At 47.8% G+C, this 127,875-nt stretch overlaps 1 protein-coding gene across 1 annotated transcript; it reads left to right on the forward strand.

Moving 5' to 3' along the window:
• The first annotated feature begins 18,368 nt into the window (after positions 1-18,368).
• Positions 18,369-114,408, forward strand: HCN2 (hyperpolarization activated cyclic nucleotide gated potassium and sodium channel 2). Its single transcript, XM_060233488.1, is given in 9 exon segments — positions 18,369-18,706; positions 58,305-58,728; positions 79,653-79,814; positions 96,846-97,064; positions 106,027-106,173; positions 108,439-108,679; positions 111,608-111,718; positions 111,721-111,771; positions 113,360-114,408. Coding segments are annotated over 9 exon segments (2,550 nt in total). The 5' UTR covers positions 18,369-18,560.
• Positions 114,409-127,875: the final 13,467 nt, after the last annotated feature.

Here is a 127,875-nt window from a genome sequence, read left to right on the forward strand (position 1 = left end):
TCCAGGTAATTTCTTAGCTGTCAGCTTGACGTCTATACCTGGAAAAATTTTAAAACAAATAAACAGTCAGTCATGGGACATTTAGAAAGGATGGCTGTGATTACTAAGAGCCAGCATGGGTTTCTCAAGAACTAGTCATGTCAGACTAACATGATCTGTTTTTTTGAGAAAGTGACTATCTTGCTGGATCAGGGGAATGCTGTACACATCGTTTATCTTGATTTTAGCAAGGCTTTTGATAAGGTTCCACATACTATCCTTGTTGACAAGTTGGTAAAATGTGGTTTGGATCCTAACTGGTTGACAGATTGCACCCACAGAGTGCTTGTGAATGGTTCCTCATCCTCTTAGAGAGGAGTGACAAGTGGAGTGCCTCAAGGATCTGTCCTGGGACCTGTTTTGTTCTACATCTTTATCAATTATTTGGATGAAGGAATAGAGGGAATGCTTATAAAATTTGCAGATGATACTAAATTGGGAGGGGTGGCAAATACAGTAGAAGACAGAAACAGGATACAGGATGATCTCAGGGCTGAAACCAATAAAATGAATTTTAACAGGGATAAATGTAAAGTTCTGCATTTAGGTAGGATGCAAATCAAACGCATAGTTATAGGATGGGGCAGACTTGTATTGGCAATAGTTTGTGCGAAAAGGATCCAGGGGTCTTAGTGAACTATATGCTGAACATAAGTCAACAATGTGATGCGGCAAATGCAATTTTGGGCTGTATCAACAGAAGTATAGTGTCCAGATCACATGAAGTTGTGCTATTGCTTTACTCTTCTAAGGCCTCACCTGGAGTATTGCGTTCACTTTGGGGTACCACATTTTAAGAAGGATATAGACAAGCTGGAATGGGTCCAGATGAGGACAACAAAGATAGTGAGGGGTCTGGAGACCAAGTCCTATGAAGAAAGACTGAAAGAGCTGGGCATGTTTAGCCTGGAGAGGAGGTGGCTGAGAGGTGATACGTTCACCATCTTCAAGTACTTGAAAGGCTGTCATAGTGAGGATGACGTGGAATTGTTTTCTGTGGCCCCAGAAGGTAGGACCAGAACCAATGGTTTCTTCTGGTTTGTGGCTCTGAAGGAATCATCAGTCGACACGTGTCGGTTCAGGAAGAAGAGAGGTCTTACTTCCTCAGCCAACCCTTACTTTATTTATACATTCTGTCTTGAAGCTACATATTTGCTTAGTACATCGTGCTTAAACAAACAACAGGAAGCATCTTTTCGCTGGAAGCAGACCATTTCTATACTGTTTACAGGATTCAATACAGGCATCAATTTGACAATACTGCAAGGGTGAGAATGTGGGTGAACAGTGAGAATGTGGGTGAACAGGATGTGAGATGCCTGTGCCCTTTTGACTCTTCAACCGTAATAGGAAACGCAGGACCAGGCTGGCATGCCAGACACACGGTCTCACCCACGTTCCTGTTTGTGGTCTTTGCAAGACCTGAGAACCAAGCAGTTTCTCAGGGCAGGATTCCCACAGGCTCAACATTAGGAAGAACTTCCTGAGAGTTAAGAGTGGTTTCTCAGTGGAACAGGCTTCCTCCTTGGGAGGTGGTGGGCTCTCCTTCCTTGGAGGTCTTTAAACAAAGGCTAGGTGGCCATCTGACAGCAATGCATCCCTAGGGAGAGGCATTTGTGAATTTCCTGCATTGTGCAGGGGGTTGGACTAGATGACCCTGGAGGGCCCTTCCAACTCTATGCTTCTATGTATTGTTGCTAGTGTGTAAATCTTGCCTTCTGGGGGCCTGATTTTCAAAATCCTATATTTTCCTTCAGAGTCTCTTAATCCTTCTGTAAAATTTATTCGTAAATTATTTATATAAACTGCGACTCCTTTTTTATTATAAATTCTTAATAAACACCAAAATACATACTGGCAAATGGGAACAAAGTCCCAAAGAATCACGGGGATTCTAATAAGATGCAAGAGGAAGGGTGGGCAGCCCTGTGCTTCAGCTGCCATTCACAGCCTCTGAGTCCCTCATGTGAGTTTGCCAATACTGCCTGGCGGTGGTTGCCTGGGGGAGGCTCAGCCCCCCCCCAGTAGTCTCAAGTTGCCTGGGGGAGGCTCAGCCCCACCCCCCCTGTATAAATCGATGGTGCGGTCTCATTTGGAGTACTGTGTGCAGTTCTGGTCGCCGCACCTCAAAAAGGATATTATAGCATTGGAGAAAGTCCAGAAAAGGGCAACTAGAATGATTAAAGGGCTGGAACCCTTTCCCTATGAAGAAAGGTTGAAACGCTTGGGACTCTTTAGCTTGGAGAAACGTCGACTGCGGGGTGACATGATAGAGGTTTAAAAGATAATGCATGGGATGGAGAAAGTAGAGAAAGAGGTACTTTTCTTCCTTTCTCACAATACAAGAACTCGTGGGCATTCGATGAAATTGCTGAGCAGACAGGTTAGAATGGATAAAAGGAAGTACTTCTTCACCCAAAGGCTGATTAACATGTGGAATTCACTGCCACAGGAGGTGGTGGCAGCCACAAGCATAGCCAGCTTCAAGAGGGGTTTAGATAAAAATATGGAGCAGAGGTCCATCAGTGGCTATTAGCCACAGTGTGTGTGTATATATAAAAATTTTTTGCCACTGTGTGATACAGAGTGTTGGACTGGATGGGCCATTGGCCTGATCTAACATGGCTTCTCTTATGTTCTTAGTTGCCTCCTGGAACTCTTTTGACTGTCAGCTGGCAAGCTTGATACCTAGAGTCAGCCCTTGCCTCCCTAGTTTCATAAAATCCATCTCTAAGGCTGTGGCCCTCTCCCTGTCTTGTGGCAGTGTGTTCCACAGGCACAAACAAATCTTTTACAGGTCTCCAATTGCGTAACTGCTGAGTAGTTTGAGAGGGTGACCCCCTCCCAGTATTATGGAAAGTGGGGAAGTTTCTCTCTCTGCTTTCTCTGTCCTGCAGTCTTGGAGAGCACAGCTGATTGAGGGTAATGGGTGGCTGGCTTGGGAAAGCAGGCCTTGGCTATGGCTGGGCCTTCTGCATGGGGCAGGACAGATGGGATTCCTCGGTGCTTCCTACCTTGACCCCCTGGTGAGAAGCAAGAAGCACAGCCAGTGCCATGGAGAGGAGATATGAGAAAGGTCCTGGAGTGCCCAGTGCTCTGCAGCCATTGCACTTTGCATGGGTATCTGTGCATTCTCTTTACCTGGTTCCACCTGCAGACCCTGAACCAAAATCAGGTAGAAAATGTTAAGGTCATTTAGGTATGTGTGTGTTTTGCATTGCAGCTTCTCTGAACAGGTCATGGTGAAATAGGGTTGCCAAGTCCAATTGAAGAAATATCTGGGGACTTTGGGGGTGGAGCCAGGAGACATTAGGGGTGGAGCCAAGATCAAGGCTGTGACAAGCATAATTGAACTCCAAAGGGAGTTCTGGCCCTCACATTTAAAGGGACGGCACACCTTTTCAATGCCTTCCTTCCATAGGAAATCATGAAGGATAGGGGCACCTTCTTTTGGGGCTCATAGAATTGGACCCCCTGGTCCAATCTTTTTGAAACTTTGGGGGTATTTTGGGGAGAGGCACTAGATACTATACTGAAAGGTTGGTGCCTCTACCCCCCAAAACAGCCCCCCCCCCGAGCCCCAGATACCCGTGGATCAATTCTCCATTATTTTCTAAGGGAATAAATCTCCCTAGGGAATAATAGAGTTCCCAGCAGACATTTCCCTCCCCTCCCCCCGCTTTCTGACGACCCTGAAGCGGGGGGAGGGGGATCCCCTGCCCCCACCAGGGGATTGGCAACCCTATGGTGAAAAGGGCCCACAAATCACAGCCACCTCATGGCAACCCTGCGGGGGTTTCCAAGCAAGAGACGTTCAACGGTGGTTTGCCCTTGCCTGCCTCTAGGCTTCCTTGGTGGTCTCTCACCCACATACTGACCAGGACTGGCCCTGCAGAGCTTTTGAGAACTGGCCAGAGGGGTGGCAGCAGGGGACTTTGGGAGTGGTCCGGGAGGGGGTGGGGCAGCCCAACATGATGATGTCAAACAGAAGAAGAAGAAAAAGAATTGCAGATTTATACCCCACCCTTCTCTCTGAATCAGAGACTCAGAGTGGCTTACAATCTCCTATATCTTCTCCCCCCCACAACAGACACCCTGTGAGGTGGGTGGGGCTGAGAGGGCTCTCACAGCAGCTCCCCTTTCAAGGAGAACTCTTGCAAGAAGCTATGGCTAACCTGAGGCCATTCCAGCAGGTGCAAGTGGAGGAGTGGGGAATCAAACCCAGTTATCCCAGATAAGAGTCCGCACACTTAACCATTACACCAAACTGGCTCTCTTTGCACTGGGGATGGGGGTTGCATGTGTTTGCATTCTCCAAGCCATGCACTCCACACCAAGAAGTGCGGTGTGTGTGCATGCATGCAATCCAAAATGTAAAATCACAGTTTGACATGCAAACGTGCATGCATGCCCCCTTTCTCCCCCAAAGCATTTAAAAGATACCTTTAAATTAGGGTTGCCAATCCCCAGGTGGGGGCAAGGGATCCCCGGGTTTGGAGGCCCTCCCCCCGCTTCAGGGTCATCAGAAAGCGGGGGGAGGGGAGATAAATGTCTGCTGGGAACTCTGTTATTCCCTATGGAGATTTATTCCCATAGAAAATCATGGAGAATAGATCCACGGGTATCTGGGGCTCTGGGGGGGCGCTGTTTTTTGGGGTAGAGGCACCAAATTTTCGGTATAGCATCTAGTGCCTCTCCCCAAAATACCCACCAAGTTTCAAAAAGATTGGATCAGGGGGTCCAATTCTATGAGCCCCAAAAGAAAGTGTCCCTATCCTTCATTATTTCCTATGGAAGGAAGGAATTGAAAAGGTGTGCCATCCCTTTAAATGTGATGGCCAGAACTCCCTTGGAGTTCAATTATGCTTGTCACAGCCTTGATCTTGGCTCCACCCCTAATGTCTCCTGGCTCCACTCCCAAAGTCTCCTGGCTCCACTCCCAAAGTCTCCTGGCTCCACCCCCAAAGTCCCCAGATATTTCTTGAATTGGACTTGGCAACCCTACTTTAAATACTTTGGGGAAGAGTGGGAGGGATTGTGTACATTTATACTCCAAGCCACGATTTCATGGCTTGCGAACACGCAGACCCCCACCCCCTCTTTGAGGAAGAAGCGGGGGGGGGGGCACAGGTGGTGGGAGCTGGGAGTGGGGCTTTCCTCCGCAGGCCATCTGGGCACTGGGGGGTTGGAGCCTCCCAAACCAGGGGAACCCCACTCGGACCTGGGGGATGGCAACCCTAAGATTGGGCTAGTCTGGGCCACCTGAACAGCCCTCCCTGCAATGACATTGGTGCTCTGAGTCAGGCTGCATGATCTGATGCTTGGAGTAAAACAGGACTTTGGGAACAAGCTGCATGGAGATCGTTGCTTGTTCCTTCCCCATGACTGAGAGCCCTTTAGTGGCCTGCCGCCCTCTGAGGGCCCCACAAGGGTCTCTGATGGAACGAAAGAACGACCTTCATACCAGGGGGACAGGGGGCAAAGAGAGGCCCCAGCTTCTGCTCTCCAAACCCCTTCCTCCTTGACTCTCCACTCTTGGGGGGGGGGGTTATTGCTGTAAAGAATGGGGGCAGGTTTGCTGGACAGGAGGGGAAGGACACAGGGCTTTCCTGGCTGCCACCAACCAAGGAGGACCACCTTTCCCTGGCTTTCTTCCTCTGGCCAGCTCTTCCCTCCTCTGGCCCTGCCTCTGTGACCGTGAGCTCCTTCTGCAGGGTCGCTCCTGTTGTTAGAGAACCCAACGTGTAACGAAAGAAAGCGGCTCTCCATTTCCAGCGAGGCTGTCAAACTGCAAAGTGCCAAGTTGCGGGAAGGCCTGCCAGAACGCTGGCATCTCTTTTCCACCTGCCTGCAGGCTCTTCACCAGAAACGCCCGCTCTGGGAGAAGGCAGACAAGGCAGACGTGGTGTGCAAGCACAATGCCATGCCAGCAGGGCCGGAGTGATGTGGCGGGACATTCAGCTCCAGAGAGAGAGAACTGGGGAGGGCTGCTCAGAGGGTAGGGTTGCCAAGTCCAATTTAAGAAGAAGATGATATTGGATTTATATCCCGCCCTCCACTCCGAAGAGTCTCAGAGCGGCTCACAATCTCCTTTACCTTCCTCCCCCACAACAGACACTCTGTGAGGTAGATGAAGATATTGGATTTATATCCCGCCCTCCACTCCGAAGAGTCTCAGAGCGGCTCACAATCTCCTTTACCTTCCTCCCCCACAACAGACACCCTGTGAGGTGGGTGGGGCTGGAGAGGGCTCTCACAGCAGCTGCCCTTTCAAGGACAACCTCTGCCAGAGCTATGGCTGACCCAAGGCCATGCTAGCAGGTGCAAGCAGAGGAGTGGGGAATCAAACCCAGTTCTCCCAGATAAGAGTCCGCACACTTAACCACTACACCAAACTGGCTCTTAAGAAATATCTGGGGACTTTGGGGGTAGAGCCAGGGGACTTTGGGGGTGGAGCCAGGAGACATTAGGGGTGGAGCCAAGATCAAGGCTGTGACAAGCATAATTGAACTCCAAAGGGAGTTCTGGCCATCACGTTTAAAGGGACAGCACACCTTTTCAATGCCTTCCTTCCATAGGAAATAATGAAGGATAGGGGCACCTTCTTTTGTGGCTCATAGAATTGGACCCCCTGGTCTAATCTTTTTGAAACTTGGGGGGTATTTTGGGGAGAGGCACTAGATGCTATACTGGGAATTTGGTGCCTCTATCTCAAAAAAACAGCCCCCCCAGAGCCCCAGATACCCGCGGATCAATTCTCCATTATTTTCTATGGGAATAAATCTCCATAGGGAATCATGGAGTTCCCAGCAGACATTTCCCTCCCTCCCCCCGCTTTCTGACGACCCTGAAACGGCCTCCAAACTGGGGGATCCCCTGCTCCCACCTGGGGATTGGCAACCCTATCAAAGGGCGATATGAGTCAGAACAAAGGAGAACATGCAACACGGTGAACTTGTAGACTTCACTCTTGGCAGGATGGGGTGGAAGCTGTTTGCATTCAGAATGCATACAGAATATTTTGCACATTAGAGAAGAATCCGTTGAGACACCCTCCAACATCATCTGATAACATACTGAAGATGCCTTCCCACCCCCACCCACCCCAGCTACTTTCCAGATAACTCTGGCATCCTTTCAAAGTGCATTGAAGGTTCCTTGACATTATTTATTGTTACATTTTAATTTCCCACTCTGAAAACTGGCTTCCCAATAATTAATTTCACAGTTGACCAAGTGAAATGCAGAGTGCTGATTGGTGTAAGGCTGGGCTTTTTTTGCAGCAGAAAGTCCTTTGTATATTAGGCCACACACCCCTGAGGAATCCAATCCCCCAAGAGCTTACAGGGCTCTTAGTATAGGGACTACTGTAAGCTCCAGAACTGGCTACATTAGGGGGTGTAGCCTAATATGCAAAGGAGTTCTTGCTACAAAAAAATCCCTGGTGTCTTAAAGCCTGCTGAGAATTTCCCCCTCTCCCTCTGATGGTCCCAACTGCACAGCTGGAAGTGGGGGGAGGGGGCGAGAGCACTGGACACAGGGAGTCAAATTGCCAGCTCCAGGTTGAGAATTCCCTAAAGATTTGGGGGACAGAGCAGGGGAGGATAGTGTGTGGGGCCTCAACGTGGGACAATGCCATACAGCCCATCCTCCAAAGCAGCCATTTTCCTCAGGGGAACTGGTCTCTATCACCTGGAGATTGGTTGTAATCCCAGAAAATCTCCAGGCTCTATCTGGGGATTGGCAACCCTAAATGGAAAGCAGGGAGGTGTGTGGTTGCCTCCTCTGCTGGTCCCATCAAAGGCAGCTGCAATAACCAGATCAGGTGATAAACATTCCCAAAAGAGTGTTTGTCCCTTGCTGCCCTTCTCCCCCTGTGGGGCCTGGTATCACCTTGCCCGTTTTCTAGGGCACCCTTTCATTTTAGGACAAATGGCAATGAGGCCAACTGGAGGTGGCCACAATGGAGTGTGTGACCTTGAACACTGTCCCAGAAATCTCTGTGATGCTCTGGGGCTCCCTTACCATCTAGTTAAGGTAGAATGTTTGGAAGGCTGTGGCTTGCTTTAGACATTACACAAAAACGCCGGCTCATTTTAACTATGGCTGGTTTACAAAACTGGGATTCAGGTCACAGCAGGTGGCCATTCCTGTTGCTACTTGCCTCAACACGTGCTGGTTGCAGCACTTGGCTCTTTTCCTCCAGGGAGACGCAGATGGAATTGTGGCCACCCTGATATTAGAATTGGAACAAGCCAGGATGTGCCCTTAGCAGGACGTGCAAAGCCATGACCAGATGAACTCTGGCCAATTCACCCACTTACTAGGGTTGCCAAGTCCAATTTAAGAAATATCTGGGGACTTTGGGGGTGGAGCCAGGAGACATTAGGGGTGGAGCCAAGATCAAGGCTGTAACAAGCATAATTGAACTCCAAAGGGAGTTCTGGCTATCACATTTAAAGGGACGGCACACCTTTTCAATTCCTTCCTTCCATAGGAAATAATGAAGGATACGGGCACCTTCTTTTGGGGCTCATAGAATTGGACCCCCTGGTCCAATCTTTTTGAAACTTGGGGGGTATGTTGGGGAGAGGCACTAGATGCTATACTGGGAATTTGGTGCCTCTACCTCAAAAAATAGCACCCCCCCAGAGCCCCAGATACCCGCGGATCAATTCGCCATTATTTTCTATGGGAATAAATCTCCCTAGGGAATAATAGAGTTCCCAGCTAGGGTTGCCAAGTCCAATTCAAGAAATATCTGGGGACTTTGGGGGAGGAGCCAGGAGACTTTGGGGGTGGAGCCAGGAGACATTGGGGCGGAGCCAAGAACAAGGGTGTGACAAGCATAATTGAACTCCAAGAGAGTTCTGGCCATCACATTTAAAGGGACAGCACACTTTTTAAAATGTCTTCCTTCTATAGGAAATAACAAAGAATAGGGGCACCTTCTTTTGGGGCTCATAGAATTGGACCCCCTGGTCCAATCGTTTTGAAACTTGGAGGGTACTTTGGGGAGAGGCACTAGATACTATATTGAAAATTTGGTGCCTCTACCTCAAAAAACAGCTCCCCCAGAGCCCCCAAAACCTCCAGATTAATTCCCCATTATACCCTATGAGAATTGATCTCCACATAGGGAATAATGAAGACGTTTCCCTCTCCTCCTCCCTCCCCCCCCCCCCCTTTCTGGCAACTGAAGCGAGGGACTGGCCTTTCTACTCACGAGTTGCTGCCAGCTTCTTTACAGCAGCAGTCACACCATCCCAAAGTGGAGCCTTGCAATCAAGCCTCTGGAGGTGCAAAGGCACATGGTCCTTTGCAGGCGGGGCTTCTCTCCTCCCCCCCCCCAGCCAGCTGACTGGGCGCGGGAAGCAGCTTGCGAAAAGGAAGAACGGCTGCTGCAACGGGGCTGGGTGGGAAGGGAAGGGAGGAGGAGAAGCATCGGGCATTGGAGTCCGTCAAGACCCGCCTGCGTTCGGCAGCCACCTCCACCCGCTCGCTGGCGAGCCAGCCTCCCTTCTCAAGATTTCCCTTGCCAGGCTCAGCACCTCCTCCCCGGACGACGCAAATGCTCCTTGGCGCCATTCCCCCCTCCTCCCCCCGCTTCCAGAGTTATGGAAAGCGGGAAAAGAGGCTGAAAATCCAGTATTCTCCCGCCAGGGCGGGAGGCTTGGGAAGGCTATTCCCAGCAGACATTTCCCTCTCCTTCCCCCGCTTTCTGACGACCCTGAAGTGGGGGGAGGGCCTCCAAACCGGGGGATCCCCTGCCCCCACCTGGGGATTGGCAACCCTACCACCTACAGACTCTGGCTTCTGGGGCCTGGAACCCTTCCCCCCCACTCCGGCCTCACAGACATCCCTCAAGACCTCTGTCAGGGATGGGAAAGGGTTCCCTCTGCTCCAGAGCCAGCCTAATTGTCTTCTTCAGCTCCTGGCTATCAGGGATTATATCCCCTTCTGCAGGCGCCATTCCTCCCCCCCCCCCCCCCGCAACCCGTGAGACCACCAAGCCTTGCTGAGTTCTTGTCCCCATGACAACCAGAGCTAGGGTTGCCAGTTCTGGGGTTGGAGCCTGAGGAAAAGAGGGACCTCAGTGGGTTACAAGACCATAGAGCCCACCCTCCAAAGCAGCTATTCTCTCCAGGGCAGCTGCCCTCTGTCATCTGGAGTCAGTCATAATTATGGGAGAGCTCCAGGCCCCAAAGGGAGGCTGGGAACCCAACAACCAGCTCAGCCTTGATGGCAACTCTGCAACCCTCAGGTAAGGCTGTTTCTCCTGCCTCTGGGCCTGTGCTTTGGCATTGCTGGACCCTGCTGTTTAGATGTTTAATGGCAGACTGGGGCATGGAAGAAGAAGAAGAAGAAGAAGAAGAAGAAGAAGAAGAAGAAGAAGAAGAAGAAGAAGAAGAAGAAGAAGAAGAAGAAGAAGAAGAAGAAGAGAAGAAGAAGAAGAAGAAGAAGAAGAAGAAGAAGAAGAAGAAGAAGAAGAAGAAGAAGAAGAAGAAGAAGAAGAAGAAGAAGAAGAAGAAGAAGAAGAAGAAGAAGAAGAAGAAGAAGAAGAAGAAGAAGAAGGTGATGATGGTAATGGTGGTGATGGTGGTGGTGATGGTGGTGGTGATGGATTTATATTCGCCCTCCACTCCAAAGAGTCTCAGAGCGGCTCACAATCTCCTTTCCCTTCCTCCCCCACAACAGACGCCCTGTGAGGTAGATGAAGATATGGGATTTATATCCCGCCCTCCACTCCGAAGAGTCTCAGAGCGGCTCACAATCTCCTTTACCTTCCTCCCCCACAACAGACACCCTGTGAGGTGGGTGGGGCTGGAGAGGGCTCTCCCAGCAGCTGCCCTTTCAAGGACAACCTCTGCCAGAGCTATGGCTGACCCAAGGCATTCTAGCAGGTGCAAGTGGAGGAGTGGGGAATCAACCCGGTTCTCCCACATAAGAGTCCACACACTTAACCACTACACCAAACTGGCTCTCCGCACTCGGACAGTCACACTAGCCCTAGTTTTTTAGACTGTGGTTTTGCTTGAAGCACCTCTATTAGTTGTCCAACTTCCCCCCCCCCCACTTTATTCCTTAAATCCAGCTTGAGGAAGAACATAAGAGAAGCCATGTTGGGTCAGGCCAAATCCCTGGTGCTATCAGGAGGTCCAACAGCAAGGTCAAAAGCCGCCCCCCGGCCCCCCAAAAGTTCCATGTAATTTGCATGTTCCCTTGTCACAATTTTGAGTGTCTAATTTATATCTCTGTTATTTTTGGCATTTCTAGAAGTATTTAATGTGTGTACACACACCATTTTCCTCCCCAGTGGGAATCCAAAGTGGTTTTCAGCATAGCTTTCCGTTCCTCATCCATGAATCTGCCTTATACCAAATCAAACTTTCAGTCCATCAAAGTCAGTGTTGCCTGCTAAGACTGGCAGCTGCTCTTCCAGGGTGGGTCTCAGGAAGAGAAAGGCCTTTCTTATCCCATCACCTCCTGCCAGATCCTTCAACTGGAGATGCTGTTGGGGATTGAATCTGGAACCTTCTGCATGCTGAGCTGAGGCTCTCCCACTGAACCACATCCCTTCTTCCTCATTTTATCCGCATTATCTTTAAGGTAGGAAAGGCTGAGGATCCTGACTGACCCAAAGTCGCACAGTGAACTTTCATGACACAAGTGAGGATTTGAACCCAGCTCTCCCAGATCTTAGTCTGACACTCTGAACACAAACATGGAATTGCAAGAGGTCAGATGCTCAGCGCCACTGCCTGAAAGCTACCAAAGGTGAGATTGGAGCAGCATTTCTGGCAGAAAATTCATTTTGGCTCTCAGCAGAGTCATGGCCAACCTAAGAGATATGGTCTCTCCTCTGCTACTGTTCCTCCAAGCAGCCTTTGGCAAGGCACTCTGTCTCAGCACTTCCATAAAATGGGATATAAACCACTAAGGCCGCCTGCTTCACAGACCTGATGCACAGATAACATTTTCATTCTATTTCTCTGTGAGAAAGGTGTTTATGTACCTAAGATAAAGGAATAGATATTAAGGAATTAATAACAAAATGGGTTATTTTTGGCCCAGAAGGAAATCTCACCTTCTCTGCCTTTCTGGTTTCTCTGCCTCCCCCGTTTCTTCCAGTTTTTGAAAATGACTTCAAAGCTGCATTTTAAATGAGGCTTATCTGCATCTTGGGACCTGAGTATTATGGGCTGTGACACTAATGGTATTCTGCCATCTTTGCGAAGGCCTAAAGGCAAATTTGGAAGGGGGATATCATTTACTACAGTGATGAACCCAAACCCTGAAAAACTCAGGGGTCAACTGCGGTTTTCTTTCTCCAATAACCATTTGCTGCTGTGCGGAGGGACCTGTGGCTGTAATTTAGGCAGAGGGGGTCTGTGGTTAGGAAGTACTAGTGCATTTTCTTTGCGGGTGCATGAATGCGTTGGTGCTTTGTGCTACGTACAGAACATTTAGAAGCCGATGTAGAGCAGGAAAAAACTCTCTGAACTGGGGAATATGGTGGCACTCAAGTGGAAGTCTTGCCTTTGTGAATAGCACACAAATGTTCTGTTGGAAATATGCTTCCTCTACCTGCCCGCCCCCCTGCCTGTGATTACACATGTCCTGGCTGGTTCCACATTTTAAAAAAGGCCAGTCCTGGTATCATCCTGGTTGCAGTCCTGCACCAGATGACTGCCTGCCTGCCTGAGAACTTCTGCTGCAGGGGCTGGTGAGGAATTTGAGGTGGAGCAGCTCGGAGGATTGTGTTGGGGGGAGGTGTCCAGGTTGTATTTATTTGAGCAGTTCTTGACAAGAGTGCCTCTTGCCATGTTTTAGCTTACAGTGGTACAAATGACTCTTTGTAACCTCTCAGGGTCCTCTTATCAGGCCGAGGACCTGCCTACCTTAGGAGCCAGTTTGGTGTAGTGGTTAAGTGTGTGGACTCTTATCTGGGCGAACCGGGTTTGATTCCCCACTCCTCCACTTGCAGCTGCTGGAATGGCCTTGGGTCAGCCATAGCTCTGGCAGAGGTTGTCCTTGAAAGAGCAGCTGCTGGGAGAGCCCTCTCCAGCCCCACCCACCTCACAGAGTGTTTGTTGTGGGAGAGGAAGGTAAAGGAGATTGTGAGCCGCTCTGAGACGCTTCGGAGTGGAGGGCGGGATATAAATCCAATATCTTCTTCTTCTTCTTCTTCTTCTTCTTCTTCTTCTTCTTCTTCTTCTTCTTCTTCTTCTTCTTCTTCTTCGTACATCCCCCAGAGAGCACTGAGATCTAGTTCTCAAAATCTTCTAAAAATCCCTGGACCAAGGGAGGCCAAACTGAAAACAACGCGGGAGCAGGCCTTCTCAATAATGGCTCCCCATTGGTGGAATCAACTACCAGAGGAGGTGCGAGCCCTGAGGGACTATAATCAGTTCCGCAGGGCTTGTAAAACTGTCCTTTTTCAACTGGCCTATAAGATGGAATCCTGAAGCGACACCTAGCCATCTTGACATATACATATATATACTGCGTTGTACTGTAGCACCTTCAATTTCTCGTGGTTTTAATTCATTTATCTTAAATGTATTTTAATTTTACTGTATAATTGTATTTATTATAATCATGGTACACTCCATGTCTTGTGAGCCGCCCTGAGCCTGCCTCGGCGGGGAGGGCGGGATATAAATAAAAGTTTATTATTATTATCAGCCTCCTCTGCCTGTTGTCTATACCTTACTAAGTAACCGTTTCTGGCCTGAGAAGAGTAGAGAATGCAATGGCCCCAAGGCCAGCTCATGTTTTCTGACTCCCAGAGGATGTATGCTTTCGTTTCTCTCATGCAAAGGGGGCTTGGAATGCTAGTGGGGAGTGGAAGGGAAAGGAATTGGCAGATTTTGGCACTTTGCATTTTGAATGTATAACGGACGGACTCAAACCTATAACAGAGGTAACTGAGGCCTGAAGCCTTAAGACCCGAAGCCTCAGCTTCAGCGAGAAGTATCATGTGTGCTGTAACTGTCTAATCACTTAATAAACTACCTTTATTCATCAATGAAGGAGTGATTATTGGTGAGGGCTGTGCAGAACTTGATAGTTCTATAGGGTTGCCAAGTCCAATTCAATAAATATCTGGGGACTTTGGGGGTGGAGCCAGGAGACATTAGGGGTGGAGCCAAGATCAAGGCTGTGACAAGCATAATTGAACTCCAAAGGGAGTTCTGGCCATCACATTTAAAGGGACGGCACACCTTTTCAATTCCTTCCTTCCATAGGAAATAATGAAGGATAGGGGCACCTTCTTTTGGGGCTCATAGAATTGGACCCCCTGGTTCAATCTTTTTGAAACTTGGGGGGTATTTTGGGGAGAGGCACTAGATGTTATACTAAAAATTTGGTGCCTCTACCCCAAAAAACAGCCCCCGCAGAGCCCCAGATACCCGCAGATCAATTCTCCATAATTTTCTATGGGAATAAATCTCCATAGGGAATAACAGAGTTCCCAGCAGACTTTTCCCTCCCCTCCCCCCGCTTTCTGACGACCCTGAAGCGGGGGGAGGGCCTCCAAACCGGGGGATCCCCTGCCCCCACCTGGGGATTGGCAACCCTACAGTTCTATGTTATGCCTGCTGCTATTTCGGGGTCTCCTTTACTCTGTAGTTGGGAGTGGGGGGAGCTGCCTTTCCTTCCTGTGCTCGGGGTATCTCTGTTTGCATGCATGCCTACATCTGCTGAGGTCAGCCCCAGCCCTTGAAGGCAGACCACAGTGCTCTGTCTCGTGTCCTATGATGCTTCACTGCTGCTTCCCAGGATCTTGACTTGCATCCTATTAATGTCAGTGAGGATTTCTTCTGTATGAACAGAGCACAGTTTGAGTCCTGTGGCACCTTTAAGACCATCAAGTTTAATTCTGGGTATACTGTAAGGTTGGTCTTAAAGGTGGCACTGGACTCAAAACTTTGTTCTGTTGCTTCAGACCAACAGGGGGACACACCTGATCCTGTAGGGACAGTGAGAGAATTCAGGCTGCCTCTTATCTTCCCTAGGTATTGAGTGCCTTCAAACCACGCCCCCCCCCACACTCACCCCTTTCCTGGTTGAATTGCTCAGACCCGGACAAAAGCCAACCGAGGGCCTAAGCACAGCCCAACAATGGAAAATGTAATTTTCCAATGGGGAAAATGGGGAGGTACGGTGGCTCAGTGGTAGAGCATCTGCTTGGGAAGCAGAAGGTCCCAGGTTCAATCCCTGGCATCTCCAAAAAAGGGTCCAGGCAAATAGGTGTGAAAAACCTCAGCTTGAGACCCTGGAGAGCCGCTGCCAGTCTGAGAAGACAATACTGACTTTGATGGACCAAGGGTCCGATTCAGTAGAAGGCAGCTTCATATGTTCATATGTAATTGCAGCAGGTGATGAAGAGAGGGCAGAACCGCTCCGTTCCTACTTTTCCTCAGTCTTCTCTTGCGAGGGAAATGGCTAGGATTGGCATAGGGGTAGTAAATAAACACCTAGTTTCTTTAAATGAAATGAAGCCTTTGTGGCCGGATGAAGCGCGTCCAAGGGTACTAAAAGAATTTGCAGACATAATTTCCAAGCCTTTGGCCATTGTTTTTGAGACTTATTGGAGAAAAGGTGAGGTGCTGGAAGACTGGAGGCAGGCAAATGTTGTCCCCTTCTTCGAGAAGGGGGGGAAGGAGGATCCGGATAACTAATGACCCATCAGCTTGACATCTATACCTGGAAAAGTTTCAGAACAAATAGTCAGTCTTCAAACATTTAGAAACAGTAGCTGTGATTACTAAAAGCCAGCATGGGTTTCTCAAGAACAAGTCATGTCAGACTTACCTTTATATCATTTTGTTTTAAAAGTTACTATCTTGCTAGATGTGGAATGCCGTGGATATAAAGTTTATCTTAATTGCGGTAAGGCTTTTGATAAGGTTCTACGTAATAGTCTTGTTGACAAATGGGTAAAATATGGTTTGGGTCCTATTGCTGTTAGGTGGATCTGTAACTGGCTGACAGATCGCACCCAAAGAGTGCTTGTGAACGGTTCCTCATCCTTTTGGAGAGGAGTGACCAGTGGAGTGCCTCAAGGATCTGCCCTGGGGCCTATTTACAAATAATCTTTATACATACATCTTTATAAATCATCATATGAAGTGATGGTATAACTTTACTCTGCTCTAGTTAGACCTCACCTAGAGTACTGTGTTCAGTTTGGGGCAGCACATTTTAAGAAGGATATAGACAAGCTGGAACGTGTCCAGAGGAGGGCGACAAAGATGGTGAGGGGTCTGGGGACCAGTCCTATGAAGAAAGGAGCTGGGTATGTTTAACCTGGAGAAGAGATCACCATCTTCAAGGACCTGAAAGGTTATCAGGATGACGCAGAGTTCTTTTCTGTTGCCCCAGAAGATTGGACCAGAACCAATAGGCTGAAATTAAACCAGAAGAGTTTTCAGCTAAACAATAGGAAGAACTTCCTGACCGTTGGAGCGATTTCTTAGTGGAATTTCTTAAGACGGATAAAAGGAAGTACTTCTTCACCCAAAGGGTGATTAACATGTGGAATTCACTGCCACAGGAGGTGGTGGCGGCCACAAGTATAGCCACCTTCAAGAGGGGTTTAGATAAAAATATGGAGCACAGGTCCATCAGTGGCTATTAGCCACAGTGTATGGAGCACAGGTCCATCAGTGGCTATTAGCCACAGTGTATGGAGCACAGGTCCATCAGTGGCTATTAGCCACAGTGTATGTGTGTATATAACATTTTTTGCCACTGTGTGACACAGAGTGTTGGACTTGATGGGCCGTTGGCCTGATCCAACATGGCTTCTCTTATGTTCTTATGTTCTTATGAACAGGCTTCCTTGGGAGGTGGTGTTCTCTCCTTCCTTGGGGTTTTTTAAACAGATGCTGGATGGCCACTTGACAGCAATGCTGATTCTGTGAACTGAGGTAGGTCATGAGAGGGAGGGTAGGTAGGGTTGCGGCAGTGATTAGTCCTTGTGGCCCCTTTTTACATGCCCAGGGAATTGCTGTTTGCTACTTCAGCGTCAGGCAGCAATTTTTCTCCTGACCAGTTTGGTCAGGGATCTTGGAGGGTTTTTGCTTTCTGCTGGGCATGGAGCAGGGGTCACAATTAAAGGGGTGTTTGTGGACGAAGTATTTGTGAATTTCTTGCACTGTGCAGAGGGTTGGACCAGATGAGCCTGGAGGTCCCTTCCAACTCTGTGATTCTAAAGGGGTCCCTTACCACTTCCATGGTTTAACTGACAAGGCATTAAAACCGAATAAATCCTGAAGGTGAAACGCGAGGTTAAAAATTCAGTTTTCTTTCAGGCCAGACCTCTCAATTATATTACAAAGAAGATTTTGATTTTCTTTATTTAACGCAACAGTTGAGTGGGGCAGCAGTGAAAGAATTAAGGGCAGGATAGCTGGGGGAAAAGACTCTGTGCTCCCCCTCCCTCCCTCCTTGGTGCTCCCAGCAAGTGTTCCTTTTGCTGAATGGCGACTCCAGGGCTGCCTAGCCAGCTCCTTTCCATTCCCGGCTTCTTCTCCGGTATTTCTGATCTCCTCCTCACAGAGCAGCAAGGCCTGCTCCCCCTAAGGAAGGCGGAATGCGCGGGGCCGAAGAGGCCTTCAGCCTGCCCCTTTTGAAATGTTTTGACTGCCTCAGGAAATCCCCGCAGCTAGAAAGCCAGGCGCACAGGAAGCAGAGAGAGACTGCTTGAATTTTGCAGCGTCGCTTTAGGCCAGATCGCAACGTCACGGGGCGTGTGTGTCCGGGGAGGGTGTGTGTGTGCGCGCTAAGAGAGAGGGTCGCAATTTGGGAAAGGGAGCAGGGAATCATCCAGGCCAGCCGTTAGAGAGTTTCTGCTACTCTGAACTTTTGCAGGGCTTGGATAGGAGGGGCCCAGCGCGTCCCCCGCCCACTTGACTAGGTCTGCTCGCACCGGGGTGTGTGTGTGGGGCTGGGGGGAGGAAGAGGGCGGGGGCTCCACGTCCGCCTCCCTTTCGGGGCCAGCATTCCCCCCCCTCCGCGGCTCCTCCCCCGGCGGAGCCCCTCCCCGGGGCCTCGGGGCTCCGCCTCCGCCGGGCTCAGTCGCTGCTGCTGCCGCAGCCGGGCGCTGGTGGCTGGCGGTCGCTCGCTGGCTGGGTCCGGGCTGCAGCAGCGGCGGCGGCGGTTAGTGCAGCATGCGGCCGGAGGGCGACGGCGGAGCTGCGGCGACGGGGCCGGAGGAGGCCTCCAAAGGGGGGACGCGGCTGGGGCTGGGGGGGCGCGGGTGCAGCGGCAGCATGGGCGGCCGGGCCGGCAAGGGGGGCTCCCCCAACGGGGAGTGCCGCCGGGGAGACGCCGGAGCCCAGCCGCCGCCGCCGCCCGCCTCGCAGCCCAAGGTCTCCTTCTCCTGCAGCAGCCCCGACGGCGGCGGCGGCTCCCCGAAGGCGGCGGAGGAGGGCGGCGGGGCGGCGGCGGCGGCGGGCGAGGCCGGGCCGGGCTTGGGGGGGGAGGCGCACGGGAGCCAGGCGAGCTTCATGCAGCGGCAGTTCGGGGCCATGCTCCAGCCGGGCGTCAACAAGTTCTCGCTGCGGATGTTCGGCTCGCAGAAGGCGGTGGAGCGCGAGCAGGAGCGCGTCAAGTCGGCCGGCGCCTGGATCATCCACCCCTACAGCGACTTCAGGCAAGCCACGCAGACCCCAAGCCCCGGGCCCCAGGGGAAGGGAGGCCGGGCCGGGCCGGTTGCTTCCCCCCCTGCGAGGTAGCCGAGGGAGCAGCTGGCCCAAGGTCACCGAGGAGGAGGAGGAGGGAGCGCGCGCCGCCCCATTTCGGCCCGGTGGGGTCAAGCGGGGAGCGCCAGAGCCCGCCTTGGCTTCTGCGGGGCCTCCTCCTGCAAGGCCCTGCCGGGGGTGGGGGGCGGGGCAGGTAGGAGCAGAGTCACTTCAGGCTGGCGCTGGTGGGCAGGAGGGAGCCCAGCTGCACCTTGTGGCCGGGGAGGACCATTGGGGAGTCGCTCGCTGAAGAAGTTGGTCCCAGAAAAGAGCCAGCACTTTCCAGCACCTTGCAGCATTTGTGGCCACTTCCTGGAAGGCCCTGCAGTCACTTCCTCAGAGGGATCGGGAGGGATGGCCTGGCCCTCGGGCTGGTGCGGCAGGAAAGAGCCGGAGTCCAGCAGCAGCTTCCAGACAGACGCAATTCGTGGCTGGGTGGGGAGTCACCTCTTCAGATTGGTCAAGGTGGGTGGCCGTGTTAAGTCTGTCTGGCGCAGGAGAAAAGAGCCGGAGTCCGGCAGTACCTGCCAGACAAACAACATTTGTGGCTGCGAGGGAGCTTGTGTGAGCCACTGCAGTCGCTTCTTCAGGTCAAAAGGAGTTGATCCTAGAAAAGTTGATCTAGCAGCACCTGCCAGACTAACACCATTTGTGGCCAGGTGGGAACTCCCGGGAGTCACTGCTCACTTCCTCAGATAGCTCGAGGTGGGTGGCTGTGTCAGTTTGTCTGGAGTGGGAGAAAAGAGCAGAAGTCCCAACAGCACCTTAAAGACTAATGTGAAGGAGTGTGCATGCACACAAAAGCTCATAATTTCAATAAAAATTTGTTGGTCTTAACGGTGCTGCTGGACCCAAACTTTGCCCTGTTGTTGTTTTTATGACTCACTTCTCCAGACTCACAAAAGCTCTTCCCCGGCTGCAAATGTTGTTAGCCTTCGAGGTGCTCTTGGGCTCTCACTCTTCCTTCCTTGCTCCAAAGGTGGATGGGTGGGACTCTCACTAAGAATCCCATCGATCCCCCTTTGGAGCAAGGAGGGGGGTTGGCTGTCAGGTATCCCTTAAACTGATTGTCCATCCTAGAATCTTATTGTGGGGCTGTATGTTTCCTGCTTGCTCCCTGCCCCACGCAAACTTGAGAGCTGGGAAGGAGACCAGGACAAAGGCTAATGTGGAATCAGTCCTATAGGAAGCTGAGCAGAGAGAAACAGGGCAGTGGGAAGTGAGAGCAGGAAGATTTTTTGGCCCTTGAGGCATCTCTCGTCCCCAGCGCCTTTTGAAGCCCCAGAATCTCCCTGGGGGTAATCTTGGGGCTGCTCAGCTGCTCTCCCCAGGTGGGGAATCTGTTTTCTCTACTTCCCTGGAGGCTTGATGAAAGCTCATTTCAGACAGGCAGGTGTGGAGTAGCAGTGGGTGGGCAGGCAGATCCTTGAGCTGGAGGGTCAGCCATCTTGGTAGCCACTCCAGGTGACCCCCTACAGCTGTGAAGGATGTGGGCTAAGCATCTGGCTGCAGAGCCAGGCGCCTCTAGAGGTTTTAGGGGACTCTTGGAGAGTTGAACCATTGCCATGCTAAACTTTGGTCACTAACCCCCCATATCTGGCTGTGGCAAACGTTGTGTTTGTATGCTGATGCGATTCCTTGTAGCATCTTCCAGCAACTCCCAGCGGTTCCCCTTTTAGCATTTCCAGGTGTTTAAAGTTGGTCCAGGTAATGTCATCTACCCAGAGGTCGTTTTGTAGAAAAATAGGTGGTGGAGCTCATCCAGGGATTGTTATGCAGCTGCACCTACTATTCAATAGACAAGGTGGGGAGGAGGAGGTGGAACTCTCAGAAAGATTCAGAAGCTGCACTCCTGTGAGCTCCCGCTGAATCTGAGGCCTGCTTCTACCCATCTAGAAAGTTTTTATTGCGCTCTTCCTCTGCAGAGCTCAGGGCAGCATACAGAATTCATTCTTCCCTATTTTGTCCTCACAAGAACCTTCTGAGGTGGGACGAGCCCGAGGTTACCCAGCAAGCTTTTGTAGCAATTGTGGGGATTTGAACTTGGGTCTCCTATTTCCTTATTCAGCAATAACCAACCCACAACAGGTTTTCCGTGAAAACAAGAGCTGGTGTGCTGTAGGCGTTAAGAATCTTGGATTAGTATCTGGGAGATCCAGGTTCAAATCCTCACCCATTCCGTGGATGTTTGCTGAATGTTACACTCTCAGCCTAACCTATGAGGATAAAACAGAGAGGAAAACAACACTTTGGTTCCCTGCTAGAGTCAAAAGGTGGAGGTACAAATTAAACAACTTATGGTATTATCTAATCTTTACAGCCAACTTTGCTCCCCTTGGTATCTGAAGAAGTGTGCGTGCACACAAAAGCTGATGCCCAGAATTAAACTTTGTTTAATTTAGGGGTTTAGATAAAAATATGGAACACAGGTCCATCAGTGGCTATTAGCCACAGTGTGTGTGTTTATATAAATTTTTTTGCCACTGTGTGACACAGAGTGTTGGACTGGATGGGCCGTTGGCCTGATCCAACATGGCTTCTCTTATGTTCTTATGTTGTTGGTCTTCAAAGTGCCCCACCCTGGACTCGGGCCCACTTGAATCTTGCTCCTCTTCTGTTAGAGGACCCAAAGCAGCTTAACATCACTCCTCCATATTATCTTCGCAACAACCCTGTGAGGTAGGCTAGGCTAAGGGTGCGTGACTGGCCCAAGGTCACCCAGCTGACTTCCATGGCATGAGTGGGGATTTAGAATCATAGAACAGAATCATAGAGTTGGAAGGGGCCATACAGACCATGTAGTCTAGCCCCTTGCTCCATGCTGGATCAATCTAAAGCATCTCCGACAAATAATCATCCAGCCATGTTCTGAAGACTGGGTCCCCCAGATCTTAGTCTGGTACACTAATCACTGCTCCACAGTGATGAAGGGGTAAGTTGGGTCTTCATCCTTCAACCTGGTGCAGCTGAAGTTTGGCATTCCAGATAGTCTTGATTGGAAGGGAGTGTATGTAGGCATGTCCCTACATACAGGGTGGGATGTTGCATTTGGTAGCTTGCAGCCTCCTGAGGTGCGGGAAAATAATTTGCTATTGAGTGGCTGTGGAAGGTGGGAATCTTGCCCTCTCCAGGTAGAGGAAGGTTAGGACAGAGGATGTGTGGGGCAGAAGCTGGCCTGCACCTCAGTTACTCCAGGTTTTTGGAAAACCTCAGAGACCGCAGTGGCTGTGTGGGTTCAGAATTTGGGGAAAGGTGTAAAAAACTTGGAGAGGCAGAGCTGATTTGCAACTGGATTGTCACTGGAGCAGAGGGACCCTGTAGTTTCTTTGAGGGGGGAGGGAGTTAAATGGTTGTTGCAGTGTTTTTTACAGCCTGCAAGATGTACCCTGTTGCATCTCTCAAATGAGGAGGGGGACAGATTGGTCTCTGTTTTTAGGGTCCCATGTTATTGAGAAATTGTGGGGTTGATGGAAGACCCTGAGCTGTAGAAGTTCTCGTTTGAATTGGGGGGGGGGTGATGGTTGAGCTCATGCTGATCTATCCCAACACCTTTTGAGGTGGGGTGGGGGTGGATGTTGTCAGCTTAAGGACTGAAAGTTACATCTCCCCTTTCTTACAGTGTTTAATGGTGGCATAAAAGGGCCTCTCCCCTCCACAGCTTTGCCCTCCGTCCCTTCCTGACTGGTTCCCTCGGCCTGCACAGGTCTCAAGAAGGCCGGATTCTTGTTGCTAGGCCTGCTCAGAGGGCACCTTGAACTGTGTTTCTGGAAGATGCGGGTGACCCTCTGCCATTCAGATCTAATCAGACAGCTCCTCTTTTCAGGCTTTCCCTAGGTTCTTTTAGGCCGGTGGTTTGATTGCTCCCCCTGTGTAGCGTATTTGGGAAGCACAGGACCCTCCCCGCTTGTGGGAAGAGGAGAAGGGGAGGGGAAGGATCTGTTTTGCGTTGGCCTTGAAGCAAGGACGTCCCTGCTGCTTCCCATCCTTGCAAGGTGGAGGAAAAGGAAGGGAAATCTAATAATGTGCAGTCCTTCCTGGTGCTGCGAAGCAAAGCATAGCAGGCAGAGTGTGTGTGTGGGGCGGGGGGGGGGCCTTCACCATTTTGGGGGTGGGTGTCATCAGAGGAGTCATTGTTGAATCCACAACTGAAAAACAGAAATCCATGTTTCTAGCCTGCGACCTTGAATTCCCGTAACTGGTGTTTGATTGTGTTTGCATGAGTGTTCGTGCTGCAGGAGCATCAGTCAACATGCGCTGCCTTAAAATCTCATCCCCCTGCACACTTTTTTTTTTGAGAGCTGTGTCCAGAGCAGAAACACGCAAAGGCTTCTCTGGCCTGGCATCGCAACCTTCTGTCCAGCCCCTGGCAGTATTGGGGGGCATTTTTAATCACCCTCTCCCTGTTCTGCCCCTTCCTCAGGTGTTCCTGCCATCCATGCCATAAATGCCATCCAGCATGCTGTGAATTTTCCTGGGCTGTTGAGCACCCCGCTGCAGCTAGTGTCTCTCCCCCCTCCCCCACTCCTCCTGGATGCAAAGAGACCCCCCACTGGCAGCCTGCATTCTGCTGCCTTTCTTGCCCATCTGCTGCTGCTATCGCCCCTTCCTTAGAAGTGCCAAGGAAGATTTGGGGTGGCCAAAATGTTTCTCTAATTAAAAAAGAGATGGTGGCGGAGGAGGCAAAACTGTCTTGGGTGCTGGGGTTGCCTGGCTGCTTGGAAATATCCCTGGCTTCAAAGGAAAAGGTGGGTCAGTTTGGTAAGCATGGAAATGGTGGTGGAGTTTCAGGCCGACCTGTAAGTTGTGATATGTGCTTGTTAAGTGCCTGCCCTCAAGTCACTTCTGATTTACGTTGACCCCATAAATGAATGTTCTCCAGTTGCCAATTGGGAAGAGCCTTGCTCAAGCTGTTACTCCCTTCCCTTCCCTTCCCTTCCCTTCCCTTCCCTTCCCTTCCCTTCCCTTCCCTTCCCTTCCCTTCCCTTCCCTTCCCTTCCCTTCCCCTCCCCTCCCTTCCCCTCCCCTCCTCTCCCCTCCCCTCCCCTCCCCGCTCATTCATGAATCTTGAGCAGCAGAACTTCCTTCCTTTCTGCCTGCCTGCCAAGGCTAAGCTGTTACTTGCCTAAATGTTTCTGCTGCCTTGGCAGCTGACGCCGTGAGACTGTGCAATATTTTGGGGGGTTCTTCTGGGTCCTCTGATAGGGTGATGCTTTGGGGTGGTGCACCCCACCCAAACTCCTGTTGTCCTTTGTCCTCTCTCTGGGACTGGGTGACAAAGCATCTGTTTTCCAAGTTCAATCCCCGGCCTCTCCGGTTGAAAAAAGAACCAGGCAGGCAGTAGGGCAGGTAAAAGACCTTCCTCTGCTGGAGACCCTGGCGATCTGCTGCCAGTTTGAGTAGACCAGGCTGACCTTGATGGCCTGAGGGATCTGTATCAGTGGAAGGCAGCTGCATGCACCCATGTGTGTACTGGCAAGCTGGAGAGAGTCAGGATTCCTACGGTCCAGCCGGGTTTTGTGTGCCTGGGGAAGGAGTTCCATGAGCAGAGAGGGAAGGGGTGCCAGGGAGGAGTCAGCTAGAGGCTGGCAGGATATGGTGGGGCTTGGTCTGCTTCTTTTCCCCACTGGGATTAGGGGGACTCTCTTTGAGAGGTAACCCCATCATAATTCACGTGAAGAGGGAAGGGGGGCTCTTGCAAAACTCTTGAGTTATTTGGGAGATTCAGATCCTCCGTCTGCCGTGGAAGCTTGCTGGGTGACCCTTGGCTGGTCATGTTTTCTCAGCCTAATCTTCCTCACACGGTTGTTGTACAGATGAAATGAGGAAGGAAAAAGGATAATAAAGCTCTTTGGAGAAAGGGTAGGATAAAAACAAGTTTGATAAAGTTTTCGAAAAGCTGACAGATAACCAATGCCTTGGGTCTTCCCTTCCCATTTGGGTACTGTTCTGTGGCCTCACCCCTTGTTGCTCTTTGCCCCCCTTCTCCCTTCTTCAAAGGCCCACTGAATGTCTGAATGAATCTCATCCCATCTAATGCAGTTGTTTGCTCCTTCTAATAGTGAAGCTGGTGAGGGGAGCATTTCATAAGGGAAGGAAGGAAGGGGCCCAGCCCACACAAAAGGTCAGGGTTTCTGCAGGAAAATATTGTATTGTAAATCAAGAAGAAATTATTCCCTTCCCTTAATACTAGTCTGATGAAGTAAGGAGCTCCTTTGCATATTAGGCCACACACCCCTGATGTAGGCAATCTTCCAAGAGCTTACAAGGCTCTTTTTTGTAAGCTTTTGGAGGAATGGCTACATCAGGGGTGTGTGGCCTAATATGCAAAGGAGCGCCTGCTAGAATTCCACCCCTGCTTGTTGCCCTTACAATGTTGGGGATCGGTTAAAGTGCGGGGGGGTGGGGGAGTTCAAGGGGAATGGGGAAACCAGCCTGCTTCATCTCTGGAAGCTTATAGGCTACTGGAAGGGGAGGGATGGGGTTTGTGAGTGGGAATTTCCTACCTGCTGGTCCTTCCTCAATTAATCACCCCAGCTTGTTCTTTCTAAAAGGATGACATATCACATATGAATGTGTCTTATACTGAAACAGACTCTTGGTCCATCACAGTCCGTGTTGTCTACTCAGATAGGCAGCGACTCTCCAGGGTCTCGGACTGAGGTGTTCACAACTCCTGCTGCCTGGTCTTTTTAGCTGAAGGTGCTGTCGATTGGATCCGGGACCTTCTGGGTGCCAAGCGATGTCCTGCCACTGAGTCACAGCTCCTCCCCTTCCCCCCCAAGTAGTGATTGAATACTGGCCCCCGGGACACTGAAGTGAAGGCAGTGAAGGCAGGTTTACAAGATTATGCATGGGATGGAGAATACAAGAACTCACAATACAAGAACTCGTGGGCATTCGATGAAATTGCTGAGCAGTCAGGTTAAAACGGATAAAAGGAAGTACCTTCTTCACCCAAAGGGTGATTAACATGTGGAATTCACTGCCGCGGGAGGTGGGCAAAGATCACAGTTTCTGCCTCTTTGAGGGATTTCCCTGTAATGCAGAAAAATATAACACTGTCATTTGTTAAAAAGTTTTTTCCCTCCTATTCTGATGAAGATTGAAGGTGCCTGTTGCACTGGGGTGGGGGTCTGCTCAAGAGTTTGGTGGTGTGGGGGGAGGGGAATTTGGGTTGGGAGAATTTCAAAGTGCCACAAGTATGTAAGCACTGTGGGGCTGGAGAGATCTCAGGGAGCATGTGTCAAGCATGCGGGTCAAATGACGAGTCGAAGTTGATACAAAGACTACGTTTATTGATAGACCGATACTTTCTGTGTAACAGGTTCTTGAGAGTAATGCTGAATACATTGATACAATACTTTTTAAGGCTTACTTCAAAAGGATTCCAAAGGATGGGGGTGCGGGGTAGCTCTCACACATAAACTATCATAAATGTCTACATTCTCATAGCGTTATCAGGACTCTGTCCTTGCTTTCCCCAGCTGTGTCGCACTCCCTACAAGGAATGTATGGGAAGGTGCTGATTACTTCTTCTCAAGTTAGTTTCATTTCTCACTACTTCTACTTTTCAGGCAATAAAGCAAGAAGGGGGGAGGGAAAGAATAACAGAGCTAACGAAGCTGGGTCCTCCATGATATTTCACAGGCCAGTGTTAGACAGGACCCTATAACAATCATCAATGGAATTTCACCGTGCTTGACAGCATGTGCCGCTGCTGGCTTCCCTAGCATGTTTTTAAATATTCCGTGGTTCGTTGCCTTTGCATATGGAGGCTCTGTTTAGCTGCTGTGACTGTTAATGGGCTATGAATAGGTCTCATCCTCTTGAAAGCCAGAGATGCCATTGGCTGTGTCTGATTTTGTGATGGCAGGTTCCATAATTTAATTGTTGGTTTGTGGGAAGAAAGGTTCCCTTTTTTTGAACTGTGAGCCGGCTGCCTGTCAGCTTCGTTGGGTGGCTTCCAAGTTGCAAGTATTATGAAAGAAGGTGACAAATTTCTCCTTGAATAACCAGATGACACTCATATGCAGTTTTTCACAAAACAAAACCACCCCAGTTTAACTGTTCGGCGTCCAAATGGCAAGCTTTCTACAGTCCTAGTAGATAACTTAAACGAGACTTTTTCTTCCCTTAAACTTGGTGGGGGGGATAGGTTCATAAGTTGGTTTTTGTGTGCTGGAGTTCACATTTCAGCATGGCCCCGGAATGCTTTTCTGCAGCATGGTGATAGATCAAGATAGGTGGCCGTGTTAGTCTGTCTGTAGCAGGAGAAAAGAGGAAGAGCCCAGTAGCACCTTCAAGACAAATGTTAGTCTTTAAGTTGTTGCTAGACTCTTGCTTTTTTTATTTCCACAGCATAGTCCATGTGTTTGCCAGCTATCCTCCCCTCTTTAAGGTCTAGTAGCCTTCAGGTCACCTTTGACAACAGATATAGAAGCTACATTGCTCCAGATCTGGCTGTCTGCAGAACATATAAGACTGCTTTTTGACAATATGCATGGTTATTCCTATGGAATTTCTCTCATTCCAAAATTGATGCTGCAACATGTGATGCTGCCTTATACCGAATCAGACCTTTGGTCCATCCAAGTCAGTACTTTTGTGGTACTCAGACTAGCAGCAGCTCTCCAGAATCTCAGATGGAGGTCCTTCACATCACCTACAAGGTGATCCTTACTGGAGATGTTGGGGACTGAACCTGGGTCGCTGGGACCTTCTGCACACCAAGCAGATGCTCTGCCACTGAGCCATGGCCCTTCCCCAGTAGTCTGAAAAAGGAAATCAGAGAACTTACAGACAAAGGCAGGTGAAACAATTAAGGAGGGACTAAACTGTCAGCCTTTTTTGTTTAGGTACAGTTTTAGACAATTACGAACGATGTAGATGTGGATGAAACAGCCTGGGATTTTTCCTGGGCCTTCATGTCTCTAGAAAGCAGATGGAGACTCTTCTCCCAGTACTACTGCGAGTTCTGCTCTGAAGACAGACTAGCAAGTGGGTGAGGGCTGGCAAAAGGATCCCTATTTTTCAGCCCAGAGCATAATTCATTTAATGGCTGCTTTTGCCCAAAGTGCAGAGACTGTCACCCTGTTGGATAATATACAAAAGGATTCACCGTAGTAGCTCAGTGGGACCTCCAAGGGCTGCAGCGGGGGGTCAGCAACACAGGCAGGGTTCTTGCTTTGCTTGGGAGCTTCTTGAAGCATCCCAAGAACTTTTGGTCTGGTCCAGCAGGCTGTATGACGATGCAAGATGGATTCTGATTGACATAAAGTTAGATAAGAAGTTTCTGTATGTGGAAGTGCCTGGGGGATGGGGAGTCACCCTATCCTATCTGTGGTGCATTCTGCATTGATTTTTTCCCCCTCTGGGCCTGGAAATGATCTATTTCTCTGGTTCTAGAATCATAGGATCCCAGAGTTGGAAGGGTCCACAGAGGCCATCTAGTCCAACCCTCTCCTCAATGCAGGATCAGCCTAGGGCATCGCTGACAAGGCTTTGTCCAATCACTGCTTTGAAGATGCCAGTGAGGAGGAGCTCCCACCTCCCTCAGGAGCTGATTCCACTGCTGAGCAGCTCTTCCCGTAAAAGATGTTTTCCAAGTATCCAGCTGGCACCTTCCCGCCCTTAATTTAGACCCATTATTGTGAGACTCTCCTTGGCTGCCAACAGGAACAGCTCCCTGCCCTCCCAGCCCTTCCAATACTTATAGAGAGCGACCCTGTCCCTCCTCAAATCTCCTCGTCTCCAGACTGAACATCTCCAAGTCCCTCAGCCTTTCCTCCTAGGGCTTGGTCTTCCAGGCCCCTGATAATCCCTTTTGCTCTTCTCTGCACCCGCTCCATTCCATCCACATCCTTCTTGAAGTGAGGCCTCCAGAGTTGCACACAAGACTCCACATGTGGCCAGACCAATGCAGTGTACAGTGGAACTATGACATCTTGCTTTTTGGAGGTTATGCCTCTTTTGATACACCCTTGAAGTTGGCATTTGCCATTTTGTCACTGTATCACACAGTCTGCTCTTATTTAATTTACACTCCACCTCTACCCCAAGATCTTGTTCACACACACTGCTACCCAGAAGTGTATCCCCCATCCATTTCGCATGTGGCTCATTTTTGTTATCCATATGTCGAACTTGGCAGTTATCCTTGTTAAATTGCATTTTGTTCACATCTGCCCACTTTCCCAGCATGTTCGGATCTCATTGAATTCTACCTGTGTCTTTTGGCTGACAGATTATCATGAGCTCCGTTGTCAGTGAAGATGGTGGTGACCTATAACTCCCCGTATTAACACAACAAGATAAGGCCATGAAGAGGGGTCTGTGGCTGGGCAGAGCTGAGCTGGGAGAAGTCTGAGGGATTTAAATGGAGACAGAGGTTTATAAAATTATGCATGGTGTGGAGAGAATTGACAAAGAGAACTTTTTCTCCCTCTCCCAAAATGCTTGAATGAGGGCATACAGTGAAGCTGTGATGGGCTGTGGGTGCAGGAAGGACAATACTCCTTTGCATAGATCCAGGTGGGTAGTTGTGAAACAACATATAGATACTTCTACAGCAGATTGCAAAGTTCTGCAAGAGAAGTGATACAGTGATCATGGGAGATTTCAATTAATCGGACATCTGTTGGAAGTCCAACTCTGCTAAAAATGAAAAGTCAAATAGATTCCTGACTTGTCTTGCTGACAACTTCCTTTTCCAGAAAGTGAAGAAGGAAACAAGGGGATTTGCTATTTTGGTTTTGATTCTCACCAACAAGGAAGAATTGGTTGAAGAAGTGGAAATAGTGGGCACCCTGGGCAGTAGTGACCATGTGATTTTGGAGTTTACAGTCTTAGGGAAGGGAAAAGCTATACGTAGTCAGACTTATAGGTTGGACTTCAGAAAGGCAAACTTGGATAAACTTAGAACTATGCTGGGTAAAATCCCATGGTCAGAAATACTTAGGAGGAAGGGGGTTCAAGAGGGGTGGGAGTTTCTTAAAAGCGAAATACTGAAAGCGGACTCACAGACGATTCCTATGAGAAGAAAAAATGGAAAAAGCCTAAAGAAGCTGAAGTGGCTCCATAAACAGCTCTCTAAAGACTTGAGAAATAAAAAAGACTCCTTTAGGAATTGGAAGGAGGGCCTTATAACCAAGGATGAATATAAACAAATCACCAATGCTTGTAGAGAAAAAGTTAGGAAAGCTAAAGCTCAGTGTGGCCAAAGATGCTAAAAACAACAAAAAAGGGTTCTTATGTTCAGAGTAAGAAAAAGAGCAAGGACATGATAGGCCCATTGCGAGGGCAAGAAAGTGAAATTGTAACAGGTAATGAAGAGAGGGCAGAACTGCTCAATTCCTACTTTTCCTCAGTCTTCTCTTCTGAGGGAAACGATGCTCAACATGGCAAAAACAGAACATATAAGGAGGGTATGAAGTTCCAACCTAGGATCAGCATAGGGGTAGTGCATAAACACCTAGTATCTTTAAATGAAACTAAGTCCTCAGGGCCAGATGAATTGCATCCAAGGGTTCTAAAAGAGCTTGTGGATGTAATTTTTGAGCCTCTGACTATTATCTTTGAGAATTCTTGGAGAACAGGAGAGGTGCCAGAAGATTGGAGGCGGGCGAATGTTGTCCCCATCTTCAAGAAGGGGGAAAAGGAGGATCCAGGTAATTACTGAGCTGTCAGCTTGACGTCTATACCTGGAAAAGTTTTAAAACAAACAGTCAATCCTGGGACATTTAGAAAGGATGGCTGTGATTACTAAGAGCCAGCATGGGTTTCTCAAGAACTAGTCATGTCAGACTAACCTGATCTCTTTTTTTGAGAAAGTGACTACCTTGCTGGATCAGGGGAATGCTTTAGACATAGTTTATCTTGATTTCAGTAAGGCTTTTGATAAGTTTTCACATACTATCCTTGTTGACAAGTTGGTAAAATGTGGTTTGGATCCTGTTACCGTTAGGTGGATCTGTAACTGGTTGACAGATCGCACCCAAAGAGTGCTTGTGAATGGTTCCTCATTCTCTTGGAGAGGAGTGACAAGTAGAGTGCCTCAAGGATCTGTCCTGGGACCTGTTTTGTTCAACATCTTTATCAATGATGTGGATGAAGGAATAGAGGGAATGCTTATTTATTTTGCCGATGATACGAAATTGGGAAGGGTTGCAAACACAGAAGAAGACAGAAACAGGATACAGGATGACCTTGACAGGCTGGAAAACTGGACTAAAACCAATAAAATGAATTTTAACAGGGATAAATGTAAAGTTCTGCATTTATGTAGGAAAAATCCAATGCATGGTTATAGGATGGGGGAGACTTGTCTTAGCAGTAGTATGTGCGAAAAGGATCTAGGGATCTTAGTGGACCATACAACTGAACATGAGTCAACAGTGTGATGCAGTGGCTAAAAAGGCAAATGCAATTTTGGACTGTATCAACAGAAGTATAGTGTCCATATCACGAGAAGTGATGATATGGCTTTACTCTGCTCTGGTAAGACCTCACCTGGAGTATTGTGTTCAGTTTTGGGCACCACGTTTTAAGAAGGATATAGACAAGCTGGTTCAGGTCCAGAGTAGGGTGACAAAGATGGTGAGGGGTCTGGAGACCAAGTCCTATGAGGAAAGGTTGAAGGAGCTGGGCATGTTTAGCCTGTAGAGGAAACGGCTGAGAGGTGATATGATCACCATCTTCAAGTACTTGAAGGACTGTCATATAGAGGATGGTGTGGAGTTGTTTTCTGTGGCCCCAGAAGGTAGGACCAATGGGTTGAAGTTAAATCAAAAGAGTTTCCGGCTCAATATTAGGAAGAACTTCCTAACCGTAGAGCGATTCCTCAGTGGAACAGGCTTCCTTGGGAGGTGGTGGGCTCTCCTTCCTTGGAGGTTTTTAAACGGAGGCTAGACGGCCATCTGACAGCAATGAAGATTCTGCAAATTTTGGGGAGGTGTTTGTAAGTTTCCTGCATTGTGCAGGGGGTTGGACTAGATGACCCTAGAGGTTCCTTCCAACTCGTATGATTCTATGAACATAACAAAGTTTGAGAGAGCAAGTCTGTCAATGGTTCCTGGCCCTGGTAACTGAGGGGAACTTCCACATTCAAAGGCACTAATCCTCTGGAGCCAGGAGGCAACACCAAGAGAAAGCCTCTGTGCCCTGTTGTTGGCCCTCCAGTGGGACTGATTGGCCACTGGGAGAGACAGGATGCTGGACTAGATGGGCCCTCTCTGGTCTGATCCAGCAGGGCTGTCCTGATATCCTTATTCTTGCATCCTTTCCCTTGTCTGGTCCAGTCCGTTCTTCTGCTTTGGCTTTCTGCCATAGTTCTCCAAGACTGGATCATAATGAGGTTGCTGAGTGGACTGTACCCATTTCAGGAGGTGAGGTGGAGAATTTATTTTTGAACACTTCCCAGAAGCAGAAAAGTAGCATATCGGGCTTTACCACAGCCATCTTTCCACCATTCTTGTTCGTATTTGTAAGGAATGTTTTAAAATGTGTCCTGACCTGGATGGCCCAGGTTGGCTGGATCAGATAAAATTTAAAAGGTAAAAACCACAATAAATCAAAGTAATCAGAAGGTGCTGAATATTTCATCTCCTTATCTAGAGGGGAGGAGACGGGGAGGGCAGGCAAAAGGAAGTCTGTTGCTGTCCTCCTCAACCAGAGGCCTGGCATACCGTCTCTGTCTTAATGCCCTGTGGAACCGCAGCAGGTCCCTCAGAGCCCTGATGTCATTAGGCAGAGAGACCCACCAGGTTGGTGCCAGGCCCAAAAAGGCCCTGGCTGTGGTTGAGGTCAGCCAGCTGTCCTGTGGGCTGGGGATCACCAGGAGGTTCTTTTCTCCAGAGCATAAAGCCCCTTGGGAGGTATGTAGGGGGAGGTGATCTTGAAGATATGCTGGTCCCAGACCATTTAGGGCTTTATGTATTTATGACCCTACCTCACAGGGAAGTTGTAATGGTTTCAGAGAGAACTTTACTGAGTGTGATTCACACTTGAAATGTGCTCTGTAATGGTCATCATCTAGCCATCAGTAAGCATAAAGGTCTGCTTCTTTCCTCTTCCTCCCATGTTTTTGCAAAATCTGATCAAAATAATGGAAATCTGTCTCTGCTCATTCCAAAATAAAAATCATTTGGCATCTGTGCCCATGCAATCAATTACGTTTTAGGCTGTGTCCAATGAGCTTTTCTTGGCTTGAGAGAAAATGCCACAATAATCCATGCATAATGACAGAGCGTTGGGGGGGTGGGAGAGTTGTGCTCTAGAAATTAAACTTCCTCTTTAATATAAAATACTAAATTATTAGGAAGCTCCTGGGAATAAGCAATTGCATCCTATTAGGGATCTGCAAATCCAATTTAAAAAAATGAAAAGAAGTTTCATATACTGATCTGGGGAACACAATATGGGGCTTATGGCCACCACAGGGGGATGCGCAGGTGCATTTGTGTGTGCATACAGACAGTGTGAGATCTGGGTGCATCTCTCAATCCTTCATGGTAAAAAGGAGCCCTGAAGGAAGAGGCGAGAGAATTGGACCAAGGCTGGGAGAACCCTTTCCCTCAGCATCATTTCCACGATTTAAATCACACCCTAGGCCCTGTTAAATGTGGCTCCTTGTTAACATCACACATCTCCCATACAGCTTGTGTGTTTGGACTCTCCAGAAACCCTCAACCGATTTTACGAGCCAGCGTGGAGAGACGTGTGATACTTGTAGCCTTGTGCGGTCTGTCTGGAAGTGCCGAGGCAGGACTTGCGCTCGTGTTTCTCTAGTCCTAGCCCAACCATCTAAGCTGGTGTTTCCAAACCCTTCTCCTGCAATAAACTGGTGTCTCACCGGCTATCTTGTGGGCTGTCATGAAATTCTCAAAACAAAATTTTAGTTCACTCTTAAGAAAATTCATGCCATATGGTGCTTTTTACTTTGGGCAGTTTCCAAAAATGTAAACCTTCTGGCTTTGATGCCTTTTGCACAAGTGGACTCCAGCCTTCCAGGATGTGAATTTCAGGGAACTCAGAAGACTGTGATGGGAAGGTGGAGTAGAGTCCTATTCCGCAAATGGAGCTTAATTTAGCTGGCCCTTGTAATTCCAAGTGCAATACTGCATGTTGCTGCCTATTTAATTAAGTTGATAACGCTCCCTGAACCACGCCTCTAATTCAACAAAGCTGCAGTCATGGGAGATTTGGGGGTGTGGTGCGCAAGTCTGCACTCTGGGAGGCTTGCCTGTTCAGTTGGTCTGTTCATTGAAGGCACTTCCTGCTGAGGTTGCTTGGAAAGTTTGGAAGGACACAGGCCTTAAATTGCTGTAACAGGAGAGAGAAAAGACACTCTGCTTGGATTTGGTTGGCAGCCAGCTTGCTTCCCATAATTCTCTCCCCCCCCCTCCCTCCCCAGCTATTCCATTTTTCTATATGGGGAAGAGGCTAGATTCTGAGTTGCTCCTCCAGTCATCTGCAGAGGGTTTCTTTGCGTTCTCAGGAGTCTCTCGCTTACTTGTTTCCTATGGCACTTGTGTTGTTCTCTGGGGGCACACACACACACAGAGGTTGCATGGCCTTGCACAAAGGTTGACAGTTCTGAGTGTCGTGGAGCAGTAGGTTGGTTTGAGGTCTAGAAGGCATTTCTCCTCCAGTTCAAAGAAGAGCCTGTCCTCTTCTTCTCTGACATCTCATGGTTACATTCTGGCCTGCTGGATAACAGTAAAGGAACTCTTATCAGTTGTGTGTGTGTGTGCTAAGGTGACCTGATAGTTTCCCCTTCCAAGCTTAGCGATAGCTTCTCTGATAGAAGCCGTTGCTATTATCATTGACAGAATTGAGACAGGATTAGCGTTGAAGCCGTCAGGTTTGATGGATGGGGAAAATTCATCTTTTCATTCAGTGGGAAAAGCAGATTGCGGTGTTGGAGTACAGGCTACTTAAAAAAAAAGAAATCCAGCCCTAGCTTATTGCTAAAAATAATCGCTCAGCAAACATCTTTGTAGATTCAGGTGAAGCAATAGAACAAAGTTTGAGTCCACTGGCGCCTTTATACCCAGAATTAGACTTTGTTGGTCTTAAAAGTGCCTCTGGACTTAAATTTTGTTCTGTTTCTGGGTATAATTTGTCAATACAGTTGTGAACAATACAGGTAACAAGGTGAAGTGCAGCCAGTTTTTTTTTTTGGGGGGGGGGAATCAAGAGCCAGCATGGTGTAGTGCTTAGAGTGTCAGACTACAATCTGGGAAATGTAGGTTCAAATCCCCAGTCTGCCATAGAAGCTCACTGGGTGACCCTGGGCCAGTCACACACTCTCTCAGCCTAACCTACCTCACAGGGTTGTTGTGAGGACAGACCAAAAGAGAGAAGAGCAATATAAGCCACTTGTCCCCATTGGGGAGAAGGTGGAGTATAAATGAAGTAAATAATAATCAGTTACCTCCTAGCGGTGTCTGCTTTGACAGAGGAATGGTGGCATCTGTAAATCATGCAGAGACGCACCAGGTAGTCTCTGTCTCATCTCCATGTTGACTGGCCTTAGAGGACGGGCCGTGGCTTAGTGACACAGTCTCTGCAGGCACAAGGTCCTGAGTTCAGTCCCCTTGCATCCTGAGGTGTGTATAAATATTTTAAATAAATCTCTGGCTAAAAGCATCAATTAGTTGTTGACGCAAAACTCCTCTGACCTGGGAGAGCCGCTGCTAGTCAGAGTAGACAATACTGACCTTCAAAGACTGAGAGTGGGGCTCAGTGGAAGGCTCTTTTATGGGTCCATGGCTGGGTGGCACAGAGCCTGGGTAGAGAACAGAAATGTAAGATGGAGGAAGGAGTTTCCAGGCACTTCTGCAGGACACTTCCTTTTGTAAAATTTAAAACTCTTCTGTGCTCCCTTTCCACCCAGTGCAGGGCCTCCAAGGTGCTGACATTAGAACATTCAGACATTAAAACCATGTTTAAAATGTACACATATATGAAACAATTGCATATAAAGGCACAAACAAGGAGGAGCGTAAGAAGAAGCGCATGCAGTGCGCAGGATAGCTTATCCCCAGGGTGAGGCTTTGTTCCTCTTCAAGGTGCCCCTGCTGGATTCTAACTTTGTTCTTTTGCTTCAGGCCAACACGCCTACACCGAGGGAACACCTGGCTCTCTTCCTAGTTGCTACCTACCCTGAATGGATCAGGGCCTCTGGTGTTTGGCAAACTTCCTGAAGCTCAGCAAGAGAGAGCTCACATTTGTGAACTTTTGATTGGTATCATATTGACAGTTTCCCCCTTTTTCTGCTTTAGGATGAGCTGTACCTTTGAACTGAACTTTGCTTCTAAAACCTCAGCATTAAATGCAAATGTTGCAGTCAAACATAGCAATGCGGAGGCTTTTGGGAAGAAAACTCAGGGGAGTGTAGTGTACTTTTCTCCCTGAAGCCTTATTTTTTTAAAGCATAAATTAGGCAACTTTGCATTTAGCATAGATTCTGGGTCAAATGATTCCTCTGAGCCATTGGGAGGGATATTGAGAGAGCTTGCAATAAGATAACATTGGCCAGGGAGAGGGGCGTGCCTTATGCAGAGATGTTGAACTCAGGGCCAGATCTGATGTAAACGTCGCTTTATTGGGCTGGGCCATGTGTGCCATAAAACGGGGAGGGACTGTGGCTCAGTGGTAGAGCATCTGCTTGGGAAGCAGAAGGTCCCAGGTTCAATCCCTGGCATTTCCAAAAAAGGGTCCAGGCAAATAGGTGTGAAAAACCTCAGCTTGAGACCCTGGAGAGCCGCTGCCAGTCTGAGAAGACAATACTGACTTTGATGGACCAAGGGTCTGATTCAGTATAAGGCAGCTTCATATGTTCATAACACAAAGTGCCAGAGATATAAGCTTCATAAAGGTGATTTCAGATGCCAAATGGCAACAGCAGGCAAATTACAATAGCACAATTGATTAGATTAGGTGTGATACTGAAGAGGGGGAGTAGGCACGGCGATACCAGCATTGGTAACGAGACAGGAAACCTAGGCCTCAGTCCCATCAAGAAGGATTCAGTCCAGGAGGGCACAAAAAACAAATGGGCATCAGACTGGCATTAAAAACCACAACATTCAGTTGCCTGGCCTAAGAGTAGCAGTGCTCTTACAAAGGGATTTCAGAGGGCGATTAGAAAGAGAGACAGATGAATTGCAATGGATAATGAAGCTCAACAAGAGAATGCATCCTCCTGGACTGAACTGAGAGCTACGTAGTTTCCCTGTCTCATTACAATGTGTGCCATTATCATTTGGCATCTGAAATCACTCCACTCTCCAAGATATGACCAATCCAAGTGTTCTGATTTTAATCGGGGTCTTTTTGAAAGAAAATAAATCCAGATGGGAACAGAGAAATCCATTTTAAAAAACAGCAGTTTTTCAGAATATGACAATAATTTTTTGGTGTACATTGTACTTGTCAGAAGAATCCATCCTCCCACCCACCCACCCTGCTTCCCTCTTTCCCAAGAAGGTGCGTGCACACAAAAACTTATATCTGGAATAAAATGTTGTTGGTCTTAAATCTACCATGGGAGTCCAACATTCAGCTCTCTTTCCTCCCCTTTTGTCCCCAAAAGAGGAGAAGCAGCCCTGGAGAAGAGAGAGAGAGAGAGAGAGAGAGAGAGAGAGATAGAGAGAGAAGCCTGAATGAGCCATGGAGCTTTCCATGTGCCTGTGTGTGTGTGTGTGTGAGAGAGAGAGAGAGAGGGAGGGAGGGAGGGAGGCAAGAGACAGGAAGCAAAGGGCCACTGAGGGAGCTGGGAAAATAGCAAGATATGGGGTGACTTCAGTAGCAGCTTGGAAAGGAAGCGGGAGAAAGGAGGATGCTTTGGGTGCTGGATTTGAGTCTTGTGGGGACCAGATGTGGCCCATGGGTCACACATTTCAGGGGTGGCCAACGGTAGCTCTCCAAATGCTTTTTTTGCCTACAACTCCCATCAGCCCCAGCCATTGGCCATGCTGGCTGGGGCTGATGGGAGTTGTAGGCAAAAAAAACATCTGGAGAACTACAGTTGGTCACCCTTGATATATTTGACACCCCTACCTTACAGAGTGTACAGACCATGATACTGGCTGCACATAGCTGAACTGCACAACTCAAAACCTTGTGAGTCCAGTCTCTCTATTCAAAGGGATATGCTAGCTTTTTAGAGCTTCACTTCTGAATTCAAGGCATCTTGGATTTCTTTGACTCTGAATCTGTTAAAAGATGCATGCTTAATAAATCCCTAATGTGTCACTGGTGACCAAGATGGAAATGATTTATGCCATAGTATTCCCCATTACTACAGATGGGTGTGAAAGCTGGCCAATGAAGAGAGTTGCAGAACAAAGTTCGAGTCCAGTGGCATCTTTCAGACCAACAAAGTTTTAGTCAAGGTATAAGCTTTCGTGTGCATGCACACTTCTTCAGATACATCGCAATGGAAGTTACTAGTCCATACATATAGGTAGAGGGTGAGCAGCAAATTAGCATACAGCATAATAAAGGTATTTTGACATGCACTGACCAAACTGGAATAACAGGCTTAGTTTATATAGTCAATCATTTTTTGGGTTTAATTATTTTTTTGGGGGGGGGGAACTAAATGAGGTACATAAATATATCAGAATTGGAGATTGATGCGCAGATGTTCCTTTCTTAACTGTGGAATGCTGAGAGTAATTAAAGGAAGAAAGTTGATTCATTTGAAATGCGGTGTTGGACGAGACCATGGGTTGCCAATAAAACAAGTGGGTTCTACATCAAATCGAGCCTGATCACTCCCTAGAAGCTAAAATGACTAAACTGAGGCTATCATACCTTGCTCACATTATGAGAAGAGCAGAGACATGGAAAAGACAGATTGAGGTGAGCAGCCATGTTGGTCTGAAGCAGCAGAACAAGGTTTGAGTCCAGTGGCATCCTTAAGACCAACAAAATTTTATTGGGTATAAGTTTTCATGTGCATGTACACTTCTTCATACATTGAAACAGAAGCCACCAACCATTACATATAGGTAGAGTGTGAGGAGCGTGGTGCCAGGAAGGGCCAATTAGAGTCAAGATGCATAAGTAGCTGAGCAGTAAATATAGCTAAAACTGGATGAAGGTGATTTAATGAGACCTGTGAATAGCAGCAAATTAGTAAAAAAATAATAAAAGTTTACAATAGCTTGTGAGAACTGGATACGTTAGCATGTGTAGTGAGATAAGAAACCAATATCTCTCTTAAGCCCTGGGGGTTCCATTGTCCTGCGTGTAACTCAGCAATCTCCCTAGTCTGTTTCTGCTTTGAGGTCCCCCACTGAATGTCCTGGAAGGTTGAAGTCTAATTTGAACACGGTTCTGGTCCCACTGATGGACTTCCTGATGGCACCTGGGTTTTTTGGCCACTGTGTGACACAGTGTTGAACTGGATGGGCCATTGGCCTGATCCAACATGGCTTCTCTTATGTTCTTATGTGACACAGAGTGTTGGACTGGATGGACCATTGGCCTGATCCAACAGGGTTTCTCTTCTGTTCTTATGTGACACAGAGTGTTGGACTGGATGGACCATTGGCCTGATCCAACAGGGTTTCTCTTCTGTTTTTATGTGACACAGAGTGTTGGACTGGAGGGGCCATTGGCCTGATCCAACATGGCTTCTCTTATGTTCTTATGTGACACAGAGTGTTGGAGTGGAGGGGCCATTGGCCTGATCCAACATGGCTTCTCTTATGTTCTTATGTGACACAGAGTGTTGGAGTGGAGGGGCCATTGGCCTGATCCAACATGGCTTCTCTTATGTTCTTTTTTTTTTTTTTTTTTTTTTTAACATTTTTTTTTATTATAACATTGCACAACAACAAAAAGAAGACAACAACAATAAACAACCAAAGAAGTAACAACTAAACAACAATTCAGCATTTACAACAATAACAACAACAAAAAATATGTTATTCATAATCCTATATACATTTTATCTTCTGGAGCGAATATACAAGAAACTAAATATTTATAATATTAATATCTCTATTCAAGACCATTCAAATCCCAATTTTTTTGCCCATTCATACATTGGATACCACGTTTTCTCACACTCTTCCATGTTCCCGTCATTCAATCTGCATGTTAACATATCCATTTCTGCAGCATTTAAAAGATTTAACATAAACTCTCTTTTGGATGGTATCTGAGACGTTTTCCAATATTTAGCAAATAAGGTCCTCGCTATTGTAATAATATAAAACAATAACTTTTTCGCTGTTTTAGATATAGGGATTTTACATATGTTCAAAAGGTACAATTCTGGCACATGCGGGATATTAATCTTTAACATCTTTTTACACCAAAGCGAAACTTGCACCCAGTATTTTTTTGCAAGGTCACATTTCCACCATATGTGGAACAAAGAACCTTTTACTTTACCACACTTCCAGCATTTATCCGATACATTTGGGAAGGCTTTGGAAAGCCTTTCTGGGGTAAAATACCATCGATGAGCCATCTTATATAGATTTTCTTTTAGCTGGGCAGATTTTGTCAATCTTAAATTCTCTTTCCATATTTTCTCCCATTCGCTTAGTTCGATGGTATAACCAAAATCCTGTAACCATTTAATCCAATTTTCCTTCACATTTTCGTCTTGCATTTTCAAATCGAGTAACCAGTTATATATTTTTGAAGTAAGCTTCCGGTCAGTTCCTAGTATAATGCAATCAAATTCATTTAACTTTTTGGAGAATCCTACTTCATTGTCCTTTTTATATCTTGATTTAACTTGCATTTTAAGCCACCAGTCCATATCCACATTTTCCTCGATTTTCAATTCGTGTTTGGGATCCAGTAGCGATTCATAAGTAAGGTGGTTTCCCCAACAAAAAAGATTGGGGTGCACTGAAGCTTCCACTGGGGAGAGCCATCTGGGAGTATATCTATATACTTGTTTTTTAATTTCAGCCCAAATCTTGAACAAAGACTTTCTTATCTCGTGTCTAAAAAAGATGCTCCCTTTTTTGGGGTCTTCGTACCATATATACGAGTGCCAACCTTTAACAAGGTCCGCACCTTCCAGAGTTAAAAGTCTTTTATTTTCTAATAACAGCCAGTCTTTGATCCAAGTCAAGATGCACGCTTTGTGGTAGATCTGCCACTCTGGTAGGGCAAACCCACCTCTTTCCTTCTTATCTTGTAGGACTTTCAGTTTGATCCTAGGTTTTTTGTTTTGCCAAACAAATTTTGCCACTATTTTGTTAAGTTGTTTGAAAAAGGATTTTGGGAGGATGATAGGGATCATCTGAAATAAAAACAGCACTCTCGGCAGTATATTCATTTTGACTGTTGCAATCCTTCCCAGTAAAGAGATTTGCAGTTCATTCCATTTTTCTAAGTCAGTTTTAATTTCTTTTAATATTTTTTCATAATTATCTCTTACCAGGGTTTTCAGTTCTGCTGTTAAATTTATACCTAAATATTTAATTTTTTTTTCATAGGCAAATCCTGATTCAACTTCTAATTCAGATATTTGTTCTTTCATCATATTTTTAGCTAAGAACTTAGTTTTTTGATAGTTGACTTTGAAACCTGCTACTTCCCCATATTGTTTTAAGGCAGACATCAACTTTCCAATTGAGGAGTTTGGATTTTCCAACGTAATTAATATGTCATCAGCAAAAGCCTGCGTTTTATAGATTTCCTTTTTAATTCTCACTCCTTTGATTTCCGAATCTTCTCTGATCATTTGCAGTAACGGTTCCAATGCTAGAACAAAGAGAATAGGGGACAGCGGGCAGCCTTGCCTTGTGCCTTGCTCAATCTTTATTGGGTCCGTCAGGGAGCCATTAACATTTATTCTCGCTTTTTGGCTTGCATAAATAGACCTGATCAAGTTTACAAAGTTTTCTCCACAGCCAATTGATGTTAAGGTTTTGAAAATAAAGCTCCAATTTACATTATCGAAAGCTTTCTCTGCATCCAATGAAATTACCGCAAGTTGTTTATCTGGATGTTCTTTATAGTATTCCAGGACACTCATTAATATTCTAACGTTTTGTCTCATTACTCTTCCGGGAATAAAACCAGATTGATCTTCGTGTATAATATTCGGGATAATCTTTTTAAGCCTGTTTGTTAGTATGGTCGCATAAATTTTGTAATCCACGTTCAGCAATGAGATCGGTCTGTAATTTTTAATGTCTGTAGGTTCAGTCCCACCTTTATATATTAATGTAATTAACGCCTCCAGCCATGATTCAGGTATTTTAGTTGTCTCTCTTATTCCTTCCAAAACACGTTTATATGGTATTAAAAGCACCTCTTCAAAACACTTATAAAACTCAATCGGCAAACCATCTAAACCAGGAGTCTTATTATTTTTCTGGCCTTGAATCGCTTCCACAATTTCTTGCATTGTTATCGGATTTTCCAGAGATTCCCGTTGCTGGTTTGTAATTTGTTTCATCTTGGCTTGTTTTAAATATTCATCTTGCTGGGGCTCAGATACTTGCTGGTTCTTATATAGCTTCAGATAAAATTTCCTCACAATTTCTTTCAATTGTTCCTCTTTGACCATTTCTATTTGGTTCTCATCCTTCAATGATCTGATAACTTTTTTTTCTCTTTCTTTTCTCAGCTTGAAGGCTAACCATCTACTAGTTTTATTCGCGTTCTCAAAGTAATTTTGTCTAGTCCATTTTAGTTTCCTCTCAAGCTCCTCTGATAGCAGTAGATTTATTTGGTGTTGCAAAGCGTGGATCCTTATTTTAATCTCTTCTGTATTATTTACTTTTTGGATGTTTTCTTGTCTACGTAGTTTGTCCAATAGATCATTATACTTTTGGGTTCTTTGTTTCTTTTTTTTAGCTGAGTAGGAAATTGCTAAACCTCTAAAAAAAGCTTTAAAGGCGTCCCATATTATTTGGATTGGAGTATCATGTTCCCGATTTTGTTCAAAAAACGCTTTTATCTTTTTTTTTGAGTCCAATACAAATTCTTTATCTTTTAAGATTTGCGTATTTAATGTCCAACGAGTCCTGAGGGTTGCCTTTCCCAGAGTTATCTGTATTGGGTTGTGGTCAGCAAAAACTTTTGGAAGTATATCGGCCTGTTCCACTGCTATTGCCACTGATATTGACATCCAACACATGTCCAATCTGGACCATGTATCATGCACTTGAGAATGGAAGGTAAAGTCTGACGTCTGGGGATTCTTCATTCTCCAAGTATCCACCAGGTTGAGTTCATCTGCCATCTTAAAGAAGGTTTGGGGGAGTAGGCCACGCAGCCTTTTCCCCCCCCCTTTCTTCCCAGTTTTTTTATCTTTAAGAACGTCATGTACAGCATTGAAATCTCCCAGGATACAATAACTTGTATTTTCAAATTCAATTAACTTCTTATACAATTCAGCAAAGAATTTATCTTGGTTGTTATGGGGAGCATAGATGTTTCCTATAATCATCTTTTTACCTTCCACTTCGACTTCCACCAACACAATTCTGCCAGAACCATCACAATAGAGTAGCTTAGAGTTAATCCATTCTTTCACATATATAGCTACTCCTCTTTTTCTCCTGAGATCGGAAGAATGGTAGAGGGTACCCAATTTCTTATTTTGTAGATATCTTTGATCTTCCTTTTTGATGTGTGTTTCTTGAATACATATTATGTCAGACTGGGTCTTCTTGAGCTGAAGAAATATCTTACTCCTTTTATGCGGTTCATTTAAGCCATTGATGTTCACTGATATTATCTTTAGTCCCTTCTTATCCATTGTTCTGTCCTAGATTACTATCTAATATCTCTCTTTTCTCTTTCGATGCTTGCGATCTTGTCATTATTTTTCCATTTTTCTTCTTCTTTGTACTTTGCCTATAGGTGCTGCTTGAAGCTTCTTCTCTTTCTTGCTCTTCTTCCGTTTCAGTCTCTTGATTATCAATATATTCCATCCAGAACTCTTGCACTTTCTCCGAGGATGTTATGTTGAATCTTTTACCTTGGTACACGAAAAAAATTCCTTCTGGTATCAGCCATTTGAAGGAGATGGGTTGGTCAACCAACCACGCCACTAGCTTCCTGTAGCCTTCTCTTCTTTGTCTTACCCTCCAGGGAATATCTTTCATGATTTTAATCTTGTTTCCTTTCCACATTATCTCATTTCCTCTTGAAGTTCTCAGGATCTTCTCACATGTGGAAACTCTCATAAATCTTACGTGAATTTCCCTTGGGAGGTTGTTCTTTTTTGTATATGCCGTTGCTATTCTTTTTATCCAATCAATTTCTAGGCCTATATCCTTCATCTCCTGTTTCCCATCTGGGTTCAAGATCTCTTCAATTATTTTATGTAAATCTTCGCCTTTTTCTTCTTGCACATTTTGAAATCTCAGTTTATACATCGCTTGGTCCATTTCCATTTTATCCAGTCTATCCTCTAAGTCTGATGTGGTGTTTTTAACTTCTCTCATCGAAGCAGCCATAGTTTTCCCCTGCTCCTCCAGCACATCAACCTTAGCCGTCAACTTATGTGCTTGTTGTACATTTGCTAGGACTTGCCTTTGAAATTCATCCATCCTTTCATTTGTTTTTCTAATATCTTCCTTTAATCCTGCCTGAATCTCTTCCAAAGCCTCCTGGTTCTGCTTAAAACCCGCCAACATTGTGGCATGTAATTTTTCAACAGCATCCTGATTCAATGCTGAAGTAGCAGATTTCCCTAGGCCAGGAGGGGTAGCTTGGGCTGGTGGTGCTTTCTTAATTTTAGGATCCATTTTAAATGCTGATTTTATCTCTCTTTATGTTCTCCAGTATTATCACAAATACCCCTTTTATGCTTTTCCTTAAATTTGCTAAAGCTTTATGAACCCAAGCAATATTAATATGAGTTCTATAGTTCTATAGTCAAGCTAGGATTTCAATACTTAATTATATCAATAACACAGACAGTATACTGTGGTGGTCAATTTAACCAGAGAGCTCAAAACCCAGAAAAATACAGCAAGGTTATAATCAATTAGATCAAAGTTGTTAGACCAATCAGTTCAATACATTATAATAAACAGTAAAGAAAACAAGAAAAACAAAGTGGAGCCAAATCCGTCTAACTGAGAGTTTCACCTTTGCTCAAAGTTCCAGACTACAAGTCCCAATGAGTTCAGCATTCAACAATTTATAACAACATTCATGGTATCAGTATTCAAATCACCAGGGTAGGAGAAATTAATTCAATTAGTTCAGCGTTGTGTCAAACAACAAGAAAAACAAATAAAACAAAGTAACGTCAGTTCAGTCTAAGCAGATACTTCACCCTTGCTTAGAGTCCCGGACTACAAGTCCCAGAAGTCTTCTCTCCCTTCTTCCTTCTTCCTTCTTCTTCCCAGAAGCCTCTACACCTTTAATGAGTTCTAATCAAGCTTTCAGTGACGCCATATAAAGCCCAAGTAGTTCCAAAACGTGGGCGCAAAGCAAGAAGGCGGCAGTCAAGAGTCTCAAAATGAAACAGGATAATCACCCACTCTTCAAGGAGGAGGCAGCCGCGGCAGGAGCCACTAAGAACCACCTCCCCCTCCTTTCTTCCACTCCGTCCTCCGTTGTCCCTCTTCACACGCTACCAGCCCCCGCCATCTTTCAAGCCTCTGCACTCTCTAGCTCTCCAGCTCTTCCCTTTCTCTCTCTCCGTTCTCCACTCTCCACACTTCCAAAGTTCTCATTCAGTCATTTCTTTTCATCTTTTTATTTATGTCCATCTTTACCACTTCCCCCTCCTTCCTTTCAACCTCCTCCTTCCTTCTTCACGTTCCTCAGTCTTAATTAATTTCCATGCCTTCTGGCCGTCCTCCCCTCTATTACCACTTCACCAAGATAAGAGGGTAAAGATAAAAGGAAGTCAAACAAAGCTATCGCGTATCCGTCTCTTCAGAGAAAAGTAAGAAGGGGGGGGGGGGATCCGCTCCTCGCTCACCTCGTCGGTTTGCTGCTATCCGTTCCGCTTGGATTGTTTTCGGCTTCTTCGCTTTTCAGCCCTGAGGGGAACTCGTCTTCTCAGCACAGGTATTTTGCCCCTTATCCCCGGTCCAGGCTGTTTCATACAAAATCTCTCCAAACCTCTTTTACTTAGTCTTTCAGGGCTAACGTTTAGAGTCGCTGTAGTTTCAGGCGCTCCTTTCTCCGGCGGCCCAGTTTGAGCTATAGAGCAGTTGTAAGCCTCGGCCCAGGGAAGACAGAAGTTGAAAAGAGAAGCCTCCGCTGCTCCCTTCAATCCTCTGTAAGCTCCCTTTGGCTGCGGGGGTGTCCCCAGACACCTCCTTAGAAGGGACCCAGCAGGGGGTCGCTCCCTAAGGCTTGCAACCCAAGTGTCATCCAAGAGCACCTGGACAGGCACTTGCGTTACTCGGCCATCTTGCCGGAAGTCCCCCCTTCTCTTATGTTCTTATGTGACACAGAGTGTTGGAGTGGAGGGGCCATTGGCCTGATCCAACAGGGCTTCTCTTATGTTCTTATGTGACACAGAGTGTTGGAGTGGAGGGGCCATTGGCCTGATCCAACATGGCTTCTCTTATGTTCTTAAGCGTTGTACCTATTTCTCAGTCTTGTAATTCTTGATGTCAGATTTGTGTCCATTTACCCTTTGGCGTAATGTTTGACTCGTTTGTCCTATGTAGAGAACTGAAGGTCATTGTTGGCATTTAATGGTATGCTGTGATGTTAGAAGATGAGCAAGTGAATGATCCTGAGATGGTGTAGTTGATACTGTTAGGTCTAGTGATTATGTTGTCTGTCAGCAGCAAAAGTTGGCATCTGGCTTTACTGCAAGCTCTGGTACCAGTGTCCATGTTCAAATTAGACAGTAATGGTAAGAACAGGTGAAGACAGCAGAAGAGGAAGACCCAGCATACGAGGCGCGTTGAGTCCCTCAAGGAGAGCCTGAGCGAGGCTGTTTATTTATTTTTCACATTTATATCCTGCCCTCCCCGCCGCTCAGGGCGGCTAACAACTTCATAATATCAACAGTAAAACAATAAAACAATCACTAATCCATTAAGAAGTTAAAACAGGTTACAATTTAAAATTCTTGATACAGTTTTAAAACAACAGTTTGGTGCTAACTCCATGCCATGTTCAGGAGAGGATGTCTCAGAGCGTCACCAAAAGTCAGAAGCGACTTGACAGCGCTTAACACAGACACACAGTTTTTGTTCCCTGCAGGCAGCCAGCCTCTTGCAGACCTCATCTAAACTTAACGCAGTCCAGTCGCTTTTTCTGTTCAGCCTCCCCCCCTCTCCAAGTCACCAGTGTGGCATTGAACCACCAAGTATGCTTCCCTCTTCAATTCTAATGTTGTTATTTTGACCATCCTTTGTCCATCTTCTCTTCTCTAAAGGTTTTCTAGAACTGGGCTCTGCAGCATAAAGAGAAAGGTGGGGAATGCGGGGAGCTAGTTTTGTGCTGGGCTTGAAGGACCCATCTGCTGGGGGGGGGACTTTCAGTTTCTGTGCCAGGGGCGGGGGGGACAAGGGAACTCATTGCAGCCTTAAACTGAGAGGTAGTTTTTGCCCTTAGCACCCCACCCATGACAGCTTGAATAAAGACTGAACTGTGGAGGACAGGTTATTCCTCAAAGGGCAAAACCCCTCTCATGGTTGGGGATGATATTCTTTTTCTGGTGAGAAAACCTCCCCTGCCATTTGTGGGAAGATTTGTGGCCTTTCAAGTGAGGTGCTGGAGTGAATTGTTGTTGTGGTGGGGGTTGTTGTACCAAAATTATGGGGGGGGGGGGAATGGATCATTTCAGGTCAGCCTCAGTGGTGAATGTTTGATAGAAAGCGTGGGCTGCTGAGGGAGCTGTCCGCTGTTGTTTCAGAGGTTTTACTCTTGGGAGAGGAAGGACAGATATAACAGGGAGGTGAGGGGGGTTGTATCTTTGAGAGTGGTTTTTTTTGGTGTGGGATATTCATAGCAGGAAAAGAATCATCTTCTCCTGAGGACCCCTCCCCCCGCTGCCTTCCTTCCCTCCCCATCTTTCGACCACTTTTCTCCAGCCTCCTGCCTGCTCTTCTGTGTGCCGTCCTCTTGAGCACTCTGTTCTGGGGAAGTGTTTCAAGTAATGGGAAGAGGAGCCCATCAGACGTGGCTTTTGCCATGAATCATTCATAGGGCTTTGAGCCACTCAGAGCATTCTGAGGCCTCCCTACCGGTTGCCCCACAGTAACTCTGCCCTGCAACTTCCTACCAGTTTGCCTGCAAAGAACAGTGCCTGAGGCTTGAAGCTACAGGATAAGACTTTTAATGGGGGTGAGGGAAGTGGGGTGGTTTTCAAAGCCCTTTCAGCTGTCTAAGTGCCCCTGGAGAACTACTAAGGGAGGGGGTAGAGAACTCACTGCTAAGCCATTGAAAACTCTTATTTGTGTGTGTGTGTGAAGTGGGGAAATAAAATAATGGAGGCTCTGGTGACTTCAGACACAAGGAATTAGTGCTGCTGCCACTTCCCTTTGGATCTGAAGGCTCCTCAGGAACCAGGGGAGAGGGGAGGGTTGCCCCCTTCTTATTCTAATACAAATACCCATCCAATATCTGAGCTGAGGCACCTTTAAGACCAACGAAGTTTAATTCTGGATATATGCTTTTTAGAAACAGTGTGGGCATATGAAAAGCATCCCCAGAATGAAACTCGGTTGGTCTTCAAGGTGCCTGACTGGACTCAAACTCGGTTCTCTTGCTTCAGACCAACGTGGCTGCCCGATGAATCTAATATCTGAACTGGGGAGTTATGGGTCCAAAACTGGAAATTGCTAGTAGCCATCAAATGGCTGACATTAGACACCAGCCAGAGACTGCTGGGAGCCACCTGGCAGGAACTCATGGACAGGGTGTCGCGGAACTTGACCTGGCAGTCACAGCATCTGAAATAGGGATTTTGTCAGTTGAGTCATTGTGGACTGTGTTTCTCCCCAGTCCTCAGATCCATTTTGTCTTTAACCCACCCTTCCCCTGCGGAGCTCAAAGTGACACACATGGTTCTCCCTTCCTCTGATTTATCCTCACAACAATTCTGTGGGGTGGATTTGGCCAACAGGGGACCCTGAGTTAAAGAGCATCCACTTTAGGCCTAGATTTGGTACAGTGGCCTCCAGCCCCCCCCCCCCCCCCCTAAATTGCTGGACACTTACTCTAGGTACCTTAATTTTCATTCACTCTGTATCACGTGACCTTTGAATATAATTACTTTCCTAAGCCTAGAAATTTTCTTTTGCTCCAAAAAGTCTTCTTTTGCTCCAAAATATAGATCATATGGAGAAATTACATCTTTTATTAGAAGATAATAGCAGACTTATCTCTCTTTTAGGTGTGAAATTTTATGCATCTGTAATAGATTTTCAAAGCCATTCAAATGGGGTCTAGCTTTTACTATATTTTAGTAATCTGCTTAGAACTAATAAGTTAAGAAGCAGTATGATGTGGATAGATTAATTTGCATTTGTGATGGTGATGTAGGAAGAAGCCACCCAGTTTTGACCTAGGTACCCTGACGTGTTTTGGGGGGTTACCCACGGCTGTCTTTTAAGCCAGTGCTCCCCCATGCACACACATACACCAACAAGAGCTGTTCTCCCTGTTTACCCTCTTCTCTGTGGCCCAGTCAGTTGACCAGTCTTCTACACCTCTATAGCTTCCCTTCTGTCACAAAGTGAAGATCCGTGTGTTGTATTGGTGACTGCCACCAAAGCAAAATTTAAAAAAATCTGCAGTGCCAACCTGGCCCTGTCTGCTTTCCAAAAGATGCTTGATGGGCATCAGGAAAGGCAACCTGTTGGGCCCCCCTGGACTTGCCCAAGGAATTTTTGAACCCTTGAACTGTGTTGACACTCTGTGATATGTCATGACTTGGTAGTTGGGGAAAAGCTGCTTTCTGTGAGCTGAGTTCTGGCCCCTGGATTCAGATCTTGGCTACTGATCTTTGAACTCTTCTTCCAGCGGGCTTTGGTATCTTTCCTGTAAACCTCATTCTTGCTTAGCGTTCTAGGCCCCTCCCTCCTTAGCTTATTTTTCTTGCATAGTTCCTTTATGTATCACCAGGGGGCAAAATGCAAGTTTTTTTTTTTTCCTCCGGGCCAATTTTTGGAAGGCAGGCAAGATGGAAACCTGAGTTTGGTGCTCTGCTTACCAGGCGGTTTTCTTGTATACCTCCACCACCTTGTCAAGGGGAGCAAGGCCTTGTCAAGAGGAGCCAGCCTGCCCCAAAGTCAAAGGCTGTTGCTGGCTTCCTCAGACCAGTGAGGGACTGCAGTTAAGGTCCAAGGGAGGAGGCAGAGGGGGCAGCCAGGAACCACCCACATAATTGCTCATGGTAGGTAGAGAGACAGGTTTCCTGCCCTCTTGTGCAGCCCAGGTGCCAGGATTGATTTTTTTGAAGGTGCCAGTGGAAACAGTGTGCCTGGAGTTTTACTGCCCCATGAACGATCAATCCTTCCACGTAACCCATGCATGTATCTTCCTGCCACACGGCTTGTGTACATTTTCCCCTTTTATCTGCCTGCCTTTCGTCCACTGCTCCTCTCATCCTTTCATCCTGTCTCCAAATTTGTAGCTGTTGTCCTCTACTACTCTGCTGCTAAATTGCCACAAGGAGCTGCTGCAGACAAATCAGGGTCAGTTTACAAGGGGGCGGGGGGGGGGGGAGATGGTGATTGGAGGCTGCATTCCAAGGGCAAAGTCTACCCGTTAAGGGTGACCCTTACAAAGTTGCTGCCTGCTATTTTTTGCTCTGTCCAGATGCAGTGGGACATTATATTAAATAACAAGTATTTCTCTAGATTGCTCAGGGTTTTGTTTTGTTTTTTTTAGATAGAGAAATGCAGCAATATTGGCTGTTGTAGCAGTGCAGTGTCTGTGCATGTGTACCTGTATGCAGGAAGAGCGCTACAGATTTTTGGTTTCAGTCTCTCCTGTCTGTTAAATGGGATTCGTGCCTGTATCCAGAACAGTGGTGGTGAAGGTCTTAAAGCAGGCCTGTGCAATTGATGGCCCCACGAGGTGACCACAGCTGTAATGCATCTGGCTTCTGAACCTTGAAAATGCCAGATGGGATTTCAACGAGGGAGTGCGCATGAACGGAGGAACACACATGAAGCTGCCTTATAATGTATCACAGTTTGAGTCCATTGGCCCTTTTAAGACCAACAAAGTTTTATTCTTGGTATAAGTTCTCATGTTCACATACACTTTTGGTGCCCGACCGGACTCAAAACTTTGTTTTGCTGCTTCAGACCAACACGGCCAGGCTGCCCACTGGATCAGGCCATCTTGTCCATGCAGACTGGCAGTCATTGGCTCTCCAGGGTTCTAGGCAGAGGTTTTTCACATCACCTCCTGCTTGGTCTGTTTTAACTGGAGATGCTGCTGGAGGTTGAACCTTCTGCATGCCCAGCAGAGGCTCTTCCCCATTTTCAGGGGCCAGGCCTTGGTGCTGTGCAAGGACTTGGCATGCAGCCTGATGAACTGGGAATGATTTTGGTTCAAGGCATGTTTGTGCCTCGCCTGTCTCCCTGGAGCAAGCAAGAGCTTCTCTGAAAGGAATCCTTTGCCATGTGTTGCACCCAGACTGAAACAGAAGGAGCTCTTCTGAGAGCAGAATTCTTGAAGGCCACCAGTTAGGCCCAAGTCCAGCAGAATGCCCTCTCTTCCCCTCTCTTCCCTCTGGGCTCTGGAATGGCCCCTTTGCAGTCGTGGGGGTGCGGCAGAGGAATTGTTGATCACCCAGAAATCAGTCTGAGCCTCCCTGGTCCGTCTCCTGTGCCCTGCAGTCGTCATTGTGTGGCTGTGACATCATTCACAGTCGCCGTAGCAACCCCTGGGGGGGCCCCTGCCATCATTGGAGGAAGATCAGAAGGTAAACTCCCTGTTCTTTAACTGCTTGCTTTGTTTCGGCTTCAGGACCCAGAGGGAGGGCATCTGCTTCTCTTCCCTGTTTTAAAAACCCGCCTCCATTTAACTGCCTGTCTTCCCAAGCTGCTGATGGCATGTTCTGCAGTGATAAATTTGGTTCTCTACTTGTAACCTATTGCTGGAGCTGGCAACCAATGTCAAATGTGCTACCCGCTATGGAGATCTGCATAATTATTCTGCAGTTTGTACTATTTTTAAAAAGGAGTTTATTCTGACTTTGCTAGCCATGACAAGGGGGTGCGGAGCTCTTCAGGGGGCAGCTGCCTTCCTCTGTGACTGCTGGAAGAATTCTTGCTAGGGATGGGCACAAGCTGGGAAAGCGCAGTTCAGTTCAAGTTCTCGATTTGCAAACCACGAACCGTCACGAACTTTTCACTGCCAAATGAACTGGTGAGGTTCACGGGGTTCATGATGTGGTAGAATGGTCCCCCCCCCCCAGCATGCTAGAGACACCAACCTCTCAGGAGATCTCTGACTGACTCTTCTCTATCTGCCCTCCGAGTTTAGTGAGGATTGGATTTACAGGGTCCACGTTACAGCCTCCCAAAGAAGGCTTCCCCAGGGAAATGCTTTCTGGGGAAATGACAGGTCCTGGTTTAGGAGTATCTAGAACAGACCCTGTGCAAGCTAGAGACCAAGCCGCAACTATGGTGGGGCCCCCCGGGTCCCAGCCCCACCACTTACCACCCCCAAGTTCCAATTTTATTTCTCGCACTTCTTGTTGCCACCGCCCTCTCTTGCCAGATGCTGTTCTGAAGCTCCTGGCCCCGAGAGATGGAGAGAGGGATTTAGCAAGGGTCCCCCCCCCCACTCAAAGTTCCTTTGCAGAAGCAGCACCCCAATCCCCCCAGGGCTTCTAGTCCTCATATGTCAATGTGGAAGTGCGGGGTGCTGTACTTGCTCTTGTGGTCCCAATAGGACCAGTGCATCTGCCTCGGGCAGCTGGCGGGTGCAAGCAAGTAGTTCAGGCCAGCTGCCCTGTTGGGCGTCACCTGGGGCATGGTGGAGCTGGTGGCTGAGATGGTGGCACCAGGCTGCTGGGTGGTGGTGGGTGTCCGTGCCATTGTACAAGTTCACTGTGGCCAGGAGGCATGAGTAAGCCCTGTGGGTGGTGGCAGAGACTCTAGTGATGCCCTTCCAATTGCAGGGCTTTTACTTGTGGAGAGCCTCTGCGCTTGACTTTGGAAAGCACACGGAAAAGTGGTGAAAGGAGCGTGCATGCACCACCACCACCTTCCCCATTTGGCTTCATCAGGCCCTTCAAAGAGCAAGTTGCCTTTTTTAGTGACAAATGACTTTTTCCATAATTTATTTTAAAGTAAGTGTAAACATAATTGGTGCCCCATGAAAATGTGCCCCACTTAATGAAAAATCCTGGCTACAGCCCTGCTAGAGACCCCTAGCGGGGCCTCCCCCAGTGCTCCTCTACATGTTCTCCAAGTGATGTGCAGATTGAATTTAGGGGATCTGAGTTATGGCTTCCCAACAAAGATACCAAGGAATCAGCTATTTAGGGAGGTAGTGAGCTCCCTCTCCTTGGCAGTCTTTAAGCAACAGCTGGACAAATGCTTGCCTGAAATGCTCTAGGCAGATCCTGCATTCAGCAGGGGGTTGGGCTAAATGGCCTCTATGGCCCCTTCCAGCTCTGTGACTCTGTACCCCAGGAAAGTGCTTTTGGGGAAAATGTCCAGCACAAGTTTAAAAGCGCAAGCTACACATGTCAAATGCACAGAGAACCTATTGATGTTTCTAAGGCTGGAGAATTCCACCCCCCCCCCCCACACCAGTTGCTTTGAAGTTGGCTAAACATTTTGTTTGAGCAGAGACAGCGTGTGTCTGGAAATGTATCTATTCACCACCAGCCATGAACTGCTTGTAAGTTTGTGCTTGTTGACCTGCTATGAACTTCAGTTCACAAACTGGCCAAAATTCATCACAAACTTTTTTTTTGCGAGCTGGTTTGCGCTCATCCCTTGCCTAACCTCTTGGTCTCTAAGGTGTGAATGAGCTTGGCTCTTACGTGCCCAGCAGGGTTATGCCAATCGTCACTTCAGGGTCAGGAAGGGATTTTTCTTCAGGGATCCTGGAGGGTTTTTTTTTGCCTTCCTCTGGGCATTGAGCGGGGTCACGGGGGTGTGGTGGGTAGTTATGAATTTCTAGTGTCGTGCATGAGATCGGACCAGATGACTCTTGAAGTCCTTTCCAGCTCTACGTTTCTGTGTTTCTAATAGAATTATTTATTTGTTTGGCCTTGTCCCTGGCTTTGGAGGTTTCAGCAAGCATTGCTTGTATGCTTTCAAATGCTTCTTAAGATCTAGAAACTTGCTTTTAAAAAAACGAAATCTAACATTCTCAAGAAGCTGAACCCAGAAAGAATTCCGTGTCCTGCCTGCCCCCTTTCCCTGTGCTCAGGGGTCATTTTGTAGAAAAATAGGTGGTGGAACTCAGCCAGGGATTGTTATGCAGCTGCACATACTATTCAGTGGACAATGAGGTGGAACTCTCAGGAGGAGGAGGAACTCTCAGAAAGGTTCAGGAGCTGTGCTCCTGTGAGCTCCCACTGAATCCGAGGGCTGGCTCCCATCAAATCACAGCTTGTGCAAAGTGAGGCTTTTTTTGAGCAGAATTGCACAAGAACGCAGTTCTGGCAGGCTTGGTGTCAGGCCTAATATGCAAATAAGTTCCTGCTGGGCTTTTTCTACAAAAAAAGGCCCTGGTGCAAAGACTTTGGGGTGTCCACAATAAATAGGGACATTGGAGACTGTCCGGCTTGTTGAAGGGCTGGAATGTTGGCCAGCCACTATTGCCAGTTCCCTGTACCACATTTAAAAAATGTGTGTGGAGGGTGGGGGTTGATGTTCCTCGCTGCTCGGAGAGACAAAACTAGTTTTCTGTCCATAGTGTCATTGCCCTGTTTGAATGCCCTGGTGGAAAACTGCAGCTTCTACACTGATCTGTCTCAGCGCAGGGAGATGCCAAAACAAGCCCAGTTGTGCCGCTTGCTTGTTACGACCTTGTGGGCTGATGGGGAAGGTCGTTGCTATCTCCAGCAGCTTGGGGAAGGAGGAACAGAGTGTGGTGGATGGGGAGGGCAGGGGAAAGGCACACAAACCAGCTCACAAAAAAAAGTTCATGATGAATTTTGGTCAGTTTGTGGTTTGTGAACTGAAGTTCACAGCAGCCTCTCCTGATCTGGAATATTGTTCTCCCCAAGAGCTGGAATTTGAATTCCATGGTAGCTGTGGAGGCTGTCTGGAAGGCTCCAGGTTTAGATGTGGCCTTGGCCATAAGTCAGTCAGTCAGCCTCTCCTTCCCTGAGTCCCCCCCCCCCCCCCAATTTGTAACATGGAACAATACTTACTCACCCTTCTTACATAGATTCAGGTGGGTCACTCTTGTTAGTCTGAACAGAACAAAGTTTGAGTCCAGACAGACAGCTTGAAGACCAACAAAGTCTCATTCTGGGTATAAACTTTTGTGCCTGCACATGAAAGCTTATTAAACTTTGCTGGTCTCAAAGGTGCCATTGGACTCAAATTTTGTTCCATCCCTCGTAGAGTTATTGTAGGGATTGCAATGTGAAGTGAATACTGGAAAGTGATTTACCGTATTTTTCGGTCCATAGGACGCACCGGACCATAAGACGCAGGTGCCTGGCTTGGAGACAAGCGGCGACTCCCTCCGCCCCCACCGCAAACCCAGCACTTCGCAGGGAGCGATCTCGCCGCTTGTCTCCCAGCCAGGCACGCAGGCTCGGGGGAAGCACGCCTGGCTGGGAGACAAGCGGCGAGATCGCTCCCTGCGAAGTGCTGGGTTTGCGATGAGGGCGGAGGGAGCGATCTCGCCGCTTGTCTCCCAGCCAGGCACGCAGGCGCGGGGGAAGCAGGCCTGGCTGGGAGACAAGCGGCGAGACCGCTCCCTGCGAAGTGCTGGGTTGGCGATGGGGGCGGAGGGAGCGATCTCGCCGCTTGTCTCCCAGCCAGGCACGCAGGCGCGGGGGAAGCAGGCCTGGCTGGGAGACAAGCGGCGAGACCGCTCCCTGCGAAGTGCTGGGTTGGCGATGGGGGCGGAGGGAGCGATCTCGCCGCTTGTCTCCCGGGGGCTGCAGGCCCCTCCCCCCTCATCTTTTAGTATTCGGACCATAAGACGCACGCACCTCCCCCCCACTTTTTTTTGGGGGGGGGGAGTGCGTCTTATGGTCCGAAAAATACGGTAATTATTATGGTTTTGAGAGTGCGATGCACATGGAGTGCCTTGAAGCATTGAAAGTGACCTTGGCACCTCAGAGTCTGGGTTCAGGGCCATACCAGCACCCCAGAGCATCCGTCTTATGCCCTTGGAAGTCACCTGCCTTCATCTTTTTACAGATTCCTATTTGGGTGGGGTTTTGGGAGGGGGGGTATATATTTTCATGCCTTTAATTACTTTGCGGTTCTTTTTAAAATTTCTGATCATTTTGGTGGTATTTGTCATCCTTGTCTGTCTTTTCAATATGTAGGTGTGCTGGTTTTTTTAACTGGACAAATTGCCATCAAGGTTCTGTATGCAAAAGTGGCTTATAAACTTTAATGGATTTTTTCCTTATCAAAGATTTCAGGTTTTCACGGCTGGTAACATCATTAGGTTTTGTAGAGTCTTTCGGGATCAAGTGCCATGTTCTACTGGAGAAAGTTTTCCTTCCAGACGTTTCGTTCTCAGCTGCGGAGAACATCCTCAGTGGCGTCGCAGCCGGAGCAGGCGCTCAGACCTTCTTGGCTGCTGTACATTGAGTGAGGCCAGGGCTGCTGGAGAGCTGCTATTTCTAGGCTGGAGGGGGTGTGGTGGAAGGGCAATAGGTTGGGCACGTCCATAAACCTATTGCCCTTTCACCCCCCCCCCTTTCACCACACCCCCTCCAGCCTAGAAATAGCAGCTCTCCAGCAGCCCTGGCCTCACTCAATGCACAGCAGCCAAGAAGGTCAGAGTGCCTGCTCTGGCTGCAAAGCCACTGAGGATGTTCTCCGCAGCTGAGAACGAAACGTCTGGAAGAAAAACTTTCTCCAGTAGAACACGGCACTTGAGCCCGAAAGATTCTACAAACCCTAATGGTTTTTTCCTTGTTCTTTTTTTAGTAGCATCAGTCCAATGACAAGTTCCCAGACCTCATAGCTGCAGAGGAGAGTGGCATTTGTAGACTTCTTGCTAGCTTGGGGGAAGGAGGGATTATCTCCCAGGCTCTAAAAGAAATTCAGATCCTGAGCTTGAACTGGCCTTCAGGCCAGTCTGCACATAGATATTTGCTTCGCACAACTTTATCAGGCTTTGGGGTTTGATTTCTTGATGGCTTGCAGTTAAATTTGAGCATGGGCTCCTCTATGAAGAGCACTGCCATATCCCTCAGTCGCCAATATAGATGTCTGCTGATGATAAATTTGGACCAGTTGTGTTCTCTTTCATTGTTTCAGAGGCAGTCAGCCATGTTGGTCTGTAGCTAAATTCAAGTCCAGGACGTAATTATGATGGATAAAATAGCCTCAAACTTAATGTCACTCACACTTAATACAGTCAGATTCTTCAGTACAAACAGTTTTTTTAGAAAAATTGTACTCCTTTTTGTAATATGTACAAACCCATGAAATGGTTTTATGTAAACTGCCTCAGAAATATATGGATTTTGTCCTTTACCAATTATTAAAATGTATTTTGGGTATATTATAGGCATAAATCACTGTGCAAGTTGGTTTTTAATGTTTTTAACAGTTATTTATATGATAGTTTATTTTGTAAGTCTATTCATCGTATTAATCTACGTATGATATTCATTATATGGTTGCAGTGGTGGTGTTTTTTCCTGTTAAAATAGATAAAAAAAATTAAATTAAAAAAAAAATTCAGCCAGGAGCATCTGAGAAGACCCACAAGAGTTTTGTAGAGTCAAAGCTCCCTTAGTCAGATACAAGTTAGAGAAACAGTTGACTTTTATGGTCTCTCCTCTTATGAGATGCAAGAGGATGACTGGTGCTGAGGTTGCTTTTTCATCACCTGCTGAGTGCAAGTCTCATATTAGAGACCTTTCATTAGAGAGCCAAGATTGCCTGGTTGTCACGGCCATTAGAAATACAAGCTAAGATTTCTGGCAGAAAACCCCCTCTATATTTGGAGAGATCTAAACCAACATTTTTTGAGAAGAAGATATTGGATTTATTGGATTTATATCCCGCCCTCCACTCCAAAGAGTTTCAGAGCGGCTCACGATCTCCTTTACCTTCCTCCCCCACAACAGACACCCTGTGAGGTGGGTGGGGCTGGAGAGGGCTCTCACAGCAGCTGCTCTTTCAAGGACAACCTCTGCCAGAGCTACGGCTGACCCAAGGCCATGCTAGCAGGTGCAAGTGGAGGAGTGGGGAATCAAACCCGGTTCTCCCAGATAAGAGTTGAGGAGGGGGGTGTTTAGTAGAGAGCGTTTACCTAACTCTTTTTTTAAACTCAGGGCAGCTATTTTTTTTCTCTGTGCCTTCACGTTTCTGTAAGTAAATAATGTAAACCTTGGTACCTCAGTTGGTGCTGGATTCTCCACTCCGCTGGAGTTCTGAACCTTCTGTGTTCCCTCTGCAGGTTCTATTGGGACTTCACCATGCTCCTCTTCATGGTGGGGAACTTGATCATCATCCCTGTTGGGATCACCTTCTTCAAAGACGAGACCACAGCCCCCTGGATTGTTTTCAATGTGGTGTCTGACACCTTCTTCCTCATGGACCTGGTGATGAACTTCCGGACAGGCATTGTCATTGAGGACAACACCGATATCATCCTGGACCCTGAGAGGATCAAGAAGAAGTACCTGAAGACATGGTTTGTGGTGGACTTTGTCTCTTCTATCCCAGTGGATTATATTTTCCTCATAGTGGAGAAAGGCATTGATTCGGAGGTCTACAAGACGGCCCGGGCTTTGCGCATTGTCCGATTCACCAAGATCTTGAGTCTCCTGCGATTGCTGCGCCTCTCACGGCTCATTCGCTACATCCATCAATGGGAGGAGGTAAGAGGAAATTGAGGAAAATGCAAATGTATCTTCCATATTTTTAAAGTGCAGTTTGTGCTTAAAGGCTTTAAAGTGTTGTTTATCTAGTATGATTTTGTCCTGCTCTTCTTCCAAGGAGCTGAGAGCAAAACACATGTAGTTTTTTGGTAGCCCTGTGAGGTAGACAAGGCTGAGAGAGACTGCCAGACCTGAGGCTACCTGGGAAGTTTCACAGCAGAAGGGGGATTTAACTTGACTCTTCAGTTCCTCACCCAACACTTTGAACCACCGCACCCCACTGGCTGTGTGCATGCACCTAAAACTCTGCACTAATGCAATCTGAAAGTCATTTGGGATTCTTTGGTTCGAATAAATTGTGAATACTTATTTACTTCATTTCTACCCCACCTTTCTTCCCAGCGGGGACCCCAAGTGGCTGACATCACTCTCCTCTCCTCCATTTTACCCTCACAACAGCCCTGTGAGGTGAGCTGAGTCTGTGTGTGGCTGGCTGAACCCAAGGTCACCCAGTGAGCTTCCATGGAAGAAGTGGGGATTCTAACATGGGTCTTCCAGATCCTAATCCAGCACTCAAACCACTACACCACCCTGGCTATCTGCTGAATATTGAGCAAGATATTTTCTTTTTCCATCCTCAGAAAGGAAGGGGAGGGAATAACAGTGCCAGACAGGAACATAATTCCTTTTGCAATGTTCATTTTCATAGTTCTGTTACTGCTGGGGAGAGGGAAAAGATCTGCTTTCAGCATATTTTTGCAACTAGGGGCTGGAAACCTGTTGAAGTTCCTGGGAAGCTGAATTCTGTTCAGCAACATGGATCTTTTCTTGCACCTCTTTGTGTAACTAGCCCTGCAGACTCCGTTCAAGATGTGATAGGCTACAGTCTATCATAAGGTGTGATAGTAAATATTGCTTTTGCTTAGCATGGGTAGATACTGCCTGCGACTGGGGATCTCTCCTCCTTCAGTATGAGGATTGTTAAAGCTGGGAAAGAAGAAATCCCAGCTGCACACAGTTTCCTTGTTTTTATGCTAAAGCTTTTAAGCAGTCACTGCAAGATCTCTTTAATCTCTTCCCGCCCCCCCCCCCCCCATTTTGAATTTGATTCAAATGTTCTGGGGCTTGGAGGAGGAAGCATGATTCCACAGAGCATCAGTCCCAGGGCCACATGGGCACTCCCCTCCCCACCCAAGTCTGGGCCAGCATAGTGGCAGAAGGCTGTGAGCTGGCCCTGCACTGGCCTATAGCCCTGAGCTGGATAGCCCTGGCTAGCCTTATATCGTCAAATCTCCGAAGCTAAGCAGGTCAGCCCTGGTTGGTGCATGGATAGGAGACCTCCAAGGAATACCAGGAGGAATGGCAAACAACTACTGAAACATCTTTTGCCTTAAAAACAAGTCTAGCTTGCCACCTAGTGGTGCGTAACGCTGTAAGAGCTAGAACTTCTGGCTGCCAGACAATCATAGGATCTCCTGGCTATCTACACATTAATTAATTGTTAATTAACTGGCCCATCTGCCCAGCAAGACAAATCCTAGTAGTCGTAATACTGGCTAGTTTGCCCCTGTTGTGCTGCTTGTTTTAAACAAGGGGGACAGCATCAAGTTCAACAGGGCACTGAAGTACCATCCTTCAAGCACTGGAGGCCTCGTTCAGCAGTTTCCCTGTTGAAACAAAACACTGAGATCTGGCAAGTTGCTTCTTTAACAAATGAAATCAATGAGACTCCTAAATTCTGTGCCCAGTTCCACATCTTGTGCTCTTTTTCCCTTGTGGCTCCATGGAATGGCACGTTTGGAGAATGTCAAGGGAGAAGAAGAGGAGAAGGAGAAGAAGAAGGAGAAGAGGAAATTGGATACCCTGCCCTTCGGTACCCGAAGGAGTCTCAGAATGGCTTCCAATCTCCTTTTCCTTCCCCTCCCCTGTGGGGTGGGTGGGGCTGAGAGAGCTCTGACAGAAATTGCTCTTGGGGGTGCCTCCATAAGCCTTTCCATCTGCTAAGATCTTTAGAAGAGAATCTGACTTCTCACCATAAAAGGTTGGTTTGTGAAGAAAAGGCTTGGCTTTATAATCCCCAGAAACGTCTCTACAGGAGGATCAGGCAAATGAACATTGCAGCTTTTCCTGACCTCTGCTTATCTGTGGAAGATAAGGGGAAAGTGAATATTTCAAGGCAAGCAAACACTTGGCAGAGGTTGGCTCCAGAATTCCCTTGTTCACTCTGTAAAGTAACAGGAGGAAGGATTTTCTTTGTGTCTGTGGAGAGAGACACAAAATGAAGAGGGGGTGTTATTATTTGGGGTTCCTTAAGGGGGGGCACTCCTCTCTCTGATGTTGTTTAACATCTATATGCACCCCCTCACCCAGCTGGTAAAGAATTTCGGGCTTGGGTGTCATCAGTTTGCAGTTGACACCCAGCTGTAGCTGTTGTTGGTCAGCCACTGTCCCACAACATCTGGCTGAGGGATTAGAAGCCGTAGTGGGCTGGCTGAGGAAGAGCAGGCTGAAGCTGAATCCATCAAAGACCTGCGCCCGTGGGGAGCAGGGTTGGGATCAGAGTGCAGGCTCCTGGCTCTTGAAGGGGCACCATTAACACTGGGCACCACCTGTCAAGAGCCTGGGCATGACACCAGATACCTCTCTTTCAATGTAAAGGTTATGCATATTGCCAAGGTGGCATTTTCCATCTTTGCCAAGTTCGGCAACTGGCTTGGACCTAGTCACAGTGATCCATGCAGTGGTCGCCTCCAGACTATACTACTGTAACTTATTGCTGTCAAACGTCGGAACTTCAAATGAAAACGAACCATTCTGTTTCAAAATAAATTCATTTATTTGAGAACTAGTGGTCTAGGATAGGAGCAGATTGAGTTTGATACATTTCAAGGTTACGCTTGGGGTTTTGTAGGATACATGAAAGAAAACCATAAAACCATTCTCACACTCGTGAGAGACAGTTGTCTGTTCTCACACTCCCTTATCTCTTTCCCAGGGAAGGAACCCTGCTGGTTACCTTGAGGCATACCATCTTCAAAGGCCCCAGTCACTGGCTAGTGCCCAGTGCGAAATTCCTCCCTTGTGGTTAGCAACTGTCCCTTTCTGTTTGAAATGCAGATCTCCCCTCTCATGATTAGTATTAGGAAACAAAATGGCGTTAGTTTGGTCAAGCAAGCATATCTAGCTATAACACAGTTAATGCAAGTTACTTGTGAATAAACAATTTTATTAGTAACATATGGTAGTAGAACTATAACTACAACTTATAAAAAGCTTAATATATATTAAGAAAAAGACCATCATTCTACCCCACATCTTACTTTCTCCCACCCCTCCCCCAATTACTTGACCCCCGCCAGTGTTATTTTCTTTAAAAAAACAGATATTAAAGGTACCCTTAACTATCAAGAAAAAAAAACGAAACAAAAAAGAAACATAGGGAAGAAGAACCCCCTTCAAGAATTGTATTGTTATCTTAAAAATCTTAATCCTCAAAAATTGTCCAATGTCCTTTTATTTTCCACTCTTTCTCTACATATCTTCTGAATTTCTTCCACTCTTGGTTAAAAAGTTCTAAATCACAGTCTCTTAATTTTCTTGTTAATTTGTCCATTTCACTCCATGACATAACTTTCATAATCCAGTCCCATTTTTCTGGTATTTTTTCTTGCTTCCACAACTGCGCATACAATGTCCTAGCAGCTGAGAGCAAGTACCATATTAATGTTCTATCTTCTTTTGGAAATTTTTCCATTTGTAATCCCAGCAGAAAAGTCTCTGCCTCTTTATTGAATTCATATCCCAGGATCTTAGATATCTCTTGTTGAATCATTTGCCAAAACATTTTAGCTCTTTCACAAGTCCACCACATATGGTAGAAAGAACCTTCATGCTTTTTACATTTCCAGCACCTATCTGGCATCTTATTGTTCATCTTTGCTAATTTTTTTGGAGTCATATACCATCTATACATCATCTTAAAACAGTTCTCTTTAATACTATGACATGTTGCGAGTTTCATGGAATTTTTCCACAGATATTCCCAAGATTCCATCTTTATTTCTTTATTTACATTAATTGCCCATTTTATCATTTGAGATTTCACTACTTCATCTTCTGTAGCCCATTGTAATAGTAATTTGTACACTTTTGAAATTAATTTCTCATTATCTCCAAGCAGAACTCTTTCCATTTCTGTTTGTTCTTTCCTTATTCCTTCAGCTTTGATATCATTCTCCATCAAACTTTTTATTTGTTGCATTTGAAACCAATCATATTTATAGTTTAGTTCTTCTGCAGTTTTCAATTCTATTTTCCCGCTTTGTATTTTTAGTAACTGGTTGTATGATAGTTGTTTTTCCTTGACTGTTTTGGCCGTTAACTTTATCACTTCAGCCGGCACTATCCATAAAGGTCTCCTCTCATCACCATATTTCTTGTACTTTATCCACACATTTAATAAGCTACTCCTTATATAATGGTGAGAGAAAAGACCGTCCATCTTCTTTTTTCCATAGTACAAATATGCATGCCAGCCGAATTTTTTTCCATGGCCTTCTAACATTAGAAGTTTTTTATTTAATAACGTTATCCATTCTTTTAACCATACTAAACAAATTGCTTCATGATACAGTTTCAAATCTGGTAATTGGAATCCACCTCTCTCTTTCGCATCTATCAGGACTTTCATTTTAATTCTAGGTTTCCTCCCGGCCCACACGAATTCCGAAATTTTTCTTCGCCATTTATCAAATTGCTTAGCATCTTTCACAATGGGGATGGTTTGAAACAGATACATAATCCTTGGTAAAATATTCATTTTTACTGCAGCTATTCTACCCAACAGTGACAAATTGAGCTTGTTCCACTTTAGCATATCTTCTTCTATTTTACGCCATAGCTTTTCATAATTGTTCTTAAACAAATCAATATTTTTCATTGTTATCTCTACCCCTAGGTATTTTACCTTAGAGGTAACTTCACAACCCGTTAGTCTTTGTAGTTCTTGTTGTCTATTTTTCTGCATATTCTTACATAAGATTTTTGATTTTTCTTTGTTTATATAAAGTCCCGCCAACTCCCCAAACTCTTGTATTCTCATTAACAACAAAGGTGTAACTTGTAAAGGATTTTCATTTATAAACATTATATCATCTGCAAATGCTCTGTATTTATAGGTAAATCCTTTTATTTGTAGTCCTTCTAAATCTTTTTCTTCTTGAATCTGCATTAGTAAAATTTCAAGAGTCATTATAAACAGCAATGGCGAAAGCGGGCAGCCTTGTCTGGTACCTTTACTAATTTTCATTTCATCTGTAAGATCTGCGTTGATGCACAGCCTTGCACTTTGTTCAGAATATATTGCCTTTATCATTCTTATAAAACTTTCTCCAAGCTCCATTTTTTCCATCACTGCAAACATAAAGTCCCAATTTAAATTGTCAAATGCTTTTTCTGCATCCGCAAAGAATAGCGCTACTTCCTTTTCTGGATGTCTTTCATAATATTCTACAATATTTACAACAGTTCTAATATTGTCTCTTAACACAGTTAATGCAAGTTACGATGTCTGACAGTTGCATTCTGGCCTACCCTTGAGACTGACCTGGAAGAGCATTGCAGTCTACTAGTAACAACTTTCTAATGATCCCTGTCCCTAAGGAGGTTTGGCTGTTCTCGACCAGGGCCGGGGGCCTTCATGGACCTGGCTCCAGCCTGATGGAACTTTCTGCCAGTTAACATCAGGGCCCTGAGGGATCTTAGGCAATGCCACGTGGCCTGTAGGGCAGAGATGTTCTGCCAGTTTTTTGGATGAGGTCAGCGACGGTTTGCTGTCCGGCTGGCACCTTCCATTTTTGACCCTCCCCAGATACTTAGTAAGTTTTCTCCCTCCACCCCAGTGATGTCCTGGTAATCCACAAATGTAGATTAAAAACCCATAGGGCGTTATCTGGGCTTTTGAATGATTTTTTAAAAATCGGAATTGTTATGTTGGTTTTTAAACTCGTACATTGTCCAGAGCCCAGTGTAAGCCAGGATGGGCGATTAATCAAGTAATCATCCATCATGGTTATCATCATCATCATCTTGCAGTTTGGGCTTGATTGGAGTTCATTTCATGTAATGATTTGAGGGTCAAACTAGGATCTGGTGAATCCACCCACTTCCATGATCCTCCTTCTGCCTGATTTATGTAAGAGAGAGCCAAGCGGACGGAGCCCCTTGGAAGAAGGAGTTGGATAAAATCATGGCTCGTCAGAATTGCTTCTGTGCCAGAGCTGCTGGCAAGTGAAAGAGCCAGTTTGGTGTAGCGGTTAAGTGCGCAGACTCTTAATTTGGGAGAACCTGGTTTGATTCCCCTCTTTTCCTCCACCTGCACCTTCTAATGCAACCATAGGTCAGCCACGGTTCTCTCAGAGCTGTTCTCTCAAGAGCAGTTCTCTCAGAGCTCTCTCAGCCCGACCTCCCAGGATGTCTGTTGTGGGGAGAGGAAGGGAGGGAAATTGTAAGCCATGCTGAGACTCCGAGTGAAGGGGAGTAGCATATAAATCATCTTCTCCTTCAAGTGCCAAGAGCCCTGGAATTTATGCTTCTTGGTTTCCTCTTTGGACAGAGGGATTGTCATTGCCTGCATTAGTGACGTTTTCTGCTTGGGCTCTGGTGCAGGGCATCGAGGCCAGGGAACTGTCGCTGTGTGTGCCAAGAGGGCAGAGGTGTTGCTTTTTGGCCCCCGTCCCTGTCTCTGGGAGGGTGAAGCGGGGCCTCCATTGATTCCCTGGCTGCTTTCAGACTTGCGTGCAGCTCTGACTCCACTCTCAGTCAAGTTGCCTCGTCCCTCTCCCACAGTGCTGGAAAAGTTTTTGCAGTGCAGACTTCGACTCTGGAGGTCACCAAGGCAGGAGCCGGAGGGTCTCTTCTCTTTGACAACTTTTTTTTCTCCTGTTCCTCCCCCTTCCCAAAGTGCTGAGCATCCCCTTCAATTTGATGCAATTATGTTCTTACATCCTCCCATCCAACTGTAACCAGCAGCATTGGCTCATTTTTGTCTCTCCCTCTCCTATTTTCTTCTTTCCTGCTGTTAGTTTTAAATTTCAGGCTCCATGGGAGCAGAACCAGTTCTATTTTTGGCTTATGAAATCGATGACTGTATATGATGGCGATGTAAATGACTAAGATGGATGGCTGCTGGTTTTTTTAAAAGTGAAAGCCAACGTGTTGTGCTGGTAATCTTGTCAGACTACAGTCTTGGGGATCTGGGTTCAAGCCCCCCCCCCTGCTATGAAGCTAGCGGGATAACCTTGGGCCAGTCACTTTCTCTTACCACAAACTTTCACAAGACTATTATGAGGATGCAATCAGGAAAGGAGAACCATGGCCTCCCTCTCAGTAGAGGTGCTAACTAGACAGAGAACCTTATACCTTGAATAATAATAATAATAATAATAATATATTGGATTTCTATCCCGCCCTCCACTCCGAAGAGTCTCAGAGCGGCTCACAATCTCCTTTACCTTCCTCCCCCGCAACAGACACCCTGTGAGGTAGATGAAGATATTGGATTTATATCCCGCCCTCCACTCTGAAGAGTCTCAGAGCGGCTCACAATCTCCTTTACCTTCCTCCCCCACAACAGACACCCTGTGAGGTAGGTGGGGCTGGAGAGGGCTTTCACAGCAGCTGCCCTTTCAAGGACAACCTCTGCCAGAGCTATGGCTGACCCAAGGCCATGCTAGCAGGTGCAAGTGGAGGAGTAGGGAATCAAACCCGGTTCTCCCAGATAAGAGTCCGCACACTTAACCATTACACCAAACTGGCTCTCCATTACACCAAACTTTGAAAGATGCCACTGGACTCAAACTTTGTTCTGCTGCTTTAGAGCAACACAGTTACCCCCTTGAATCTAGTTAGAGAACCAACTTTGGTAGACCTCTGTGCACAGTTGAATGCATTACAGAGATTGTGCTACCAAAATGTGCGGTACTTTACTCCAAATTCCATTTCTTGTTGGTATCGTGGTGAATATTTGTAATGCTCATAACTCTACTTCAGAGGGCTGTTGTGAACTTCCAAAACCAAGGTTGTAAAATAACTTCTGGAATGTACAGAAGTGAACGATGCCACTTCGCCTGCTTCAAACTGGAGAGCCAGTTTGGTGTAGTGGTTTAGTGTGCGGACTCTTATCTGGGAGAACCGGGTTTGATTCCCCACTCCTCCACTTGCACCTGCTGGAATGGCCTTGGGTCAGCCATAGCTCTGGCAGAAGTTGTCCTTGAAAGGGCAGCTGCTGTGAGAGCCCTCTCAGCCCCACCCACCTCACAGGGTGTCTGTTGTGGGGGAGGAAGGTAAAGGAGATTGTGAGCCGCTCTGAGACTCTTCGGAGTGGAGGGCGGGATATAAATCCAGTATCTTTATCTACCTCACAGGGTGTCTGTAGTGGGGGAGGAGGGGAAAGGAAATTGTGAGCCGCTCTGAGACTCTTCGGAGTGGAGGGCGGGATATAAATCCAATATCATCATCATCATCATCATCATCATCATCATCATCATCATCATCATCATCATCATCATCATCATCATCATCATCATCTTCTTCTTCTTCTTCTTCTTCTTCTTCTTCTTCTTCTTCTTCTTCTTCTTCTTCTTCTTCTTCTTCTTCTTCTTCTTCTTCTTCTTCTTCTTCTTCTTCATCATCATCATCATCATCATCATCATCATCATCATCATCATCATCATCATCATCATCATCATCATCATCATCATCATCATCATCATCATCATCATCATCATCATCATCATCATCATCATCATCATCATCATCATCATCATCATCATCATCATCACTTGGTGGAGGCTTTCTCAGTGTTTCCTGAAGCTGAATCCTTCTAAGCATTCTCATCTGCCTAGACAGAACCAATGAAAGGAGCAACTCGTAGCAGTTCAGGGGTCTCCGACTTTTTTTAGCCTGTAGGCACCTTTGGAATTCTGAGAAAGCAATCTGGGTCCCGTCACAAAATGGCTTCTATAGGAGGCAGAGCCAGCCACAAAATGGCTGCCATCGTTTACCTTGGTCACACCATGAAGATCCTTGTGCTGTGGTGGCAGCTGCGGCCTCCATTGCATCTGCACGCTCACGCCCGACCCAATTATTTAGAATCATTCAGTCCCTACTTTGCCCCAAGGCATGTCAAATGCTAGGGAACTGGAAATTGGATGTGAGGCATTTTTGAACAATTTGCAGATAAAGTCTTGTTACTCCACCATGACCTACATTTTATACAGTAAGGGAACTGGAAGCCCCTTGTTTGTGCTCAGGTCCAGTTTTCAGCCATTTCCGTCTGCTCTCCCAGGACAAAGTTGACATGCCCTGGCAGCTGTGAAGCCCACCACATGCCCCTTGACCCTTTCGCATCATGGCTGGTTAAAGCCTGTGTCAGTGAGGCATGGACCCCTTTGAGGGATATTATTAACTTATCCCTATCAGCAGGGACTTTGTGGAGGGACTAAAGGATGCAGTGGTCTGTCCTCTTCTTTAAAAAAACCCATCTTGGGACACTTTGGTCCTTGCTAGCTTGCCACCCAGTGTCTAACTTACTGTTCCTGGGTAAAGTAGTAGAGCAGGCGGCAGTGATGTAGCTCCAGGTCTTCTTGGAGGATGCTAATTTCCTGGACCCCTTCCTGCTTGGCTGTCACTCTGTCCACAGGATGGAGACAGTGTTGGTTGCCTTGGTGGATGATCTCCAGAGACATCTGGATTGAGGAGGATCGGCACTGTTGATACTGCTTGACGGCAGCATTCAGTACTATCAACTTTGATGTGTTGACCCATCACCTTGCTGATGCAGGGATATTGGGGCTGGCTTTACATTGGCTGGCTTCTTTTCTCCAAGATCGGGGACAGAGGGTGGTGCTTTGAGGGGTGGAATTATCTCAGCGGCAGCTTCTAGAATGTGGTGTGCCACAGGGAATAATTCCCCAATGTTACTCAACATGTACATGTGCCCACTCATCCAGATTATCTGGAGGTATGGGATGGATGGTCGCCTGGCCTCTGCCCTGGAAGAGCTGGATGGGGCATTACAAGCCATGGCTAGATGGTTTGGACAGATCTGACTGAAACTGAACCTGTCTAAGATGAGAGCCCTGTGGCGCAGAGTGTTAAAGCTGCAGTACTGCAGTCAGAGCCCTCTGCTTATGACCTGAGTTCAATCACAGCGGAAGCTGGGTTCAGGTAGCTGGCTCCAGATTGACTCAGCCTTCCATCCTCCCGAGGTTGGTAAAATGAGTCCCCAGCTTGCTGGGGGAAAGTGTAAATGACTGGGGAAGGCAATGGCAAACCACCCTGTAAAAAGTCTGCCATGAAAACCTTGTGAAGGTAAAATGAGTCCCCAGCTTGCTGGGGGGAAAGTGTAAATGACTGGGGAAGGCAATGGCAAACCACCCCGTAAAAAGTCTGCCTTGAAAACGTGAAAGCAGCGTCACCCCAGAGTTGAAAATGACTGGTGCTTGCACAGGGGACTACCTTTACCTTTAAGATGGAGGTCCTGTACCTAGGCTGCAGGGGACTGGGATCAGGAACCAGGCCTTTGATGGGGCACCAGTGGTGCCAGGGTCGGGGTGAAGATACTGGGGGGCGGGGTGCTCCTGGATCTCACTGACTGTGGAGGCCCAGGTCTCCGCTGCTACCAGGTCTGCCTTTTTCCATCTGAGGTGGATCAGGCAGTTGGTCTCATATCTTGCCCCTGTGACGTGGTTACAGTGACCCATGAGGCAGTCACTTTCAGGCTGGATTATTGTAACTCTTTCTACACGGGACTGCCCTTGACTCTGCTCCAGAAACTGTTCACCTAGTGCAGAACGCAGCAGCGCAGGTGCTGACTGCATCATCTTTGTGGACCTGGATTCTCCCTGGGTGAACTACGTGAACTGCACTGGCTGCCCATTGAGTACCGGATCAGATCCAAGGTGTTGGTGCTAACCTTTGAAAACCTATATGGCCGGGGCAAGCATATCTTTGGGAGCACCTCTCTCCACAGGACCCCAAAATCAGGGAATCAGCATCTCTTGGTGGTCCCTGGCCCCAGGGATGTCTGTTTTGTCTTGACTAGGACCAGGGCTTTTTTGACCCTGACCTCTGCCAGGTGGAATAGCTTCCATCAGAGATCAGGGCCCTGCTACAGAGATCCTACTACAGTTCTTCAGGGCCTGTGAGATTCTTCTTCCTGGCCTTTAGTTGAGACAGCGGGCACCCCCTGGCTATTTGGCCTCCCCCAAAGGCCCTGACTACCATGCTGAACATTTAAGATGCTTTTAATCTGTAATTTTAAATGTTATGATTTTACTTCTTATTAACATAGGATGGAACCTGCCCTGAGCCCGCTTGTGGGAAGGGTGGGATACAAATCTAATAAAATAAATAAATAAAAGAGCCAGTTTGGTATAATGGTTAAGTGTGCGGACTCTTATCTGGGAGAACCGGGTTTGATTCCCCACTCCTCCACTTGCACCTCCTGGAATGGCCTTGGGTCAGCAATAGCCCTGGCAGAGGTTGTCCTTGAAAGGGAAGCTGCTGTGAGAGCCCTCTCCAGCCCCACCCACCTCACAGGGTGTCTGTTGTGGGGGAGGAAGGTAAAGGAGATTGTGAGCCGCTCTGAGACTCTTCGGAGTGGAGGGCGGGATATAAATCCATCTACCTCACAGGGTGTCTGTTGTGGGAGAGCAAGGTAAAGGAGATTGTGAGCCGCTCTGAGACTCTTTGGAGTGGAGGGCGGGATATAAATCCAATATCTTCATCTCCCTCACAGGGTGTCTGTTGTGGGGGAGGATGGGAAAGGAGATTGTGAGCCGCTCTGAGACTCTTCGGAGTGGAGGGCGGGATATAAATCCAATATCTTCATCTCCCTCACAGGGTGTCTGTTGTGGGGGAGGAAGGGAAAGGAGATTGTGAGCCGCTCTGAGACTCTTCGGAGTGGAGGGCGGGATATAAATCCAATATCTTCATCTCCCTCACAGGGTGTCTGTTGTGGGGGAGGAAGGTAAAGGAGATTGTGAGCCGCTCTGAGACTCTTCGGAGTGGAGGGCGGGATATAAATCCAATATTTTCACCTCCCTCACAGGGTTTCTGTTGTGGGGGAGGAAGGGAAAGGAGATTGTGAGCCGCTCTGAGACTCTTCGGAGTGGAGGGCGGGATATAAATCCAATATCATCTTCTTCTAAACATTTTCAAAAATCTTCACAGCCAATTAGAAGCCTTGCTAGGCAAAAGCCACACCTGGCCCTGCCCATTTCCCATAAACACTTGGTGGGCGCCAGGAGACGTGTCTGTGGGCACCATGCTGGGGATCCCTCCTCTGGTTCCTTCAGATGAGTTCATGTCTCCAGGGCTGTGTGAATGACACCTAAGGGTGCTGATGGAGCTTTTGGAGGTTACTTCAGAGCCTTTGGCTTTACTCTGTGTGAGTTCTTGGAGAGTCAATGAGATATCCAAAGATTGGTGGCAGGCAGGTGGGCTCAGGGACATGCCGGGCCAGTCAGCTTGATGTCGATCCCTGGAAAATTTTGGAGCTGATTATTAGGCAGCTGGGCAGGGGCTGTAATTCAGTGGCAGAGTCTCTGCTTGGCATGCAGAAGGTCCCAGGTTCAGTCCCCAGTGGCACCTCCATTTAAAAAGATCTGGCAGGAGGTGATGGAAATGACCTCAGAGAGACTGTGTGGAGAGCTGCTTCCAGTCTTGAGTAGACAAGACTTACCTTGATGGACCAGCGGTCTGATTCAGAATAAGGTAGCTTCATATATGTTGTGGCCGTAGAGTATTTTGAGTTCTCCCATGGTATCCTTGTGGACAAGATGGTGAAATGCGGGCTGGACAGTGCTGGTGTCGGGTGGATCCAGAGGAATGCTGGAGGACCCAGGCTCTCTGCTTGTTACTGTTGCAAGAAAAGATCTGGATGAGGAAATAGAGGAGGTGCTTATCACATTCGCAGATGAAACAAAGCTGGGAGAGAAGGCGAATGGTGGAAAAGACAGAATCAGAATTCAGAATGTCACCTTATCATTGTAGAGACCAACAAGGTTTTTGGGGTAAGCTTTCAAGAGTCAGCACTCTCTTTGTTAGATGTCAGAGGGCACTTTGACTTTCAAAAAAGCTCACCTCTCCAGAGTCTCATTGGTCTTGAAGGTGCTCCTGAACTCAGTCCTACTTGTTCTACTTCAGACCACCACAGCTCCCCTCTGAAGCAGGATTTAGGATTACTCTTGACAGCCTGGGGTAGATGTGAATTTCATTTGAGGCACAGGTACTTAAAAGCATAAGCATTGGGTGGGCAGGACCTGGCTTGGCAGAGGTACACCTAGAAAGGATCTTAGTTGATCACCAGATGGCCATGATCCAGCAATGGAGTGCAGCTGCTAAAAAGAGCAAATGCAGTCTTAAGTTGGATTGCTAGAAGCAGAGTGTCCCAATCACAGGAAACAGTTCTTCTCCTCTATTCTGGGCTGCTCGGGTTTTGTCTGGAGTGCTTTGTCCCCTGCTGGAGCCATATTCTAAGGTGGACATTGACAAACTGTAGCATGTCCAGAGGAGAACAACCAGGATGGTCTGGCAGCCAGACCCCATCAGGGAAGGTTGAAAGAGCTGGGCATATTTACGCTGGAGAAGAGAAGCCAGAGACAGGAGGACTGCCTTTGGAGATTTGGAGTGGACTTGACCTCTCTTGTTCCAAAGGGCCCAAGTGGAACTAAGGGATGGAACTTACAAAGAAGCAGATAAACACTGGGACACTTCCAACGTCTCTTTGAGCACATACGTGACTCAAACAAATAGCTAAGGGAGGGACTGCCACTTCAGCACCATGGACAGAGATGTATAGGGCTTTGGGTCATGGACTTGTGTTTCTCTATCTAATTTTCTTCCATGAGCATGGAGAGCAGCGTATGTGCCGCTTCTTTGCATTTTATTCTCACAACAACTTGCTGAAGTGGGTTAAGTGGAGGGAGAGTGGCTGGCTTCATGGCACTTTGGGCACTTCCAGCTGAGACACCCGAGTGCTGGTCCAGTGGCCTGAGCTCTGCAGCACTTCAATGGCTAATTCTTCCTATTAAAAAACAGAGCTGAAGGCAGTGGGGATGCACCAAAAGATGGACAAATGTGTCTCCCCCACCCCACCCCCCCAAAAAAACCCTCCGCAAAGGGGTGCATGGAATTCAGGCTGGATTATGCCATTTTTGTGCGTGTGCAGCTGAGACTCGGAGCAGCCTGGGGACAGCGCCCTGCATGGGCCAGTGAGTTGCAATGGTCAATGTCTAACTAGGAGCTTAACCTACCTCACAGGGTGGTTGTAAGGATAAAAAAAGAGGATGGGGACACTACATGTGCTGCTCTGAGCCAGTTTGGTGTAGTGGTTAAGTGTGCAGACTCTTATCTGGGAGAACCGGGTTTGATTCCCCACTCCTCCACTTGCAGCTGCTGGAATGGCCTTGGGTCAGCCATAGCCCTGGCAGAGGTTGTCCTTGAAAGGGCAGCTGCTGTGAGAGCCCTTTCCAGCCCCACCCACCTCACAGGGTGTCTGTTGTGGGGGAGGAAGGGAAAGGAGATTGTGAGCCGCTCTGAGACTCTTCGGAGTGGAGGGCGGGATATAAATCCAATATCATCTTCTTCTTCTTCTGAGCTCTTTGGGGGAAAGGCAATATAAAGTTGTACCAGACTGGTAGAAGCCAGAGAGGTGCCCGAGCAAGATTTCCAGTGGTTAGCTGGTGAGTCTTCGGTGCTTTGCTGACCCCTCCCTCCATTGTGCTGAGCAAAGATAGAATAAATTATGCAAATGGATTGTTTTAAAACCCCAGAATAAAGTGCACAACCATGCCAGGTATGTTTTGTTGGCACAGTTTATATGGGCTACGAACCTGGTCCACCCTGCCTGCCTTTGATTCAAACCAGGGAAAGCACAGCGTGTGACAATCCAGTCCATTGCATTCTAGTTATGTGGTACCCTGCTGAATCCAGCGTATGAAAGAAGCATCTGTGAGCTCTTTTATGCATACCCACAGATGGAGGGGGGTGTCCCTCTCCTTTTCCATTCTTTCTACACACAGGACACCATGTAGAATCCCTGACCTCCTGCGCCCCAATGGTAATTACCCAGCTGATTGAAAAGTGAGGGCAGTTAATGTTCTCATCAAAGACCAGAGTTTTGTGATTGCGGGATATTATCTCTTCTCTGCTTGATGGGTAGTGTGACGCTTTGCTCTGGGGATGTGCTTTGAATCGCCTTGAACTTGTGGTCAGAGCTGCCTTGGTGTCTCATGGCACATACTCTGCTGTTCTACATCACCTTGGCTACCGGTTTGAATCTCACCGGTCCTAATTTGTTGGTAGGCCACATGTTCTGCATACAGAAGATCCCAGGTTCAACCCCCAGCATTTCCAGTAAAAAAAGATATTAGCGAGGGGGGTGTTGGGCACAGCTGTCTGAGCCCTCAAGAAAGAACTGTCCCTTGGAGCAGTTGACACTGAGGCAGGCAGGCCCCTGGTTGAGTCACTGTAAGGCAGGCAGTATCATGGTGTCCTCACAGCCATTAAGTGTTCGCTATTTCTGCCTATAGTGAGTGCCTGCTCTGCTTGCAGAAGGTCTGCCCAGATTCAACCCCCAGCATTTCCAGTTCAAATGATCTTAGGAAAATTCTCTACATGAGACCTTGGCAGATCAGCTGCCCATCAGTGTCGATGAACCTGTCTAGATGGATTGATGGGCTGCTGGGCCAGCTCATTGCTCTGGTCTTTTAAAAAAAGTAGTCCCCGTGCAAGCACCGGTCGTTTCCGACTCTGGGGTGACGTCGCATCATGTTACTGCATCCTTCTCATTGGCACTGTGTGAGGCTGGATCTTTGCTGTCATCTGGGACTTGCTGACTTCCACAGCTTCTGAGCTTGCAACTGAGCATGCCCAGTCTGAAAGGTCTCCCATGTCCTCTGATGTAGTTTCATGTATTCCATAACTTTCTGTGCCACTTCTTCAGAGTCTGCTCTGGAGGGGAGGGGTACACTTAAAATAATAATAAATTATCAGTATTAAAACAGGAAGTCCAGAGACATAAGCAGCATACAACTACTAAGAGCCAGTTTGGTGTAGTGGTTAAGTGTGCGGACTCTTATCTGGGCGAACCGGGTTTGATTCCCCACTCCTCCACTTGCACCTGCTAGCATGGCCTTGGGTCAGCCATAGCTCTGGCAGAGGTTGTCCTTGAAAGGGCAGCTGCTGTGAGAGCCCTCTCCAGCCCCACCCACCTCACAGGGTGTCTGTTGTGGGGGAGGAAGGGAAAGGAGATTGTGAGCCGCTCTGAGACTCTTCGGAGTGGAGGGTGGGATATAAATCCAATATCTTCATCTACCTCACAGGGTGTCTGTTGTGGGGGAGGAAGGGAAAGGAGATTGTGAGCCGCTCTGAGACTCTTCGGAGTGGAGGGCGGGATATAAATCCAGTATCTTCATCTACCTCACAGGGTTTCTGTTGTGGGGGAGGAAGGTAAAGGAGATTGTGAGCCGCTCTGAGACTCTTCGGAGTGGAGGGTGGGATATAAATCCAATATCTTCATCTACCTCACAGGGTTTCTGTTGTGGGGGAGGAAGGTAAAGGAGATTGTGAGCCGCTCTGAGACTCTTCGGAGTGGAGGGCGGGATATAAATCCAGTATCTTCATCTACCTCACAGGGTGTCTGTGGTGGGGGAGGAAGGGAAAGGAGATTGTGAGCCGCTCTGAGACGCCTCGGAGTGGAGGGCGGGATATAAATCCAATATCTTCATCTACCTCACAGGGTGTCTGTTGTGGGGGAGGAAGGGAAAGGAGATCGTGAGCCGCTCTGAGACGCCTCGGAGTGGAGGGCGGGATATAAATCCAATATCTTCATCTACCTCACAGGGTGTCTGTTGTGGGGGAGGAAGGGAAAGGAGATCGTGAGCCGCTCTGAGACGCCTCGGAGTGGAGGGCGGGATATAAATCCAATATCTTCATCTACCTCACAGGGTGTCTGTTGTGGGGGAGGAAGGGAAAGGAGATCGTGAGCCGCTCTGAGACGCCTCGGAGTGGAGGGCGGGATATAAATCCAATATCTTCATCTACCTCACAGGGTGTCTGTTGTGGGGGAGGAAGGTAAAGGAGATTGTGAGCCGCTCTGAGACGCCTCGGAGTGGAGGGCGGGATATAAATCCAATATCTTCATCTACCTCACAGGGTGTCTGTTGTGGGGGAGGAAGGGGAAGGAGATTGTGAGCCGCTCTGAGACGCCTCGGAGTGGAGGGCGGGATATAAATCCAATATCTTCATCTACCTCACAGGGTGTCTGTTGTGGGGAAGGAAGGGAAAGGAGATTGTGAGTCGCTCTGAGACTCTTCGGAGTGGAGGGCGGGATATAAATCCAATATCTTCATCTACCTCACAGGGTGTCTGTTGTGGGGAAGGAAGGGAAAGGAGATTGTGAGCCGCTCTGAGACTCTTCGGAGTGGAGGGCGGGATATAAATCCAATATCTTCTTCTTCTACTAAAATCAAGAGAAGACCGTAAACATCTGGAAAGATAAAAAGATTTTGTGGATTGGGAGGAGGGATTCGGAAACCCACTGAGCTGCCTTAAACAAGGTGGGTTTCCTCCCCCCTCAATTTTTGTTCTGGGACTTTATTTCTCTAGCTGGGAGCTTGAGGTGGAGAAGTCAGAGTCTCAAATGTAGCAGACTCCTTCTCTGTTAACTGGACAAGTGCAGATATTTCTATCCCTGCCAAGAAGATGTCTCGTTTCTGGGCTGAGGCGACAAGATTGGATCCCTCCATTCAAATCATGGTGGCTCTGAATCCCTCCCCCAAGAATTTCAGGGTGGCATGTATGGTTCTCCTGCTGTCCTTTTATCTTTGCAACAACCCTTCGAGGTAGGTGAGGCTGGGAGAGAATAACTACACACAAGGGTGCCCAGTGAGTGTCATGGCAGAATGGTGACTTGAAGCCATGTTTCCCAGCTTATAGGATGAGACCCTGGCTGCTAGGTCATACTAGAAATACAAACTCTCTGCAAGAGGAAAGATTTAAGTTGTAGAGTTGCAGCCAGATCAGCAGCTGCTGTTCTGTGTTAGCATGAATGGAAGCCCTGAGGATCAATAGGAGGTGGAGAAGATAGTTATATGGCCTTTGGTGGGGTTCTGCCCCAGGAAGACTTGCAGGACTGAATGGCCAAACAGCTGCACTGTGGGCAACTGGATCATGTAGTCAATGCTAAATCAAGCGCTCAAGGAGAATCATTAGCCTTCTCTGCATGAGTCGCTGGACTTGGCAAGCCTCCTCAGGTCCTCTTAAAACAGTGAATTTTAGGTGTCTTAGGACTCAGGTAACTACCGACCCTTCAGCTTGAACAAATCATCATCAGTCAGTTAGTCCTGGGACATTTAGAAGGATGGCTGTGTGATTACTAAGAACCAGCATGAGTTTCTCAAGAACAAGCCATGTCAGATTAACCTCTCTCTCTCTCTCTCTCTCTCTCTCAGAAGTTACTACCTTGCTGCATCAGGGGGAATGCTGTAGAAATTGTTTATCTTGAGTTCAGTGAGGCTTTTGATAAGGTTCCACATAATATTTTTTTAAATTGTTAAGCTGTGGTTTGGCTTCTTACTGTTAGGTGGATCCGTAACTGGTTGACAGATCGCACCCAAATAATGGTTGTGAATGGTTCCTCATCCTCTTGGAGAGGAGTGACAGAGTGCCTCAAGGATCTGTCCTGGGACCTGTTTTGTTCCACATCTTTGTAAATGATTTGGATTGGATAAAGGGAATGCTTATTAAATTTGCAGATGATACTAGATTAGGAGGGATGGCAAATACGATCGAAGACATGAGTCAGGATACAAGATGATCTTGACAGCCTGGAAAACTTGGCTAAAACAAATAAAATGCATATTTATAGAATGGGGGAGACTAGTCTTGGCAGTAGTATGTGCGAAAAGAATCTAGAGGTCTCAGTGGACCATACACTGAACATGAGTCAGCAGTGTGATGCGGTAGCTAAAAAGGCAAATGTGATTTTGGGCTGTATCAACAGCAGTGTAGTGTCCAGATCATGCAAAGTGATGGTATTGCTTTACTCTGGTTAGACCTCACCTAGAGTATTGTGTTCGCTTTGGGGCACCACAATTTAAGAGGGATACAGACCAGCTGGAATGTGTCCAGAGGAGGGCAATGAAGATGGTGAGGGGTTTGGAGGCCTATGAGGAAAGGCTGAAGGAGCCCTCTAGAGCAGGGGTGTTAAACTCGTTTGTTATAAAGGCTGGCTCTGACATGAATGAGACCTTGTCAGGCTGGGCCATGTGTGCCATAAAATGTAATACCAGGTAGTGAAGATATATAAACTTTATAAAGGGCACAGGCAAACACAATTAAAGATTTTTTCAAAACTTAAAATAAAATACGCTTAAAAGATTAGCACTCTTGCAGTATTTTGTTTATTTAACAGTTTCTGATAACTGATATCTCTTGCTCTGAATTATTGCATCAAAATCTGGAGACAATGTCTGTGCTGTAGCAATCTTGAGTATGCTGTTCAGGTGTGTGTCAGTACATTGCAAGCCTATTTTTGATTTATTGACAGTCATTTCAGAAATCTCATGGTCAGTGCCTAAGACCCAGGGGAAAACATGAAAAGGCTGAGCACTGCAAGCTTTTGTACAAAAGTTGCATCATGTGCTGGTCAGCCAATGGAGAAAACAGAGCATTTGCTCTATAGCTCCTGTGCAATTGAGCAAGCTTGACAAAACAAGCTGTGATGCAGGAGGGAGCAAGAGAGGGAGAAGGAAGCAGATGACAGTGACTTGCTCCCAGGCCTGATAGCCCTTTAGGGGCCTGATTCTGCCCTCGGGCCACACATTTGACACACCTGTTCTAGAGTAGACACCTGAGAGGTAATACGATCACCATCTTCAAGTGCTTGAAGGGCTGCCGTATAGAGGATGGTGCAGAATTGTTTTCTGTTGCTCCAGAAGGTCAGACCAGAACCAGTGAGTTGAAATTAAATCAAAGGAGTTTTTGGCTAACCATTAGGAAGAACTTCCTGACAGAGTGATTCCTCACTAGAACAGGCTTCCTCAGGAGGTGGTGGGTTCTCATTTTTTTTGGAGGTTTTTAAATAGAGGCTGACAGCAATGCTGATTCAGTGAACTTAGGGAGATCATGAGAAGGAGGGGAGGAAGGGTTGCATCAGTGCTTAGTTCTCATGGCCCTTTCTTGCACACCTAGGGAAATCCACTTTGGGGTCACTCAGCAATTTTTTCTCCAGGCCAGTTTGGCCAGAGATCCTGGAGAGGTTTTTTTGCTATCTTCTGGGGATGGAGCAGGGGTCACTGGGGGAGGTATTTGTGTGTGTATATATGTGTGTGTGTGTGTAGGGGAGGTATTTGTGAAGCTCCTGCATCGTTCAGGGGGTTGGAAACTGAAGATCCTTTCCAACTCTCTGATTCTTTGAATCACAGCATTGGCCTGGTCTGAGGGCAGATCTGGGTGCTCAGGCTGAGTTACTGAGTAGCTCATGGAGTTAGTGGCAGTGGCAGAACTTGAACCTGAGATTTCCTAACCCATGCTCAGGTGACGTTACCCCTTGATTTTCCTTCTTCCTTTCATTTTGATGGTTCTCCTTGGAGTTGGGGCCTCTTTCATTTTATATTTAAGAATCTTATTACATTTTTTAAATCTCACCTATCCTCCAAGGACTGCAGATTGATGTCCATGGTTCCTTCATACTCCATTTTATTCTCACAACAATCCTGCAAGGCAGGCTAGGCCAAGAAAGGACGACATCTGGCCCAGGGTCACTTGCTGAGAGGAGATTTGGACCTGGCTGTCCTCGCCTGCCCTTCTAAACACAGTTCCTTCATTCCTCTCTTTCTCCCTTCCCGCCACTGCAGATTTTCCACATGACGTACGATCTGGCCAGTGCTGTGATGCGGATCATCAATCTAATCGGCATGATGCTTCTCCTGTGCCACTGGGATGGGTGCCTCCAGTTCCTTGTGCCAATGCTCCAAGACTTCCCAAGCGACTGCTGGGTCTCCATCAATGGCATGGTGGTGAGTGAGTAAGGGGGCAGGGCCTTCCTGACTTTCCCAAGTCCTGGGGCACACAGAGGACCTCAATGACAGGTAGAAAAGGGCTAACGCCATGCTGGGAATTATTAGGAAGGGAATTGAAAACAAATCAGCCAGTATCATAATGCCCCTGTATAAATCGATGGTGCGGTCTCATTTGGAGTACTGTGTGCAGTTCTGGTCGCCGCACCTCAAAAAGGATATTATAGCATTGGAGAAAGTCCAGAAAAGGGCAACTAGAATGATTAAAGGGCTGGAGCACTTTCCCTATGAAGAAAGGTTGAAACGCTTGGGACTCTTTAGCTTGGAGAAACGTTGACTGCGGGGTGACATGATAGAGGTTTACAAGATAATGCATGGGATGGAGAAAGTAGAGAAAGAAGTACTTTTCTCCCTTTCTCACAGTACAAGAACTCGTGGGCATTCGATGAAATTGCTGAGGAGACAGGTTAAAACAGATAAAAGGAAGTACTTCTTCACCCAAAGGGTGATTAACATGTGGAATTCACTGCCACAGGAGGTGGTGGTGGCCACAAGTATAGCCACCTTCAAGAGGGGTTTAGATAAAAATATGGAGCACAGGTCCATCAGTGGCTATTAGCCACAGTGTGTGTGTATGTATAAAATTTTTTGCCACTGTGTGACACAGAGTGTTGGACTGGATGGGCCGTTGGCCTGATCCAACATGGCTTCTCTTATGTACCCTGCAACATAGTTAATATTCTCAATTCCTAATAGCTGACTGTTTGAGATCTTGTGTAGGAGGCTATCCAGTACTTCTCTGTTTGAGTCACTACCATCCTGCTCTCTTACATACTCTCCCTGACCCCTCCTCACACTTCCTCTTCAGTGGTGCCCTCCTTCTCTGGGCCTTCCTCTTCTTTGAAGGCTGATAGCTTAACACCTTTGCTTTCCTCTCCAATGGAAACAAAACTCCTATAGAATTTGCCTGATCTTTGTGGGTTCCTGCACAAATCTGACCTTGGAGAACTCCAAAAGCAACATCAGCGGGTTTTGGCGGGCTTTTTCCTCTGCTCTGGGGAGCAGGCAAGCACTGAACATGCCTAGAGTTGAGGAGAAAGGTATTCAGTTTCTCCTTTACCACCGCTCTGAACACACCTTGTTGTGTCTCCTCCTTCTCACCTCAGCATCGATCTTCATTTTTTACCTCAGTCTCTTCAATTTTCATCGTTCTTCATCTTCATCTAAAAAAAAAAGAGAGAACCCTCATAAATGTTGTGCTTCTTTTGGACTTTATTTCATTCCCATCCCTTCCCCCCTCTCCCCTCAACCTGTCAAACCAAAGGGGAAAGACCACTTTTTTAAAAAGGTGTTTGAAGTGCCAGGCAAAATTGGTTCCTCCATATTTGCATTGCCTGCTTTGCCTAGGGGAAGGGCACAAGGTGGACTCCAGTGTACATTGCTGGGACTTCAGAAAGCAGACCCACAAAAACCGTGCAGCACACCTTTAGAGCCACCTCCCTGAGACCTTGCTAATGCCCCATTCTGAGTCCTCTAAAACTTCACTACCTCCCCCCAACAAAGAGCGGAGAGATTCAGCTTCATCAGCAGCTTTGCATAAAAAGCAATACAAGCCCGACAAAAAGGAAAAGAAACACTCTAGAATGTCTGGCTCTGTTAGAGTCTCCGCTGACAGTGGAGGCCCAGGTAGTATCCACTGCTAAATCTGCATTTTACCTCAGGAGGATAAGGCACTTGGTTCTGTACCTGGAGCGCAATGGCGACAGTGATCCACGCGATGGTCATCTCGAGAATAGACTACTGCAACACCCTCTACGTGAGGCTGCCCCGACTCAAATTTGGAGGCTGCAGCTGGTGCAAAATGCATCAGCCAGGTTGTTAATGGAGCTACCTGTACAGGAGTACATTCAACCTGGAAATGTTACACTGGCTGCCTGTGGCATTCCGGATTCGTTTCAAGTTCCTGGTTATAACCTTTACAGCCCTATATGGCCTGGGACCTGTCTATCTTCGGGACCGCCTTTCCCCATATGTATGCCAGAGAACACTATGTTCCGGGTCCCCAAATCTTCTTAGATCCCCGGGTCAAAAGAAGCTCGATTGTCGATCACCAGAGCATTCTCGGTAATAGCCCCCGCTCCGTGGAATGCCCTCCCCGAAAACATCAGGGCCCCGTGGGACCTGCCACAGTCCCTCAGGGCCTGTAAGATCGAATTGTTTAAACTTGCTTTCAACAGGGAGATGGCTGTTATTCCACACCGCTGGCAATCTCACTGAACTGAAAGAACTGAAACCAGAAACATCAGAATAATCAGAATATCAATGCGTATCTTGGACTTAACGACTGTAAAATGCATGGAAATGATTTTATTGTATATCCTGTTTTAAACTTTTATGTTTGTTTTTAACCGTTGTGTGCCGCCCTGAGCCCACTAGGGGAGGACAGGATATAAATTTGATCAAACAAACAAACAAATAAATAAATAAGGCCTCGACTTCCAGACCTCTGATATCAACAATTCACGTTCTGCTGACGGTTTCCACTTTGACCACCGTACCAGTCAATTCATCTATTTCAGTGACAACCTTGTGCCCCTCGCCCTCCGCTGAGCTCGACCTTTTATCTGCTGTCATTGTCATCCCTGATTCTGACAACTAGGATACTGAGGCACTTATGGCTGCTGCTGCATTGCTTGACGAGGCACTTGACTTGCAAGTAACATCTGCACAACCTCATCATGCCATCTAAATTGCCGGCACGTTTCACTAACGTTCCTCTCAACTCTCTTGGCATAGATCCAGTTACTCAAGGAACCCCAGGGTCTGTTCACGCAGCTTGGGTTCAGGACATTTGTCCTCTGTACTGCACAAACAATCTCCTTCTTGGCGCTGAGACTCTCACAAACGCACTCCATCCTGGTCTTCCTCTCAACTTCCAGACCATCATTGAAGGTGTAGCTGCTCTCCGTCTCGACACTACGCTTGATCTCACTCACCATCTACTCATTGTGATCGATGTCAGTCCAGGTCTCCTTCTTGCAGAAGGTACTATAGTCACCATCAGTACTGTGGCTGCTATTCTTCTGAATCTTGCTCCCTGTCTGCAAACACGTACAAGGGTCGCTATTATGAGCATGGCCACTTGTCTTCGCTTTCTCAATACCAAGACAACCATCAATGTAAGCAATGCCTTGATTCTTGCACTATGTCTTCTCATATCCAGTCTCTCTACGACACTGCTGCTCAAATGACCTAGAGCTCTTTGGCATTGGCTCCAGCCCAGAAGCAATCTGTAGTGCCATCAAAGCCATCTTCTCAGTTGCCTTGGAAGCTCCACCAAAAGATACTTCAACCTCAACAGAGGATGTAAGACATCCTCCCATCTACATGCCAGAGGTCATATCGACCTCCCAACCTTTGAAATCAGCTTCTTCTTCTTCTTTGGGTTCTGAATGCTCTGCCTCTGACCGCGAGGACCCTCTGGTTCCTGCATCTAGTCCTGACCTCACACCCCCTGGAGCCCTTTCACCTTCAGAAGGGGCTTACTTCAATGCCATGTTGGCTAGACAGCCGCTATAAGATCCAGTCCACGGATGTGAATTTCTTTTGTCCCCCCACCGTGCTCCAGTTTCTGTTGTTGTACAATCTGCATCTAAAGTTTAAAAGTCAAATTCTATTATTGTACAATCTGCGTCTAAAGTAAAAAAGTCAAGACATCCTGCTCCACCAGATAACGAGGACTGAAAACTTGACACACTTGACCGTAAGCTGTATTCTGCAATTTCTACATTGAGCAAGTTGCATAACTATCTTGCTGACTTTGCTGCTTACAATTTAACTTGGCAAATAGATTCACTCCTTTTATATCTGAGCTCTCTGATGCCTCCCATCAGTAAGCTACTGCTCTAGTCCAAGAACTCTCCAAATTATCCAGGCAGCAGATTAATTCGATCAAACATGCTGTCTCTTGCTCATCTAGGGCCGCAGCAATATCTGTAGCTTTATGTTGCTATGCATGGCTCCATAATGCTACTTTGCAATGTGATCTCAGGATGAAGGTAGAGGACCTGCCTTTCGACAGAGAGGGCCTTTTCCACTCAACAACAGAGCAAGTCCTTTCCACAGTGGATGACAGCCATAAGAAGGCCAAACGTCTCAGAATCAACAATCAACTGGAGAGCCAGTTTGGTGTAGTGGTTAGGTGTGCGGACTCTTATCTGGGAGAACCGGGTTTGATTCCCCACTCCTCCACTTGCACCTGCTGGAATGGCCTTGGGTCAGCCATAGCTCTGGCAGAGGTTGTCCTTGAAAGGGCAGCTGCTGTGAGAGCCCTCTCCAGCCCACCCACCTCACAGGGTGTCTGTTGTGGGGGAGGGAGATAAAGGAGATTGTGAGCCGCTCTGAGACTCTGAGTGGAGGGTGGGATATAAATCCAATATCTTCATCTACCTCACAAGGTGTCTGTTGTGGGGGAGGAAGGTAAAGGAGATTGTGAGCCGCTCTGAGACTCTGAGTGGAGGGTGGGATATAAATCCAATATCTTCATCTACCTCACAGGGTGTCTGTTGTGGGGGAGGAAGGTAAAGGAGATTGTGAGCTACTCTGAGATTCTTTGGAGTGGAGGGCGGGATATAAATCCAATATCTTCATCTACCTCACAGGGTGTCTGTTGTGGGGGAGGAAGGTAAAGGAGATTGTAGGCCGCTCTGAGACTCTGTCCTTGAAAGGGCAGCTGCTGTGAGAGCCCTCTCCAGCCCCACCCACCTCACAGGGTGTCTGTTGTGGGGGAGGGAAATAAAGGAGATTGTGAGCTGCTCTAAGACTCTTCGGAGTGGAGGGCGGGATATAAATCCAATATCATCTTCTTCTTCTCTGTTCCTCAGAAGTCTTATAAGCCATGACTATGGTCTTCCTTCTATCAATGCAAGCTGTACTCACCATGATTCACTGATTCTTGGAAGTGTAAAACCACCACGAACAAACCTACCTACGCTTCCAAGCAGAAACTGCACCAGTCCAAATGTCCTTCTCTGCAGTCCAAGCAGTACTTTTGATTTGCTCCTTCCGGATCTTCCTCTGCCTCCAACCACCACCCCAGCCCTAGGAACCAGGGTGGACTATGCCACAGAGTTTTCTGAAATCCGTTGTATGCACCGTTTTCTTCCAACACCATCACCTCTGATCGTTGATGAAGAAGTACATGTGTTATTATCCAAAGGAGCCATAGAACCGGTTCCTCCATCAGAACATCAAAAGGGCTTTTATTCATGCCGCTTCATCATCCCCAAACAGGATGGGGGCAAATGCCCCATCATGGACTTAGGAGATTTGAATCGATTCATCAGGTATTGGAAGTTTCAGATAATCACCCTACAGACAATTTTGCAACTTCTTCTGAGAGACTCATGGCTAGCATCCCTAGATCTCCAGGATGCTTATTTCCACATCACCATTCATCCTCAACACTGTCGTTACCTCCACTGTCGGACCCCATCACTACTAGTACCGGGTGCTACCATTCGAACTCTTGATGGCGCACCCAGAGTCTTCATGAAAAGCATGATGGTAGTATCAACAGCCCTACAATAGCAGTCCATCCAGGTTTTTCCTTACATCAATGATTGGTTGATTGTGTCTCCTTCACCTGCCGGCAGTCTTGGGTCTCTTGGTCAATCTTTCAAAATCGCATCTTTAACCTTCCCAAACTCTGCAGTTCATTGGAGCAATCTTAGATATGTCTTTGTACAGAGCATACTTGCCTCCAGACAGGGCTTTTTGACCCTTCAGACACTGGTCTGCAGCTTCCTTGACTTATTTGCTCAAACTGTGGAGTCTCACCAATGTCTTCTGGGCTTTATGGCAGCGACAGCCTTTGCCACTCCATACGCTCGTCTCAACATGAACTCTGGTTCCTTCGCCAGTTCTGACCACAGGTAGACTCATTGTCAGTGCTTTTGATGACTCTGCTTGTTGTCCTTCGATCTCTTCACTGGTGGCTGTCTGTGCAGGATGCCCTTCCAACTGCCTCCTCCATCTAGGATTTTAACCACAGATGCATTGCTTTGCAGTTGGGGAGCCCACTGTAATGTAGCTCAGGGAGCCTGGTCTGCAGCAGACAGAGCTCTTCACATCAACTGTCTGGAGCTCAAGGCAGTCCACCGTGCCCTCAAGTCCTTTCTTCTGCAACTAAAGGGACAGCACCTTCAAGTGGCTTCAGACAACATAGTCACGGTTTATTATATAAACAAATAAGGGGGCACAGTGTCATCCAAACTCTGCAAGCATGCCCTAACTCTTTGGAAATGGTGCATAAAGAACAACATCCGTCTCATTGCTGTTCATATTCCTGGTGTCCCCAACACTCAGGCGGACATCCTGAGCAGATCCAGACTAGGCAATCTCAAGTGGTCGCTAAATCCCAAATACCTCAAGCCCATCTTCCAAACTTTGGGTCAGCCAGAGATAGATGCCTTCACAGCTCACCTGAACACCAAATGTCCCATCTTTTACAACTCATTAGATGACACTTTTCCCCACTAATGGTCTGGGAGCCTGGTCTTCATGTTTCCACCATCCCCTCTGACTCCTCGGTCAATCCAGATGATCTGTGCAGACCATACCGACTGCATTCTGGTAACTCTGTGGTGGCCCCACTAACTCTGGTTTACTAGTCTTCTACAGTTTTCTCAGAAGTCATTCGTGCATCTTCCCGTGGTGCCACATACTGACACAAGATGGAGCAGTCCTTCCTCACAATCCAGGCCTCTTCTGTCTGACCTCCAGGAGAATCAGATTTTGAGTTTCCCCCAGACGTCCAAAATGTCATCCTCAATGCTAGAATGCCAACCACAAGAAAGTCCTACCTGGCAAAATGGAAATGCTTCTCTAATCCTCTACTCTTGTCTTGTAGAGGAGCATTCTTTCTTACCTGATGTCACTTTTGGACTCTGGCCTTGCTCCTATCCCCCCCCCCCAAAAAAAAGTCCAACTCTCTGCTATCTCTGTGTTCCGTGACTTGATTGATGCAGTAACTGACTTTTCCATCCAATGTCCAAGGATTTTTTGAAAAGAATGTTGTGTCTCCATCTCACGATGAAGCTTTTACTGCCTTTGTGAAGCTTGTCATTAGTGCTTTCCCGACTGCTGGGCATACCATTTGAGCCAATGGCCACCACTGCTCTTCATCTCCTCTCCTGGAAAACCATTTTCCTCATCACCATCACATTGACTAAGAGGACAAGTGACATCTGTGCCTTTTGTTGTGAATCACCTTTCATAAAGGCAAAGTCATTCTTCATCCTGCATTCCTACCTAAAGTGGTCTCTTCCTTTCATTTATCTCAACCCACAATTTTACCTACCTTCTGTTCACAACCTATGGATCACGTTCAATGGTCTTCGCACACCTTCCTTCTATTTGAACCATCTATTTCTTGTGTACAGATCAAAGACTATTCGTGGCCTATGGTAACCCTCATCAGGGTAACTGGATCACCCCTCAATGCTTCTCTAAATGGGTGACATCTACAATTAAACTCTGCTATGAGCTCACCAATGAGCCTTACCTGAGGCGCTCCAAGCCCATTCCACAAGGGCCATTGCGACATCTCCGGCTTTCCTTCATGGAGTCCTTTCTGGAAGATGTGTGTGCTGCTGCCGCCTGGACTTCCCAGTCTGCCTTTGTGACGCACTGTGCTCTCGATGTCCGCACACAGAGAGATGTATCCTTCAGCTATTTGTCCCTGAAATTGGTGCTCCACCCACCCCTGGCATTCAGCCTGCACCTCAAGGAAGCATGCAGATGACCCACTCCTCCCACAGAACTTGTGGGAGCCAGCTGCCAGCCACAAGCCCATCTGCAACGTGGGCACCACATTGGGAAACAGCTCCAAAGAGCCACCAGTGGCTGCTGAGCTACCAAATACCACTGCCGTGTGCATTTAATAAATGGGAAACGTTTGTGTTCTCAGAAAAGAAGTTGCCTCAGCCTCAGCCTGAGACTGGTGACCCACTTACCAGTTTGGCAGCAGCCGCTCTCTGTGGCTGTAGGTAGAGAGCAGAGTTTTGCCCAGGCTGCTTCCGGAGACCCTTTAACTGGGGATTCCAGGGAACCTTCTGCACACAGTTGTGTTCTCTTGCAGAGCAATGCACTTCTAGCTTGCTTCTCTCCTCCATGACTAGCAACCCTGGGTATGCACACGACTGAACGTTGCTTTCCTTTCTTTCCCAGACAGGTGCCATTCCTGCGGTAAACTCCAGGACCTAATAATAACACCATAATACTAAGCCCCAGGACCTAATAACATCAGCCACAGTATCTTGAGCTACTTCTCCAGGGTGTCATGTGCCACCCTGTGTCAACAGTGCCCTTCTGCTCTCTACGTGAGACAAATAGGTCAGTCACTGTGCAAAAAAGAATAAAGGGGCACAAATCTGATTTTTTTTAAAAAAATCACAATATCCAGAAGCAAATGGAAGAAGGTGTACCTCTCCAGCAGGAACTGGGGTTTATCACAAGGCTTGACATGATCTCCCTCCAAGGACTTGGTATTTCTTACGCACTCTGAGTTGGCCTCAGTGCAAAGTTCCCACTTGCATCAGAGCTCTTGTGCAGGCGGAAACTCAACGAAAAGACCATGGTAGCCTCCTGTGCACTCAGTCATGCCTCCTGTACCCCATTCAGATTTCTACTTGCACAAGAACTGGGCATTTTTCTGGCACTGCCGTCGATAGGAAGGAAGGAAAGTACTCGGAGTTCCATAAGATCCTGCTGAAGTGCAACAGATGCTAAATCTGTTCAGTTTCCACTTTTGCATCATTGAATCCAAGCCATTAGGTTTTTAACTATCTCAACAAAGCTTGGGACTTCCCACCCATTACAGGTGGGAAACAAATCAGCTCTGCACTTTTCTTGATTAAACTTGAATGTCACATAACCTGCCCCTGTACAGTCCAAAATGACAACAGGATTGGCACCAAGCCAGCCTCAAGGGGGAGGGCGCTCCAAAGGCAAAGCACCACTGTCCAGGAAGCCCCCTTTGAGCCCAAAACACTCTGCTTAAAGAGGAGGCTGCCTATTGCTTCTCTGCATGATTTACTACTTTGTTCTTGCCTGCTTCCAATCAGTTTATTCTTGGGAGAAGTCATTCTGCTGCATGTCTATATTGGTTGGTGCTGGATCATTCGTCCACCTCTGGTGGAGAGATAAAGCTGATTTACCTCCCCACTAGGGAGGCTGTCCATTGTCTCTCTTCTGGGCTCACCTCCTTTCCCATACAGGAGTCTTGCTCAGAACAGGGAATCTCACAGAGACTTGGCTTCACTTAAGCTGGAGTTTTCATTCTTACAATTATTTTTGGCTCTAAGGATGATGTGTGATTGGGGATGGTGGAAACATGAAGACCAGGGAGAGTCCCAGCTATCAGAAGCCTGGGAATCATTTCACCTCTGCACAGCTGTGAACACTCTGTGCTAAAGGAAGGATGAAAATTCTGTGTCTGGGCAATGTAAACCTGGCACCAGCACAAGCTGGGTTCTTCACCCTGCGTTGTTTATGCAAATCACTGGTGTGATTTCTTTGCTTTTGCATAATTGATTCTGGTTTTGCTGGTGCAGCCTGAGATGCTTTGGGGTGTCTCCTGGAAATAGATTCACCGGCTTCTGACACAGCACCAAGCCCCCACACAGCAATGTCAAAAATGCCAAACTTGCAAGTTGTGCCAGATTTGGCATGTCTTCTGCACTCCTGAAGAATGGTGACATTCAGCCGGACTTCAAAGCCAGGCATGTCTGTGCTTCACTAGCCCATTGGCTGTCATCTTCTTGCTCTCCCTCCTAGAACAAGGGAAGGGAAATAGGATTGGGCTTTCGCTGAGCAGATAATCCTCAGTTTTGCTCATCAGATCAAGGAGTTCAAAGGCAAGAGTAACTCTTGAGAATAAGCAGGTCTTGATGCAGGTCGCTTAGAATCATAGAATCCCAGAGTTGGAAGGGCTCATACAGGCCCTCTACTCCAATCCCCTGCTCAATGCAGGATCAGTCTAGAGCAGGGGTGTCAAATGTCTGGCCTGGCCAAGGCTTTAATCAGCCAGTTTGGTGTAGAGAGCCAGTTTGGTGTAGTGGTTAAGTGTGCGGACTCTTATCTGGGAGAACCGGGTTTGATTCCCCACTCCTCCACTTGCACCTGCTAGCATGGTCATGGGTCAGCCATAGATCTTATAGGAGTTGTCCTTGAAAGGGCAGCTGCTGTGAGAGCCCTCTCCAGCCCCACCCGCCTCACAGGGTGTCTGTTGTGGGGGAGGAAGGGAAAGGAGATTGTGAGCCGCTCTTGAGACCCTGAGGCTGGTTTCACACTGTGAAATTGACATGCGAAAAAATCTGCTTCAGTTTGAACCGTTTCTGGGCTATCGGCCACTGCTGAAGTGGCAGGATCCTGGCAGCTGTCAGTGGTTGCCCATTCACAGTGCTCATCCACCTCAACCACGGACCTGCTGTGGAAAGGGTTGTCTTTTTTAAAAAGGCCCCTGTGCGCGCTCAATTGGAGAAACAAGCATTCCTTGGAGAGGGGAACAACCCCCCCCCCCCCAACTTTGCTGGAAATGGCTTGGCCCGATCTCACAACTCTTCCATTTATGCCCTGGGGCATTCAGACAGCAGCCTGTTCTGCAACCTACATCCGATTCAGGGGGATGGTACAGGGAAAATCCAGGTAGCTTTTTTATGTGCATAGGAGATGTCTGGAGACGGGGTGGGGTGCATACGGGTATGGCTTGGAAGGCAGATGTGCTGGTGCACTTTTAATCCAAATGGGATTCATTTTTAATCCAAATGGGCTAGGTCGGGGCAAATTTCCTGTGTGAAATCACCCTGAGATTCAGAGTATAGGGTGGGATATAAATCCAACATCTTCTTCCTCCTCCTTTTTCTTCTTGTCTGATCTGACAACTGCCAGGCAAGCTTGCCCATGGGAATCAGTTGATGCCACCTCCCAGGAGGGCCCAAGAGGGACTGAGGCCAGGCAGTCCATACAATTTTTCCTCTGCGACTAAGTCAGATATTTTCCTGATCTTGCCACAGAGGAAGGGGGAGGAAGAGGAGGGGAACTCTGGTCTGTGTCTGAGCCATCTGTTCCCAGCAGATTTTGTTCCCAAATTCCTTGCCAAGTCTGTTCACACCTTATAGTTCACCAAGGAAAAGGAAGTGGAGGGCAGGCCCTTCATCTCCCTTTGCTCAGGGGTCTAAGATGATGGTTCCTTGAGGGCCTTCAAAACATCTATCTGTCTGTTTGGACAGGCTTGTCAGGGCAGGAGGGGACCAGCGCAGCTGGAGCAGAGAGAGCCCACTGCCTGCTCAGCAAACCATATCACCTTTCTAGACAATCTCATGGACAGAATCAAACGTTTCTATATTCTATGGACTCATGGCTGAGTTTCTGACCACAGGAGTTTTTCTGTTGAAGGGAAAAGGCAGCCCCCAAGTGACGTCTGCAACAAGAGTGGGGGGCGGCAGAGGGGTTGAATTGGCCTTCGAGAGGAGATTTTGGAGGCCTCACCAGTTTCATTCCCTCTTTGCTTGTATGCGGGTGGACAAATTTGCAGCCTCAGATCCTAATCAGTCCCTGGCGGTTAAGAATGGATTAAGAGAAAACCTCTTTGCAGATTGTCCTTCTGTTGGATCCTTCGGTAGCCAGCTTGGCTGCAGGACAACTGTGGAAGCATCAACCAAGGGAAACATCTGCCATTGGGATGAGCTCCCTGGGTTCTCAATCTTGCCTGGCCGTTTCTCCATTTGCAGGCTGTTTGGGGAGCCCCGGGAAGTGGCCTTAGTGGAGGCGAAAACAAGAGAAGGGAGCTTCTGGCAGACAGGAAGAGAAAGGAACCTCAGCAGTTCTTGGCTTCTTCCAAGCAACCACAAAAGTCCAGATATCACATTAAGCTGCCTTATCCTACATCAGAGCAGCGTCCCATTAAGGCCGGTATCATCTACTTAGATGGGCAGAAGGTGGACATTTTTCACATCACGAATTGGCTGCTCCTTTTGATTGGAGATGCCGGGGATTGAACCTGCAGCCTTCTGCCTGCAAAGCAGAGGCTCTTCCACTGAGCCCCAGCTGAGCTTCATTTAAGTGGGATAATCCAAGAGCCTTCTGTGTTCCCAGGTCATCAGGCATGGAGTTTGCACAAAGCACACCAGGATTCCTTCCGCCTTGTCTAAGGCTGGGGAAACATGCACCCCACCTGATGTGAGGATCTCCATGATCCCAGCCCCATGGGATGATATTTCTTGGCTTGTGCTCCGCAGTGGGCCTTAATTTGCACAGATGTGTGGATCAGGACTGTCTGTAGCTTCACCAAAATCTGTGAGGGAGAAGAATTCTCTTATTTCCTCAGCATCTCTCAAACACGAAAGGCTATGGAACTAATTCTGTAGGACCAGGGTGCTTGGCAAGGGTGGTATTCAGTGCTTTCCTTAGTACCAAAGCAGAATGGAAATGAAGGGACGATCTTAGACCTGAGACCTTTGCTGCCAATGAAGACCTTGAAACTGATTGGGTTAGGGTTGCCAAGTCCAATTTAAGAAATATCTGGGGACTTTGGGGGTGGAGCCAGGAGACATTAGGGGTGGAGCCAAGATCAAGGCTGTAACAAGCATAATTGAACTCCAAAGGGAGTTCTGGCTATCACATTTAAAGGGACGGCACACCTTTTCAATTCCTTCCTTCCATAGGAAATAATGAAGGATACGGGCACCTTCTTTTGGGGCTCATAGAATTGGACCCCCTGGTCCAATCTTTTTGAAACTTGGGGGGTATGTTGGGGAGAGGCACTAGATGCTATACTGGGAATTTGGTGCCTCTACCTCAAAAAATAGCACCCCCCCAGAGCCCCAGATACCCGCGGATCAATTCGCCATTATTTTCTATGGGAATAAATCTCCCTAGGGAATAATAGAGTTCCCAGCTAGGGTTGCCAAGTCCAATTCAAGAAATATCTGGGGACTTTGGGGGAGGAGCCAGGAGACTTTGGGGGTGGAGCCAGGAGACATTGGGGCGGAGCCAAGAACAAGGGTGTGACAAGCATAATTGAACTCCAAGAGAGTTCTGGCCATCACATTTAAAGGGACAGCACACTTTTTAAAATGTCTTCCTTCTATAGGAAATAACAAAGAATAGGGGCACCTTCTTTTGGGGCTCATAGAATTGGACCCCCTGGTCCAATCGTTTTGAAACTTGGAGGGTACTTTGGGGAGAGGCACTAGATACTATATTGAAAATTTGGTGCCTCTACCTCAAAAAACAGCTCCCCCAGAGCCCCCAAAACCTCCAGATTAATTCCCCATTATACCCTATGAGAATTGATCTCCACATAGGGAATAATGAAGACGTTTCCCTCTCCTCCTCCCTCCCCCCCCCCTTTCTGGCAACTGAAGCGAGGGACTGGCCTTTCTACTCACGAGTTGCTGCCAGCTTCTTTACAGCAGCAGTCACACCATCCCAAAGTGGAGCCTTGCAATCAAGCCTCCGGAGGTGCAAAGGCACATGGTCCTTTGCAGGCGGGGCTTCTCTCCTCCCCCCCCCCAGCCAGCTGACTGGGCGCGGGAAGCAGCTTGCGAAAAGGAAGAACGGCTGCTGCAACGGGGCTGGGTGGGAAGGGAAGGGAGGAGGAGAAGCATCGGGCATTGGAGTCCGTCAAGACCCGCCTGCGTTCGGCAGCCACCTCCACCCGCTCGCTGGCGAGCCAGCCTCCCTTCTCAAGATTTCCCTTGCCAGGCTCAGCACCTCCTCCCCGGACGACGCAAATGCTCCTTGGCGCCATTCCCCCCTCCTCCCCCCGCTTCCAGAGTTATGGAAAGCGGGAAAAGAGGCTGAAAATCCAGTATTCTCCCGCCAGGGCGGGAGGCTTGGGAAGGCTAGATTGGGTTGGGCGTCAAACTCCAGGATGTCTTTACATCTCTCAATGCACTGGAAGCCATCTTGTTTGGTCCCATATAGCCTTTACCCAAAAGAGACCTGTGATTCTTATGCAACTCAAGTTGTTCTGATTTCTGAGCCTTTCCATTTGGACATTGACCAAAGCTTCAAGTGGTCTTGATGAGTTTGATTGCTGGGCATCTTCCTATACTTGGATAATACTCTGTCCACTCCAAGGAGAAGTGCACCTGAGATGTTCAGCGTCTGGTGGGAGGCCCTCAAGGTGTTGGTTTTGTATTAAACAGGAAGAACAACTGCTCAGACTCGCTCAGAAGGTGAAGCAGCTGGGAATTCTTCTGTCAAGTTACCCCCATATGTTCTTTTTCTGCATCCTAGATGTGGTGGTGGTGGTGGACTGGTCCCAGTCCCATGTCAGGCTGCTCCAGTAACCCCGTTCCTGTTCTAGACAGAGTTTGCCTACCAACAGCGAGACAATCTCTGTCTCCAGTGGGATGAAATACTCCTGAACTAATGGTTGGAAATCAAGAGGCTGGTGAAAGGGATGAATCCTGTTACCTCCACCAAGACAGTAGAAGCCATAGATGGTAGCCTCAACCAGGTGGCCCAAGATGCCTGAGGCTGCAAGAAGAAGAAGAGTAGGTTTTTATACCCTGCGTTTCTCTACCTGAAGGAGTCTCAAAGTGGCTTCCACTTGCCTTCCCTTCCTTTCCCACAACAGGTACCTTGTGAGGCAGGTGGGGCTGAGAGACTTCTGAGTGACCTTGCAAGATGTTTTGACTCACCTTTCATGGGTCTCTTTGTGGCCACAAGCACTAAACAGGTGCAAAGGTTCCAGTCCAAGCAAAGAAAGGACCAGTACTCTCACGAAGGACTTGCTTTGTAGAGTGTACACCTTCCCTCCTCTCGGCCCCGAGACCTTCATTTCTGACACTGGCTCTGTTCCCTTTGCCCAGTGCTCGGAAGTGCTCAGGGGCCCGGAGCCCAGTCCTAAAGCCATAGCCTGGGCTGTTTCAATATAACAAGTTTAGAGACGCTAAACAAAGGTTGCTGAGAGGAAGGAAGCGCTGGACATCTTTTTGGATTCTAGATGGAATTCCACTCCCAAGAGACATATAGCCTTCCCCAGAAGCCCTTTCTGGGTGGGAAAGGTGCCTTAGGAAAGGTGCTCAGTATCAGGGAATCGTCTTGCATTCCTGCAGGGTAGGTTGAGCCAGAGCCTGGGAACTGGCAGCAGCCTGTCTTGCCTTTGGGGGGATTCAAGCCTTCATCCATCCCTAGATTCAAACTAGTTGAAGCACTTTTTATTCTGGCTGCGGTTTAGCAAAGTGGCCTTGTCTTCAGTCTGGGTGGGAGGGACAATCCCAAAGCCATCCCGCCCCTACAGGGAACAAGGATCGACGTGGTTTATTGTGCTACAAGACACTAAATTGTTTCCTCTGGAAGTTCTGCTCGTTGCTCACATCTTCATGTTCTTGCTGGAAAGCTAGTATTTTTTTTTAAAAAAATAAACTTCTGACAATGAAGAAGAAGAAGATATTGGATTTATATCCCGCCCTCCACTCCGAAGAGTCTCAGAGCGGCTCACAATCTCCTTTACCTTCCTCCCCCACAACAGACACCCTGTGAGGTGGGTGGGGCTGGAGAGGGCTCTCACAGCAGCTGCCCTTTCAAGGACAACCTCTGCCAGAGCTATGGCTGACCCAAGGCCATTCCAGCAGGTGCAAGTGGAGGAGTGGGGAATCAAACCCGGTTCTCCCAGATAAGAGTCCGCACACTTAACCACTACACCAAAATGCTGACTCTGCTGACTCTGTACTCTGTAGTTGGTGATTTGCTTGCTTGTGCTGATATGGAATACACAATCCTGCTCATTCCTGTGTTTGCCTAGCATTGCATTACATGGTCTTTTTATAACCCGTCTGTCTCCTCTGCTAGCATCTCTGTACAGCTCTGAGACTTAGAGATGTCTTGCTTAAGACCTATCCTGTTAATGGGGAGAGGTGTGGCTCAGTGGAAGAGCACCTGCTCAGTATGCAGACGGTCCCAGATTCAAATCCCTGACAGCATCTCCAGGTGGAAGGACCAGGCAGCAGGAGATGTAAAAGACTCTGGAGAGCTGCTGCTGCCAGCCTGAGTAGACAAGACTGACCTTGATGGACTGGAGGGGTCTGATTCAGTAGAAGGCAGCTTCAGGTATTCCATTGGTGGTAGTGTCAGGTATCCCCCCATTCACAATAAACAGTCCATTTATTTCAAAAGGTTCCGTTTATTCATAGGCTTCAGGTGGGTAGTGTGCTGCCAACAAGTTAGAACTAAAGTAACATGGCATACAGACAGTAATATACCTTAGCATTAAACAACTTTGAGCAGCCAACCCCCCTTTCTTCTCACAGCTACTAGTCTTTGGGAGGTTTCCCAAGGCAGCAATCTTGATATCATTTGTTTCAAGAGCCAGTTTGGTGTGGAGAGCCAGTTTGGTGTAGTGGTTAAGTGTGCGGACTCTTATCTGGGAGAGCCGGGTTTGATTCCCCACTCCTCCACTTGCACCTGCTAGCATGGCCTTGGGTCGGCCATAGCTCTGGCAGAGGTTGTCCTTGAAAGGGCAGCTGCTGTGAGAGCCCTCTCCAGCCCCACCCACCTCACAGGGTGTCTGTTGTGGGGGAGGAAGGTAAAGAAGATTGTGAGCCGCTCTGAGACTCTTTGGAGTGGAGGGCGGGATATAAATCCAATATCTTCTATCTTCTTCAATGAAGCTCTAAGCATTAGACAACCGGTGTGCACTTGTTAGCGTGGGCCAGTTTGGGATGGAAGCTTGGGAAACAGAAAAGGAGGGGGATAGGACACATTCTCAGCATCAATAGGAAATACAGTCAGAGGTAGAGCTATGATATAAACTCTCTAGGGTCTTCCTTTGTAAATGTATGTAGCTGTTTTCTATGGAACTGAACCACTGGGTGCATCCAGCTCTCAGTATCATGTACTCTGACTGTCTGAACTTGTCTTGAGGAGAAGCCAGAGCTTCAGTGAACATCACTGAGCTCTCTCTGACGCCTTGGCTGCTATCCATCTGAGGCAGAGTCTCTCTCTCTCACACCCTTCCAGAACGACTCCTGGAGTGAGCTGTATTCCTTCGCCCTCTTCAAGTCCATGAGCCACATGCTGTGCATTGGGTACGGTCGGCAGGCACCGGAGAGCATGACCGATATCTGGCTGACCATGCTGAGCATGATCGTGGGGGCCACCTGTTATGCCATGTTCATCGGACATGCCACGGCACTCATCCAGTCTCTGGACTCCTCTCGGCGGCAGTATCAGGAGAAGGTACAGGCACTATGATGGGTGGAGCCCAACATGCGGGTCTCTTTGCAAGCGTGACTTGGTTCCAGGTCTAAAGAGGGGACTGTGAGGTTCTAAGTAGCCATTCCCATGGCCCGTTTTTAGGATCGGAACACTTTTCTGTTTTATGATAATAGTTTAAGCTTGTTAACACCAACTCATGCTACAAAAAGTATGCAAACTGAAAGCAGTAAACATGCCCTGCCATGTGTGTTGTGTGTACAGTTTAGCCTCCCTATCTCCTCACTTCCCCATGGGCTTTCAGCTTGTTTGGTGAGCCAGTTTGGTGTAGCGGTTTAGTGTGCGGACTCTTATCTGGGAGAACCGGGTTTGATTCCCCACTCCTCCACATGCACCTGCTAGCATGGCCTTGGGTCAGCCATAGCTCTGGCAGAGGTTGTCCTTGAAAGGGCAGCTGCTGTGAGAGCCCTCTCCAGCCCCGCCCACCTCACAGAGTGTCTGTTGTGGGGGAGGAAGGGAAAGGAGATTGTGAGCCGCTCTGAGACTCTTCGGAGTGGAGGGCGGGATATAAATCCAATATCTTCTTCTTGTTGCTGCCTGACCTCTGGACTCTATGCAGGTGTGGGTGAACCATCTTACTTGTGTGTTCCCTTGTTTGATAATTGTGCTCTTCCATATTTGGTTAAAGACAACAGCATTCACTGACCCCCTTTAAAACCTCCTGTGCTGCTTTCCCAGAGAACCTGCTTGAGATGCTTACAGAGTTAAATACAATAACATCATAAACCTTTTAAAAATCAGCCCAAAAAACACTGTGCAATTTATAATAATGCCTGTTGTGGGGAGGAATACAGTGGGTGTTGGAAATTTGCTCCGGGTGAGTGTCATGGCCTTGTGGGGCGAGGCCTGGGGAGGAAAGGGAAAGATAGAGGGAGGCAGATAAAGGTAGGTTGATGGTTATAGCTGCCGCCTTAACATACCTTGCATCAAAGTGGGTGGGGCCTAGGCTAGCGGCGCTCCTCTGAGTGGATGAGGGGAGGGGGGTGGGCGGCACCGCTGCAGGAGGAGAAGGAGGGGGCGGCAGCCCAGCCTGGGATGTGCAGACAAATGGCAGCAGCGGCGCGGGGAAATTAGGCATTTGTCTTGAGTACTGTGAGGGGGGGAAAGTCTACTTCAGTGCCCCCCCTCCCGGCACCCTAGGTAAATGCTTAATTTGCCTAGTGGGCGAGCTTGCCCTGAACATCAGTTAGGGTATGTCTAGAACAGGGAAAGAGGATTGCGTCTTTTGAAATCTGTTTACTGATCTAGTGCTGGGCTTAAGGATGCTTGTAAATATTTTTTTTTTCAAGAAATCATCTTTGACTTTGGAAGTTGATTCCCAGTCTCTTTGCGGCCTAGATTCCACCACCACCAGCCTGGACATGCTAGTGCAAGAGGGGACCCCCCCGGGGTTGAGAGGAAAGCCATCCGTATGCACGTGGCCGTATTTCCAGGGGAGCCTCACAATTGTATTTGGTCCCCATGGTAACCAGTCACTGGGTAGCCAGGCCTCAGAACCAGGAAGGGGAATTGGGAGTCCTCCCCGCGGGAAATCGTGAATATGAGCAGGTGGTGGCAGTGAGTACCTTAATGGAAGGAAGCGGTAAACCCCTCCAGGAGTTGGCAACTCCAAGGAAGGGTGGGCAGAGCCAGGTCTGTTCCATCATCACACAAGTTTTCATGTGCACTCACATTTCTACAGATACCATGAAATGGAAATTACCAGTACATAGGTATAGGTAGATGGTGTACAGTAAATTAACATACAGCATAATGAAAATGTTTTACAGATTCAAGGACCAAACAGGGATAACAAGCTTAGTTTATATGATTAGCATTTGTGTGGGGGAAACAAAATGAAGAAAACAAATATGTCAAAATTGGAGACTGATGTGTAGATGTATCCTTATCCTTCCACAATTCCTTCTCTTCTTGTGGAAATGAAATCTTAGGGCATTGGAGATTGGAGATTGATGTGTAGATGTATCCTTTGTGTAGATTGATGTGTAGATATATCCTTATCCTTCCACAATTCCTTCTCTTCTTGTGGAAACGAAATCTTAGGGCATGTGTGCTTCCCCCATCCCACTCATGATTCAGAAACTTACTTTTGATATTAAATAATTGTTTTGTCTATATTTTTGTGGCAAAGAAACTGTAGTTTGTGATTTGGACAAAATGACAAACTTCTAACTTTGCTGACAGGATGGTTTTTCCTGTCTATGGTCTGTGTTTTATTTTTATCACCTTCCATCAAAGGCATGGTTATTCCATCTCCCATTTTGTCCCCAGAACAATCCTGTATCAGGCTGAGAAAGGAGGAGCATGCAAGGTGCCCAGGGTGTCCCAGGAAACGTTATGGCTCAGTAGGGAATTCAAACTCAGCTCCCTCAAGTAGTGGTCCAATGCTCTAATGGCTACGCCACACTGGCTCTCACAGATGACTGCTGCCTTCTGCTTTTTCCCTCCGGTTTTCCTGAAATTAGCAAAGGACTGTTTTTAGGCAAGCCCTTCTGTGTTTTGATCCTTGATGTGTCTCTGTGCAACCCGGAACCATTCCTAGCCAACTCTCCAAAGCTGGCTTTGCCTCTGAAAATAGCCCATGCAGATCAGCAATGACATTTGCGTCCTGCCCTTCCTTCTGCAAGCTTCCTCGCTCTCCAACCGTGTTGTTAAAGCTCCTTGGAAGGGAAGCAAATTGATGACCTGCTTTCGGAGGATGTTGCCTGTTGGCTTCCTGCATGAGTCACAGGCATGACTGAAGCAGCAACTCATGCAGAAACTCTGGCAGGTCCTCCTCTGAAGAGCACAGTTCCCGTATGTTCTGAAAGGAAATTTCTGGGGAGCCTTCAAGTGTTGTCCCAAATGTTTATTTAGAAAAACAGTTTAGCCACCAGAGTTCTGGAAATGGTCTAGAAGTCAGGTGTGGGGATAGGGAGGACTGCTGGCTGGATCTGGAAGAAATCCACCTCCCCCTGGCCCTGATGGCGGTTGACACCTGTGTGTTTCTGCGCGTTGGACAGACCCGGGGGCTTCAAATTGACAGGCCCTGGAACTACCTGTCACAAGGCAGCTGTTAGCAGCCGTCTCCTGGGGAAGGAGTGTGTGTGTGAGAGAGTGTGAAGCGTTGCTGTTCTTGACGCTTGCCTTCCTGGACAGGGAAATCTGCCGAGGCTGGTGAGTCCCCCTCACCTGTCAGCATCTCCAAACCAACAGCCAGGCTCCCGGAGATGCTGCTTGTCTTGTGGTGACTCGGGATGCAAAGGACAGTCCTGACTGGGTCTTTAACGGAATAGGAAAAGGCGCGCTGCTCTCTCTCCCTTGCCCAAATGGTAAAGAGGGTTTGCTTTCGGTAGGGCAATAAAACCGATTAAAGACTTTTTAAAAACTTAACAACCCATCTGTGCAAATTAATTGATCAGCTGCAAAGCGGACGATTAATCTGCTAAAAGCTCTTTAAGCAGTGGCCTGCCCTGAAGAACCCCCTTCCTGATGTTAATTAATCTGATGGTTTCCCAAGCCGTGTGCAGGGCAGCTCTGCCAGGGGCTCTGGGGGGAGGAGATGAGGGAGGGATGGCGTCCACCCAAAGCTGATCCCCCATTGCAATGCAGAGCTGCAGGGGAGATGCGTGTCGTGTGGCTGGCACGGTGAAGACCACCAGCCTCTTCCAGCCCAGGGCATACAAAGCCCCCATGCCACAGAACACAGGTTTCCACAAAGGCAGAAATCTTAATACAGAGTTTCTGATCCTATGACTGTGTGCCTATTCAGCGATATGAAAGGAAGCGTGGGATACCCAAGACTGGTTATGCTAAAATAGGAAGAATAATTCTACACTTAGGTTTTTTTGGTCTCTTAATTTACTTTATAGCCCACCTTTCCTGCTGAGACTCGCAGCACATTACACAGTAACCCAAGGAAAACTGAATTGTATGCCAATCCTTAGATAGTTATTTGGCCAAAGTCTCTGTGACACTCCCAGCCCTAAAAAGGGTATGGGATCTTCATGGGCAATTCTCATCTCTCTGCTTGTCACTGGGAATGCGTCAGAGGTTTGTTTTCTGATTCATCCGCTCAGATTGTTCACACCAAGCCTCCTTTTCATGAGGGCTAGAAACCTACTCAAGCCATAGCCAAGCTTCTCCAGGAGGCTGCGTTTCCCACAGCCTGTCCTCTCCTGCTAGTTTTTGTGATGCAGCCCTGATTGACCTTTTACACAGCGGTGTGCAACTAGGCCTCTTTTCTTGTAACCAGGGTGTGCCTGACCTTGGCCTGCCCTCAGAGCAGTGGCTGGATCTGGTTTTCCTGTTCTCCAGGGATCTCAACAGCCTACTTGCTTCTCTCTCCTCCTCTCAGCCTGCTCCTTGAAGTCACTTGCCAGTTTTGTGGGGGCTCCGTTCAGGCTGGGACTGTGGCACGAGGGAAAGGGACTGCTGAGCTTTGCCAAGCATGTGTGCATTTATTTATTTATTTATTTATTGTTCGATTTATATCCCGCCCTACCCCACCAAAGCGGGCTCAGGGCGGCTTACAACACAGAATGCTAACAGTAGATCAGTTTAAAATACATTAATAATTTATACAGTAAAATACATAAAAATACATAAAACGCACATCAGTATATTATGCTACCTCTTCCTTAAGTCAGTTCTTCAAGTATTCCAGTATTCAGATATTCTGATGTTCATAAGTTTGGATATTCAGGCATCCAGGTGTTGGTCAGTTGTATGCCAACCGGAAGAGGGCTGTTTTACAGGCCCTGCGGAACTGTTCAAGATTCCGCAGGGCCCTCGCCTCCTCCGGGAGCTGGTTCCACCAACAGGGGGCTGCAATCGAAAAGGCCCTGTCTCTGGTCGCTTTCAGACGGGTCTCCTTTGGCTCAGGGATTGTAAGGAGGTTCTGAGACCCCGATCTCAGCATTCTCTGGGGAACATGTGGGGAGAGACGGTCCCTAAGGTAGCAGGGCAGGCCCATGCTTTTTACCAGTATTCACTGAGAATTTGTGTATAAAATCTTTTGCCAGGATACCCCTAGCTGCTCCAAGCTCTGTCTGTCATACTGGTTAGAATTGCCTGTAATTTTTGAAAAATCTGAGGGTGGTTCCCAGTGATGGGGGGGGGGGGGAATTATAATTGGGAGAGTGATTAAATTACATTAAGAAGAGACCTGGTGGACTAGACTGGTAGTCCATCTGGTCAAGGATCCTTTTTCATGCAGTAGCCAAAGGGTCAATTTTATAGACTGCAAAGAGAGCTGTGGCTGACCCAAGGCCATTCCGACAACTGCAATTGGAGGAGGGGGGGAATCAAACCTGGTTTTCCCAGATAAGAGTCTGCACACTTAACCACTACACCAAACCGGCTCTCTTGATTAAAATTTCCCTTTTAATTTATATTTGGTAAATCTGGTAATTTTCATTTTATGTTCCAAATGTTTTGAACTGAAATATTTGGAAAGTTACGGCAACGCTGTGGAGTTTCCAAGGCAAGAGGTGCCCAGGGGTGGTTTGCTATTGTCTGTCTCTGTGTAGAGTCCATGGACTTCCTTGGTGGGCTGCCATCCAACCGCTAAGCAGGGCCAGCTAAGCTGAGCTTCTGAGATCTCATGAGATTGGGCCTGCCTGGGCCATCCAGGTCAAGGGAAGAGACGTTCAGAGCTCGTTTGCCCTTGCCTGCCTCTGCGTAGCAACCCTGGACCTCTGCCTAGCAATGCTGCCTAGCAACCCTGGACTTAAGCAGGGTCAACTCTTGTTGGTACTTGGATGGGAGACAAGGAAGTCTCCCATCCAACTAGAAGATAGAAGAAGATACTGGATTTATATCCCGCCCTCCACTCCGAAGAGTCTCAGAGCGGCTCACAATCTCCTTTACCTTCCTCCCCCACAACAGACACCCTGTGAGGTGGGTGGGGCTGGAGAGGGCTCTCACAGCAGCTGCCCTTTCAAGGACAACCACTGTCAGAGCTATGGCTGACCCAAGGCCATTCCAGCAGGTGCAAGTGGAGGAGTGGGGAATCAAACCCGGTTCTCCCAGATAAGAGAGCTATGGCTGACCCAAGGCCATTCCAGCAGGTGCAAGTGGAGGAGTGGGGAATCAAACCCGGTTCTGCCAGATAAGAGTCCGCACACTTGACCACTACACCAAACTGGCTCTCCGACCAACAAGAGTTGATCCTGCTTAAGTTCCAAGATCTGACCAGTAGAAAAGAACAAGAGTCCAGTACCACCTTCAAGACGAACACAATTGATGGTAGGGTATGAGCCGCCCTGAGCCTGCTTCGGCGGGGAGGGCAGGATATGAAATAAATAAGTTAAAAAAAAATAAGCTTACGTGAGTTACTGCTCACTTCAGATGTCTTCAGGAATCTGAAGAAGCAAGCTCACGAAAGCTCCTGCCTTACCACCAATTTTGTTAGTCTTGGAAGTGTTAGTGGACTGTTGCTCTTTTCTACCGGTGAGATCTTGGAAGCTATCCAGGCCTGATCCTGGCAAGTACTTGGATGGGAGACCTCCAAGGAATACCAGGGCTATGGTTTGAGCTGAGGCACGGAGGCAGGCAAGCAAGCCGCCTCTCCGAAACATCCAAGCCCCAGAGGTCAGCTGTGACTTCCAGGCAAGCACACACACATGCTCTCACACATGCACTCACTGCTCGCCGGGGGGGGGGGGGGAAGGTCTGACCAGGTCGAGGGGGGTGGGGCAGAGGGAATAAGTCGAGTGGGGTTCGAACATAATATTCAAACAGGTTCAAGGCTTGATGTGAAATGTTTACAGTCACTAAAATGAAAATAAGGACGTGTACTTTGCTTGCGTTTATTAAATGGAATAAAAAGCTTGAAGACCCACTGGTTTTTATCACATCCCGAGAATTGTGCCTGATATACTGTGGATGTGGCTGTCCACTGTTCTGTTGCAACAGAATTTAACTGTCTTCCATGGAGGTCATTAGGGCACCTCATTCCTTGCATTACTTGCTCATGCTGTATCAGATTGGTGATTGCGATGTCTCTTCCCCAAGGTGAGAGGAGCCTTATAAATAGAACTTTAGTTTTGCCTTTGATTTCACCTACACCAGCCATTCTGGTGTATTCATAACCTGATTTTGTAAAATTTGTGTGATTAGGACCTCCAAGGTCATCTACTCCAACCCCCACGCAATGCAGGAAACTCACAAATACACCCCCCCCCCAAGTTCAAAGAATCAGCATTGCTGTCAAATGGCCATCTAGCTAAAAATCTCCAAAGGAGAGCCCACCATCTCCTGAGGAAACCTGTTCCGCTTAGGAACCACTCTGTCAGGAAATTCTTCCTAATGTTTAGTTGAAAACTCTTGTGGTTTGATTTCAACCCATTGGTTCTGTTCCTACCTTCTGGGTCAACAGAAAACAACTCTGCACCATCCTCTATATGACAGCCCTTCAAGTCCTTGAAGATGGTGATCATATCACCTCTCAGCCACCTCCTCTCCAGGCTAAACAGGCCCAGCTCCCTCAACCTTTCCTCACCATGGTACTGCAGCCCACTTCACAGATTTCTTCCTTCCTTCCTTCCTTCCTTCCCTTCCTTCCTTCCTTCCTTCCTTCCTTCCTTCCTTCCTTCCTTCCTTCCTTCCTTCCTTCCTTCCTTCCTTTCTCTCTCTCTTTCTCTCTCTCTTTCTCTCTCTCTCTTTCTCTCTCTCTCTTTCTCTCCCCCTCCCCCTCCCCCTCTCCCTCCCTCCCCTCCCTTCCCTTCCCTTCCTTTCCACATTTCAGTCCCCCTTTCTTCTGTCCAAGGCAGTGTATGTGGTGGTTTTTCCTGGCATTCTCCCATGTTAGGGTTGCCACTTTCTGGAAAGCCAGGGAAATGGAAATTGGTCAGGAAAGTCAGAGAAATTGTGATTAAAATATATTCAAGCAGTGGATTTTTGACCTGCTGCAAGAGCATGATCTGTTCTTGCGGCAACTGGAATAGAGAAGTAGCAGAAATGAATACAAGTAAAACTTAATGATGCCCTTTCCCAGCTCCACCTTTTTCTCAGCTTCACCCCCCCCCCCACCAGCCTAATGTGTTTGTTGAGCTCTGTCCCTGCATGATTTCCAAGGTCTGCCTGTAGCGCTTGCAAAGCTAGGCTAGTTTAAACGTTTAGCAATATACAAACTTTAAACATCTGTTTTCATCCCTACCTGCTGGTACTGCATTTAACTTACGTTTAAAAATAAACATGTTTTTGGGTCATGCTTGTGTATGGAATGGACATTTTGTCTCCTGCTAAAACCCAGCACAGAGTTGCAATTGTGTTTTGCCGCTTTTGGATTTCACAGGCAACTGGCGCTTCCTATTCTGCACCAAGCAAAGTAAATTTTGCAAATGTGATTGCTTTTTCCTGGTGGAGTTTACAGAGTATCAGCTCTCTCACCCGCTTTCCTGACTTCTCCCATGCATGAGGGTTGTCTGCTTCTCTAGATTGCAGAAACTCTGCCTCCTTTCTTGCTGCTGATCTGCTCATTACACTTTCTGGAACCAGAAAGTGAAAGTGAAACTTTCCCACCTTTGGAAAGTCCCTACTTGTTGCATTCAGAGTTTACTTGAATTGAAGTTTGTATCTTGGTGTAATTTTTGATGTGATTGCAAAACAGACGTTGCTGCAGTTGATGTTGAAAGAGGCTGATATTAAATCTCTTACTTTGACAAGATATTTTTGCATTTTGAGGTTTGTGTAGCAGAGTGGAACATTTCATTAAGCCTGGCGTTAATGCAACATGACCTATTCATTTTTTAACTTGTGGTTATATTTGAGTGGTGGTCAGGAAAATTGACAAATGTTGGTCAGGGAAAGTGAGGGAAATGAAAAATAACGTTTTAGTGGCAACCCGGCGTGTGGGCATGGGTCTGACCTATTCAGCTTCAGCAGAGTTGCTTTGTGATGTGCTCTCCAACCATATCTTGGTACACTGTTTCCTCTCCTCCAGTACAAGCAAGTGGAGCAGTACATGTCCTTTCACAAACTGCCTGCAGACTTCCGACAGAAGATCCATGACTACTATGAGCATCGTTACCAAGGCAAGATGTTCGATGAGGACAGCATCTTGGGGGAGCTCAATGAACCTTTGCGCGAGGTGAGCAGAACACCAGAAAGGTGGCACATCCGCATATCCAAAGGACGTTTGGAGTGGTGGCTGGAATCTTTTTCGGATGTTGGAGAATGAATGGGTGGGGATGGAGGTCAAAGAAGCAAGTTCATTGGGTCATGATTGTCGAGCCCATGCACCCACTGAGGGTTTTCCTCAGGGCTTTTTTTTTTTTTGCAGAAAAGGCCCAGCAGAAACTCCTTTGCATATTAGGCCACACCCTCTGGTGCCAAGCCAGCTGGAACTGCGTTTTTTTTAGGTCTGGCAGGATTTCTAAAGATGCCCACATCAACCAGGCGGGATTTCTATTTGCTAAGTATTGCATCCAATTTGATAAACTAGTGCTAAATGGCTCCTCTGACAGGGATTTCCCGGGGGAGGTCACCTTTGCATCAATCAGAGGCTGCAGCGTCTTAGATTATATTTTAATCCCTCCATCTTTTAAAGATTATTTAGTGCATTTTTATATTGGCAATCGCTCTGAGAGTGACCATTTTCCCCTGGTTTTTATATTTGACAATCCATTACCTCCTGATGATAACCCAGCCTGTGTAAGGGCAGACACATCCGCTGGGTCCCTCCGCAGACTTACTTGGTCACGCAACCTTGCTGTGAGAACCCAGCTAATAATCAACGAGGAAGCACTTGAGAATTTACACCTCTCCCTTATGTCTTCCATGAATCCCACGGAAGTTATCTCCTCCTATGACAACCTTGTCTCTAATGTTATTTCCCTCCTTAACCCCTCCTCTCCTGCGGTTTTTAAAGGCATTTAGTTGTAGAGATGTAACATTTCTGGTAATTACTGTACCAAGCCCCTTACCTCTGGCCAGTTACCCCCTATACCCCTTGGAAACTTCGTTTTATTTACTTAGAGAAAATGATCCTAAGATTACTTTGGTGGTAGCAGAATTTGTTTCAGTCCTTTTAATCCCTTGCATCCAAAAAAATATGAATAAGACTTTTCTGTTGCTTAGGATTTGTAAATTAACAAGCTTCTAAGGGAATTAAAAAGAATGAAAAGAAAAACAGAAGTATGCGCACCCCTTTATTTTCCTGAAGTTATTTTACTGGTTTAATAACAAAAAAAAAATACATCATTTATAACTTAGCCTGTAAAATTGTACTGTTTGGGATATTGATGGACTTCAGAAGTGAAACTGCTAATATATCCAATACCTGAGCAGCCAATTATTGTACTTGGCGCATAGGTCTAAAAATTTTTTCCATCTGCATGGCAGGAGAAATATAAGTTGAATTAATGAAACATTTTGTACTGAAGAAGAGAGAGTTATTTTGACAGGAACAAGATACACAGAGTCACATAAGCAGTGCCAGCATGTTTGGACATCAAGTTAAAGTTTTACACAGAAAACACAGAAATCTTAAAAATATTATATAGCATTTTAATTGCTGCCAAAATACTTCATTTTCTAATGTTGTACATTTTGCCTAAAAAATTTTATGCTACACATTTTGTCTTATGAAGCATTTCAGTCTTACCAAAAGAGACTATTTTATTGGATTTTTCCCCCTCCAACTGCTTCCCTAATTTCCCCAACTTTTCCATTAAAAAAATTTGGAAAAATCCGTGGAGGAAAAAATGGAAGAGTTTTCCCCTGCCTTCACATGTCTAGGAAGTTGGGAACTTTCCTTTCCCCAGAGCTGACTCCTTGCCCAGAGAGCACCAAAGACATTCATGAATACAAGAGGTTGGGGCAGCTGGTGCCTGTGACCCCAGGACCCCCAACAAGGCACATTCATTTTCTGACCTTATGTCATCTGCAAAGGGTTTTTTTGGAGAACAGTGTTTGTTTTTCCTTCCTTCCTTCCTTCCTTCCTTCCTTCCTTCCGTCCTTCCGTCCTTCCTTCCTTCCTTCCTTCCTTCCGTCCTTCCTTCCTTCCTTCCTTCCTTCCTTCCTTCCTTCCTTCCTCCCTCCCTCCCTCCCTCCCTCCCTCCCTCCCTCCCTCCCTCCCTCCTTTTATGAATAGGTACATAAAAAACACTTTTCTGTGATGTTTTTATTTTTAAAAATCGTTGGGCTTCTTTTTTTGTCCCCCCCCTTTTTTTTCTTTCCTTGCTAATATTTTGCATTTTTTGAAGGTGAAGAGAGCTGTAAGCCCTTAGAAGAGTGACACGTAGAACAGTGCAGAAACAGTTTTTACGTTCTCATCTGCTCTTCTGGGCTGGGCTGTGGCCACTGCCTTTGTCCTTAATTTCTCCCTGTTCTCCATTTTTCTGTTGCTCCCCAGGAGATAGTCAACTTCAACTGCCGTAAGCTAGTGGCCTCCATGCCCCTCTTTGCCAATGCTGACCCCAACTTTGTTACCGCCATGCTGACGAAGCTGAAGTTCGAGGTCTTCCAGCCGGGTGACTACATCATCCGAGAAGGGACCATTGGGAAGAAGATGTATTTCATCCAGCATGGTGTGGTCAGCGTCCTCACCAAGGGCAATAAAGAGATGAAGCTCTCGGATGGCTCCTACTTTGGAGGTGAGGCAGGCCAAGGAGGCTTGAGGGTAGGCATACTTTGCTTTTGGGCATTTGGGGACAGCTGCAAAATGGCCTGACTGTTTCTGATTAGGGATTGGCACGTCAATCCCTGATTAGGGATTGGCAGTATCATAATGCCCCTGTATAAATCGATGGTGCGGTCTCATTTGGAGTACTGTGTGCAGTTCTGGTCGCCGCACCTCAAAAAGGATATTATAGCATTGGAGAAAGTCCAGAGAAGGGCAACTAGAATGATTAAAGGGCTGGAGCACTTTCCCTATGAAGAAAGGTTGAAACGCTTGGGACTCTTTAGCTTGGAGAAACATCGACTGCGGGGTGACATGATAGAGGTTTACAAGATAATGCATGGGATGGAGAAAGTAGAGAAAGAAGTACTTTTCTCCCTTTCTCACAATACAAGAACTCGCGGGCATTCGATGAAATTGCTGAGCAGACAGGTTAAAACGGATAAAAGGAAGTACTTCTTCACCCAAAGGGTGATTAACATGTGGAATTCGCTGCCACAGGAGGTGGTGGCGGCCACAAGTATAGCCACCTTCAAGAAGGGTTTAGATAAAAATATGGAGCACAGGTCCATCAGTGGCTATTAGCCACAGTGTATGTGTATATATAATTTTTTTTGCCACTGTATGACACAGAGTGTTGGACTGGATGGGCCGTTGGCCTGATCCAACATGGCTTCTCTTATGTTCTTATGAACCAAGCTGTGAACCTAAATTCATCATGAACTTGGTTCGTGCCTATCCCTATATGAACCTTCCAGGAGGTTTGTGGGGTTCGTGGTTCATGGTGGGAAGTTTCCCCTTTAATTGGTTTTGGAAAGATCTCTCCCCTTCTATTCTGCAAGCCTTGGGTAGCTGCCAGCAGAAAGGAAGGAGAGAGGGAAGATCCATGAAGTAGAGGAGGCCCTTCATGATTCATGGGACCTCACAAACCACATACTGAGATGAACCTCAAATTTCCCAATTTATGCCCACCCCCATTTCTGATGCCCGTGAGTTAGAGGGTTTAGTTTGGCGGTCATGTGATGGTCCCCTTAGGCTTGGCCATGACTCTTGCGCTGGGACAGGAGGGGAATGCCTCACTGTTTATCCCTCCCCTTCACTGCTTCATATGCTTCCAGCTTGTTTCTGCGTGGGTATGTAATTCTTTACTGCTATTCATTAATTATAGTTCTGTACTGGCGTTAAAAAAAGTATTGTCAGATTTATTTGTTTGTTTAATTTACACCTCCCCTTTTCCCTCCTATGGAGACCTAAAGCAGATCACATTGTTCCCCTCTTCTCCATTTTATCCTCACAACAACCTGGCAAGGTTGGCTAGGCTGAGAGTATATGACTGGCCCAAGGTCATCCCGTAAGCTTCTGTGGCAGAGGGGGAATTCAAACCTGGGTTTCCCAGATCCTAGTTCATCACTTTAACCCCTATAGGATGCTGGCTCTCAAAGCAGTTTACATTTCACTAAAGCCGGGAGGGTGCTGGGAGGAGGGGCTTCCGGACAGAGCTGGGTCAGGTGTACTGGAGGGCTGCCTGGCTGCTACTTCCTCTCCTTCTGAGCATCAAGAGACATACAGGCTGACATAAGCAAAAAAGTTGTGTTCTTGCCTATAGGAGGTAACAATTTTAGAGCCAAAGATGACGAAAAGAAGAGGCTACATTTGTAAACTTTCCGTACAAGTTTGAAGCAAAGTTTGGAGGCATTTTTGGGGGTGAGGACACGTGTTTGGAGAAAGATTGAAATATATGGAATAACCATTATTTTCTTAGCAAGTAAACTTAATTTGCTGCTTAAACGACAGAAGATGTATCATTGGTTAGCTTGCAGAATTTTACAAATATAATCAGTACTACAAGAAACCTGCAGAGTGCTGGCCCCTGAATTACGCTTAATTTATGAAGTGTATTGTTCATACAGAAACCATCAGAGAAATTTTGAAACACTGAAAAACATTGCACTCTTCAAACACGTTAACTGTTGCCAAAATCATTCACCTTTTGTTTGTAAACTTTAAAGTAAACATAATCTTATAATAATTATAATTTCAAGAATATGTTATATATGTCTGCTGCCACCATTGAAGCAGAGAGAGAGAGATGGGTTGGGAGAGAGAGAGAGACGGAGAAGGGAGTGAGGGAGGGAGGGAGGAAGCAAAAGTGTGGGGGGGTAAGATGGTTTTTAAAAAAATATTTAAAGTATTATTAGCTGTTTTTCTTCCTTACATAAAGGAAGTAAATTAAAAATAAAGAAGCATTTCATCCATTCAAATAGAATATTTCATAGAAGTGTTTTTTCAGTACTTTCAACCATTCTTTTCTCCATCAGAAAAAGTGTGTGCCTCTTTTTTCTTTTCCTTTTGGACCTAAGAAAACAATTCAATGTGAAGAAGAAGAAGAAGATGATATTGGATTTCTATCCCGCCCTCCACTCTGAAGAGTCTGAGTGGCTCACAATCTCCTTTACCTTCCTCCCCACAACAGACACCCTGTGAGGTGGGTGGGGCTGGAGAGGGCTCTCACAGCAGCTGCCCTTTCAAGGACAACCTCTGCCAGAGCTACGGCTAACCCAAGGCCATGCTAGCAGGTGCAAGTGGAGGAGTGGGGAATCAAACCCGGTTCTCCCAGATAAGAGTCCGCACACTTAACCATTACACCAAACCGGCATTTTTAATTGTGACAACACTCATTTATGAAAAAAAAAACCCCTTTTGCCTGTTGTGGCTGAAAATTCTAACCATTTTTCCCGCTGAACCAAGCTAGCTAGAGAGCTTTCTGGGGTTTCTTTGAACCAGCTGAGAGTGAGACTGATCTTTGTGATGATCCTCTAGGGCAGGCCCTCTAGTCTGAGGAAGAGATCAGGTTGCATCTCAAAGTGGGTCCAGTTTTTAACTGCTTTCCTGCCTCCTCCAGAGATCTGCCTGCTGACCAGGGGCCGGCGAACCGCAAGCGTCCGAGCTGACACCTACTGCCGTCTCTATTCACTCTCGGTGGACAACTTCAACGAAGTCCTGGAGGAGTACCCATGATGAGGCGGGCTTTCGAGACGGTTGCCATCGATCGCCTGGACCGCATAGGTATTTGTGGGAGAAGGAGGGGATGCCCCAGGGAAGAAACGGTGGCTGCAGCCTCAGGGCCATTTGCCAAGAGGAAAGAAAAATCCCCACCACTGAACTGGGCACATGTGTGTGTGGATGTGAAGTGCCGCCAAGTCACTTCTGATTTATGGCCACCCTCTCAAATAAGGACCTTGTTGACAGCCTTGCTCGGGTCTGGCAAATGAGGAGCTGGGGCTTCCTGGATTGTCCATTTGGAAGTCGTCGTTGTTGTTTTGTGTGTCATGTTCATGGTAGGTTTTCCCTTAAATGAGAGTCTCCACGTGGCAGGAGGAAAGGTGGGTTTGCGTGGCGTGCAATAAAGACAAATAGTCCTGCTGTCTGCGGTCAGGGAGGCTGACTCACCTGCCACCTCTGTTCTGCCTTTTAGTACGCCGGGCAAGATGAGACGGCTGTTTCTCAAAAGCCCTGTTTGCCATTTGGTGTAAAGTGTTCTGCCTCCTGGCCCCAAAGCGGCAGGGTCATCTGGGGCTCTCTTCCAGCTGTTGTTGCCCAAAGTGGTGGCAGCCTCAATAGCATTCTTTGTGCCTGAGGGATGGGATTGGAAGGATCTAGGAGGGGGGCAGCAAGGAGAGGTCTGTAAAGGGGTCTCCGTGCACACTTATTGCTGGAGGGGGGGCGGGTTGGTGCTCTAAGGAAAGAAAGCTGCCGGAAGGCTGCTCTGCCAGGAAGCAGCAAGAAGCGCGGGTGGTTTTCAGCACTCTGTAAATTTGCATGTGAATAAAACTCTTGTAAAGGGGGAAAGGCACACTTGTCTTTGTTTTTCCAGTTGGCACAGTCTTAGAGGAGGCTTTCCTCTACCGTGGGAGGGGAAAGGAGTGCTTCTTCTTAGGTAGTTTTTGCCATTTACAGGTTTGTCTTAAATTTATCTATTAAAAAATAAGGAATGGCTTTTTTTTTTTCCCTTCAAAGGTGCGCTACGGCAAATTGGGAAGTACTTTTAGTTGATGATCTGATGTGATCTGCTAAGCCGTGTAGATAGATAGATAGATAGATAGATAGATAGATAGATAGATAGATAGATAGATAGATAGATGATAGATAGATAGATAGATAGATAGATAGATAGATAGATAGATAGATAGATAGATAAATTTATTGTCATTGTTCTCAAAAAAAGGAAAATGAGAGCAACGAAATGAGGTGCTCTTCCACAAACATACCAACACATCAACACTACAGAAAAGACATATACATAAACCATTTAAATACATCCAAAACAAACAACCATTCATAACCCTACACTTAGCCTACATCTAAAACAAATAACCATTCATAGCCCTGCATTTAGCCTAACCACAGCACTTGGATAGAAGCTGCCCTTAAATCTATTTGTCTTAGCCTTCAACACTCTACATCGTCTGCCCGATGGTAAGATCTCAAATAGCAAGTGGCCCGGATGTGAAGGGTCCTTTAAGATCATTTGTATCTTCCTTTTACATCCCTTTTACATTGTAGCCGTCTCCCTTTCAGATTGCTTTCTAGGACGGGGGCAGACAGGTTTGTGGATGCCGCCTCGCATCACACCTGGGTTTCTTCCCCTCTGCAGGCAAGAAGAATTCCATCCTCCTTCACAAGGTCCAGCACGACCTCAACTCGGGGGTCTTCAACAACCAGGAGAACGAGATCATCCAGGAGATCGTCAAGTATGACCGGGAGATGGTGCAGCAGGCGGAGTTCCAGCAGCAGCACCCGGCCCTGTATGGGCCCCCCCAGCCCCAGGTGACCTCAGCGATTGCCACCCTCCAGCAGGCGGTAGCCATGAGCTTCTGCCCACAGATGGCCAGTCCGCTGGTGGGCCCCGTGGGCTTGGGGTCGCCTCGGATGGTGCGGCGTTTGCAGTATCAGGGCGGCGTCCCTGGCTCCTTTGCCATTTCCCCAGCGTTGCTTCAGCAGCATCACCAGCAGCAGCCGCCTCAACTGACCTTGCAGCAGCAGACCAGCTTGCAGCAGCACAACATGCAACAGCAGAAGACTGCCTTGCAGCAGCAGCAGCAGCAGCTGCCACCGCAGCAGCTCCCTCCACCTCAGCCCCCTCCAGCATCCTCCGGCAGCCCCTTCCCTGCAGCAGTGTCCAGCCCGCCCACCCAAAGCCCTCTAGCTAGCCGGACGTTCCTGTACGGGGGTGACAAAGGTCAGTCTGGCTCCCAGCTCTCACTGACGCAGCAGAAGCCCCCCGGCTCCCCCCAGCGGTTGGCCGCGCACAAGAGCACCCAGGCCCTCCCCACAAGCAGCCTGAGCCAAGAGTCCCGGCCGCTGTCAGCCTCTCAGCCTTCGCTCCCCCACGGCGTCTCTCACACCGTGAGCCCGAGTCCCCCTTCTTCGGCTCACGAGTCCGACTCTTCGATCGCGGGAGGGCAGGGGGCGGCGCCGGCGGCAGTGTCGTCGTCACAGAGTCCTGCCGGCGCTACTCAAGCAGTGCCTCGTGGAGCTGCCCCACCCCCTCGCGTCAGTCTGCCCCCCCAGGTGCCCACAGCTGCAGTCTACCCAGGGGCTGCTGCCAGCATTCCGCAGGACTCGGGCGCAGCCCGCAAGGATTCCATAGTCAGCGCCCCTGAGACGGACCCAGCAAAATCCAGGCTTCCTTCTAACTTGTGACCTTTGACCTAAGCAGCGGAGGGCATTGTAGGGGAACGGGCAGATCCCGATAGAATCTTGTGACGCACAGCAGTGTGAGCTGGCGGTGGGTGGGACCGCAACAATCTATCACGGCTCTTTTTTCTCATCCTGACCATTTTCTCGCTCTGCAAAACTGGTGACTGAAAGGGGGCACTGGCCGTCCCTGGAGGTTGCCTGCTGTTGTCTGCTGCTAGATCGGAGGGTGGGGGGGGGCACTCTGGAGCTCCTGAATTCTGCTTGGGGTGGCGTTGAGGTGGGGTGGGCAATCCAGAGCATGGATCTCTTGCCTAGGAAACAAGCCAGAAGACTCAGGGCAGAAGGGGGATGTTCCTCTCTCCAGGAGGGGAGCGCTGGGGGAGCCGCTTGTATTTTGCAGTTTCTGACCAAAGTTTGGCTCCTGTCCTGCTTCCGTCTCCATCCCGCCTTGCCCCACGGCGACCGTAGCACAGAAAGCCATATCTAGATTTACCGCGCAATTTATCCAGTATGTGTAAGATATATACATATATATACATATCTAAAGAATAATATATATATATATATGATAAAATGTGTGCGCAGCGCTTTATATCCAGTGTGCTCCACACCAAATCGGAAGGGGATTGAGAGAACTGCTGCTCTGGGTCAGAAGGACAAGGCTGCAGGGGGGAGGGAGGAAAGGAGGGGGTGGCACCCTGTATTCTCAGCGTGGGGCTTGCCAAATAAACCTCCCAAAGGGACTGGCTTTTCTGCATTCTCATTTTCCTTGCTGGAAGTTCCTATTTTGTTCTGTTCCTACGTGTTTTGCTCCCCCTAGTGACTGCTTTGGTATCACGCAGGTTTATGCCTGGCATATTTATACTGCAGGGTTTTATGCCCGATATAAACCTGCGCGATGTCAAATTGAGCACTAGAGGGAGCGAGATACACGCAGAACGGAACCACCCATCTCCCAAAGAAAAGAACTTCCCAGTCGCAGCGAGGAAAATGAAGATGCAAAAAGCCTGGAGATGAGTTGTGTATTTGAGGGGAGTATTGATCCTGGAATCTGTGGCGTTTGCCATGTGTGTGGGTGAAAGAGGATGGGTGCCTCCCCCCCCCCTCCCACATTTGCACAGAGATAAATGTATATATTATGTCTATAGACTATTGCTCTCGTTCCCTTCATTTTCCTTTCCAGTGCCTTTGTTTGTGGGACCAGGAACTGACCAATGAAGTCTGCTGCAAGGCAACTTTTTAAAGTTATGAGTGTGTTTTTTTTTGGGGGGGGGGAATGGGGTTGTGATCTTGTTGTCTGTCAACAACAAACTTGTTTCAGGCATACCTATCCCAACCTTGGAGGCCCTTTCAAATGGATGATTCACTAGGTCCCACAAATAGATGGGATTTCTGTGGTCCGAGGCAACATGCTTCTGGTGACTAGGTTGCCAGGACAGAACTGCAGAGGTTGTCAATTTTGGCTTTCCACTCACGGAAACAGGAGGTAGGAGCATTTCGAGGCGCAGCGTTTTGTGGCTTGGGAAGCCCGTGAGATTCTGCTGTTGCCCTGCCTGAGGCAGCCTCACGGCAGGTTGCGGCGTGCTTCGTCCCTCCAGCCCTCACCCTCAGAACCGTCCCCGGAGTTCTGCCTTCCACCCCAGCAGGAGGCTGTTCGTGCCGCCCCATAACATGGAATGATTTTGCTGTACAAAACTCAGACTCCCTTGTCTTTTCTTGAAAAACAAGTACGCCGCGTTCCATTTCCGCAGAGTGGGTTTTGCCACTTTTAAAAAGAACTCCGGGGCTCTGTGCTATTTGAGTGAGCTTGCCCCCAAATCCTGGCTTTGAAAAAGATTCGGTTTATTTTTGGTGGCTTTGGCAATCGGTTGGAGAAAAAACAAGGAGTTGGCTTCTTCCCTCTCAGTCTCTTGTCTGTCATCTCATATGCATCTTCAACAGGTCCTGATCCAACACAGTGGGCCTGGGTACTTTGGCGGATGGATATTTTCCTCACTCGTCCATTTTCTGTATTCTCCTCATTCTGTAAATAATTATAAATAACAGGAATCTTATCAAAGCTTTCAGGTTTTCACGGCTGGTAACATCATTAGGGTTTGTAGAATCTTTCGGGCTCAAGTGCCGTGTTCTACTGGAGAAAGTTTTCCTTCCAGACGTTTCGTTCTCAGCTGCGGAGAACATCCTCAGTGGCGTTGCAGCCGGAGCAGGCGCTCAGACCTTCTTGGCTGCTGTGCATTGAGTGGGGCCAGGGCTGCTGGAGAGCTGCTATTTGTAGGCTGGAGGGGGTGTGATGAAAGAGCAGTTGGTTTGTGGATGTGCCCCACTCAATGCACAGCAGCCAAGAAGGTCTGAGCGCCTGCTCCGGCTGCAACGCCACTGAGGATGTTCTCCGCAGCTGAGAACGAAACGTCTGGAAGGAGAACTTTCTCCAGTAGAACGCGGCACTTGATCCCGAAAGATTCTACAAACCCTAACAGGAATCTTGTTGGTGATGTGTAGAAATGGGGGGGAGTGGCAGAGTCTCCCCTTCTCTTCCTCCCCCACCCTGATGCTGAGTAAGCACAGGAGAATGCTGCTTCCAACTTTTTGTGCCTCAGTTTCTTCTTCTGGAAAATGGGGGGAGGAGGTCATAATAACTTCACCTACCTCGCAGGCGTTGGGAAGGAGGCAGGGTGGGCTCCAAAGCCTTTGGGTCGAGAAAGACAGTGTGGCATCTGAACTGATTGGTAACTGGAGATTTTGATTTTTGGAAAAGCATTTCAGCTGGAGCTGGCTTGACCGGTCACCTGCCAAAGTCCACATCCCTGGAGAACCATCCCCTGGGCTGGAGACTCTGGGCGGGGAGTCAACGGATGAGGGAGGGTGAAAATGGGGTTCTCTCCTGCCTCTTTCAGCCGCTTTTCCCATTGGGAAAAGGAGAGATTGCATTGGGCATAATCTCCTGTTTCCTACTAAAGGAACAAAGCCCTGATTTTTTCACCATGTCATTGGAGTTAGAGTCAAAACTCCCCCCCCCTCTAGTAAGTGCACCCTTTGGGGAGAGAGGGGGCCCATGATTGGGGGGGAGGGTTGGGCAGCTTATGCTCAAAGAAGCATAAGAACTTGGAGCCAGCCTTGATCCTACAACTGGTGCGTGTGCCCTCCTTGCACAGAAACGGCCACCTACAAAATTAGTTCGAAGCAGCGAGAGAGCTTCCTTGTAGAATTTTGAAAGCCCCCCCCTCCCCACTTAGAGTTGGAAGGGCCTCCACGGTCATCTAGTCCAACCACTCTGCACAATGCAGGAAACTCAAAAATACCTCACCCACCCCCACTGACCCTGGCTCCATGCCCAAAAGAAGGCCAGAAAAACCCCTCCAGGGTCCCTGGCCCAACTGCTCTGGAGAAAAATTGCTTCCTGACCGCAGAGTGGCAGTTGGCATTTCCCTGGGCATGTAAGAAAGGGCCACAAGAACTGAGCACTGATCCAACCCTTTCTGCCCTCCTTCTCATGATCTTTCCACTTTCTGGAAAATGAAGTTGTCTGGAAGACGAGTTAGGAATTTTTGACTTCATTTTTAGCAGAGTTGGATTTCCAGAGTTTTAGCAGAGTTGGATTTTGAACAGATATATGGGTAATTGAAATCTCCCATGAACACAGTGCAACTTTGTGTGTCTTAGGACCGTCAGATCCAAGATCTCTGCCTGGCTTGGTGGTCTATAGTAGACCCCACCATAATTATAAGCAAATGATGAGCTGGGAAGTTTAACTCCTGTGGCTTCATGAAGCTTTGTGAGGTTGGGAAAAAAAAAAAAAACCTGTTGGACTTCTCTCAAAAGTCAAGTGGGCGGGCAGCAAGTGACTGACAGCCTCATTAATTGAAATTGAGAAAGTGCTTACACTTGAACAAAGGCTTGATGTGAGATCCCATGAAAGTGCAGTCTCTGTTTATTTTTTGAAGTTTTGAATATGGGCTCCAGCTGATGTTGCATCTGTGCTTTGCTGGGGGTTTGGTTTTTTGTGCGTGTTGGCAGCTCCAGAAGTTCAACCAAGTCATGCTGATGCGAATTGACCACAAGCAAAGGCCTTTCGGGTGAGCAGCTTTGCAATCTCAATCTGTGAGAGATGCCGGACGGTTGTGTCGGCCAGAAGTTCATTGGGTTTCAACTCCTGCTTTTTGGCCTTTGATCTTGTGCCTCGCGCTCCGAGTGTGTAGGAGCGTGTGTGTGTGTGTGTGTGTGTGTGTTTGAGCATAAATGCATCTTGCCGTGTGTGTTTGCTTGCGTGTGCAGTGAGACATCACAGCACTGGCACATGCCTGTTGCGCAGATCAGGAGGAGCAGAGTGTCGTTGGGCTGTAATCTCAGCCGGACTCCGGACCTTCCCTGCAACAACTTGTGTTACTGTTTTTTTCAAATGTGGGTCGTAAAGATGGACTCTGCTTCCAGGGCTTTCTTGGATGTGCATTTTGCACCCAAGATACGAACCGGCCATGCAGATGCTCACCCTCTTCTCCGGATCTCGCAAAGCCTATTTGAAGCTGCTCTGTGCCAGCGTGACCATCTAAGGAAAAACAAGGTTCCGCCGAGGAAAAAAAAAGAGTAGCGGCCATGAGGACCAGAAGCTTGACTTAAATGGGAAAGTAAGAGTCTGTGCTGGGCAATGACTTCTGGGGCTGTGCGATGCGCTCACGGTTGCTAGCTCTGGGCAGGGAAGAAATCCCTGGAGATTCAGAGGGTGGAACCTGGGAAGGGGAGGGACCTCAACAGTATCCCCTGCCCCCCCCCCCCAAAGTCATTTTATCCAGGGGAACTGTTCTCTGTCATCTGGAAAGGGTAATGCCAGGAATCTCCAAGCGCCGCATGGAGGTTGGTGACTCTAGACCAGGGGTCCTCAAACTACGGCCCGCGGGCCAGATGCGGCCCGCTGAGGACATTTATGCGGCCCGCCGGGTTATGGCAAAATCAGACCGGAAGTGACGTTCGACCTAAACTCGCGTTAGCAACGCACACTTCCGGCACTGGGCTGAGGCAGCGGAGACAGTGTGAGGTGATACCGAGGTGAGGTGAGTTCCCAGGCCGGGGTGTGTGGTAGGGAGAGAGATGCAGAAGACGGAGAACTGACGGCCCGCGGCCTTGTACAGTAACGGCAGTCCGGCCCTCCAACAGTCTGAGGGACAGTGAACTGGCCCCCTATTTAAAAAGTTTGAGGACCCCTGCTCTAGATATTACTTTGGAAGCCAAGAACTTTCTCCAGGCCAGGCTCTTGCTCTGTGGTGAGGAGGGAACTGCAGCATTTCTGCTTCATCTCATTTTTCTCCCTTTCCCTGATTTAGCTAAGGAAACAGTTCTGCAAATAGGAACATCGTAATTTTTTGGGTTATTTATTTCTGCAGGGCATCTCGGGGGGGGGCAGGGTATGGGTGGTAGATAAGATGCAGAGATTCCACCTGTTAGGGGAGGTTGTTTTTTTTGAGGGGCAGTAACTGAAATGGCTTGAAAATCATGCACTTGGGACAGTGTCTGGGTTATCGTGCAGAAACTTTTAACAAAATAAGTCATATTTCTTCAGGTTTTTTTTTTTCATGCAATAATGAGACCTAGAAACTTGATCTTCAATAATGTGTTCAAAGTCTGCCGCTTAGCAACTGTGTCCAATGGAGATGTGATCCCTCCCCCTTCCCTCGCAAGGAGGAATGTGAGAAGTTGTACCGGGGCTCCAACACTCTTAGCTCCCCCCTCCCACTGAGAATCTGTCTTACACAGAAGAATTTAAAGTGAAGCAATGGCCCCCCCCTCAGATGTAGGATGTTGGGATGTTCGCATGGCTAATCAGGCTCAGATGGGGCAGCAAATCAATGGTTACTGGAGAGGAAGGGGGAAGTTGGGTGCAGCAGGCAAGGCCTTGGCTTTTTGCACAGCTCTCTGGGTTTTGCATCCCACCCCTTCTGTGATTCGCTTCCAGGCAATGAGAGCTTCGTATGTGGTGGTTCCAGGAAAGCTGAGAGTCTGTATTTACAGGTCCTGTTTTGTGTCACTTTGGAAATCAAGTAGCGAGTGTGTGGGTGGGAGTGGGTATGGGCACAATCCATGGCTATGTTAATTAAATTGCAACCCCTGCCCTCCCCTTCCCCCCCGCAAAACCCCAGGATCGTTTTGATTTCACATTATTGGTGTGAAAGAGCAGCCTTGATCTTTCCTTCTCTGTTCTTGGAAACAGTCACCGGGGTGCCATTTATTCAAGGCACTGGGTTGTCGCCCCACCCCTGGTTGGTTATTCTTCAGGGTTCCCTCCAAAATGTTACAAATGCAAACTAGGGTACATATCTGTTTAAAGCACCCATTTTGGAGCTTCTTCGTTTAAAGCACCCATTCCGGAGCTTCTTTGTTCCTTTGGACGTTCTTACGTCCCATTTTGCATCAGAATGAAACAGTGCTGTTGAGAGCATGCCAAATTGGCCTAAGAACATCTGCGCTTTGGGAAAGGAGCTCTCGCACAGAAGGCCAGGGCAGCTGGACTGGGCATCTCTTTGGATGTGTTTTGTGAGCCAGATGATCAGCCCCTGGCTAGGTGTGGCTTGCTGGTCTCAGCCTCACATGGGCACCCTGGCAGAAGATGGATGGCAGGTACATGAGCCCCCTCTCTCTGCTGCTGGCTGCTTTGCATCTCTTCTTGCAGCCTCTGCCAGCTGACCTCCAAGGGGCTGAAACCAGATTCCCAAGGCATGTGCATCCGCTGCCCTAGAAGGGCCAGACAGACAGCATCTTAGCAGGGGCTGGGCCAGCAGCTGCAAACACTCTCTCATAAAGCACAACTTTCACGTGTTGCAATCAGATAGGGTTGCCAAGTACAATTCAAGAAATATCTGGGGACTTTGGGGGTGGAGCCAGGAGACATTAGGGGTGGAGCCAAGATCAAGGCTGTGACAAGCATAATTGAATTCCAAAGGGAGTTCTGGCCATCACATTTAAAGGGACGGCACACCTTTTCAATGCCTTCCTTCCATAGGAAATAATGAAGGATAGGGACACTTCCTTTTGGGGCTCATAGAACTGGACCCCCTGGTCCAATCTTTTTGAAACTTGGGGGGTATTTTGGGGAGAGGCACTAGATGCTATACGGAAAAATTGGTGCCTCTACCTCAAAAAACAGCCCCCCCAGAGCCCCAGGTACCTGCAGATCAGTTCTCCATGATTTTCTATGGGAATAAATCTCCCTAGGGAATAATAGAGTTCCCAGCAGACATTTCCCTCCCCCCCCCCCCGCTTTCTGACAACCCTGAAGCAGGGGGAGGGTCTCCAAACCGGGGGATCCCCTGCCCCCACCTGGGGATTGGCAACCCTACAATCAGATCTTGAACATCTCCAAGTCCAGCCCTTGGAAACCCCAAATTTGAAATGGATCACTCGCCCCCCCCCCTCCCCGCCCCCCGTGCCTAGCATGTGTGTGTCTTCTGGTCTATGTGGGGAAAACTTGAAATACTTCTATGGAACTATTTGTACCATAAAAATATGTTGGTGTGTGTTTTTATACCTCTGAAGGGTGATGTGAGGATTGATGGCTGATTGCTGATGACTTTCATTCCACCGACGACGGACAGTGCGGTTATCTTTTGGTATGTGAGAAGAGGTGGGGGGGGGGGCAAGCTGTGTGTGTGTTTTTGAAGCAACCCCTTGCAACGGTCTCTCCCACCAACCTTGCGCCTTTTAAAAAAAATGTTGAATGTACAACTGATAACTGATTTATGGCTAAACCGACCAAATGTTCGAACATTGGTGGCAGTGGGACTCTGCTAACCAAAACTGGCTGCTTTCTGTCCTGTTTCATCCGGACTCATCCTGTGTAATAAACATGGCAGAGCTACACTAACTCTCCTGTTCTGGCTTTCTTGTCCCAGCTCAGCAGGTTGGGAGGCTGTGTGTGTGAGGAAACAAAGGAAGTGGGTCTGTGCTATGAAGACCTGAAATCATAGATTTGGAAGGGACTTCCGGGGTCATGTAATCCAACCCCCTGCACAATGCAGGAAATTCTGTGCCAGGCAAATCTAGATCTTGCCCCCCCGGACTTGTGCCAAGTATAAATCATACTCAACATGCACCTTTCATCTTTTCTCTTGTATCCTGCGGCTGTTTTGCTCTCCCACTGGAGTTGCGTGGGGTGTGACTGGTGAAATTCTTGAACGTACATATGAAGCTGCCTTACACTGAATCAGACCCTTGGTCCATCAAAGTCAGTACTGTCTTCTTAGACTGGCAGCGGCTCTCCGGGGTCTCAAGCTGAGGTTTTTCACACCTATTTGCCTGGACCCTTTTTTGGAGATGCCGGGGATTGAACCTGGGACCTTCTGCTTCCCAAGCGGATGCTCTACCACTGAGCCACTGTCCCTCTCTATTTGGTTATTTTTTTTGGAGAGGGTGGTGGAGAGACTTCTGAGAGTTCAGCATTTCTAGAAACTTGTGGGAAAGAAGACAACCATGACTCTTTAACTGAATTTTGTACCATCAATGCAGATGGAAGAGGTGTGCTTCGGGTGAGGAAGCCCTGGGCATTTCCACTGGGGGTGGGTGGGTGGGATTCTGGGCTTGGAGGCATTTGGGAAACAGGCTGTTGGCCTAGTTGAGGCATTGGCCTGTCCGGTAGAGCTAGAGGTCTGCCTGCAGCCTTCGATTGCAACTGCTGCTAATTGCTCGGGTCACCCATCGTTTGACTTGAGATTCATTTCCTCTTGGAGCAAACGAGATTTTTTTTTTTTTAAAAAACAAATGTCTCCATTTAACTCGCTGGCTAATTAATGGAGGAGGATGCTCGTTACTGCCTTCCTGCTAATTAATACCAGCCCTGCTTCAGTGCTCCTTTTCCTCCCCCTCCACTTCCGAGTTGTGCTTCTTGGGAGTATTTTATCTCCGCTAAGCAAAAGTTAATTAATTTCCCCGCCCTTTGCTATCAGGTGGGTAATAGGAGGAGGATGGGAGGGCATCTGCTCCTTGCCACTGCAGGGCCTTGGTGAGTCGATTTCTGGTCTCTTCCTTTCACTAACTCCGCCCCCCTCCTCTCTCCCTGGGATACGTTTCTGCTGGATGGAGATTGCAGGAGCTGCCACTCTGGGGGACAAATCTCGTTTCCCTGTTGAAGAGTCCTCCGACCCCTAAAAGGTATCCTGCAGGAGGAAGATTTTCATATTCTGCATGCCTTTTCCCAAGAGAGACTAGACCTCTAAAAAAATTTAAACAGGAAGGCACTTCAGTGATAATTAGACTTGACTGGAGGGTGCAATGTGCTGTGCAGGGCCTGAACATCTTAAGGGATTCTAATAAGTTGTGTATGAGCAGAAGCTGGCTAATTATGATTAACAAGCATAGTAATCCTCCCCCACCCTTTGTTTGAGCACTTGGTGTTTGCTATTAATAAGGAAACCGTTAGAAGAAAAAGGGGGGGGAGCAAATGAGAGGCACTTTGTTTTAGCTGACAAGCGCAGGCAATCTTTCTTAATTAGGTCTTTGCTGCAGAAGGGGGAACTGCCAAGCAGGTACTGGTGCTGCTGCAATTAGATAAGTAGGTTTGATTAAAAAAAAAAAGCTGGTGGAATCCTTGTTGGGGGGACCTGCGGCTGATTTCCTGTTTTATTACGTTGCCCCCACGCTTCCAGCCGCGAATGCTAAAGCGACAGCTCTTCTGCAAGGTGCGTGTGTGCGCGCTCTGTGCATTCCTTCTCAGTATCCAGACTGGGCCTGCCACACGAGAGAGGAGGAGAAGGGCTCTGAGTGCATAAGCACTCCACCTTGCTGGTGATTCCAGAAGGCCCCCTGGCAGGAGGGATGAAGCCTCCTGCTCCCCTGTGAGATGACTCAACCGCCGCTCCTGTATGTAGGCGCAGAAGAGCCCTGCATTCTTGAGTCACTGGCTTATTAGGCAAGAAGAGGCATCTGGCTGTGGAGGGGGGGGGGCGGCGGCATCTTTTGACAGCTGGCAGAGCTCTGCTGGCCAAAGCAGGCACTCTTCAAGAGCAGTTAAGGGTCGCAATGGTTACACTGGGCAGGACCAGTGGTGTTTGCCAGCGCAGCAATGCTGCACCGGCTTTGTGCTTGGCTCTGGGATACAACATGACTGCAACATGGTCCCTAGCAGAATGAACTGGGGGTGGGGAGTTTAGTTGAATCCTATGAGGAGCGGGAGGCCTCTTCCTTATTTTGGGGGCCTCCTTGCAAAGAGCCCCCCGCTGTTATTTGTTGGAGAGGTGACTGCAGCGGGATGGCCTGATGTGTGTTGAGGGGGAGGGGGGGCCTGGCAGTTGCTCTCTCTCAGGCCAGCCTACGGCTGCTCCAGCTAAGAGGGACTCCCTCTGGGGCAGCGGGAAGGATGGCCCAGTGCTGGAGCAGGATTGCTCACCTAACCACCCTCTCAACCTGTGTGCAGTGTGCGAAGGTGGGATAGTGGTGTCGGTAGGTGCAATGCTTCCTTCTTGAGCTCACCTGGAGTATTGTGTTCAGTTTTGGGCACCACATTTTAAGAAGGATATATACAATCTGGAACAGGTCCAGAGGAGGGTGACGAAGATGGTGAGGGGCCTGGAGACCAAGTCCTATGAGGAAAGGTTGAAAGAGCTGGGCATGTTCAGCCTGGAGAGGAGGCAGCTGAGAGGTGATATGATCACCATCTTCAAGTACTTGAAGGGCTGTCATATAGAGGAGGGTGTGGAATTGTTTTCTGTGGCCCCAGAGGGCAGGACCAGAACCAGTGGGTTGAAATTACATCAAAAGAGCTTCCGGCTCAACATTAGGAAGAACTTCCTGACCATTAGAGCTGTTCCTCAGTGGAACAGGCTTCCTCGGGAGGTGGTGGGCTCTCCTTCCTTGGAGGTTTTTCAACAGAGGCTGGATGGCCATCTGACAGCAATGAAGATCTTGTGAATTTAGGAGGCGGTATTTGTGAGTTTCCTGCGTTGTGCAGGGGGTTGGACTAGATGACCCTGGAGATCCCTTCCAACTGATTCTAGTGAGCCCCCTCTTGGGGGAAGAGCTCAGCACACCCTTCAAGATGAACAGTTGTGGCAGGCTCTCGTGAGTCACAGTCCCTGCCACGTTTGGGTTTCATCTTGAAGGATGTGCTGGACCCCGGCTCTTTTCTGCTGCTACAGATAGACAAAGGCAGCCACCCATCTTGAGCTGTCTGGAGATGTGAGCAGTGACTTGGGAAAGCTCCTCCCCAGCCACGAATTGTGTTAGTCTGGCAGGTGCTGCTGGATTCAGGCTCTTTCCTCCTGCTGCAGACAGACACACAGGCATGGCCACCCACCTTGATCTATCTTGTGTACAAGTTTCTTATCCACTGTGTCGCTTTCTACCCAATACAACCACCCGCTCTCAAATTCTGCAGGGGCACTTTGGTCTAGCTGGCCTCTCCAAAGGTGGGAGGACTGACAGAATAACCCGGCTGGCAAAGCAAGAGAAAAAAAATCTTCCATACCTTGGGAAACGTTGAACATTAGCTGCAAGGCTTGGTTTAAAACAGAGTGCCCTGAAAGGGTGCATAAGCAGTAGAGGTGAGCCCCCTAGTGGCTGGCAGGGAACCAATTCCTGGTCAACTGCTTTCTGAGTGGGAGAAAGCAGTAGTTGAATCACAGCCATTCTATGCTAGAAGCCTGAAGAACTTGAGCATTCGGCGTGTCTTCCTGATATCAACAGTGTGGATGGAATTCCATTCCCTACTTTTCCTCAGAGACCCCCAAGCGTGGCGGGTTCTTCTGTGGCTGCCTATTTGGAGAGCCAGTTTGGTGTAGTGATTGTGCGAACTCTTAACTGGGAGAACCGGGTTTGATTCCCCACTCCTCCACTTGCAGCTGCTAGAATGGCCTTGGGTCAGCCATAGCTCTGGCAGAGGTTGTCCTTGAAAGGGCAGCTTCTGGGAGAGCCCTCTCAGCCCCACCCACTTCACAGGGTGTCTGTTGTGGGGGAGGAAGGGAAAGGAGATTGTGAGCTGCTCTGAGACTCTTCGGAGTGGGGGGCGGGATATAAATCCAATATCATCATTATCATCTTCTCGGAGACCCCCAAGCGTGGCGGGTTCTTCTGCGGCTGCCTATTTGGAGAGCCAGTTTGGTGTAGTGATTGTGCGAACTCTTAACTGGGAGAACTGGGCTTGATTCCCCACTCCTCCACTTGCAGCTGCTAGAATGGCCTTGGGTCAGCCATAGCTCTGGCAGAGGTTGTCCTTGAAAGGGCAGCTTCTGGGAGAGCCCTCTCAGCCCCACCCACCTCACAGGGCGTCCGTTGTGGGGGGAGGAAGGTAAAGGAGATTGTGAGCCCCTCTGAGACTCGGAGAGGAGGGAGGGATATAAATCCACTATCATCTTCCTCTTCTATGTCATGGAGGCCACGCTTTGACTTCAGCTGGGCTGGAAATGGCATCTTGTGTCAGCCGCCTCCATCCCAGTTTGATGCTGGTGCTTGGCGAAGGTGCATTTCACAGGCCAGGAAGGAGGCTCTGGCTGTCCTGGGACGCTCCAGGGCTGGGTGCAATCTGGCCTTGCAAAGGGACTCTGGAAGAGGATACTGCCTGGAGGTTGCAAAGCTTTTTCTCCTTCCAAGTGACCTGGTTTCCCTCTTCTGTCTCTCCGTCCCTCCCCAATAAGTAGAGCAAACTTCATTAAAACAGAAAAACAAAGGGCTCTTTATACTTGTGTGTCTGACAATGAGAGCAGGACACCATTGAACATGAACAACAAAGGAGCGATAAGGCGCAGCTTCAGACAAAGCCAAGGCTGAAGGTTGACAGCAAAGCAGGATCTGAACCACCCCATCTCCCACGCACCAAAATTTAGTGTGCCGGAAACGGAACAATCAGTGCTGGACAATCGGGACCGCACGGCCTCTCCTTTAAATCCTCCCAGCTAACAAGAAGCAGGGAGAAAAAGCCATTTCGGTTGATACAACTGCAGCAGAGGCCTGGAGAAAAGGAGGTGCCTAACACCAAGGGCCTGCCCAAATCTTAGTGGTTCCTGCCTTCAGCCTCCCCCTCCATAGTCTAGGAAGAGTCAGTGGTCTAGTCAAACTGCAGGAAAAGACCCACGGCCAGCTGCCTTCATGGAGGGCAGGTGAGAAAGCAGATCCTGCAGTAAGACAGGTGCCAACAACCTCCGGGTGCTTTTTTGTGCCCTTTCTGTGCACCTCAAGACACAGTGGGGGGGGGGGGATCTGCACAAGGGAATGGAAGAGTGTGTGACCTGCTGATAGCTAAGGTGGGGGGGGGGAGAGACTGCTAGCGTTTCAAGGGTGCCAGCCATCAAGGTCAAAGGCCCTTTTGCAGAGCACCACAGATGTACTGTTCTCGCATGTGTTTAGAAATGAGATGAGGCGATGGGAGTATACAGTTCAGGAGGCAATGTCTCCCGGTTGCATGACTGCAAAGATGGTGCCTCAGATTTAAGCATTCAGGGAAGAGGCAGGGGAAGATTCCCCCCTCCACCCCAGCAGAGGCCTTCAGTGCTCCTTGGG

Source organism: Heteronotia binoei, chromosome 2, assembly GCF_032191835.1.
Source record: "Heteronotia binoei isolate CCM8104 ecotype False Entrance Well chromosome 2, APGP_CSIRO_Hbin_v1, whole genome shotgun sequence".
NCBI lineage: Eukaryota > Metazoa > Chordata > Lepidosauria > Squamata > Gekkonidae > Heteronotia > Heteronotia binoei.